At 57.4% G+C, this 120,040-nt stretch overlaps 10 protein-coding genes across 24 annotated transcripts; 6 read left to right on the plus strand and 4 right to left on the minus strand.

Moving 5' to 3' along the window:
* Positions 1-3,569: 3,569 nt before the first annotated feature.
* LOC113252102 (olfactory receptor 6-like) lies at positions 3,570-4,505 on the plus strand. Its single transcript, XM_026494513.3, has one exon. It carries the CDS (start codon positions 3,570-3,572, stop codon positions 4,503-4,505), a length of 936 nt encoding a protein of 311 aa, XP_026350298.2.
* Positions 4,506-8,525: 4,020 nt separating this feature from the next.
* Positions 8,526-12,645, plus strand: SPRN (shadow of prion protein). Its single transcript, XM_026494514.4, has 2 exons — positions 8,526-8,663; positions 9,689-12,645. Exon 2 carries the CDS (start codon positions 9,704-9,706, stop codon positions 10,139-10,141), a length of 438 nt encoding a protein of 145 aa, XP_026350299.1. The 5' UTR covers positions 8,526-8,663; positions 9,689-9,703; the 3' UTR covers positions 10,142-12,645.
* MTG1 (mitochondrial ribosome associated GTPase 1) lies at positions 12,636-28,188 on the minus strand. 5 transcript variants are annotated; one of them, XM_057308606.1, is made up of 11 exons: positions 27,977-28,177; positions 26,819-26,885; positions 23,583-23,685; positions 21,125-21,205; positions 20,538-20,594; positions 20,076-20,166; positions 18,572-18,633; positions 18,009-18,105; positions 17,605-17,686; positions 13,680-13,792; positions 12,636-13,290 (listed from the first exon to the last, which is right to left on the minus strand). In XM_057308606.1, exons 1-11 carry the CDS (start codon positions 28,086-28,088, stop codon positions 13,157-13,159), a joined length of 999 nt encoding a protein of 332 aa, XP_057164589.1. In that variant the 5' UTR covers positions 28,089-28,177; the 3' UTR covers positions 12,636-13,156. The 5 variants fall into 5 exon arrangements, with proteins under 5 accessions (XP_057164589.1, XP_057164587.1, XP_057164588.1 ...); XM_057308604.1 differs by having other exon boundaries at positions 12,636-13,792; positions 27,977-28,188; XM_057308605.1 differs by having other exon boundaries at positions 12,636-13,792; positions 28,084-28,184.
* Positions 28,189-30,148: 1,960 nt separating this feature from the next.
* Positions 30,149-40,510, minus strand: PAOX (polyamine oxidase). 3 transcript variants are annotated; one of them, XR_006408977.3, is made up of 8 exons: positions 40,247-40,510; positions 39,204-39,690; positions 37,742-37,941; positions 35,808-36,057; positions 33,219-33,331; positions 32,702-32,859; positions 31,934-32,060; positions 30,486-30,569 (listed from the first exon to the last, which is right to left on the minus strand). XR_006408977.3 is itself a non-coding variant. In XM_026494510.4 (7 exons), the coding sequence occupies exons 1-7, from the start codon at positions 40,428-40,430 to the stop codon at positions 30,426-30,428; spliced, it is 1,536 nt and encodes a 511-aa protein (XP_026350295.1). In that variant the 5' UTR covers positions 40,431-40,510; the 3' UTR covers positions 30,149-30,425. The 3 variants fall into 3 exon arrangements, 2 of the variants coding, with proteins under 2 accessions (XP_026350295.1, XP_057164690.1); XM_026494510.4 differs by lacking the exon at positions 31,934-32,060 and having other exon boundaries at positions 30,149-30,569; XM_057308707.1 differs by having other exon boundaries at positions 30,149-32,060.
* A 157-nt stretch (positions 40,511-40,667) lies between these two features.
* On the plus strand, positions 40,668-46,517 carry LOC130543020 (uncharacterized). Its single transcript, XM_057308573.1, has 4 exons — positions 40,668-40,672; positions 40,861-41,388; positions 42,728-42,811; positions 45,906-46,517. The coding sequence occupies exons 1-4, from the start codon at positions 40,668-40,670 to the stop codon at positions 46,132-46,134; spliced, it is 846 nt and encodes a 281-aa protein (XP_057164556.1). The 3' UTR covers positions 46,135-46,517.
* A 1,013-nt stretch (positions 46,518-47,530) lies between these two features.
* ECHS1 (enoyl-CoA hydratase, short chain 1) lies at positions 47,531-55,354 on the plus strand. Its single transcript, XM_026494500.4, has 8 exons — positions 47,531-47,686; positions 48,855-49,052; positions 49,588-49,715; positions 50,430-50,529; positions 51,678-51,782; positions 52,176-52,295; positions 53,735-53,802; positions 54,647-55,354. The coding sequence occupies exons 1-8, from the start codon at positions 47,599-47,601 to the stop codon at positions 54,710-54,712; spliced, it is 873 nt and encodes a 290-aa protein (XP_026350285.1). The 5' UTR covers positions 47,531-47,598; the 3' UTR covers positions 54,713-55,354.
* A 4,443-nt stretch (positions 55,355-59,797) lies between these two features.
* FUOM (fucose mutarotase) lies at positions 59,798-69,435 on the plus strand. Of its 7 annotated transcripts, XM_026494505.4 has the most exons (7): positions 59,798-59,926; positions 60,590-60,658; positions 62,113-62,183; positions 62,416-62,514; positions 67,585-67,718; positions 68,846-68,921; positions 69,156-69,250. In XM_026494505.4, the coding sequence occupies exons 1-6, from the start codon at positions 59,842-59,844 to the stop codon at positions 68,910-68,912; spliced, it is 525 nt and encodes a 174-aa protein (XP_026350290.1). In that variant the 5' UTR covers positions 59,798-59,841; the 3' UTR covers positions 68,913-68,921; positions 69,156-69,250. The 7 variants fall into 7 exon arrangements, with proteins under 7 accessions (XP_026350290.1, XP_026350286.1, XP_026350288.1 ...); XM_026494501.4 differs by lacking the exon at positions 68,846-68,921 and having other exon boundaries at positions 69,156-69,435; XM_057308230.1 differs by adding an exon at positions 63,176-63,249 and having other exon boundaries at positions 59,799-59,926; positions 67,585-69,435.
* Positions 66,105-70,798, minus strand: PRAP1 (proline rich acidic protein 1). Of its 2 annotated transcripts, none has more exons than XM_044382284.3 (5): positions 70,623-70,798; positions 68,181-68,247; positions 67,432-67,484; positions 66,521-66,624; positions 66,105-66,400 (listed from the first exon to the last, which is right to left on the minus strand). In XM_044382284.3, exons 1-5 carry the CDS (start codon positions 70,628-70,630, stop codon positions 66,168-66,170), a joined length of 465 nt encoding a protein of 154 aa, XP_044238219.1. In that variant the 5' UTR covers positions 70,631-70,798; the 3' UTR covers positions 66,105-66,167. The 2 variants fall into 2 exon arrangements, with proteins under 2 accessions (XP_044238219.1, XP_026350294.1); XM_026494509.4 differs by having other exon boundaries at positions 66,515-66,624; positions 70,623-70,783.
* Positions 70,799-82,632: 11,834 nt separating this feature from the next.
* Positions 82,633-85,494, plus strand: CALY (calcyon neuron specific vesicular protein). The gene is made up of 5 exons (XM_026494497.4): positions 82,633-82,781; positions 83,832-83,945; positions 84,537-84,650; positions 84,850-85,208; positions 85,361-85,494. Exons 1-4 carry the CDS (start codon positions 82,647-82,649, stop codon positions 85,183-85,185), a joined length of 699 nt encoding a protein of 232 aa, XP_026350282.2. The 5' UTR covers positions 82,633-82,646; the 3' UTR covers positions 85,186-85,208; positions 85,361-85,494.
* A 7,576-nt stretch (positions 85,495-93,070) lies between these two features.
* On the minus strand, positions 93,071-98,606 carry LOC113252094 (uncharacterized). Of its 2 annotated transcripts, XR_008957939.1 has the most exons (3): positions 98,346-98,527; positions 93,738-96,799; positions 93,071-93,204 (listed from the first exon to the last, which is right to left on the minus strand). XR_008957939.1 is itself a non-coding variant. In XM_044382280.3 (2 exons), the coding sequence occupies exon 2, from the start codon at positions 96,729-96,731 to the stop codon at positions 95,460-95,462; it is 1,272 nt and encodes a 423-aa protein (XP_044238215.2). In that variant the 5' UTR covers positions 96,732-96,799; positions 98,346-98,606; the 3' UTR covers positions 93,071-95,459. The 2 variants fall into 2 exon arrangements, 1 of the variants encoding a protein (XP_044238215.2); XM_044382280.3 differs by having other exon boundaries at positions 93,071-96,799; positions 98,346-98,606.
* Between the last annotated feature and the right edge of the window lie 21,434 nt (positions 98,607-120,040).

The following is a 120,040-nucleotide window of genomic DNA, read 5'->3' on the forward strand; positions in this document are numbered from 1 at the left end:
CGTGAAGCGTCTGCCTTCAGCTCAGGGCGTGATCCCGGCGTTCCGGGATCGAGTCCCACATCAGGCTCCTCTGCTGGGAGCCTGCTTCTTCCTCTCCCACTCCCCCTGCTTGTGTTCCCTCTCTCACTGGCTGTCTGTCTCTCTGTCAAACGAATAAATAAAATTTAAAAAAAAGAAACACAACACAAGGAGATACCACTACAAACTTTTTAGAGTAACAGTTTTTCAAACTCAGCGCCAAGTGCAAAGTGGTACAGACCCTCGGGACAACAGTTCAGCAGCTCCTTACATAGTTAAACATACGTTTACCATACAGCCCGCACTTACATTCACACAAGAAAAGTATAAGCAAATGTTTATAGCGACTCAATTCATAATCTGCGAAAACTGGAAACAACCCAAATGTGCCTCAGCTTGGGCGTGGATTATCTGTGGTCTTTCCGAGTGGGATACTACCGACCATAGAAGAAACAGAGTGGATGGACCCAACAGCATGGCTGAATCATAAAGGTAGTGACGGAGTAAAGGCACCAGACTCAAAACAGGACACACTCTTTGATACCATTTATATAACATTCTGGAAAAGTCAAAATTATAGGAAGAGAAAACAGATTTACCAGGCACTGGGGATAAGGAGGTTTATTTACGAAGGGCCAGCATAGAAGAAATTTTGGAGGATGGAGCCGTTCTATATTTTTATTGTGGTGGTGGTTACACAATTATATATACATTTGCCAAAACTTGCAGAACTGTACACTAAAAAGACCAGATTCTTCTGTGTTGTACCTTAGTTAAAAGCATGTGAAAATATTTAAGAACATCTGTTCATCAAAAGACATCTTAAAGAAAGTGAAAAATAAGTTAAAAACTGAGAGAAGATATTGCGACACATAGGAGACTCTTAATTTTGAGAATGTATAAAAAGGCTTCCAGCCACAAAAAAATGAGCTTGTATCAGTCTAGCCCTCCACCATAAACAAAACGAAATTAAATAAAGTATACAGTGTGATTATAATTGTCTACAATACTATAATTATGTAAATACTTTATGTCTTTAACAGCAGTTTTCGGATGTCGGACAAGAGGCAGTGCAGGACCGTGTCCCTGGAGGGCAGGTGAAGGGACAGGGTAGGGTGTCAGGAATGGTTTGGGGGCCAAAGGGAGGAGACACGCACCGGAGCTTGGGGACACTGAGGCAGGTGTAAGTCCAAGGGATGACTGAACTTCGACTCCCACTTCTAGCCAAGATGGAATACCGAAACTGGATTTACCGTCCCGCCTGAAAGAAAACAGACAAAATACATGGGGGGGAAAAGCGGTTTTCAAGACCCTGACCATGAGGCAATGAGATAGTGACCCTGGGAGATGGAAGCAAGGGGTGGGGTTCCAACTTCCCTGGCTTTTTGCTTCGGGAGTTTTCAAGCCACCAGAGGAGGAAGGGGGACCAGGCAGGAGCAGCCGGAGTCCCCAAGTTGAGGAGATGGGGCGGATCACCATACAGGTGTCGAAGAAATGCAGCCAGATGCCACGAAGGGCAGGAATCTTAGTGGCAGGAAAAGGCAAGACCCAAAGGACAACATAGGCAGGACAGCCTTCCTTACAGTCTGGACACAAGCAAAACTAAACGGTATTGTTATCGGTAATTAAAATACTTGGGACGGCAAGGGAAGTCCAGCCAGCGGTCCTTCAGAGAGGGGAGCACAGGGTGGGGGAGGAAAGGAGCTGCTGTCGCCCACCAGCCAGTGTCTGGGTCTTGCCCTAGGAGTAGGTCTACAAGTGGTTATAACTAAATGAATAAAGGGCGTGCACGGGAAAGGAAGAAACGACCTCAGGAGAAGCGCCTTGAGGCTGGAGGTGGGTCTGAGGGCGGGCCTCACCCGTGCCTGGGTGCCTGGAGCGCAGGTGACATGGAAAGACCTAGTTGTCGCTGAGGAGGACGTGGGAAGGCCTCGCACCTTTCCCTCCAGGGACCCCGCGGCGCCCCTCACCAAATTGCTCTGAGAGTCCCGCCCAGGTGAGAATGTGCAATTAGAACCCTCCAGACCGGGAGCAGAAGACCGGGGCGGGGGCAAGGCCACTAGTGAGTCGCATAAAAACCACCCGCGTCCAGAGGCAGCAGGGACCGAGTGGGATGTGGCGAGCTGGCCCACAGACCCTCGCAGGTCTGCGGAGACCCGGCGGAGGCCCCCCATCTCCTGCGGGGGAAGGTTGTTCTTGGGGCAAAGAGCCTGGGGAAGGCGAGACGGAGGGCGCCTTTGGGGGGGGGGGGGTCTCAACACCCACCGCCAGACTGGGCGGCACAGACCGCGGGGCAGCTCCTGCAGAAGCGCTCGGGCCCAGACACCCCGAACCCCCAGGGCCCTGGGCCTGGGCTCCAAGCGGGTCCCACCGACCGAGGCCCCACCCTCTGTCCTCAGACACTCCAAGAACTTGGGGGCGGTCCTCATCCCTCCACACGGTGGCCTGTGCCCCCACCAGCTCAGAGCAGCCCGCCACCCCGCACGGCTGAGCGGGTCGCAGGGGGCAGCTCCACGAGTGCAGGCCCCTCCCGGGTGAGCAGGCACGGCCGCCCCCTCGGCCTGGGGCCCGGAGGACCGTCCGACAGGCAGGAATTACTCTCGCCCACTCTTGTCCACCGGGACAGCGCGAACCCCGGCCGGCCCCCAGACTCCCAGGGCGGAGCCGGGAAGGGTCCTGAGGCTCCCCCTCCCCCAGGAGGGGCCGGAAAGCCCTGGGCCGCCAGCGGGGACCCCTGCCCCTGTTGTGCCCTCGCCCACCCTCTCCCCGAGACCTGCCCATCCTTCAGACACCTAACTCCAGGACCGCCCTACCAAAGTCCCACACGAGGCGGGCCCCTTAGCGGCTCTGAGCGGACCGCTCTGCCCATCCCCCAAACAGCCATTGTGCTGCTCAGAAATCACAGGATAAAGACCTCAGGCTGGCTCAGGCATGGTCTACTTGGGGACCTCAAAGCTGGGGATGAGCCTCCCTCCCTTCTGCCAATCCCCTGGCGGCTTTGCTCAGCCCTAGAGAGCTCCAGGGCCATCAGATGGAAGTGGTGCCCTTCCCCAGGCAGGAGCAACGTGAGGCAGCATTCTTCTGGGAGGGGACCTGGACGAGGGCAGGAAAGTGCTCGGGGACACAGCCCGGACAGGCACACCAGGCAGATGGGTCTTCTCTCTTGCCGCGCGTTGTGCACTCCTAGGTGTGTGTGAGGAAGTATGTACACACCTGGAGAGGAGATGTGGCGGGGGCTGCACACCTGGGAGTGTATGTGTGTGTGTGCGTGTGCGTGCATGCACACCTGGCCCCGTACCTGTGGGGGGGGGGGGGCAGGAAGAGCCTACCCCTGAGGGCTTCTGTATGAAATCGGGAGTAAGAGTATGTGCACCCAACACCCCTTTGCCAGGTGCTGGCTCTGGGTAACTGCGTGTTAGACTGAGGGCGGGGCTGACAGGTCAGTAGGGCAGCACCTTAGAGACCCTTCTCAGCCCTCAGCGGACACATCCCACCTGCGTCTCTCTGCTGTTCCAGGGTGCTCAGAAGTGACCTCCCCACCAGGGAGGGCCATGGGCAACTCCACTGAGACCCCGGTAACGGAATTTATCCTGCTGGGCTTCCCAGAGCTGTGCCGTCTTCAGGGGCTCCTTTTCGGGTTATTCCTCACCACCTACCTGGCGACCATCCTGGAGAACCTGGTCATCGTGGTGACCATCCGAGCCAGCCATCAACTGCACACACCCATGTACTTCTTCCTGGCCAACCTGTCAGTGCTGGAGACCCTCTACACCTCGGTCACCGTCCCCAAGCTGCTGGCTGGCCTCCTGGTGTGGGCGAGGACCATCTCCTTCTCAGGATGCCTCACCCAGCTGTTTCTCTTCCTCTCGCTCGGCTCCTCTGAGTGCTTCCTCCTGGCCACCATGGCCTGTGACCGGTACCTGGCCATCTGTCGCCCACTGCACTACCCAGCCACCATGAACCGGAAGCTCTGTCTGTGCCTGGCCCTCAGCGCCTGGCTGGGCGGCTTCCTGGCCTCCTTCGTGTCCGTGGCTCTCATCTCCCGCCTCAGGTTCTGTGGCCCCAATGTCCTCAACCACTTCTTCTGTGACATCTCACCCCTGCTGCAGCTCTCTTGCTCTGACACCACTGCCGTTGAAGTTTTGGACTTCGTGGCAGCCCTGGCTGTGCTCTCCACCTCCCTGCTGGTGACCATGGTCTCCTACGCACACATCCTGGCCACAGTGCTGAGGATCCCAGGCTGGGCCGGCCGCCGGAAAGCCTTCTCCACCTGTGCCTCGCACCTGGCGGTAGTGGCCACCTTCTACACGGCCACCATTTTCATGTACGCCCGGCCCCATGCCGCCCACTCCTTCGACCTCAACAAGCTGGTGTCCGTGATCTACTCAGTTGTGACGCCCCTGCTCAACCCCATCATCTACTGCTTGCGGAACCGTGACATCAGGGAGGCGCTGGCCAACCTCCTCCGAGCCCCTGGTCCCTCCTGAGCACCAGCTGCAGGAGGAAGAGCTCCCGAGCGCCTCTCCTCTCCTCTGTTCACAGCCTCCGGCCCGCCACCCGGCAGGCCCCAGCCCTCTCACACCAGCCAGAGCTGCCAGGAACACAGGGGTGGCCATGAGAGCATCTGGACAAGCGGGGGAAAGGCCGAAGCTTCCTGCCCCCCTCCCAGAAAGCGTGGGCACCTGAGCGGGGGACAACTCCCGGTGGGGCCCTCAGCCCAGGAAGAGCGCAGACTCCAGCTCCCAGGAAGGCCCCTCTTCACCGTCGCTCCCTTCACCTGGGACATGGCCAGTTTCCATAGGGGCCGGCCCCGTTCCTGGGCCCCACCTGCCCTGTGCCTAAGCTCCCAGCGCCTTAGAGCAGACCCTGCAACCAACCTCAGCTGGCCGGACGGTGGACGGAGCGCCCGCACAAGGCCAGACGGTGCCGTGGGCCACACACTTGCCACCTTTCCTCAGAAACAAGAATGTCATTTGACTTAAAACTCGACGGGTCTAGTGAATAGATGACAAACCCATACGTGGCTTCTCTTCCTTTTCTCTGTTCTCTGGCACGTAGGGGCAGAAATTGGGTTGATCCAGCACTTTCCTTCTTATTGGGCGATCGTCCCTGGTCAAGGTGAGTGCTTCTTACTTGAACCCATTGCTTCCCACACCCTGGACCCTCCCCGGCCTTGGCCCCAGCGCGTGATGCGTTTGGCGTGTGCCCCCGGAGACTACGCGTGCCTCTGGGGTCGCATTGCTTGGCACATGAGTTTTAAATTCATGGAAATGATTTTGTGCTGTAAATATTCTCTTACTGTTTGGCTTTATTATTTTGAGGTTATGTCACTAAGTACATGAAATTCAGAACTGTGATGTCATCTTGCTAAATCTAACCGTTTATCATTAGGAAGTGTTACTGTTGGGGCGCCTGGGTGGCACAGCGGTTGAGCGTCTGCCTTCGGCTCAGGACATGATCCCAGAATTCTGGAATTGAGCCCCGCATTGGGCTCCCTCCTCCTCTGGGAGCCTGCTTCTTCCTCTCCCACTCCCCCTGCCTGTGTTCCCTCTCTCGCTGGCTGTCTCTATCTCTGTCAAATAAATAAAATCTTCTTTAAAAATTAGCCCTGGCTGACATTTCCATCTTCATCATGCATGTTTCTGTACATCAGAAGGATAGCTCTAGGGGCGCCTGGGTGGCACAGCGGTTAAGCGTCTGCCTTCGGCTCGGGGCGTGATCCTGGTGTTATGGGATCGAGCCCCACGTCCGGCTCCTCCGCTAGGAGCCTGCTTCTTCCTCCCCCACTCCCCCTGCTTGTGTTCCCTCTCTCGCTGGCTGTCTCTGTCTCTGTCAAATAAATAAATAAAATCTTAACAAAAAAAAAAAAAAAAAAGGAAGTTTTACTGTTTGTCTCCGGCAGTGCTTTTCGCCTTCCTTGGCCCGGCTTCAAGTCGCCTGGGTCTGGTGGCGATAGCGCCGTGTGAGCCCCCCTTCCGTTCGCGGCTGCTGCTTTAGCTGTGCCTGTTGGCTTCTGAGCAGCCGCTGTCAGCAGCTCTGCAAACCCCACTTCTGTGTTGTCTGTGGAGAAGCCAGCTTATATTTACTGCTTTTAGGTGATTGCGTTTCCCCCACTTCTGGAAGCTTTCAAGATCTTCTAACAAGAAGTTCGGTGTTTGGTTTCCAGGCCGTGCTGTTCGTTGTATTTATCATGCTTGGAGTTTGTGATGTTTCTAGAATTGTGCCTCATCGGTTTCTGAAAATGGTCAGCATTGTGCCCCTAAACACTGCCTCTGCCCCATTCTTCCTCTGCTCTCCTTTTGGTTCCCCACGTCCGTGGGGGGCCCGTGTGGGGCCCGTGTGGGGTCGGTGTGGGGCCCGTGTGGGGTCGGTGTGGGGTCCGTGAGGGGTCCGTGTGGGGTCCGTGAGGGGTCCGTGTGGGGTCCGTGTGGGGTCCGTGAGGGGTCCGTGTGGGGTCCGTGAGGGGTCCGTGTGGGGTCCGTGTGGGGTCCGTGTGGGGTCCGTGAGGGGTCCGTGTGGGGTCCGTGAGGGGTCCGTGGGGGGTCCGTGTGGGGTCCGTGTGGGGTCCGTGAGGGGTCCGTGTGGGGTCCGTGTGGGGTCCAGGGGTCGGTGTGGGGCCCGTGAGGGGCCCGTGTGGGGTCCGTGAGGGGCCCGTGAGGGGCCCGTGTGGGGTCCGTGAGGGGTCCGTGTGGGGTCCGTGTGGGGTCCGTGAGGGGTCCGTGTGGGGTCCGTGAGGGGTCCGTGGGGGGTCCGTGTGGGGTCCGTGGGGGGTCCGTGAGGGGTCCGTGTGGGGTCCGTGTGGGGTCCGTGAGGGGTCGGTGTGGGGCCCGTGAGGGGTCCGTGGGGGGTCCATGAGGGGCACCCCTCTGCCCAGCAGCCTGTTGTACACACTCTTGCTTTCTCTCTGCGCTTTCTTCTGGATATTTCCTTCTCATCTTCCAGGTTACTAATTCTCCTTGGCCATATCTAACCTGTGTTTTTAAGTGTATTTTTTCAGTTCTAGAATTTCCATTTGGTTCTTTCAGTTTCCCAGTCTCCCTCACATTCTCAATCTCGTTCTGTTCCTGCAGGCATGTAAGTTCCTCCGCGAGTCTCTTCGCGATCTCCTCGTTTGCCTGTGCTGCTCTCTGTCCCCTGCCGAGACTAAGTAGTCTTATTGCCATGACCTTTTATAACATCTTGATATCTGACAGGGTGCCCTTCTTTGATCTTGTTTTTCAAAATGAGTTATATTAGTACTTTTTTTACATTTCCACATGGACTTCAGAAATCCTCGGTTTCTCTATTACTTTACTCAGGCCGTCATAACAAAGTGCCACAGACGGGGTGGCTTAAACCCCAGAAATTCCTTTTCTCACGGTTCTGGAGGCTAGAAGTCTGAGAAGCACGTGGGCAGGGCTGGTTCCTTCTGAGGCCTCTCTCCTTGGCTCACAGATGGCCGCCTTCTCCCTGAGTCCTCACGTGGCTGTCCCTGTGCATGTCTGTGTCCTGGTCCCCTCTTCTTATGCGGACACCAGTTAGATGAGACCAGGGCCTGCCCTACTAGCCTCGTTTTACCGTAATCGCCTCTGTTAAGACCCCATCTCCAAATACAGGCACATTCTGAGGTTCGAGGGGTCAGGTCTTCAACACGGGAATTCGGGAGCCAGGCCTGTGTGTGGAGCAGCAGTTCTGAGCCTCTGGGATCGAGAGCAGTCTGATGGAAGCTAAGAGAAGTCACGTCACATCAATAAACTTGTCACATCAGGTCACAGTTGAGGAGGTCGTGGAATCCACTCCTAAAGCCGTCAAGAGAGCCTGGTGCCCCCAGGTGGAGAGGCTGGGTGGGATGTCCACAAAGGTGGACAGCCAGATAGCACCCTTTCAAGAAGTCCCAGAGTCACATCCAGCAGGGCTGGGAAGGCCGGCTGCCTGGGGCAGTGGGGTTCCAAGTGCCCTTGCTGGGGAGTGGCCACAGTGAGGGCCCCCCAGAGGGATCTGAACTGCAGGGTAGTTAGAAGGTCACCCATTATCTCCTTTCCGGATACCCTGGGGCCCTGGATAGCCATCCTCTCCTCTCCAGGCCTCTCGGTGAAGAACACTGGACACCAGGATCTAGAGCTCTGGGTCTGCGGTGGCATTCTGTGGCCTCTGTCTGGGACACATTGCTTGGGGCAGGAATGAAGATGGGGAATAGGAGAGGGTGAGGAGGGTGGGAAAGGGATGGACTGTGCCAGGGAGGGGGAAGTGGAGGGGTGGAGTGAGGATGGAGATGGTGGGGCGCTGTGTGCAGCAGAAATGGGATGGGGTTGGGTGCCCACGGGGTGATGGAGAGGGAGTGGGGTGGACGTGTGTGCGATCAGGAGGTGGGGCTGGGGTCTGGCGGGGAGGGAGTGAGGGTTAGGACGGGATGCAGCGAGGATGAAGATGCTGGGAGGGAGAGGGGCTGCGCGCTCCTCACAGACTGCCTCTTTCTCCTCCCTTCCCGTCTCCTGGGGGATGAGCCTCCGCGTCTGCCCGCCCCCAATCCTAGGGCGGAGGCCTCGCGCAAAATCCAGACTCCGCGCTCGGGTGCAGGGTCTCCGCCACAGCCCGCTCCTTCCCGCTCTGTCGCGGCCCCTGGAGCGGCCACTCCAGCCCGCCGTTCCGACAGAAGCCCGTGGCGGGTAAGGCCGGACAGCTTGATCCGGGCGCACCGGAAGGCTGGGGCGGGCACCCGCGGGGCCGGGGATGGAGGCGCCGCGAGAGGATCGCAGGCACCCGGGAGGAGGGTCGAGCCGCCACCCGGGTCCCTGCGCCCGGATTAGGCCCTTTGTCGCGTCCCGGTCCCCCGCCCCAGCTGCTCAGCCGAGAGGTCGGGGGGAGGGGTGGAGCATGGCGCGGGGGTGGGGCGGGAGGGAACCGTCCCTTGGGGCCCGGCCTGCGGGGGCGCGGTCTGCACTGCACTGTCACCGCCGCGCATCTCCGCGCCGCCCGCGAGGCCAGGACCTCCTGCTCCGGCTCTGCGCCCAATGCGCGCTGCCCCAAAGAGTCCGGAAGTGCCTGGAAGAGGCACACGCTTGACCCTTTCTCCAGACGGCGATCTGGGTCTTTGGGGGCCCTCGGTCCCCGAGACTGTACCCTTCAAATACATCCCCCACACTGTACCCTTCAAATACATCCCCCACCCCAGTGTGGCCTCTGGTCCTGCCAAGCCGCGGAGGCTTGGGTCGGTCGTGCCAGGGCAGCCCAGGATATGGGGCCCCCTCCCCCAGGCCTCAGCGTCCCCACCGCAGGGTGTTCACCACCCCCCCATTCTTAGCTCCCATCCAGCCCCAGGCACAGAATAACCCCCAGGTGCTCAACCCTCTGACCCTCCGATTCACCCCTTGCTCCTTACTGAACAAGACTCCCACCCTCTATTCAGGCCTGAATGCCTAATCCTCCCAACCCTGAGCCGTAGTCTTCCAGATGCTGGCAGCCCCTGTACTGCCAAATGCTGTCTCCTGTCCCCAAGCCCTGAGCCCGCTGGTCCCCTAGCCCCTGCCCCCAGGCCTTGAGCCCCCCGTCCCCGAGCCCCTGAGCCCCTGTCCCCAGGCCCCGAGCCCCTGAGCCCCTGTCCCCAGGCCCTGAGCACCCCCCCCCCCGTCCCCGAAGCCCCTGGTCCCCTGACCCTCACCGAAGCTGAGGTCCTTTCCCCGTTTTACCGCAGGTTTGCTCCACAAAGATGAACTGGACGGCCGCGACGTGCTGGGCTCTGCTGCTAGCCGCCACCTTCCTCTGCGACAGCGGCGTGGCCAAGGGTGGCCGTGGAGGGGCTCGCGGCAGCGCCCGGGGAGGACTGCGCGGGGGCGCGCGGGGGGCCCCCAGGGTGCGCGTGAGGCCTGCGCCCCGCTACGCGGGCTCCTCCCTGCGCGTGGCGGCGGCGGGGGCGGCGGCCGGGGCTGCCGCGGGCCTGGCGGCGGGCTCCAGCTGGAGAAAGGCCCCGGGCCCCGGGGAGCGCGACCTGGAGGACGACGAGGATGCGGCAGTGGGTGGCAACCGGACGGGCCAAGGCGTCTACAGCTACCGGGCGTGGACTTCGGGCGCGGGGCCCACCAGCAGCCCGCGCCTCTGCCTGCTGCTGGGCGGTGCTCTCGGCGCCCTGGGGCTGCTGCGACCCTAGGCCCGGCCTGGCTCGGGGCCAGATGTGGCCCCCAGCCGGCGCCCTCCCCGCAGGCCTCTCCAGCCCACCCAAGACCGCCAGCCGCTGAGCGCCCCTTCCCACCGCGGCCCACCGCCTCCGACCCAGAGAGCCTGTTCTACCTCTCACCTGGAGGCTGCCTCCTGTCCGGCGCCCTGCCCAAGTCCTTCCCCAGCCTCCCCATGTCCCACCGACCGGAGGACCAGGGCCCATCAGTTCCAGGATGCCCCACCCACCGCCTGGAGTTCAGGGTCCTCCCCAGCCAGGAAGGCAGGTGCCTGGGCTGCCATCCTGGCCACCAGCCCACCATCTCTCCCAAGCTGCCCAGAGAGATGTGCCAAACCAGGATGTTCAAGCCATTCTGGCTCCCCTGACCCCATCCTGGACACTCGAGGGGGTGGACAGTGCTGACCAGGAGGCAAAGAGGCGGGCCCTGAGGACCCTGTGGCCCTCCCCCATAGAAGCAGCCAGAACGGACCAAAGGACTAGTGCTCTGGGGAAGAAGAGAGGTTTCTCTCAATAGGTTGTAGTGTGCCTACCGCCTGTCCAGAAGAGGCAGTCTGGGGATTTTGGAGCCCACGTGTGCCCGTTGTGGCTCTCTGGATAATCCCCAGAGCACCCCTGCCACAGCAGCTGCCCCAGGGCCTTGCCAGCCCACCCTCAGGCCCAGAGGCCTGCCCCCTCCCTGGGCAGACACTCTCAAGACCAGGGGCCCCTTGGGGCCACTTTGCTCCCACTCAAAACAAGTCACTCTTCTTGGGACCTATTTTCGGGGGAAACCACATTGTTGAATTTCCGGGAGCTTTTCATTTCCTCTGAGGGTTAGGCTCACCTTCTGGAATCAGTGCTCGCCGGTCCTCAGGGATGGCACTGCCACTCCCACTAAAAAGCCCTCCCTGGGACAGCCGGCTGTGCTCCAAGCAGGTCTGTAGCTCGCAGCCCGCCGGGAAGGGGAGGGCAAGGTGTGAATGGTGCGAAGGGGGCAAGCCAGATCTCAGGTCACAACCAGCAACCAACACACCACGAGGCAGTCCCTGGAGGTGGACGGCGGCCAGGCCCAGCACCCGGCAAGCACAGCCAGACGCAAGAGTACTCGGGGTCAGCAAAGGAAAGTGCCCGGGAAGATGAGCCCCTCCAACACCTGGCTGAGCATCTGAGGCTGTTCTGGGGACAGGACAGACCCCCAGAGAGGCCTCTAAGGAAATGCCAGGCGGGCCTTGCAAGGGTTTGCCTCTGGCACTCAAGCACCCTCGGCAGAAAGCCAGCCCTTTGCTTCTCAGGCACCCAGAGACCCGTTTCCCTCGAGCCTTGGGCCTGGGTCACCATCCGTGAGCTCGGCGCTGGGGGCCTTGGCTCTTCACCACATCCTCCACCATATCCCGCGGCAGGACAACGTCCCAGGCCTAGATCTTCTGGATCTCCCCCTCTTTCGGTGCTCACTGAAAGCTTCACCCGCTGCTGGGCTGCCTCCCAGAATATGCACTCACACCACCCCCTCCATACCACGGGGCCTTCGGACTCAGTTGACGGATTCCAGCACCTCCTGGGAGGGGGAGCTGCCACCTCTGCTCTCCCACAGCTGACACACAAGTCTGGTTAGGGTGAGGGTCTCCAAGCTACCAGTGGAACCCTGGACCAAGCATTTCTCTCCCAAGACCAGGATACAGAGCTGCAGGACACAGCTGCCTGCAGCCGCCTGTACCCACAGCGCCAGCATTCTCGGGGTGCAGCCAGCCCAGATGCCCCCCCACCCATTCCAGACCAACCCTGACGCTACCAAAGACCAGCAGGCCGTGGCCGAGCGCTGCCCAGGGCCCCGGGGGCAGCGTGACCGTTCCGCCCTGCACCTGCTGGCGGGAGAGTCTTGCACAGGGACTCGGTCCTACCTGAGGGCCCAGAAGCGCGGGCCCAGCCTCTCGGGAGCCCTCGCAGGCTGCACGGCACCACGTGGCGGGTGTGGCGTTAACAGCCTTCTTAAGTCAAGAGCCTATTTCACACACCAGCCTGATTCCGGGCCGCGCTTGAGTTCTTCCCGCTCTCCTGGTCAGGGTGCAGCAGGAAGCAGACGGTGCCCAGGGCAGGAAATGGCAGCAGAGGTCAGTGTGTGCGTGCCCGCTGTGGGCATCTTCAGGAGGGGAGGTGCCCTGCAGAGACTCGGGTGTTTCCAGGAAGGCCACGGCCCCAATGGACACAGAAGAGGCGAAGCAGCTGACCAGGTCCACCCCACCCCCTTTCCTTCCTCCGCCCTTTGCTGAATGCAGGTTGGTAGGTCAGGTTCCCTGGGGAAGAGTCCCACCATCCTGTTAGCTAGAAGGTGCTCAGAGGCAGTGGCAAACTCCAGTGTCCACTGACCACACCGGCGACCCTCATGGCCCGTACGCAGCTGGGGACAGACGACCCTTGGGCTCTGCCTCAGCTCTCCGGAACCCCGTCCACTTTGTGTGCACACGTAAGTCGTGTTGTGAAATAAACACTCTGATGGCAAACAGTCTTCTTTATTGCAGGACCCAGGACACTACCAAGGACCTAACACAAGAACGCTTACTAAGCGGCTCATATCCCGATTTTTCTTGCTGAGAGAGGCCTGAACACGTGGGCCCAAGGTGCTACTGGTCACAACAAATCAGCCACAGCACAGACAGGCCTTTCAAATTGTTTAAATTACAGACCGTACTTCCACCTCCTAAGAAAACATCGGCTTTTCCTTAAGAGATACTCAGCACGTGTGAGGCTCACAGGGACAGCTCAGAGATGTCAGCAGCCCCGATATCCAGACCCCGGGCACCCTGCCCTGTAACCAGCAACTGGCCAGGCTGTGGAGTGGCGGCAGGTACAGGCTCCGTCCTAGAGACGAGACCTGAGTACCGTACAGTGACCAGCATGGAGATTTCGGGAAAGAGAGTCCCAGCGTCAGATTCTTGGCTGTGAGGGCCCGCGATGTCCCAATGTCTGGTGCCAAGGGCCAGGCAGGAGGGAGGCCCTGCCAGCTGGACCAGTTCAGGGGTCTGCCAAGGGGGGGCTCCGCAGGACATCCCTGTCCAGCATCACTGGGCCTAGCAGCCCGCTGCGGAAGGTGCGGAGGAAGTCTCGGGCTGCGGCGGCGTAGTTGGGCTGGATGACGTTCACGTCCCCTGGGGAGACAAGACGGTATGGTGAGGAAGGCACCTCTGTGCAGGGCAGGCCCAGGATTCAGACACACCCCTCCCCTCCCTGCCCAACCTCAGGGACTGATGGTGGGTACCTGTGAGCTTGGGCACCAGGGCAAACTCAGAGAGAAACCACAGAGTCTGGGCAGTGGCGCCTGGACCGCAGGAGGCTTCAAAGGGGTGGGACACGGCGTGTACCGAGCACGAGACAGGGCTGCCCTGCCCTCCTCTCCAGGCTGGACCGTGAGCCCCCTCCTCTGCAGCACCTCCGTTCCCAGAACAGCCACGTGTGCCCACGGTGTCCTCTGCCCACAGCCACAGCCCTCTCGGTCGGCCGGTTCTCCCAGCCCGGGGCTGAGGCCTCCACGTCTCACCTGTCCCCGTGAGCACCTTCACCTTCTGCGTCTTCCCCAGCCTCACAGCCACCCGCTTCAGCACACTGGCTATGTCATCGCAGGCTCCGTCCAGGCCGTAGTGCTGCACATACCTACACACAGACCAGCGGTCAGGGGGTGGGAGCCAGGGCCAGGACGTGCCGGGTCACGGCCAGCTCCACCAAGGACCCCTCCTGCGTGTGGGCTGACTTCTGTCCTCCCACTTGGCCATGGCCAGCTGCCCTAAGGGCAGCCTCCCCACCGGAGCCCGTGGTTGCATCACCCACCCCACTCCTGAGCAGGCCCGGGGCCTGGAGCCCTAGGTTAGCACGGCAAGCCACTGGGAGGTACGCAGGGCCTCTGGGCAGCCGCACGAGGGCAGGGGCACCAGGACCACCAGCACTGTCTCCAGGGAAGAAGGAACAGGTGAGCCCGGTGCTTCTGCAGCCCACAGACCAGCAGACTGAGCACCCACCTCCGCTGAGAACTGCCTGGGGGCTACCGGGAACTCCCTGACCCACACGACCCCCGCTGTGGGCCTGATGAGAGGCCCAGCACACGGTCAGGCACGTCTGACCCCAAAGGGCTGAAGGAGACAAACCTCATCCACAGACAAGCACCCCCCTGAGCCCCGGGAGCCGGGAAACTCCACCTGGACCGCCTCACGGTCCACAATGGAGGCCAGAGCTCAGCCAGGAGGAAAGTAAGACGTGGACCCAGCCCCCACGTGGGCATCGGAGTGCCCGTCTCAGAGGGAGTCTGAACCCTGAGAACACAGGTCCTAAGTCAAACTTCTGAGGGCGGCAGCCGCACAAGGCCCTCTGTCCTGGCGATCTCGAGAGCTGTCCCCGGAAGAGCACTCCCGCTAACACACACACCCAAGAGCTTCCGCCCGCAGAGACCCTAGAGATTCTCTAGAAACGTTCTCTGGAAATGCTGCAGGACAGCAGATGCCCAGACTCCCACACACATGAAGCAAAAAAATTAATTTGAAATTCTACTTCACAAAACAGAATAACAGGAACTGAATTTACCTCCCCTGAAACACCCAAAAACACACAAAACAATGGTTTTCAAGGCACCAGACATCAAGCTAAGAAGAATGTAAACAGGGACCTGCCACCGCCCCACTCGGCACCTCGTGACCCCACAGAGCCCAGAGGGTTGCTGCAGCAGAGACGTCGCTGGCTGAACCAGAGACGGCAGAGCTGCCCAGAGAGAGAGTTCTAGAAATCCGCCAACCTCTCTATTTAGCAGAGGAGGGCTCAGCACATGTGAGAAAGGAAATTTTCCAAAGCCAGAGGCCAGGAGAGACCCCCAGCAGGGCAGAGGGGCAGTGGGGCAGCGCTCACACAGAGCCAGGAGCAGGCGGGTGGGACACAGGGCAGGGGAGGGCCCTGCCCCACTCGGGGCAACGGCTCCAGACCCAGAGGCCTGGAGGGAACTGTTTCCAGACAATCGTCCCAAGCAAAGCTCAAGGATTTGTGCAGGAACTTAAAGATACCATCACCCAGAGATACAAAATTCAAAATGCCTGCCAGCCGAGCAAACAGTATGAAGCACGGACCGCGGGAAACGGACACATCGTGAGGAGAAAATCAGTCAGGGAAACTGCCCCAGATGTTGGGTTAGCAGACAGATGTTAGATCACTTATTGTGACCACAGTCCATGTGGTTACGAACCGAAGTAGAGACACAGACGATGTGAAACGCGCTAAGACACACACTGGCGGGCGCAGGCAGCAGGTCAGACACGCAGGGGTGCGGGCGCGCGGCCACACGTGGGCACCAAGTCCTGAGGACGGGAGAAGGCAGAAACTGAAAACGCAGGAAGAAATCATGGTTGAAAATCTGATAAAAGCTACAAAGCCACAGATCTAAGAACTCAATGAACTATAAGCTCAAGAAACGTGAAGAAAGCCAAACAGGGCCCGTTGTCATAAATGGCCCAAAAGCTTGATGAGAAAATCTTAAAAGCAGCTGGAGGAACAAAGACAAACCTGACTGATTACTCATGGGAAACGACAGGGGTGAGAACAGGATGGGACAGCCTCTTTCCAGTCCTGAAAACAGCTCTCCATATAGCCTTTCACGCAGCACAAACATCTTTCCAAAACGAATGTGAAACGAAGACATCTTTGAACAACCAAAATCTGAAAGAATAAATCAGCAGCAGACCCGAGCTGCAAGAGACCTGACGGGAAATCCTCAGTTGGAGGACGCCACGTGGAACCAGGACCCACACGAAGGAGCGAGCAGCGCTCACGAACCGTCAAGCAACGGGCAAACAGCTAAGGTTTCTTTCTTATACTTGAGGCCTCTGTATAAACGAAACAGGATAGCTCAGGTTTACAAACACGTAAAAGTAAGACACAGAAAACAAAAGCCCAACGACCCAGAGAAGAACGCACATCGTAAGGAGCTTGCACACGAGACATGTTATGACATCACTCCAAGCTCCTCAAACACTCAGGCAACCTCCTCCAGAAGTTACAGACGACAAGCTGACAGACGGGACAGAGGGAGGAAGACAGGCAGGCAGACGCAGAGAAAGAGGAAAGGGAATGAGGAACAGATGGAACAAACAGCACGCGACAAATGTGGGGTTAAGATTTTATTTATGTATTTGAGAGAGAGCGTGATCGAGAGGGCACAAGCCGGGGAGCAGCCGAGGCAGAAGGAGAAGCAGGCTCCCCACGGAGCAGGGAGCCCGACACGGGACTTGATCCCAGGATCCTGGGACCACAACCTGAGCCGAAAGCAGACGCCTCACTGAGCCAGCCAGGGTCCCCACAAGACGACAAATTTAACCCAAACATCAGTAATCACATTACGTGTAAACAGCCCAAAGACCTAAAATAAAGACAGAAATGGTCAGACTGGATAAGAAACAAGACCTCACTGTCTGTACGCAGCCTGTGAGAAACACATTTTTAATATAAAGACACAGATAAGCTCAAAGCAAAAGGATAAGAAAGGATTTACCACGTTAACACAAATCGAAAGCTGGAGTGGCTGTATAATGAGCAGACGAGGCAGGCGTCAGAGCAGAGCGCGCTGCGAAGACCAAGACGGTCACTGCGCGTGATGAGGGAGGACGGCAGGACCCGCAGCCTGTCCCCTGCACCATACAACACAGCTTCGGAACACATGAAGCAGACACACGACGACAAGGACAGACGGACAAACCAGTCACAGGCAGAGTTCAGTACCTTCTCTCAACACCTGATGGCAAAACCAGAAGCAAAGCCCGCAGAGTAGAAGTAAGGAAATAATAAAGATTGAACGGTAATCAATGAACTAAAAGACAGAAAAACAACAGAGAAAGTCAATGAAAGCTGGTTCTTGGTGAAAATCAGTAAAACTGATGAACCTCTGGCAGGACTGAGGTCCTCAACGTGACACAGGACATCCAGGAAACACCCCCGCTCACATCACAGTCCCTGGCGAGAACAAACAGGCGTGTCAATCTATACCACAGAACACCACGTGGCAGCCACCAGGAAGGAGCGACACAGGTCACGACCCACGTGACAATATGGGTCACGACACACATCACAACACGGAGGAGTCCGACAGCAGTGACATCGAGCACAGGGAACCCAACAAAAGACAGTACACGCCATGGGACTCCATCCCTAGGACGTTCGAGGAAGGGAGAGAAGGCAGATGGCCGCCAGGGTGTGGCACATGGGGTTGGGGGACCGTCTGTAAAATGGGAGAAGGAAGGGGTAGGGAGGAGCAACCCCCAAAGAGCACAAGAAATTGGGGAGCTTTCTTGACTGCGTAAGAGTCAAACGTGTCAAACTGCACACTGCACATCATGTGCAGAATTGGTCTAATAATACGTTAATGCTATTTTCCTTAAAGACGTTTGTCCAGGAGGAGAGAGAGGACAGCCCACCTGCCCCCAACCTGCACTCACCCAAAGAGCTGGTGCCTGTTGAGAGTGTAGAGAAGGTAGTCGGCCAGGGTCTCCTCCCCCACCAGGTGGTCCAGCACAGTTCCTGGAACCAGGAGGCCAGCGTGAGCACTGCAAACCAGCCCCGCATCTGGCCCAGCCAGAGGCGCTGCTGCTCCTGACCGCTCCGCCTCGGCTGTAAGCTGGGAGAAGGCAGGCGCTCTGCAGGCTGTGGGGGTCAGTGGGCTCAGAGCAGTGGCTGGCCCACGGCAGCTGGAACGAGGGCTGCACAGGCTGCTTGACAGGCTCACTCCGCACAGCTCGGAAGGGTCTGCCACAGCCGGGCTGAGAAAAGCAGGCACAACCCGCCAGCCCTGGCGGCCCCACACCTAGGCAGCAGGAGGGGGCACCGAGGGGCTCCGACTCACCGCACAGAGCCAGCTTCAGGCCCATCTCCACACTTGCAATCCGAGGGGCCAGCACCCCAGGAGTGTCCAGCAGGAACATCAGTGGCCGCTCACACACCTGTGAACAGAGGGCGGTCGGGCCAGCCGCTCCCTCCAGTATGCTGCTGGGTGGCCCCTGGAGCCAGGCTGCTGGGTTCCCAAGGCTCTGAGGAGGCCCTGACGCCCTGTCCCAATGGGCTCGTCCTTTTCAGGAAGCTCTCAGCTTCCCTGCAGGATTGGTTCCCACTGAGTTTGGAGAACAAATCACAGCAACAGAGCCCTGTCTTTTCCTCCCAGGGCAAAAAAGGCATGTGTGGACAGGCTGGGCTGAGCCTAGGAGAACAGGCCACTGTGTGACCTTGGGCAGGTGCCTTGCCCTCAGCCATAAGACAGGGGTCTGATGTAAGGGGGCGGCAGTGCCTGGCACGCGACAAGCACTCAGCAGGAACAGAGTGGAGGACAAGGCCTGCAGGCCACCCCTCAGGCCTCAGGAAGCACCAGGTGCGTGTGCATGGAGCTCTAGACCCAGCAGCCGAGGACCCTACCTGAATTCTGGACATCACAGCTCTGGTGATCCCAGGCTCGCCGCCCACCCTCGTAGCTTTTCCTGCGGGATGAAAAGGGGCTGTCGAATGTAGTCAACACACAAAGCCCAGCATACAAGCTACAGGATAAGAAATGAGACACATGGAAACCTATGAAGGCCCACATGAGCTTGCGTTCAATTCAGCTCCAAACCAGCTCACAGCAGTGACCCTTTTACCAAAACTTGCCTCCCCAATGCCTAGAACGGCGCTCCAAGACCTGCTGAGGCAGGCAGGCGTTTGACCGTGAAGGTCCCAACAGACCTGCTTCTTTCAGCACGCCAGCTTCTGCCTCCAGGACTTCACCCTACGCCCCCGACACCAACCCTGCACCCCACGAAGCTGTCCCCACAGCAGTGCCCACGACAGGTCTTTCTGTGAGCTGAGTTCCTGTCCAAGGTGCCAAATCAACTCAAGAGTAAAGAGATACATGTGTCTGTCAGTGATGCATGGAAAAGCAAAACATGGTCTAGAAACCCATCAGAATAGTATTCAGCCTTGAAAAGATGGAAATCCTGACGCAGCCACGGCATGGACGGACCCTGAGGACATCACTCTCGGTGAAACAAGTCCAACACGGAAGGACCAACACTGTGTGACTGCACTCATGTGAGGTCCAGACAGAAAGCAGATTAGGGGTGCCCAGTGCTGGTTAGTGTTTGTTGAAAGACTTCCAGTTGGAAACAATGGAAAAGTCTAGAAATAGTCTGATGAATGCACAGTACTGAATATACTTAATGCCAATTATTTTTAAAGCCACAATCTTTTAAAAGCCATAATTAAAGAAAAACTTGAAACGACAGATGATTTGGCAAGTCTGCAACGAGTACCAAAAACACCATCTGCAAAGTAATGGTTCGGCTAGTTGAGTCTGGGGGTCTGTGCACTGGGAGCCGGTGTGTTAACGGAACACACATTGCTGGTGTGGAAAACAAAGCCAACGTGGCCCTGGTGACAAACTTGAAAATACTTAATGGAACAAAGGGTAAAGCACAACGAGTGAGTAGAGCGGGCACGTCTGTGCGACTCCACGACCAGGTGAGCACACACGAGGAGGCGCCCGGACGGCTCCCGGAGCCCATTCCCAAGCCCGGACGATGCAGTTTTGCAGCTGGGAGGGGGGGCACCTCACCAAACGCCTCCCGCCTGACATCAGGTCCCACCTATGCAGCGGCGTCCTGAGACTTCAACGAGGGAGAAGCAAAACCGCCAAAGAGCAGGAAAGTCACCCACGTGTTACACATCTTAACATTTCATGTTCAGGAGAGAAAACAAACTGAGTCTAGAACATGTAACAGGACGGCTCTGCGTCACCATTTAGCCTTACGTCAGGCAGTTAACCGGGTCCTTTCAGTGCACAGACAACCCCGAGGGGCCGTGAGGCTCCGGGTCCGGAAGTCTGTCTGAGGACCGAGGAAGAGCGGCTGCACGCCAGGAGAAAGACCGCAGAGCACGAAGGCCATACCCTTCCTCAGGTGCTGTCTCCTCAGCGCGTTGATGAGTGAGGACTTGCCCACGTTGGGGATCCCGATCACCATGGCGCAGTACTCCAGGCTCTGTCCAGGCACAAAGGCAGGGAGTCAGGGGTCCACCCAGAGCCCCCCCACAGCCCCCTCCGGCCCATGCTAGGGGCCCCACAAGCCCAGGTTTGTGTGCAGGGGAAGGAAGGTCACTGTGGAGGCCCTGCCCACCTCAACAGGGCCACCCCACCCTTCCTGCTATGAGAACAAGGACGCAGGGCAGCTCCAGGGGCTGGGGCAGCAGCCCCCTGCCAGGCACCTGCAGCAGCACAGAGAGAGCCCCAAGGAGTTCTGGGGTGCAGTCGTGGCCCAGCATGGGGACCGCTTGACCGCTGCTTAGCCACTGAGCCTTGGGCTCCTCAGCAGGAGGGACCAGCCCACGGCCGGCACTGGGCCCCACAACCAACCTCTCCTCGATGATAACGGTAGCTGCTCTCAACCAGCCCTCTGACCATTGGGATGACCTGCCAAGGACAAACCACACAGAAACAGGCTTCTGGAGGCAGTATACTCCCAGGTCCAGCACCGGGGAACCAGGGCTGTCCTCATCAGGATTCAGAATGTGCTGGGACCCTGGGGGGGGGTGGGCAGTGACCTGTGCCATGTCCTGTCCCTCCACCATCAGTGAGCAGGTCAGTCCCCCAGAGGGTGACAGCTCTGACTACAGCCACCTCCCACCAAACTGCATGTCAGCCAGTGAAATAATCCTCAAAATACAACCGCAGAAAACGAGGCCCCAAACCCTCCGGAAGCTCGCCCTAGCTACAGCCCCGAGCAGCCCCGAGTGCACTACCGCCCAGCACTATCCTCCTCAGACGGTCACAGGCTGTCCAGAGCCCACCTGCTCTCAACCAGAGGAGTATGCCCCAGGACCCCCAGCAAACCCATGGACTGTCTCCGAACTCTGCTTCTTCTAAGAGCATGAGATAATCTGTGGGATTTCTTAAATGTATTTAAGCAAAAGCATTAGAGTGTGAAACAGAAGGGCACCTACCTGCTTGATATTCTCATCCCTTACGCAGTTGGTGAAAACAACATTTTTTAGGCCTTTTCCTTCTAAGTGTTGTATAATTTTCTGAAAGAGAATATTTCCATTTTATATACTAAATGCAAATAGGGGTAGCATGATACGCTAAAATTCAAGGATCTGGGACAGCCCCACCCCCGCCACAGGGCCAGGCGTGTTCCTGGCTCGGAGCCCCTGCAGCAGAATCTGGGGAAGAGCCAGACCCCTAGGGGGGCAGGTGGCACAGGCACTGGAGCACATGGATCTCGACCTCCTGCAGAGCACAGGCCCGACTGGCTCCCCTGCGAGGACAGGAGGGAAGTGCCCTGGCCTGGGGCCCATGTACTCCGGGCTCCAGCAGGGATGAGGGCTCAGCACAGACACCACCTGCCTCTCAGGACTCGGGCACCCTCACGTACAAGGAGCCGCTTCCAGCATCAAACAGTTCGGTCTCCACTAGTGATCTTGTTACCCCTGAGTATTCTGCCTAGCTCCCCTGTAAACTGAGGCTTGAACACAATCCAATTACAAAATATACGTAATGTTTTAAAAGGCCAAAAGTAAACTAAGGCTAACATGAATTTACTGGTCTTAACATGAAGCGAAAGCAGCGTAGGAATCCCGTTTTTTTTAAAACCAGTGTATACTGTTTGAACAGCTACTAACCTAAAAATTTGGCTGATACCTAAATGAATAAAAAGTCATTCACTAATTAGTTTTAGTTATGTACTTCAGTTATTCTCTGACGATGCGGATTAAGACACAGGCCACAACAAAGACGTATTTGAGGCCACATTTTGAAGTATATCAACTCACAATGGATGTCCTGACTCAGCACGTAGAAGTAGACATGAGGGGTCACCGCTGGGGGCTTCTCCCTTCCTCTCCAGGGCCTCTGCCACAGCAGCACCTGAGAACAGCTCCCAGCCCAGGGAGACACCGCTGTGTCCCTACGGCAGGTCACCTTAGTGCCCAGCACTCTACAAAAATTAGCATTTAAGGGCAGACGCAATCACTGATTAAGACTCAAATCTCAACCAATAAAAGCAAAGCTTATGATAAATCACTCCCTGTGCACATGCACTGAGACCCATGAGCACCTAGTTCCTGGAGGGCCTGAGCTGCCCGATCTGCACAGCAGGAGGGCTTGAAATGCCCACAGGTGACTGCACCTGGGTCAGAGGTCAGGGGTCGCTTCTGCTTGGATTCTCAGTGACAGAACTCCAGTGGCTTCAGTGTTTGATGTTTCTGGAAACGTTGAGGTGAGGCTTGTGGTTGGGGCTTAAGGAACTCAAACACACCACAACCAACTACAAAACCTGAACTGAGGGGCGCCTGGGGGCTCAGTCTGTTGAGTGTCGGCCTTCGGCTCAGGTCATGATCTCAGGGTCCTGGGATCAAGCCCCTGCAACAGGCTCCGTGTTCAGCATAGAGTCTGCTTCTCCCTCTCCCTCTGCCCATCCCCACTCCCCTCTCTCTCACTCTGTCTCTCTCTCTCTAAAATAAATAAAATAGGGGCACCTGGGTGGCTTGGTCAGTGAGGCGTCTGCCTTCGGCTCAGGTCATGATCTCAGGGTCCTGGGATTGAGCCCCGCGTCGGGCTCCCTCTGCTCCTCCCCCAGCCCCACTCCTGATCTCTCTCTCTCTCTCAAATAAATAAATAAAATCCGGAAAGGGAAGGAAAGTGGAAAGGAAAAGGAAAGAAATAAAGCTTTTTAAAAGCAAAAAAAAAACAAAAACAAAAAACCTAAACTACGTTCTGGAAACAGAGAAAACTGCACCACCAAAAGCCTAACAGCCTGGCTGCAGTCCCCGGCAGGAAGAGCAGTGGGGAGCACTTGAAAACAGCATGTCCAGACCTCCATGTTTCTCGAACCTCTGCGACACATGGGAAAGCCCTGCCCTGGGTCACTCGGTCACGCGTGTCCCCCAGTCCTGCCTGCTTTGAAGAAGTTCCTTCGGGCCCCCCCACCCTTCTAGTTTCCAAATCACTGGGTGTGCAGGACTGGCCGGCTGGTGTGGGCACCTGGGGCAAATGCAGCCATCACAGGAGACCTCCAGGTCAGTACCCACGGCCTGGGCCTGTAGCCACCGGCCTCATACAGCTACTGAAGCACAACTCGTTAAAATGGAATACACTGTGACCCTCATTGCAGGGGCCGCATTTCAAGTGCTCCCGGCCAAATGGGCCAGAGGCCACACAGTGGGGCACCGGGCTCCAGACACCCAGCCTGGCAACGTCCCACGGGAGAGGCGAGTTTTAGCCCTTGGACTATAAGTTAAAAATTAAAGGGAAGCATGTCATTTTGAGAAATCATGTGGGAATACGTCTGCAAACAAAGGTTGTTTGCCAAAGCAATCCCGCCTGGCTGAGTCAACACCGCAGGTTTGCAATCCCAGACACAGTAACCCTAACCCTGACGGCACCCGAGACGGGCACCCTCACCTGCTGCTCTTTCAGATCTGCCAAGTCCATTTTGTTGAGGACCAGCACGTGAGGCTTGAGCCCAAGAGTTTCCTGAAACAGAGGATTGCGGCCTGAAAGTGGAATGTGGCAAAATTAAGGCAAAAATCCCTTCAGTGCTTTACCAGCCAATTAATTTATCTTGTCCATCCTGTTACGCAAACTGACAAGGAAATCTGTAGAAGGAACTGAGCAGAGGAGGAAGCCTAGTCTCAGCCCAAGTACATGCCAGCCAGCCCAGCCTCACACTCCAAGAACAATGAAACCAACCCCCAGTCCTACCCTCCCAGCTGGGGAAAAGGCCACTACCGCGTCCCCACTGCAGACACGCAGGGCAGTGGCTCTCACGTGCCTTCCCAAACAGGAACAATGGGGCAAAAACAAAACACAAAGCTCAGTGCCAGGTTTTATAACTGGTTCTTTGTTTAGCTGCCAGGGTACGTAAGTTCAAAATGAATGATCTGATCACTCAGTGCGTCCCATAAAGTCCTAACCAGTGCATCTCAAACCACTGTCACCCTCTGGTTACCTCCAAGGAGACAAGGGTCCCCCATGGAAACCATCCTTGAAGGCTCTACACCTCGCCAGCACTGTCAGACCCTTCACCCTCAGCCAGGGACCCCTGGGGATCAGGACCGGTCCCACCTCATGGGACCCTAACACAGGCAGGAGGAGAAGCCCTTATCTTCTGAACACTCGGCCCCTACCGGGTGCTGCATCTCCTCCTGAGTCCAGGTGTGAAATTCCCGAGGCCTCCAGCACACCCTGTGTCTAGGCCGGTTAAGGGCTATGCCCTCACTCATACAAAAGGACTTTCCACAAACTCACTCTTCCCCCAAGGGTTAACCAATCCTGTGTAATTCAGAATACCAAAAGCCTCAGGCTCCCTCCCAGGGCCCCTAACCCAGCCTAGGGCTCCGTGCCATGTCCTGGAGGAAAAGGCAGAGGTCTAGAAACCAAAAGGACAGGTGTCCACTCACTGTCCAGTGAGTAACCACTACAGGTTTATCATTTTTGATAAACATAGGACTGCCAGCAAACAATTCTGACTAGCATGGGATATCCTATAAATTGACATATTTAGCCTACAATAAATAAACTTGACACTTCACTACAAAAGTTCCAGAGTCTTTGAAATAGTGAAAATGGTCCCTCGTCTGACATCCTTAAGCTGGTAACAACTCTCAAACCAACACCTTCATCACATAAAGAGAATCCAAACATAGCTCAAATACAGTAAAAACAAGGTCTGACAAGTATATTCGTTAACAAACAAGACCACCAGACCTTGCCAATTCACGCCTCAGGCACAGAGGAAAGCCCTGCTGGCCGGCACATCGAAATGAAGCTTGCATACCCCACCTAGAGAACCCACTGATGGACTAGACTGGAAGGTCTGGGTGTGCCAGGCAGAGGTCGGAGACAAAGATGCTACCAGTGTACCAACGGGAGTGTCAGAAAACACAAGGCCCCACACCAGAGACACTGATTAACTGGTCTGGAAAGGGGCCCAGACCAGGAGTTTTTAAAGCCTCCTGGAGAAACTCTAACGTGTAACAAGGGTTGAGAACCACTGCTTTAAGTGCCTCACCGAGAGGTGAGGGTGCCAGACCCTGTGGTAGCCGACTAGACCAGAGCAGAGATCAGACAGAGATCAGGTAACGGTCAGGAACATCTCCTGCTGCTTGAGCACTGCCGGATAGGAGGAAGGGCCTCCCCTTACCACTACAATGTTGCACGCAATTCCCACAGAGTTGGGAGCGAGGGAGCCCACAACACTAAGCAATTCTGTGACACCAGCTGGATGTCCTATAATGCACCTCAATTCTAACACTATCTACACGAAGAAAGAGTCAGATCCCACAGGCTAAGGGCTCAGTCCCACAAGATGCTACCCCCCTTAAGGTGCCAATCACAAGTCCAGACTGTCACCTGTGCTTCTAACCAACTAGTTATAGATGGGAGGTTCCCACGAGCCCCTCCTTGGATTCAATTAGTTTGCTAGAGCGGCTCACAGAACTCAGAGAAAATTTTACTTACTAGATTACTGGCTTATTATAAAATGATCCGACTCAGGAATAGCCAGACAGAAAAAACGTATAAGGCAGGGTATGTGGGATGGAGCACAGAGCCTCCATGCTCTAAATGTGACACTCTCAGGGCGCCTGGGTGGCTCAGTCAGGTAAGCACCCAACTCTTGATTGCAGCTCAGGTTGTGATCTCAGGGTCATGAGATCAAGCCCCGCACTGGGCTCACCACTCAGCGCAGAGTCGGCTTGAGATTCCCTCTCTCCCTCTGCCCCTCCCTGCCCCGCACTTGCATGGGCGCCACCCCCCTTCTAAATAAATACATATATACACATGTACATACATAAATAAATAAAATCTTTTTTTTAAGGTTTTATTTATTTATGTGACAGAGAGACAGCCAGCGAGAGAGGGAACATAAGCAGGGGGAGTGGGAGAGGAAGAAGCAGGCTCATAGCAGAGGAGCCCGATGTGGGACTCGATCCTGGAACGCCGGGATCACGCCCTGAGCCGAAGGCAGACACTTAACCGCTGTGCCACCCAGGTGCCCCATAAATAAATAAAATCTTTTTTAAAAAATAATAAACGTGCCATACTCCCTCCATATCCAGATTTGCCAATGCAGTTTTCCAAACTGTCTTTTTAGGTCTTTATTGAGGCTTGATTAATTAAATCACTGGCCATTGGCAATCAATTCAACCTCCAGCCCCCCTTCCCTCCCAAAGGTCAGGGGATGGGACTGAAAGTTCCAATCCTCCAATAGCAGGGTTGTTTCACCTGGCAAGCAGCCCTCAAACGTAGGTGACTTAGTGGCTTTCCAAAAGTCACCTCATCAACAGACACCTTTATCACTCTCATCACTTAAGAAATACCCAGGGTTGGGGCACCTGGGTGGCTCAGTCGTTAAGCGTCTGCCTTCGGCTCAGGGCATGATCCCAGAGTCCTGGGATCGAGCCCCATATCAGGCTCCTCCACTGGGAGCCTGCTTCTTCCTCTCCCACTCCCCCTGCCTGTGTTCCCTCTCTCGCTGGCTGTCTCTCTCTCTCTGTCAAACAAATAATTAAAATCTTTAAAAAAGAAAAGAAAAGACAAGACCCAGGGTATTAGGAGCTCTGTGCCAGCAACAGGGACAAAGACCAAACAGACATGTATTTCTTCCTACAAATCACATATCACAACCACTGAAGGATATCCGGGCGTCATGGACCTCGATGATACAGTCCACCAACTTTAGGCTGCTTTGCATCTTCCTCAGCCCTGGAAAACAGAAGAAGGGTGCCTAATGGGTCTATGGCTTTCCAAGAGTGACAGGTTTAAACTGAACGTCACTAACAACACACCACGAACAACCTAAGACGGAGTACCTCTGAGTGGCGAGTCCTAAGTCACCCTAAGTGATAACCATTTACCGAGTGCATCTCTGAAGTTCAACAGTGGTGTCTCCAGAAGGAGAGGCCCTGCCCGAGGGGCAGCGGCTTGTCTGGGTCCGATGGCCCTGGAGGGCTCTACCGGGAGTATTTAACCTCGGAGCTACGAACAGGCAGCCCCGACTACCCCACTCACTGGGCCCTCACACTGTGTGGCGGTGCTGCTGCCCAAGCATCCACTTCAGCCCCTCGCGCTGCACTGAACTCACCCTAACCAGGAACCACACACAGCAGAAGTAACAAGGCTCCTCGGTAAGGCGACAGCGCCACTCAGCGGGCCTCACGCAGCCACATCGGGGCATTGAGCGCATCCTCGAGCATCTCACATCCCCCACCTCCATGCCCACGCTGCCACCGCGCCAGCCCTCGGGACACGGACGTGCGCGGCACTCGGTCACCGCGCACCGGTGAGCCAGAGCGCGCGAAGGCAGCCGGAGCAGGAGCGGCCATCGCCGCACGGGGGACTGCGCCGCTCCCAGGGGTCTTCCCCGACAAGTGGTTTGGCAGGGGGCTTGGGCTGTTTGGCAGCAGACAGCAATGCCCCTGCGTCTTAAATGTGCTGCAATGACAGCACAGATTGGAAAGTACTTCCCTACCACCATTTCATTTAGTCCTCAACACAATATTCAGGAAAGCATCTCTTCGTAGAAACAGATGTGGCAGCGGAGGCTTTGGGAAATAAAGCGGCAGAAGGGACGTGCTGGGACTCAGGGCCGCCCCCGGACACCTCTGCCGCCCGCCGCCGCCTCCCGCCCCACGCGCGGTTAACCTGACGAGCGAACGGGTGCTGGGGACGCCGGCGGGTGCGGGGGGGTGGGTGGCGCCGGGAGGGGACTCCGGGGACTCCGGGGGGCACACACACGGGCATACAGAGGCGGGCGCAGGCGGCGGGCGGACCCCGGCCCTCCCGCCCCCCCTCACCCTTGGCCATGTGTCCCGGGAACCAGCGCGCCACGTCGCGACCGCCCAGGGGGAAGCTGTCTCGCCAGGCGGCCCCGGCGGCGCCGCACAGGGCGCGCGAGGCCAACCTCATGGCGCCGTGTGCCCGAGCGCAGCGCGACGCGGGGGAACCAGTGCCGCGACGGACCGCTCCGCCGCGCCCACGACCAGACCCTGCAGTTCCGGCGCTTCGGAAAGCCGCCCGGCGACTCGCGCGTGCGCGCTACGCTGCCTTCGGCGACGCGCAGGGCTCGGGGGGCGGGCGGGGGGCGGGGCTACGAGACTACCGGGGACCTGCGCGCTCTCGGGACTTCGCGGGGGTCCTGAATTTATGGGGTGGTTTTTTTTTTTAAGGAATTCATAGCTATAGGAACGTTAATTATATTTAAAATTTTCTAGTTCTTCCTTAAGTGTTTCTCAGTATAAGTGTAACATGCCTCGGCGGCCCCTGCCAATGTTTGACCCCCCTTTTACAAATTGGTTAAAATTTTCAAATACTTTAAATGTGGCCTATATATGTAATATCCCCCTTTTCTTTTTCAAATACTCCAGGTTTTAAACAAAGCCTTTGGAAACACTGGCTGCAGTTCCGCTACGCTAGAACCCTGTCCCAGCGCTCTGTGCAAACGTGGTCAGGTTGTACCCTGAATCCAAGCAGCTCCTCAGGGAACGTCCGGGCAAGAGTGTTACTCCAGCGGAATTCTTGAAACAAGCTGCTAAGATTGCAAACATGCTGGAATTCTCCGCACAAAAACGTCCCTAGTGTGATGGTCTCAAACCCCCCCCCCACCCCCCCACCCCCCCACGGTCAGCACTGAAAGTTCCAGGGACCGCAGGAGGTAAGCGCTCCCAGGTGGCTCTGTGACTGAGATGATGGAGTCGCAGGATGAGTCAGACAACAGATGAGGATGAGGACCCAGCCCCTGGCCCCTCCTTGCGGAGCAGCCCTCCCACCAAGAGGGCAGCAGGTGTCCTGCTCGCCTGTGTCACCTGGGATACAAGAAATGTCTGCCCAAGGCCCGCGGCTTGAAGAACCCTTGGACGTCAACAGCACAGATCACTGAGAGAAGCAGCGATCTCTCACAGCCCCAGGACCACAAACCTGAAACAAAACCCTGTTGAATTCTGGATTTCTCCCAGCCGGGTGACATGTGTCCCACACCCCCCCCCCCAGGTGACACAGAGCAGTGGACACACATACAGAACTCTGGGGTGGGAGCAGGGAAGGCCCCTTGGAGGGGCCGTCTGACCCGGGAGGGGAAGGAAGAGAAGGGCCTGTGCAGGGCGTGCTGGGGCCGATGGCATGTCAGGCACCAACTGGGATTGGAGAAGATCCCTGGCCCAAGACCCTCCCCCAAACACGCATTTGCTCACCCCTGCAGCCAGGGTCCCCCCCACCCCTCCAGAGCAGGTCACAGACTGCAGCCTGAAGTACAAGGGAGGCAAGAGCCACTGACTTCAAGGTGGGTGCAGGCCAGTAGCATGGAGTCCCAGCCTCCGTGGCTCCTGCACCTTCCCCCAAAGTGCCCCCCACGGCAGCACCAGCCTCCCCTCAGGACCTGTCCTGGGAAGAAGCCCGAGCTCTCCGGTGGCAGCCTGGAGCCTGGGCAGTTACTGACCTTGACCTCTAGGCATTTTGTCCCTTCCTCAACTGTGAAATGGCAGCACTCTGTCCCATTCTTGGGACACTTGGAGGATGCAGCAAGATGAGATGGGGTCAGCCGAGCACAGCACCCAGGGCACCCCAACCCTGCCCGCTGCATTGACATGCTCCCCACTCACCCGACACACCACCTATCCCACCCCTCTGCACTCTCAAGGCCTCATTTTTTTATTCACTTCCTCGAGAAAACCTCTGGCCCCAGGTCAGGATGGGGTGCCCCTGTGTACTCATGAGTCCGCGCTCTCTGGCCTTCCCCCAGTCCACCACACAGTGGGTGTCCGCTAAAGTATCTGTCAGTGCAGTCCTGAGACCAGCAATGAGAGCTCGGGAATGCCTGAAGGTGCCAGGAACACAGGGCAACCACAGCATCCAGAGTCCAGGGAGCTCAGGGGAGGGGACACCTGGCCCTGCAATGGCCCAGGCCTGGGGCCTGGCGAAGACAGAAGTGACAGGTGCCGCGGGCCCGAGGTGCAAGAACGAGGAGACATGGAGGCGTTAACACACTTTATGGGCATGCCCCCAGCAGCAGTGGTGGCATCCCATGTCTCATTTCTCCAAGAAGACCTCACACTCAGCTCAGGCTGGGCCTAGCCAGAGTCTGTGACATGAAAAATGAGAGCTTGCCCCGGTCACCAAAAAAGGCAGGCTGTCAGTAATGTCCCCCAATCTCGAGCCAGGCCAGACACTGTCTGTCAGAGGAAAGGATGGTGTCAGCCTCCCCCTGGCACTGGAGGGGCAGAGCTGGGCTCGGAATGGGAGGAGCACGGCTCAGAGCCGGGGCCCGGGCAGCTGTGCCTGGGGGTCCCGCAGAGCGACGAGCCGGTCGGCCTCCCTCCAGCCAGACAGCAGAGCCCCGTGCGTGGTGGAGTAAAACGTCCGATGTGTGGCTTCCCCTGCAAACAGCATCTGGAGCTGCAAAGAAAAGCCAGGGTTAGCCCTGGGTGCCAGGGGTCAGGCTGCAGCCACACGCCTCTCACCGTGGCTGCAGAGCTGACCACAAGCATGTGGCTTTATCGGTCACTAATCCCACTGAGCCCTGAGACGGTCAGGAAGCACGAGCGGTACGCAGACAGCACACACCCCTGCAATCAAAAGCGACTGCAAAATGGAAAAGGCGACAGACGGTTTGGGATGCAATGTGAAGAACTTCACCCAAAACACAGAGTGAAAACCCAAAGAGATGGAAATTAGGAAGGAAAAAGATTAAAAAATTTGAGGACCAGTCCCCCATCCAAACAAAAAAATCCCACAAAAGAAGGAGAAGGAGGAGGCAAAAGAACAGAGAGCTGAGATATTTCCAAGCCTCCTAAGAGGTAAGAAAGAAAGGAAGCTGAATGGCTCTGGACTCCCCGAGAGCAGCACTGAAGAACGTCTTCCAAACGCTGAGGGACGTGCCTCTCCAACTAGGATTTACACCCAGCGTGTGGCTCTTACAGGGTTACCAGTTCTTGGAGACTCCCCCCCCCCCCCCCGTATCTGTGTCCTGCCCTTGAATCTGGGCAGGCTTGTGAACACTGTGCAGTGGAGTGTGGCAGAGTGGCACCTTCTGACGTCCTAGCCGGGCCACGGGAGGCGACGCAGCTGCCTTCTCCACTGAACGTCTGTGCTGGAGTCCTGGGCCGCCACGTGGCAGCAGCAGCCGTGCTGTGAGAAAGCCTGAGACACACAGAGGCCACGAGCAGGTGCTCCCATCAGTGTCCCAGCCCAGGGCAGCTGTGCAAGACGAACAGCCTCCGATGACCCTCACCCCAGTCCTGAGTGACCCCGGCACAGGTCAAGTCTTCCCTGCTGAGACCCCAGACATCATGGGCACAAACAGACGGTCCCTTGTGCCCACCTACAGAACCGTCAGCGTAATAAAGTGGTTGTTCCCACCACTGGGTTTCAGGGTGGCTTGTTATGTAGCGACAGGACTGGAACACCTCAAGTCTTAGGGCAGAAAAAGGATATTTTCACACATGTAAACTTTCTCTAAAAATTTACCTCCCCTGCACCCCCTCATCAGGAAGCTACTGGAATAAATGCTCCAAAGAGTAAGTGCACAGGGCAGGCGGGGCAGGCGGGGCACGGGGCGCCGGACAGGCTGGGGCTGCGCACGGGGCGCTGACTCTGGGGCTGCCGCTGGGGCGTGGCAAGGAAGCGATGATGGACAGAGTTAAGAGTCCAGGCAATGACGTGCACAGAAAACGGAGCCCTGCGCTCTCTCACACATGCACTCGGTCACACTCACTTGCACCTGCACACACCTGCCCACAGACTCGCAGACGCGCACTCACATGTACAAACAGGCAGGAAAGGATCCCAGTGTCCTTACAGGCCAGATGTGGACAGCGCCTGGAGCAGACCAGGTGATGGTGACACCCAGCAGTGCTCTTACCAGAAGTGTGCAGCACACGTGGGGAGCTGGGGGCAGAGGGGTGGAAGAGAGCTAGAACCTTATGTGCCAAAGGGAAAGTCAGTCAGGGATGCCTAAAACTGAAAATTCAAGGAGCCACGTTATGGAACGAGCAGGCCATAAAGAGATTATAAGGCACTTGGGAAACTGAACCCTGAGTTTTGGATAATATGGAGGAGTTATCATTAATTTTTAAGTGGGATAACTTTGCTAGAGTCACACATCTTCAGAGGGCACCCTTTATCTTTAGAGACCCATTCGGGGGTGTCTGCAGTAAAACGATGTCATAATCACCGTGGGGGGGTGGAGACGGGCCACGGCCACTACCGCACAGCGCTGAAGCTGCAGGTGGGGACCCACAGGTCCAGCCTGCTTGTGCACACATCCAGTCTTCCACGACTGACTGTTCTGTAAAACGTGGCAGCACAAGCATGTTATTTGGAGATGCAGTAAATTTGGAGCTGAGACTCGGGCCCTCCGGCTGGACTTTGTTATTTTGTTATTTTGCTACCAGCACTGTAGAATTTTCTGATGCTTTAGGCTAAGTGCATTAGAATTCTGATAAAATAATACATGTTTCATGATTCCTAATTTCAAAAAACCCTGGGACTCAGCCACAGGGGCCCCGTGCCACCCACGCCCGCCTCACCTGCGCCTCCGCGCCGTCCGCGGGCAGGGGCTGTGCCAGCAGGTCAATGTCATCCCCGGTGCTGCCCACGGCCACGTAGCTGTAGGAGCCCCTGGTGTACGGGGCGCTGTGCCAGCGGGAGCGCAGCACGCTCCTGGGCGCGGGGAGCCTGGCGTTTCCTGCACCCAGAGATGGCATCAGTGCGGCACCACTGCCCCCCGGCCCCCGTCCAGCTGCCCTTGAAGACCCCGCAGTTTAAAATGAAGGAAACCACCCGGGGAAGAAAACCTCACCATGAGTGCATTCATCAGAGGTTCTCCCTGTCTTCCCACTTTGCTGAACTCAGGACACCCAGAAACAGAAAACAGAAGTGGAAAGTGTTTACCAAGCCCTTTCAGTTCCTGGGAGATAAGCACTCTGAGTGACCCCACTAACACCAGCAAGGACTGTCCCTGGGGGGTTATAGCGCCAAGCTGGGTTCCTGTCCAGAGATCACCAACAAGGAGCCCCTGTGGTGCCGGCCACACACGCTCAGTACCTGTCACCCTGCGAAGCACTTGGGTTAGAGACAGAAGCACTTCCTCGTCGGACAGAGTCTCCATAAACTCGGACTCCAGCCCAGCGATGAACCCGCAAAGGACATGGACAGACCTGTGCAGAGAGACACACCCTGAGACGACGTCCGCCGGGTCACCTGTGCAGAGCACGGACGGCACCGCAAGGGCGTCCTGCACCCGCCTGCGGTTCCAGTGTCCGCGGATCTCTTCATAACACTGGACGGTGTGTGCTGCTTCTCCTGTGTGGACATACACGCTGACGTGCCCACCGCGTGTGAGTGGCTGTCCCTTCACAGAGCGGGGGCAGCGCACACACCACACTAGCAGACACGGGGCTCTTCCGGACACGCACACCGTAGAAAAATAAACAAATAAATGCCCGATTCACTGGAGAACGTCCCAGCTGAAGCAGAGAAAGTGATTAACCGTTCAATCTCGACTCTTGAGTACACGTCTGTCACCTTCTGTGGGACAAACGAGACACGGGCACAAAGCACTTCTGCGGCACGCTGCTGTGCGGCAGTCCCCGGGACAGCCCTGTGCGGTGGTCTGAGTTGCCAACTGAGCAGCTCCTTCTCTCATGGACACTGTTGTTACTTGAAAGAACATGGTTGGTATTCAAGCTTGGGTGTTTGGCAGACCTTTTCTTGAAAATGAACAGTGTGTCTATCACAAGGAAAACGACTGCAAGCATTTACTGCCGCTGATAAAATTCAAGCTCTCAAGCAAAAATTACAGTTTTAGAAAACTAGTATCTGCCACCAACAGCTTGATAGGTTCCCAATACCAAGAGTTTTCTGAGATCCGTGGTGATATTGATAACTTACTTGTTTGATGTCGTACCATGAAATATACCAACGTTTCGAAGACTGCATGAACCGTTGTTTTCAGAATGACCAAACTAGGGACAAGTGCAAGATCCATTCAAAGTTTAGCGCAGACTGGATTTTAGCGCCCTCAAGCGGAAACATCCACGCGCGAGCTTTCGGATTCCGCACCGCACCTGACCTTGAAGGACCGACCGTGTCTTAGGTGTCGGTGCCGTATTGAAGAGTACACACGTCATCTGAAGTCTGTGTACACGCTGCCCCTTTTCCGTGCTACGTATCTGAGTGGAGACTTTTCATCTCCTGCAAGCAGACGAGACACAGCACCCCACATACTGACAGCCTTGAGAGCCGAGCTGTCTGCTCTTAGGCCAGAGAGTAAAGAGATTAGGAAAAATGACAAAGCATGACTCTCCTCACTAAATTTCGTTTTAGAAATATAGTTATTTTTCACCCGAAAAAGTTAAAAAATAGTTATTTTTCATTTAAAAATGTTAATGTGTTTTCATTTAAAAGTGCAATGGGGTTGGGGTGCCTGGGTGGCTCAGTCGGTTAAGCATGTGACTCTCGATTTCAGCTCCGGTCATGATCTCAGGGTCATGGGACTGAGCCCCATGTCGGGCTCTGCACTGAGGGTGGAGTCTGCTTGACATTCTCTCTCATCCTCTGCCCCTCCCCCCTCTCAAGAAAAATGCTATTTATGCTAACATGGTATAGATTTACTCAGTTTAAAGAACAAATATTTTTAAATTTCTCAGTTTTGATTTCTAATGTGGTAAATGTACAGATACGACCACCTAAACAAAAGCTCTTTGGACTCCTCAATCTTTCTGAAGAGTATAAAAGGGGGTCCAGAGACCACAAAGTGTGAGAGCCACCGTCCTGGACCACAGAGTATCCCGAGGACTGTCCCCACCAGTGTCCCGAGCACAGGCTACGGAGCCAAGCACACCCGGCCACCGTTCCGCTATGCATCCACACCCCTGGGCACGCTTCCAAACCCCTGGATGTCAGGTTTATGTTCCGGGCAAAGGCCGCATGCAGGGCCCCTCAGAGGTGGGAGGAGCCCGTGCACCCAGCCCCTATGGCCGTGGGGGATGAGCGTTGCTGACAGGCGTTTTGTCCTCCAGGCCAAGAATATGGTCCCCAATCCTCCCACGTCTCTGTATGGAAACTCGGAATCATGTCTGCCAATTGACTTGCTGGAAAAATCAGTCCCTCCCTCCCTAAATTATTCATGGTCTTATTTTCTGAGTTAGCACCGAGTCCATATACACTGCATTCTTTATGCGTTATAGCTGGACCACACGAGATAGCCCCTGACGGGTCTTTGATTCCTGACTTATAAGGATATTTTGTTCAATTACTGATCAGGTTTAAATATTATCTCCCGGTTACAGACACTTCCACGTTTCAAATTCTTTCTGTAACCCACACACCCCAGCTTCCTGGGAATTTCAGTAAATACTTTCTTACTAAGTCCACATACCCTCCAGGCCACCAGCTCATTCTAGGACCCGAGACATGCCAACGGGCTGCCTACAAGAGGCTTCCGTCTGTCCCTGCAGTGGTTAGGGCACCAGTGTCTGTCATTGGCACTCTGGGGTGCCCTTAGAATCCCACGCAGAAATCTTCCAGAAATGTCTCCGAGAATCACCGCACTGCTGGATTCTCAACCAAACAAAGGCCAAGGAACCAGGCCCCTCCGAGCTCACCTCACAGAAACTCAAGAAGCATACGTACTCAGAGGGCAGGACCAAAAAGCCAATGAGCTTCTTGAACCAGACGTGCTGCAGCTCAGAGGCGATGTCCTCCAGGGGCGACGTGTCCTCCCACACCACCTGGATGTGCTGGCAGTCTGGCTCCCAGAAGGGCTCCTCGAACTCCAGGAAGATTTTATTGCTGGTCCCAAAGCCTATTTTCCTGATCGCTTCTGCCTTCTCAGTGGGCAGTGGTGGTTCAAAGAAGGTGTCCAAGTGTTCTTTAAGAAAACCTGCAATTCACAAGCAGACTCAGCTTACACCACATAAATCTCTCCTACTGGAATGGACAGCCCCAGGAACCCACCCTGACGCCCATCAGAGCAGTCAGAGAAAGGAGGCTTCCAGAGACCATGTCCACTAGAGACCCACACCAGCCCCAGCTCAACTGGGCTCCCAGAAATCAGGCTGGCTCTGACCATCGGGACTCAGCCTCAGTGAGCAGCACCGCAGTGCAGGGACACGAAAGGCCCTGTGGCCATCTGGTCAGGCAGGGACAGCTGTCATGCCCCACCCAAACCGCTCTGTAGGACAGTTTCTCACTTCTAAACCTGTCTGCCTCTCGACATCTGCAAACCCTGCAGCTCTGGAGTCCTCAGAGTAGCATCACAATATGTAGGCTTTATCCAGATGCTACATGAAAAATAATCTGCATGGCAAAAAAATTAATTCTGGGCCAGAGTCAAACAGCGAGACAGACTATTTGCAGCACAACCAGTGTCCTGACAGCACAGATAACTTGCAAGCCAGTGAGTGAAGGACGAACAGCCCAAGAGGAAACAGATCCACAGGGGCTGTGAGGACCCACAGAGGGGTCACCATGCCCTCCACCACAGTCCCATCTGCCCAGACCCTCAACCCAGCAGCTCCCACTACTGTGATCTATTCACACAAGTGTTTTTAAATGCACATGGAAAATTCCATGTAAAACAAAAGAAGTGAAAATAAGCTGAATTTCCATCAACTACACAATATTAAGCAATGACCCCTACACACAAGAAAACACTACGTGGCTCTAAAGAGCCAATGTGACAGGTGTCCTGGCTCCCAGTGAACAGCATCGACAGGCACGGTAATGCACTCACTACTGAGAGCAGCGGCTCGGCAAGCACGCACTGCGACGGTGAACGAACACAGACACCGCTGGCGGTCAAGGAAGACTGAGGGACCCATGCGTGCTGACGTGGAAGGACTGACGGAAGTTGTATTAACCAAGAAGAGAGGGGGCGGCAAAGAGAGCAGCCGCAGACCATGCGACTACGTCCCGCCTGAGTCCCCGTGTGGGAGAACGGAGCTGGTGCTCGCAAGCTCACCCACCGCCAGCACGTCCGTCCTGAGCGAACCGGGATGGCTGGACCCTTGCTCTGCGCCCTCCATCAGCCCTGGCCCCTGCTAGCTTTGTGAACTCGCACAGGTAAGCGGCATAACTCTGTCTGCATCTGTCAGACAGGACGGGGACCTACGCGCAGCCGGCGAGATGGCACAGACGCGGGTTGGCTCTCAGCCGCCTCCGCCTTTTGTCAAATTGCCAAAATGGCTTGTGCCTCGGGCGTCAGATCCAGAATTAAACAGAACCATGTGCTGGACCCTCCCTTGATTACACCAGGACTGAAGCTGAGAGTTGCTTTCACACCCACTTCCGTCTCCATGAAAGCACAGCTTCGGTGAACTTCTGGAAGCAGTCCCAGCCTTTCCTCAGAAAGGAGCAAGACATGCATTTTCTCTTACTGTGCAACTCAATTCCAAACCATGCAATTGCTACAAAACACAACAGAATAATCCTGCCCGAAACTAGATAGAAAATGTGAGCTAGAGCCTGAACAACACTCCAGAGCCCGCTGAGCTCGGACAGAGCCAGAGGTCGGGGCCCCAGGCGTGGTGACCAAAGGGAAACCTGACAGGGAAAACGGGCTTTACCTAAGGGCACGGTGATGATGACATGGTGTGCAGGGAAGCAGGCCCCGTCCTCACACTCCACCAACACTGGAAACGTCTCCCCAGGAGACAAGGCTTCCTGGAAGGACCCATTCCAGTGAATGGTCTTCACGGGCTTGTTAAAAACGATCACACCCTCTGGCAAGGAGGCCATTATGCGGTTTGTGAGCTCCTGGTAGCCCCTAGGACAGACAGAGGTGTTGCTGTTCTCAGAGGGAGCTGCGGGCAGAGGCGGCCCTGCAGGGAAGGAGGGAGGAGGGCAGGGGTTCTCCCCAGGGGTTTCCAGTCTGCCTGAGGAACACTAAGACTACTGCCCAGGCTAACAGGGGGATTAGGTGAGCGTGAGCAAATGGAGGTAATTGTGGCAGGACAAGGCCTCCTCCCTGCCCACCTGGAACCCTACTTCTGATCACAAATGCCCTCCCCTGCCAGGAGGCTTGGGGTGACTCCTGAGAGCCCAGCAGGACAGTCCTGTGAGTGCCTCTTGAGTGCTCGGTGAGGGGAGAGCCTCCCACCACAGGGATGGGCTGTCTTTCCATCGGGCTGGAGCCTCACACAGCACTTAGCACATAAGAGGCCTCGTAAACACAGGAGGAAGAAAGCGTTACGAGATGCACTGCCTTCTTCTACCCACCTTTTCCTGAAAATAATTATTTTTCCCAAGTGAGCAAAACTAGAGAAACGAATGAGCAATCTCTCGAAAACAAGGAAGACAAATGCCCTCCTGACCGTCTCACCATTCCCCTGCTTCCCAAAGCTCAACCTGAGGTAAATGGAAAGGGTCCCAGGGTATATGGAGAGGGACCAGGGTGCATAAAGGGGCCCAGGGTTCAGAGCAGACCTGGGCGCATAGAGAGGGGACTGGGGTGCATGGAGGGGGTCCCAGGGTACATGGAGGGACTCCAGGAGCACAGGGAGAACTCAGGTAAATGGAGGGGGCCCCAGGGTGCATGGAAGGGGCCCGGGGTGCGTGGAGGGGATCTGGGTGCATGGAGGGAGCCCAGGGTACATGGAGGGGGCAAGGGTGTATGGAGGGACTCCAGGAGCACAGGGAGGGGAACTCGGGTAAATGGTGGGGGCCCAGGGCACAGGGAGGGGGTCCCAGGGTGCCTGGAGGGGATTGGGTGCATGGAGGGACTGCAGGAGCACAGGGAGAACTCAGGTAAATGGAGGGGGCCCCAGGGTGCATGGAGGGGGCCCGGGGTGCGTGGAGGGGATCTGGGTGCATGGAGGGAGCCCAGGGTACATGGAGGGGGCAAGGGTGTATGGAGGGACTCCAGGAGCACAGGGAGGGGAACTCGGGTAAATGGAGGGGGCCCAGGGCACAGGGAGGGGGTCCCAGGGTGCCTGGAGGGGATTGGGTGCATGGAGGGACTCCAGGAGCACAGGGAGGGGGTCCCAGGGTGCCTGGAGGGCTGACTGGGTGGGCGGGGCATGCACATACCCAGGAAAGGTGCAGTCCAGCCCGGGCAGCACGGTGTACTCCCCGAAGGGTGCGAGGGCCACCAGGTCCATGCTGTGGGTGCCACTGACACAGCACTCCACGTTGAAGAAGCTGTTGAGGATGGCCAGCTTGAGCTTCCTGGTCTGCTCATCCCCCGTCCAGCCAGCCGCGTGCTGACGGATCTCCTTCTTGAGGTACTCCCCAACGCTGGGCACTGGGGCGTCGGCTGTGTGCAGGAACTCCCGAGTCTGGTCTATGAGACTGTAGAACAGACTCGCCATCTCCACCACCAGCTCACGGCTCACACTTACCCCGGAGCTGCCGTAGGACACGGAGGGCAGGCCCACATGACCCCCGGTGTCGATCTGCTGGTTCTCCTCTGACAAGTCCTTCTCCCCCAGCAGCTGGTACCTGGCAGCCAGCTGAAAGACCGGGTTGCCCTGTGAGGGCCCGTGGATCCAGTGAGCACCTAGTTCTAGCACACCACCTGGGGGGGCAGGACATGACACTTTGAGGTTCTCGCCCTGCAAAGGCCAACCGGAGCCCTTCTGCTGGAGCACACCGGCCCTGCCCTTCCCAAATATGCTCTGAGAAGTAGCCCCAGGGACACAGGGTCCTGAAGACTACAGTCCTGGGCCTGGTCAGACCTAGTTTAAGGGGAACATTTGGGGGGCGGGGGAGTGCTGGCCTGCACCCGCCTTCGGAGGACACTTGGAGAGCCGGCATGGGGGCAGAAGGGGCGCCTGGGAGTGACCCGGAGGCTGGAGGGGGAGCTCCTTGTGGGACACAACCAGAGCGACTGCAGAGACATAGGTAACCCTCTCCGGCGGGGCCGGCCTGCCAACCGGGCAGCCGAGTTTCGGGGACCAGTGAACTTGGCCTGGTTAAGTGGGGAGGGGCGGAGATTCACTCGGGGGGGCCAGGTAAGGCTTCCGGGTCGGTTAAGCCCGGGTGCAGACCGGACCAGGAGCGGCAGAGCCCGGGCAGCACCCGTTGGGTTCCGGAAATGGGCTCGGGGAAGGGGTTCCGGGAGAGTCCGTTACCGAAGCCGCGCTCCGAGCGGATGCGGCCGCCAGCGCGGCCAGTGGCCTCCAGGACCCGCAGCTGCGGGAAGGCCGGGTGGCGGCAGAGCCTCTGCGCGGCGCCCAGTCCCGCGATGCCGCTGCCCACCACCAGCACCCGCGGGCCGCGGCCCGAGCTCTCCGCGCGGCCTCCGCTCGACTCCATCGCGCCGTGCCGGGCAGTCCCCGTGCGCCCCGCCGCTCCGAAGTGCGGAGAGCGCCGACGGGACCGCGGCGGGGGCTGGAGGTGGGGCGCGGGGCGGGGCGGGGCGGGACGGGAGGTGGACGGGAGTGGAGGCGGGGCTGGAGGCCGAGCTATAGGGGAGGGGAGGGGCGGGGCGGGGGCTCCAGGCTGATGGACGTGGACGCAGTGCCGCAGGCGGAGTGATGGGGCAGGGGTGCGATGGGGTGGGGGCGCGGGGCGGGGCGGGACTGGAAGTGGATGGGCGGGGCGAGGGTTCGAGGTGGATGGGAGGGGCGGAGTTGGAGAAGGAGCGATAGGGGAGGAGGGGGCGAGGTGGGGGACGGGCTGGGGGGCTGGAGGAGGCAGGAGCGGAGTTGGAGCGGAGCGATAGGGGAGTGGGGGGCGGGTGGAGGCGCCCAGCGGCGGGAGCGCGCCTGGGGCCGCGAGGCTTGGAGGCGCAGGCAGGTAGGTGGAGAGAGGAGCGAGGAGCGCGGGATGAGGCCAGGCCCCGGCGGCAGGCGCACCACGTGACCCTCTGGGCTGGGTTTGGGGCTTCCCCTAGAGTTGCGGCCCACGTGCGGGCTGCAGGGCAGGGTGAGGGCGAGCGTGGCCCCATAGGTGTACGTCCCGCCGACGGCCGGCGCCGCGGCCCTGCTGCTGGGCGATCTGGGCGGGTGTCCCCATGGAGGGCGGATGGGGCGGGCCGGCCGGCCGGGCGGCTCGTGTCTCCTTCCGAGGGAGACGTGGCAAAGGCGACCAGAAGGTGCGTCACCTTGGGACCTCGTGGAGCCTATGGCTGGAAGTTCGAGGGTGGCCGTGCTGTCAGGGTGGGACAGGGAGAGCTTAGCACGTCCAAAGTGAGGCTGTGGAACAGCCTCTCGGCGGCGACACTGTTCTGTGTGTGGTCACAGGTGTTTATACACACAGTTCGAGATAAAAGGTAAGTGAAGAACTTTCTCGCATGTCCCCCTTCCCCACCCGCCCCAGGAGACATTTAGTGGATGTGCCAGCATGCAGGCCTTTCTAGAGAGCTCCCCTAATTCAGGGAGGTCTGCTCTCCACTGTCTTGGAAGGGTTAGAAAGCTGCCGCCCTCTGCCAAGAGGCTTCCCTGCAACACGGCGCTAGGGCGCGTCATTCCTTCTTAGGCACGGGCTAGGTCCACTGGGAGGCTTCCGTGGACCTTCTGTGGCCACCTATTCCAGCCAGGGAGGGTGGCCAGGGACGGGAGGCTCTGCAGGCTTCAGCCACCACTCCTAAGTCAGCGGCAGTCTGGGTAGATGGTCTCTCTGTCTGGGTTTCCCCCTCTCCATCTCCCAGAGGATTCCCTTCTATCCCCCTGTGCTGGCCCTCCTCAGCCACCTATTTTTTTTTCTTGATTCACTCACCTATTTGGGTGAAGCCGAAAAGAGGTGGCTGGGAAATCATTTTTTTAGTGATACTGCAAACCTGAAAATGTCTGGTTTCGTCCTCACATTTGATTTGTAGTTTGCCTAAGCATAGAACTCTAGGTTGGAGACCTCTTCCTTCAGACCGTGAAGGCATCGTCTCCTCCCTTCTAGGAGTGCTGTTAAGAAATTCACAGGCAAGGGCACCTGGATGGCTCAGTGGATTAAGCATCTGACTTTCAGCTCAAGTCATGATCTCAGGGTCCTGGCACTGAGCCCTACATTGGGCTCTCTCCTCAGTAGGGGGTCTGCTTGTCCCTCTTCCTCTGTCCATCCCCCCACTCGTGCTCTTGCTCTCGCTTTCTCAAATCTTAAAAAGAAGAAGGAAATTCACAGGCACTCGAATTGATGACCGTTTACCACAGTGGAGGTTTGCTCCTCTCTGCACAGTTTTAGGGTCATCTGTTGAAATTTCACAGTGCGGTGCCTCCATGCGCCTGGACTTTCTTTCCCTATGTTGGGAACTCAGTCTGGAAACTCCTGTCCTTCAGTCCTGGGAACTTCTTCCTAGGTTATTTCCCTAATCAATGGTCTCCATGAATGACTTGTCCGCCATTTGCTGTTACCTCTTTCTAAAATTCCTATTTTAGGATGTCAGGGGTTTGAGACCGAACCTTGAACGTTCAATGTATTCTCTCCTGTTTTCCATCTTCACCTGTTGCTCGGCTTTCTGAAGGATTTCTCCCCATGAGGCTTTTTTTTTCTGCTGTCATAGAGTTTAATTTCCAAGAGCAAGGAAGCAATGTCTGCGGATATGAATGAGAAACGTTGAAGTGTTGTTCTCCTGCTTGGTAGGGTTGCTGCAAATTGTTTCTTCTGTTTCTACCTTCCAGGAAGACACTTTACATGCTGGCGGGTAATGTTTGTTTGCTTATGAAGAGGAATAGGCCAGAAGGCTGTTTGGAAATATCAGCTTTGTAAGTGGGGCTCATCGAATTTGAGCTTGACTCCGGGGTGCTCAGGGTGGGGAGCTGTTAATTGGGGAACCCCACCCCATCGGTATCTCTAAGTCCTTCCTTTGGGCTGGCCAGGCTCCCAGTAAGAGTCTCCCAGTGTCCTTCCTGCAGCATATAGGTCTGGCTGCTAGTATTTTTGAAGCCAAAGAGTGGACAGGAGTGGGGAGGGTGAGCATTCTGGGTGCTGGAGACCCACCCCCAACTGTGCCTCCTTCTGGAATCCCTCTGTGCAAAGACAGATATCCAGGCTGCTGCCACGATGGCACCAGGGCCACTGCCTATAATCTAACAGCTTCTTAAACATGAGAAGACCTGTTCAAATAATTCAAGGTGCTGAGGACTCATCCCGGAATAAGAGACAAATCCCAGCCCTCGTGGAATTCAGAAAATGGACATACAAATATATATAAATATGTGATTCTCAATGAAATGTACATGCAAGGGATGCATGTGCTTTAAAAAAAAATGATGTTGGGAGAGGTGTTGCCATAGGGCGGGAAGTGGTGTCTGAAAATTCTTGCACTGCCCAGACCACAGGCTGACCCCTCTCCTGATACTGAACAGTTTCTGTGGCTAGTTATACAGGCAACCAAGCAGGTCAAGGCGCCCATGAGTGACTGCCAGGAGTGGCCTGCTGTCCTGGGGACCGCAACGGTGGAAAGCAGCTTTTGTGCAGCCACTTGCTGAGTGGGTGGCCCTGGGCCCCCCCACAACCCCCCCCACACACACACACTCTTCCCTCTGCACCCCATCCCAGCTCCGGGACAGCTGGCTGGTGCACCATCTGCCACCGCCCCCTGCCCGGGGCTTGCGTCATGGTCACACAGGGAAAGCGCCTAGATGACAAGACTCATCAGACCATGCTGGGCCCTCGAGGTGCACCCTGAGTCCTAAGGCGTGCACCTGACCGCTGCACAGCCCCCAGGTGGGGACATAAAGCCCTGGGAGGAAACCGGTCATGGGGACCCAGAGTGGGCTGCAGCACTGGGCCTGGGACTAGTTTACAGAGCTGACCGCCTGATGCCTGGCCTTGTCACTCAGCTTGACGTCTCAGGCAATCTGACTGAGTCCAATGAAACGTATGTTTGGGGTGCAGTCACCCTGCCCCTAGTGTCACCTGTTTGCTGGGAGGAACAGCTCTCTCTTTGGGGGAAACTTTACCCCCCAGCTCTGGCACCTGAAGCAAAGCCGCTGGCTCAGGGGGCTTCCTTCTCAGAGGTTCCCCTGCATGCCATCTGGTTCCCCCAGGGTTCAGTCAGCAGGGTCACTGGGCTGTCGTCAATGTCCCAGATGTCTGGTCTACCACTGGGGACACTTCAGCCCACAGATTAAAGATTCTTTGAGGTCCCAAACTCAGCAAAGTGGCCGCTGGTCTCTGGGTTTCTCACAGGTACGCCCATGGTGAGGGTGCTGCAGTGACCCCTGAAATCAAGCTGGTGGTGGAGCCCAAGCGGCCCACCTGTTACCACAGTGGCCAGTTCTTCTCCTACTCAAGACTCTTTGCCAAATAACCAAACCATATTTGATAGCAAGCTGGTAATTTATTCAATGACCAGAGAATGGAGAAGGGGAGTTCATGCTCTAAAGGCATCTTCTTTCTGATTAGGTCTCATGGTCAGAGTTATATGGGGTTAGGATAATTAAAGGGCTGGTAAGCAAGCTGACTAGGGGTTTTTTAGGGAAGAGGAAGAGGGCTTTCTTGGAATCAGACTGCCACCTCTTTTTTTTGCCTTAAATGGGCGCAGTTGAATCTGTCAGGGCACGAGTAGGTGTTTGGGGTTTTTTTAAGATTTTATTTATTTATTTGACGGTGGGGGCAGGGGCAGAGCAGCAGGCAGAGGGAGAGGCAGAAGCAGACTCCCCGCTGAGCAGGGAGCCTGACCCTGGACTTGATCCCAGGACCCCTGGATCATGACCTGTGCCGAAGCCGGGCCACCCAGGCACCCCTGGGTATTTTTGTTATTACAATGATATGGTAATGATCCTGAGGTCATCTGGAGGGTTAGCACAGTGTCTGAACTGAATCCAGCTGGTCCAAAACTGGGTTACTGGAGCTCGTTTGGGGCTCGTGGCTTGTGGCCTGGACCTTAGTGTCTGGTGGCAAGCAGCACCTGTAAGCAGGGCTAGAAAAGTGGGTTACTGTGGCCTGTTTGGAGCCTGTTAGTCTCGAGTGACACACCCACTGCCCCAGACAAGGCTGCACTGCGCCACCTTCATGGACCTGACTGTAGGACTGTGAGGGACATATCTGCATGCTCGTTCTTGGTGAAGGAGGCCTCCTTGCATGGGCCTTGGCCACTCTGGGCAGACCAACTGGCTAGATGCTGGCCCTTTCTCCAGGTGGCTGGCAGTGCCTCAAGGCTGTCGCCCCATTTTCAGGTTTCACTGTCACTGTCCTCGCCCCATCAACTGGTTCTATCACCCTTGAAATTACCCTATGTCATGTTTTCAGCTGTCCTGTCCCTTTATAATCTGCCAGTGGCCACCCAGCAGTGGGCCCTAGTGAAGGTATTCCAATACTCGCCAATACTACCATTGTCCTTTTGGTCATAGACATTCTAGTACGTAGGAAGTGGTATCTCGTTGTGGTTTTGATTTGCATTTCCCTGGTGACTAATGATATTGAGCACCTTTGTGTGTGAGCATTGGCCATTTGTATATCTTTAATGGAGAAATTTCTGTCCAATCCTTTGCCCATTTTTTTAAAAGTTTGTGTTTTTTTTTGTTTTTTGTTTTTTTTTTAGTAATCTCTACACCCAACATAGGGCTCAAACTCATGACCCTGAGATCAAGAGTCACATGTCCTTCCAACTGAGCCAGCCAGGTGCCCCTCCTTTGCCCATTTTTTAATGGTTTGGGTTTTGTTATTACGGAGTTGAACATGTCCTTTGTATATTCTATAAAGAAGAAGCTTACCAGATACATGATTTGCAAAAATTTTCTCTCATTCTGTGGGTTGTCCTTTCACTTTCTATGGGGTCCTTTAAAACACAAAAAGTTTTTAATTTTGCTGAGGCCCAATTTACATATACATATATTATGAAAATTAATCAAGGGAAACCTCACGAAAACGGAGTCAGGTGGCCAGAAGGGGGAGCCATACCACTCCATATGGATTACAGGAAGACCTGAATTATAGACCCCAGCAGAAGAGCTCGACATTGCATCCTCCACAAAAAACGGCCCACCCTGCACCGCAGCCAAGAAACCCTTATCACCTCGGACTGTTGCTCTTTAGTTCAAAGCAATCCCTCCCAATGTCCTCCTCCTTCTCCATAAGATAAAGTTCCTCTCCTTTGTTGGACTGGCCCATGGTTTTTCTATAGCTTGCATGTTCCTAATTGCAATTCTCTGCTATTCCCAAATAAACCCATTTTTGCTGGTAAAATAAGTGACTTTTATTTTGAAGGTTAATACAAATACATTTGTTTTGCCACTTGTTCTTTTGTCCCTAACTTTATGGAAGACAACAGCTATTCTCCTGGACACCAGCCCTGGGGTTTAGAAAACGTCTTTTATGCTGGAACCATCTCATTGTGTGTGCCTGTCACAGTGGTGTAACCCACCTGACATAGTCTCCTTTAAACAGGGTTGGTAACCTGTTTGTTTGCATGAGAATGTCTTTATTCAACCCTCAGCCTTGAAATAAACTTTGCTGAGTATTCGATTCTGCTTTGAATTTTATTATTTGAAAACGTCAGTTTTACTTTTCATTCGTAGATGATCTGTCTTTTGTCTCCACTATTTGCAGGACCTGAACAAGAATTCAAACGGAGGCCTGGTAATACATGGCTGAACACCTACATGTTATAACCAAAATAATTTAAATACATTTAAAATGGCATTGTTAAAATTTAGTCTTACTTTAGTAAAACTGTAGGTAATCTAGTGTTCAATAGCTCTCTAGTTGCCAATGTAAAGAACCAGTCTGGTGCTTCATGCATGCCGAGTCTAGACCTATGAATACATAAATTTCAGGGATTCCCAGTGCTTAATGGTCCTAAAGGTAGGGTCTTGCTGCCTATGTCTTTTTTTTTTTTTTTTAAGACTTTTTATTTATTTGACAGAGTGAGCGAGCACGCACAAGCAGGCTCCCGCTGAGCAAGGAGCCGCACGCAGGACTCGATCCCAGCCCCAAGCCAAGGCAGACGCTTCACCGACTGAGCCGCCCACACGCCCCTTGCTGCCACTGTCTTTTCCGCGTCTGCGCGCTTCTTTCTGCCAGGGACTCGTTTGCACCCCGCAAACCCGGTTTCCGCTGACTCCGCGGGGGCGGGGCGCCCCACACGACCCCGAGCGGATTCCGCTGGATTCCGCAAGCCGCGACCCCGCGTCCAGCCCAGAGCCCGGCCTCCGGGACCTTCGTCCCGGAAGTGGGGGGGACGAGCCCGGGACGTGGGGGGTAAGGGCCGAAGGCCAAAGGTCAAGAGGCGCCAGCAGGCCCGGGGGTCTCCGGGGAAGGTAAGGGCCCCAGGGCTCGGGGTCGCCAACGGCCGGCGCGGGGCTGAGGGCACCGCACAAGGCCGACCCTCCGAACCCCGCTCCCGCTCCTCAGCCCGCCGAGGCCCACAAGCCGCCCTCCGCCCCCGGACCCTCGGCCCCGCCCTCCGCCTCGCCACGCCCCCTTCCGCCCCGCTGGTCTCGCGATGCCTGCGCCGTCGCGCGACGCCGGCCCGGAGGCGGGCTGAGCCCTGACTGGTGCGGTCGGGGGCGGCTCCCGGGGCAGGACGAGCCGTCCCCACAGCGCCATGGCTGCCCTACGCGCCATGCTGTCCCGCCTCCGCGGCCCGCTGCGCCCCCGGCCCGGCTGCGCGACCTTGCGCCCCTTCGCCTCCGGTGAGTGCGGGACTGAGGGCGCTTGGGGGTCCGGCATCACGGCCGCACCCGGGACCCCCGGACCTCTGGCCGCCCCTGGAACCACCCCCCCGGCCTCACCCGGGACCTCACGCCCTCCACCAGCCTGAGCCCGGACCTCACTCCGGGGCCTGACCCCATCAGCCCTCCCACTCCTCCCTGTGCACCCGGGGCCCCGGCCCTGCCCGTCTGCTGGCCGGCTGGGCACTCCTCCCAGCACCTGCTGCCTCATTTGCTGACTTCTGGGGTTACTAGTGGCCGCTCAGTTCGGGGGGACTCAGGAGTAAGTGCTAAGACCTCGGGCCATTTCAGTTTGGTTGGTGGTGGCGGGATTCTGCAGGGTTTTCGGGACTTTCCGAGAATGTGCCGTTGGGGCCTGTGGAGTTGGCGGAGACCCCGTGTTCTGTCCAGCAGTGCCTCCTGCGCAGACCTGCCCGCGTCCACTGCTTTGCCCAAGTCCGTTTTTCAGACTCTGCCTCCGCAGCCGGCTGGGCCTGTCCTCCACTCAACCCTCAGGTCCTCCTGCAGTGCTCTTGAGGAACTCTTGGCCCTGTCGCTGAGCTGCATCCGCCTCCCTCACCTGGGTAGCCACTTACCTGCCCAGCTACCAGGGCGTGTTGATTTTACCCTAAGTTCCCTTTGATGACCCCCTTCTGCGGGTCCTGACCTGCAATCAGCAATCGTTTCCTGGGCTGCAGACACGCTGCTGCTAAGCATTTCACCAGACCCGCCGGGTGGGTGCTCGCAGACACACAGACCTGTGGCTTCTGAGGTTACCTTTCTTCCTCCCAAGGCCATACTGACCCCCCCCCCCGAGTCAGCAGCCTGCCCCTCCGGCCCATGGCGGTCACCTTTCCCCAGTGTGTGCCTCCCACTGTGTTCTGTGCACACCCCGTTTGTTCCCTCACCCAGCTGCTGTTTGTGGAAGGAGCCTATTTCCCCATCCCGTGCTTCTGCTGAATCACAGGGTGTCTGTAGTGCACGTTCTGGGACAGGTTCAAACTTCTGTGAAGGTAGAAAGTGGTGCAAAGTCTACCGTGAGGCCGAGAGCTGTGTGCTCCTGCCCGAGGACTGGACAGCGGACATGTCAGAAACACTGTCCACTGACAGGTCTGATGACTACACGAATGGAAACCCCTTCGTCCCCCAGGTGCTGGCTTTCAGTACATCATTGCAGAAAAGAAGGGGAAGAACAGCAATGTGGGCTTCATCCAGCTGAACCGCCCCAAAGCACTCAACGCACTCTGCGATGGCCTGATCATAGAGCTCAACCAGGCCCTGGAGGCCTTCGAGGAGGATCCAGCTGTGGGAGCCATCGTCGTCACGGGTGGGGAGAAGGCGTTTGCAGGTGTGTGGGCAGCGTGGCGGCAGTTGCCCAGGTGTGCAGGGGGCGGTCTGACTGTAGCATGTGGCACTGTGAACAGACTTACACCTGCGTGGGAGCATTAGAAAAGTTAGGATAACTGGGGGTTTACTTAAACATAGTGTAAACAGACACAAGAGTCACTCTGCCTGTTTAACGTTCATGCATGCTCTGCCAGCAAAATAAGATTATTCAAAGTGATTTGGGTCCTTGACAATCAGGTTCCGTGTGTTTGTCAAGGGCTTAAGTGACTGATGAATAAGCCCAGCCTTCCGAGTCCAGCTTGCATCTGTTTCCTGTCCCGCAGTCCCTCCGCATTCACCTCCATCAACACACACTGCATCACCGCTATCCCTGCTGCCCGGCTCTGTCCAGGTGGCCCGTGGGGCCCTGTGTCGGCCATTCCCAGCAGCCCGCATTGCCTACACACAGTGCACACTCGTAGCTCCCTGCTGGTTTGGGGGTGCAGCAATAGTGCGGCCTCTGCTCTTTAGTAACTGGGACTCGTTTCCACCCCCAGCTGGAGCCGATATCAAGGAGATGCAGAACCAAACATTCCAGGACTGTTACTCCAGGAAGTTCTTGAGCCACTGGGACCGACTTACCCACATCAAGAAGCCGATCATAGCTGCTGTCAATGGCTATGCTGTGAGTGTCAGACCAAGTCTCCTCTCAGCGCGCTGGGAGGCATCAGATAACTTATTTTTATTTTGAAGAGGCTGACACCGTTCCTGCCGAGTGACACCACAGATCCAGGACGTGCAGAGAGGAGGCGCTCTAGCAGCAGCTTTCGTTAGCGGGTGTTCCGCTGCTGGCTTTCCCGTTCTCAGCCCTCCCCGCGGCCCCTGTGACTCCTGGGAACAGCTCCCCTCTGCTAGGCTGTAGGCCACACGTTGGTTTTTCTGTATGGTTTCAGTGGCTCCAGCCTGCTCCGCACCTGCAGGCTGACCTCTTCTGCCACCCTCGAGAGCTCTGTGCACATAGACACTCAGAGGCACTGGGGCAGATCGTAGCGATGTGGTGAGGGCAGCTCAGCTTGTGATCATTTAACGAAGCTCCCCGTGGGTAAGGTGAGGTCAGCCATTCAGGTTCACTGGACCACAGTCGAGCCTGCTGGTTCACGAACTCTCTGTGGCGGCTGTCGAGCCCCCAAAGCTGATGAAAGAGTTTGCTGTAGGGTCCTTCACAGAGGGCGGTCGCCAGCATCAGCCAATTGTAACTAACTTGTGGAAACACTTAACTAACTTTGCATCTCTATTAGTCTTTGCTACCCTGGGCCGTGTTCATTTTGATGGGAAATTTAAATAAGCAAATGGAGTGAATTTCTGACTGGGTCCCCTGGTGGCGCCTCGTGTTTTGCAGCTTGGTGGTGGCTGCGAACTCGCTATGATGTGTGACATTATTTATGCTGGAGAAAAAGCCCAGTTTGCACAGCCGGAAATCCTACTAGGAACCATCCCAGGTAAAGAGTGATGACATCTCTAGCGTAAACTCTCCAGGTAATTCTCCAGAATCTGCCCATGTCTCAGGACCTCATGGGCTTTTCCAGTAATAGACAAAAGTATGCAGCTTGCGTCTGACAAGGGACCCTGGCTGTGGTATGAGCACTGGCTGGCGGCCGCCTGGCTATGCCCATTGCTCCCTCTGCTGACCAGCACACTAAGCCCCAGGGGACACAGCGGCACTCAGAGAGTGGCTCTGGGGGCCTCGGGTCTATGCAGGCTGCTCTGATGACTGCCGGATCCTTTGTCAGATGCTGTTAGGAAAGGCTGGCCACATGCTGCATTATAACTGCAGTGATTCCTGCTTGTGACCCTAAGTTCAGCAGAGCAGGGAATCAGATCCCCCACAAGGAGGGTAACTGGAGCCATGGGCAAACAGTGATTGCTCTGTGCCCCGAGGGGGCCACCTGATGAGAGCTCCAGGCTTATGGCTTCACAGGGTAGAGACCCTATATGTAGAGCCAGGAGCCCAGGGCATCTGCTGAGCAGCTGTCAGTCAGAAGAGGGTGCCTGGTGTCAGCTGAGAGTGAGCAAAGCCCTATATGTGTTCCGCTGTCCGTTTTGCTCTTCCCATCCCAGGGCCCAAGGCCTCTGCTTCATTGAGGCAGTGCCTGAGTCTGTTGGATTGTGGGTGTCTCCGTCAGGTGGCCCCCTTGGCTCACCCTGGCAGCCTGGGGTTCACTGTGGAGCGGACGATGGGGCAGACCACTCTTGTTCCTGCTGCAGAGCGTCAGTGAGCGGGAGGGTGAGCGGGGCGCGTGCAGGCCGGCACTGGGACGGAAGGCCACACTCAGAGCGGCCAGGGAGAGAGCCGTTGCTCTCGCTTCAAGCCCTGAGGGGGGCAGGCCACAATTGGAGGACACCCCAGCTGCCCTCCAGGTTGGGCTGGGCCAGGGTCTAAGCCGCAGGGTACACAATGTGCCAGGCGTGGGGCCTGAGTGTGGAAAGGAGCCTCCCCTGCTGTTTCTTGGGTTGCCTCCTTTCTACCCACCTGCCCCACCCAAGGGGCCCATCTTCATCCCTCGGAACTTGCTGGAAGTGTGTCCATGCCCTCTGGGCTTGCACCGGCCACGAGCCAACTATGACCAGTAGCCCTCTGCCCCTGCAGGTGCAGGGGGCACCCAGAGACTGACCCGTGCTGTTGGAAAGTCACTGGCCATGGAGATGGTTCTCACTGGTGACCGGATCTCTGCCCAGGATGCCAAGCAAGCAGGTGTGGGCCAGGGCTGCCCTATGGAGCCACCCTCATGGGGAGCTGAGTGGAGTTGGGGGAAGGGGGCTGCATCCAGGTGTGCCCGTGGGTGATCAGCACAGTGATTTTGGGTGTCCTGAGAACCCAGGGGACAAATGCCAAGCCCTAAGTCAGCAGTGGGGTATCTCCGAGACCCTCGTGGGCACACCCTTTCCCCGCCCCAGGTGATCTGCTCTTCCTCCCTGTTGGTGTGTCTGAAAGAGCCTCATGGCCCCACTTCAGGGACGCAGGCCCCACCTGCATCCCTGCAGCCCCTTGTTGGCCCCAGAAGACCCCAGCTCTAGGGGCGGCATCGTGACTCAGAGAGGCATAGCCAGTGCTGTTTGCACTTGTCATTTACCTGTTTGTGTTTAGGTCTCGTAAGCAAAATTTTTCCTGTGGAGAGACTGGTCGAAGAAGCCATCCAGTGTGCAGAGAAAATTGCCAGCAATTCTAAAATCGTAGCAGCAATGGCCAAAGAGTCCGTGAATGCAGGTACGGGTCTGCCAGGAGGAGAGATTCTGAGGGCTGGTGACACAGGAGCAGTCAGGAGCTATGGTTCTAAATGATGCATCTTAACCCACCCTGGACAGAAGTTGGGAGGATTCTTAACATTGGGATTCTGGCTCTTTTTAGAGTTCCGGTCTTTGGTTGCTGGCTCACAGATTCTCCTGAAATGTTCTGAGTTGTCCTTGGTATCAGGACCCAAGAAAGGGCCCAGCCTGAGGGACAGAGTGACAGGCGCTAGGGTGCAGGGAAATGGCTGGGTAGGGCAAGTCAGTCCCTTAAGAAAAGCCAGTCTGGCTCCTGGTAAACCCGGCTCACCTCCTGGATCCTGGTGGAAGATGCCCCTCTCCTCAGCCAGCAGTTGTGCTTGCAGCCTGGTGGCCGTGTGGGCTCACGGGACACCAGTGTGAACCAGGGACAGAGTTCATGCTGCTCCTTATTGCTCTGCGCTCTCCGTCCTCTCTCTACCAGCAGAGCAGCTCTGAGCCCTCCTGAGAATTTCTGGGGTCTTAATGTAGCAGGTTGTGCTCAGCACTGGGGTAATACTGCCCAGGGCCGGGCTGCCTGTTGAGGAGGCCATGAGCCCCGGGGTAGTTGCTGAGCCGCTCCAGGTCTTGTGCCCTTCTGCAGGGAGGCAGTCACGTCCCCCGGGCTGCTGCGGCCTTGGTCGGCTAAGCTGATGTTTGTGACGCATCCACAAAGATGAGTAGGTAGCACTCGCTTAAGAGGTGGACACTGCTGTTCTTGCAGAGGGCCGGTGAGGCCACAGTCGGAGGCACCTGCCGTCACCCCAGGTGCTCACCAAGGAAGACACTTCACCTTCGCTGGAAGGACGGCCCAGAGCAGTGGTATTCTTACCACCTGGGACTCTGTCCTGGCATATTCCTTTTTCCTCCTTCATTTTTAAGCTTTTTAAGGCATACTTAATTCTGGAGGGCTCAGTCCGTTGAGCATCTGACTCTTGGTTTTGGCTCGGGCGATGATCTCAGGGTTGCGATATTGAGCCCCCTGTCCAGTTCTGCACTTAACTTGTGACTCTCTCTCCTGCGTCTCTGCTCTCCCCATGCTCATGCACACGCGTGTTCTCTCTCTCAAAATAAAATCTTCTAAAAAATAATAAAACAGATGTAATTCTGCAGCCTCTCAAATGCTCTTGTGATTGGACAGAGTTAGCCATTGCACCCTTGGTTCCGTTCCTCGGGCCTCTCTTCTTGGGGCCACGGGGTGAAGCTCCGAGTGGGTTGCTCTGCTGGAGTCTCGCCAGGGCAGGGCATTTGGGGAGGGGGTGCTTCCCAGGCTACGGTCTAAATCACCATGAAATTAAGGCGGATGTGGGTCAGTGGGGAATGTTTCCTAGCCCCATAAAAAAGGTTGCATGTTCCCGCCTCTAACACCTGAGTTCGTAACTTCGGGGTTCTCTCTTTCAGCTTTTGAAATGACATTAACAGAGGGAAACAAGCTGGAGAAGAAGCTCTTCTATTCAACTTTTGCTACCGTGAGTAAACATTCAGTGGAGACACACGTGGTCCAGCCATAGAAATCACTGGGAATCTCCTTGTAGGCTTTTTCATCAAACACCGTTTCTGTTTGGTCAGACTGTGTGCTTTCCCTGTAGCTGATCACATGTGTTCTGTCCACAAGCATGATCTTTGCAAGTGAGCACAGTGTGTAAAAGTTCACAAGAATGAAGGGTGACTTCCTGTTACAAAAGGTCTGATGAGTTGCACCCTTAGACAGCAAGCTCCTGTATTGAAATGCACTCCGTCTGCCTATAATTTTCTACATCATTCCAGTTACTTGGAACGGAGTCTGTGTGTATTCTCATACCGCTATCTGACGCTTCAGATCAGTGTTTTCTAGGGTTTGACAGTCGCTGAAAGGGAGGCCTTCTTGTAAGTCATTAAAACCCATGTCTTAGTATCAGAAAGTCTGGTGTAGGTGTTTCATGAGACATTAGACGTGACTTCGGCTCTTGCGGAAGTAAAGGTGTGCGCGTGTACATGGCACACACCCAGGTGATGAATTAGGGCATGACCCAAACAGGCACAGCTGAGGTTCTCTGTGGGTGAGACTTTGACACAAATGAGTGGTTCCTGAATGATCACACCTGGGGGCTGGGAGGGGCATATAAAAATGCCATTTCCAGGCCAGCCCTAGGTGGTTAGGGAGTCCAGGCTATTCCCAGGTTTCCGGGTAGTCCTGATGCAGGACCCTTCCTGTGCTCCCCACGCTGGAGATCCGAGTTTCAGAGGAACCTGCCAGACTGTGAGCAAACTCAGGCAGAGCCCTGCGCTCTGCAGAGCCCCGTCCATCTCTGCCTGTGTTCCCTTTCCCACCAGGAAGATCGGAGAGAAGGGATGACCGCGTTTGTGGAAAAGAGAAAGGCCAGCTTCAAAGACCAGTGAGCGCCTCTACTTCTGCCTCGAACCCTCTACTTACAGACAAATTAGAGTCTGACCGTCTTAGAGGTAGATAAGTGCTGCTCTTGTAAAGGGCCGTGTAGGTGACACGCAGTTTATCCCTGGTGCTGGGGGCTGTCACTCTCCTGGGTGGCAGGCGGTCTTCACCCAGCAGCCATGAGAATCCGTATCGAGTGTGTTCACACGATTCTTCTTAATCAAAAAGTATGAGGGGAGGGGCGCCTGGGTGGCACAGCGGTTAGGCGTCTGCCTTCGGCTCAGGGCATGGTCCCGGTGTTATGGGATCGAGCCCCACGTCAGGCTCCTCCGCTGGGAGCCTGCTTCTTTCTCTCCCACTCCCCCAGCCTGTGTTCCCTCTCTCGCTGGCTGTCTCTCTCTCTGTCAAATAAATAAATAAAATATTAAAAAAAAAGTATTGAGGGGAGCCTGAGTGGCTCAGTCAGTTAAGTGACTGACTCTCGGCTCAGGTCGTGATCTCAGGGTCGTGGGATCGAGCCCCACGTTGGGCTCTGTGCTTGGCACAGAGTCTGCTTCAGATTCTCTCTCTCTGCCCCTCTCCCACTTGTACACATGCACTCGCTCGCTCACTCTTGAATCAATAAAAACCTTTAAAAATTCTGCTCGTGAGCCGTTGGTGGCGTGTGTAAGTTTTTGCTTGATTTCAGGAACTGAGAGATTCTTCTATGCCAAACACTCACTGTGTATAGCGAGCCACATTCACATGGATGCGCGTGCCCCGCCTGGTCGCTGTGCAGTTCCACAGCCAGTGAACGTGACCGCTCAGAGGGCAGGCGCTACTGACTACGCGGCATGTGAACCCCAGTGTGCCTCTCTTCTCTGGAAGCAAACACCACGTCACTCTTCAGACTTCTCTTTTGTCATTGTGCGTGACCACGGTCGAACAGAACAGAAGCCCATAAAGTCAGTCCCCTGGCACCCCCCCAGGGTAACCACTGTTAACAGGTATGTAGCTTTCTAGATAATTCTGCGCATGTGCAGACACACACGGCTATAGCTGTTTTCTTACAAAAATGGAATTGTGCGTCCACACTTGTCCACAGTGTGCTAACCCGTCACCTTCTGCTCCGGTCCCACAGGGGCACCCTCTTCTGTTTGACCACCATCCCTCAATTGTGGTAAAGTGTGAAACATAAAGCTCACCATCTTGACCATTTTTAAATCAGCTCGGCGGCACTGAGCGTAGTGAGACTTCGCAGCCATCCCCACCATCCATCTCCGCGCTGCTTTGTCCTTCCAGACGGACTCTGACCCTGTCAAGCACTAACCCTCGGTGCCCCTCAGCCCTGACGCTGGCTTGGCTACCTTCCTTCCGTGTCTGAATTTAACGTTTCCAGGCTCCATCAGGCGTAGCAGGTCACAGAGCTTTCTTTTCATTGCTCGGTATTATTCCTGTGAGCGTTCCGCTCGATGGCCCTGAAATCCGTGACGATACAGGAACGTCGTCTGTTTATTCCCACGGTGTTGGATGTCTCGGCTGCGTCCAGTTTCTTGTTAACGGAGCTGTTGTGGATAACACCACAGTGACCATTCTGTGCGTGACCCCTGTGCTTCGGTGTGGGCACATCTGTAAGATTTCGAGAACTGAGCCTCTGGTGCAACAGGGCTGCACGCCGTGGGGACCTGCCTGCTCCGCCCATCAGCAGCAGTCAGGACCTCCTTTCTGGTGCCTCTCAGTGCCAGCCTGGCTGAGTCTCCAGGACTGACGCTTACGTCCGAATCCCTAGGGTGTTTGCATATGCCCAGACCGGGATCAGAACTGTGGGAGGCCCCGGAATGGGTGGTCTCCTAGGCATCAGCGGTTCCTGGTGCCCAGCAGAACCGTGCTCGGGGTTGTAACACGGCGTGCCATTTGCTGTGGGAGACAGAATTTCCACAGCAAGCTTCCTCTGCTGGCTTCAGACTCTGGTGGGCCAGCTGCGTCCCCGGGATCACACCTCACAGGGCACTGGGTGACCAAGGGACCCCGGTTACAGGAAGCCACCTCTGCCCCACCAAACATCTGCCACTGAATTCGTGGGCTATTACACCAGTGCTGTAGACCCTCCATCTCTCCGGGGCATTGAGCAAAAGTCTGGAGCATGGATCAGAGACCTTCATCCTCCTGCTTGGGAGGGCTTCATGGTGAAGGGGGCTGTTACTGTCCCAGGGTGGGGCCCCAGCCTCAGAACATCCTCAGACCCTCTGAAGTGAAGCCAGGACATGTGCATCTCTCCAGGTGGGCGCTGGCATCGTGGGGTCCCAGCTGGCTCTTGGTGCTGGTGCGTACAGCAGAGCAGCTGCAGGCTAACAGATGGGCCCAGGTGAGGGGGAGAGGCCCTGCTGGCTGCCACACAACCCCCATCCCTCACCCCGTCACGCTTGCTCTATGGAGACGGCCCCACCTCTCAGGGCAACGGTGGGTGCTGCTTATAAACCCAGGGCAGGGCTCTGCCTGAGCACAGACTCCAAAGTAAGACCTGTACCTGGCTTGCCCAGGAGCTGCGCCCCGGAGCCCTCCTCCCTGGAGAGCCCACTGTCCCTCCAGCTCAGTGGTGCCCTGGGAGCACCTGTTTGTCATCCTGTCCACTTTGTCCTGCAGGAAGGTGCGGGCAGGTAGTCCAGCGACTGGAACACAGCCGAGATCATTGGGCTGGGGTGGGGCCAGGAGTGAGTACCCTCCCCACCAGGAACTGAGCTGAACTCTAAGGAGAAACCCACCTGCATTTGAGAAAGAATTGAAATGATCTTCTGCAAAGCTTTGGCTCTCTGAACACCTTAGATTACATGTTCTTGTGTCATTCTTTGCAGATAAGCCTCCGGGTCTGGGACATGTGTGTGACACGTGCTTACGCAGGAGTAGGTACGAGGGGATCTGGGTCACATTGTGTGGGCTCTCCCTGTGGGTAGGTTGCCAGACACTGGGCATTCTTCCCGGTGATAGATGTGGAAATGCTCCTTGACTAAAGGTGAATGCAGGACGCCCGGGTGGCTCAGGTGGTGAAGCGTCTGTCTTCGGCTCTGGTCACGATCTCAGGGTCCCGGGATCGAGCCCCACATCCAGCTCCCTGCAGCGGAGAGTGCTTCTCCCTCTCCCTCTGCTGCTCCCCCCACTGCTCATGCTTGCTGTCTCTCTCTCAAATAAATAAGTAAAAAATCTTAAAAAAAAAAAAAAAGCTGAATGCATAACTGGGGGTTTGTGCTGGATGACATACAACATATCCTAGATTCTAGAAGAAACAAGCAGAGGTATCCAAAGGAGGGAACCTGAAAGTTGGGCTTAATTTTTCACATGAATTGGGCAAATGGCCTCTATAATTTGAGCAGTGAGCCCCAGAGTTCTGCAGAGCCAGTTTTGAGGAGCCCATAAAAGACTTGTCTTGACACCCTTGTCTTAGCCATGCTCAGCCAGAAGCCAAGAAATGGTTAAATGTTGAATCCGCACATGGGAGTCTCTGTGTGCCTCGGAGGTCTGTATTCACAGGGTTTTCTGGGCTCCAGAACTCGGCAGGAACAGGAGCCCACCCCCTAGGCCTGGCCGAATGAGACCTGGCTCCAGGCCTAGCCATGAGTGATGGTGTTGCTGACTACCCTGAGAAGGACTGTCCCAGGGCCACAAACCCTACAGAGAGGCTCCTACCCCCTCTGAGTTAATAGACCTCTGACCCCATGTTGTTTGGGATTTTGATTTGTTTTTAAAGTTGAAATCTTGCCTTCTCACCTGTGCCGCTTGGGTGGCCCAGGTGCAGGGCCTGTTGTCCTCCCCATCCCCCATGCCCTGGGCAGCTCCTGACTCGACTCTGCCCAGTGAGGCCAGCCCAGGGCCCTGTGTTCCTGGCCCCGCTAGATGTCGGGCTGCTTTCCAAGTGGCTCCCTTGAGCAGCTGGGTTTCCAGGGCCCAGTGGTGAAACACAGAGGCGTCTTTACCTTCTTCAAGTTTTTGCTGTGGCTTTCTTGTCTTTTGTGTGAAAGCCTTCCGAGGAGCGGCCAGGCCTCCCAGCATTTCATGTCACCACAGGGCTGGGAGCCATGACAGTAGCACTGACCACACAACCATGAGTCCGTTGGGAATGAAGTAGAAGGTGGGCTCCAGAGGGAGAGAGCCTGGCCGTGGGCTCTGGGCGAGCTGGCGCTGAACAGGATCCCGTCTGCAGGGTGGGCAATGAGGTTTGCTGGTGGGTCTTTAAGCAGGCTTATGACCAGGCCAGCACCCGTGTGGGCACCTGCACTGCTGTCTGCCCTCCAGCCTGAGTGTGGGAGACGGATCAGAAGAGAGCGGACATAGAGTGAGAGCCGAGGACAGTCAGTAGGGCTCTTGGCATCCATGCTGGCCACCTGCATCAGTCAGCTATAGCCGCATAACCAATGATTCCTAAATTTAGCAGCTTAAGGCAGCAGCTGTCAGTTACTCTTTCTCACAGTCTGTATGGGTCAGCTTGTCTTTACCCCACGATGTCCAGGTCCTCAGCTGGAACCTCCTGACCGACCACCCACTCTGGGTGAGACCCACCAACTGGGCCTCGCTGGGGCTAAGGGCCAAAATAGCCACAGGGAGGCTCTCTGTGTGCCCTAGGCTTCCTGCCAAGACCGCGTCTGGGTTGCCTGGACAAGCGTCCTGAGGAGAGGGTCAGGAGGAAGCCGTACGGCCTTCTACGACCTCCCCGCAGAAGCACCATTTCCAGCACACCCTTTGGGTTGAAGAAGTCGCGAAGATCCACCCGGTTCAAGGGAAGGGAGGAGGTGTGCCCACGGCACTGCGGGATGGCAGCTGGTGTGCCACCATTTTTGGAAGACAGCCTGCTGCACATCCAGCCAGGACCCGGCCCTGGACACAGCGCGGGGCACGCAGAGGCCGCGGGGTGCGCCTCTGCAGGGGTGGGCATCTGCCAGCAGGGACGTGGGGGCACCCGACCAGGAAAGCACAGTATGGTGGGTTGGTGGTCCCAGCACCCGGCCAGCGCCGGCGAGCCGCAGCCCTCCCTGCGGCCAGCCCTTCGGGGCGCCGCCGGGGGACCCTCCCCACCGCCGGGTCTTGCGCGCCTTCCTGCCCCGCCCCTTCCGCCGAGGCCACGCCCCTTCCGTCGAGGCCACGCCCCTCCGCTCCAGCCCCGGAGATCATGGTGGTGCTGAAGGGCGTCCCCGCGCTGCTGTCCCCTGAGCTGCTCTATGCCCTGGCGCGGATGGGGCACGGAGACGAGATCGGTGAGGGGCGGGGACAGGGCCTCGGGCAGAAGCCGGGCGAGACGCGCGCGGGGCCCCCCGCCACCCCAGGCCCCGCAGGGGTCCGGACTCGGGCTGTGCCCCCAGCCGGGAGGCGACGGCTCCCCAAGCCCGGGAAGAGCCGGGTCCTGCGGTGGAGGCATTTGGCCGCTCCGTCCCACTTCCGAATAGGACACCCCCACCCCCCACATTCGTTAGGAAACTGAGGCCCGGTTGGTGGCCCAAGCCCCTGCCCAGACCTTGGTCGGCCCCAGGCGGTCACGAGGACGGTGGCCCTTGGTCCAGGCGGGGCTGTGTCCGGCAGGTCCGGTCCCTCCCCCAGCCCGGCTTTCTGGGGGCCCCGGCGGCCAAGTTCCCAGCTCCGGCCTCAGGCCCCGTGTGCCGCTCATTCTCCAGACCCCCTCCCAGACGGCCCCCCGGGGTCCAAGCTCCTTCCTCGTCCTCGTACCCCGGCAGCTTCTGCGCTTGGAAACTTGCTCTCCCCGCCCCCACCTCGGACGAAAGGGGTCGGGGAGGGCAGTGGGCGTGCTCTAACGTGTGGGACAGGTGACCCGAGGTCTGTGCCCACCCACGCGGTGGGAAGGTGGGCTGCGCGGACCCACGGACCCACCAGGGGATGTCTGACCGGGTTGGATGGCTGTGCAGTTTTTGCAGACGTGAACTTCCCCACCTCCTCCATATGCAGGGGTGGACCGGAGGAGATCCGCGCAGATGGTGAGTGGAGTTAGGGTGGATGGGCAGTGGTCCCAGCTCTGGGCTCCCCAAGTGCCTCCGCTCTGCCCCCAGCCCCACTTATTCCCAGTACCCACCAGTGACCCAGGAAATCCCAGTGCCAGGACCCACGGAGACCTTTTTCAACCCCGGGGCCCCCTGCTCCGTCTCAGACACCTCTTGGTAACTTCTTGCAAGTGGGGAAACTGAGGCCCAATGCCTTGTTGGCTGGCTGAGCACTGGTGCACCCCTGTCCCCCACAGCCCAGGTCAGGTGTTCAGCTTTTATTCTGCTACAGAAATCCCAGTACTGGTGACCTGACCTCACAGGCTCCAGGTGCCCCTGTGCCCTGTTTCTGAGACCCTCTGACCCTCAGGGGTGGGCAGGAAGCTGGGCCGGAGGGGCCTGGAGCCAGGTCCCCAAGGTGATGGTAGTATCAGAGTTAGTATCAAGAGTAAGGGGGTGGGGGAGGTGTGAGGACACCAGTGTCCTGCCTTGTCCTGTCCTACCTGGGCTGGCAGTGGGCTCAGACTGGGCCTGACTGTCTCCCCGCCCTCAGCAACTGTCTGAGAGGGGACACAACTCTCCCTGCAACATTGAGGCCACGGAGGCACAGAGATGTGAAATGCGGGGTAAACCAGCCCCTCTGAACAGAGCGGGCCAGTGGTCTGAGGCCTGTTCAGTGGCTGCTGCCCCCAGACCCAGTGGCCTTGGCTTCCAGCCTCTGCTGAGGGAGATGAGCCAGCCATGCCTCAGTTTACACTGCGGGCCTGAATGCTAGAAGATAAGGAGTGACCCACATGCCCTGCAAGTTAGTGGAGACAAGCAGTCAGGTGCACAGACAAGTCAAACCAGAGAAAAAGGCAGAAGAAAATGCACTCAGGATAGCAGGCTTTCCCACCAGCAGGCGATTCTTTCTTGTCACCAGCTCTGCATTTCCCCGTTTTGTACAACCAGCACAAGTCCCTTTAACGATGAGAAACCAGCTTTACAGGAGAGCAGGGACCTTGGAGACCGGTGGGCGGCTTTGGGGGCAGCCTGGGGCAAGAACAGCCTCTTCCCAGACCCCAGTATCCTCACCACAGGATAAAGGTGGCAACCCAGGGGTCATCTGGGGGAACTGGGGTCAGGGAAGTGGCCCAGGTGCGCCTCCTGGTGGATGGGTGTTTGAGGTCGCCACCAATAACCGGTGCGGTGCAGACTGAAGGGCAGGGCGAGCCCAGAGCCAGGATGGTCACAGGTGCTATGGCAGGGAGGTGCCAGTGTGACCCTAATACATGTCACCAGGCAGGCAGCAGGTGCCTGCAGCCCCGGCTCCGTCCCAGGCCCAAGGCCATCCTTGCTGGCCGGCTTAGTGAGGCCCAGGATAAAGGGCGTGGGCAGGCCCAGAAGGCTGCTGGCACTGTTGGGGACTGGGTGGGAGAGGGCTGCATCTGAGGCTGGCACTCTGCCCTCAGGCCTGGGCATCCCACAGCTCCTGGAGGCCGTGCTGAAGCTGCTGCCGCTGGACACCTATGTAGAGACCCCGGTGAGTGCCTGTCACCACGCTGCCCCTCCCTGCTCGGGGCCTTGGTTTCTTCTTTGTCAGAGCTCAGAGGACCCACTTACCTCGAAGGGTGGGACAAAGCCATGTGCCCCCAAAGGGCCCTGACCCTGCTCAGAGGACCCCTGAACTGTCACCCAGTGTGGGGGGGAAGGGGGTGCTGGAAGTCCCCAGGGCAGCTGGATGGGTAGCCCACACAGCTGACCCCTGTCCCTAGGCTGCTGTCATGGAGCTGGTGCCCAGCGATAGGAAGACGGGCCTTCAGACTCCAGTGTGGAGGAGCTACCAGTCCATCCTATTTGAGGCCGGCTGCGTGGTGAGGCTGCAGCCCCCACCAAGGGAGCTCTCAGGGACCCTCTGTACCTCCTGGGAGGCCGGGGAGGAGAAAAAGACAGGGGCCCCAGGTCCACCCTACAGTTGTGGCTCACTTGCTCACCCTCCACAGAAGAGTGACCCTGGGGATGTGACTGGCCCCTGCGCCCAACCTCCCACCTCTCAGGTCACGGACCCTGTTGTGGCCTGGGGTCCCTCACCCACCCCAGCCTATGTGAGTGGAACCAGGGGCAAGTAGGGCTCCCCTGGCCCCTGTCTGATGGTCAGAGGCCTGGCCTAATGCTGTGTGTAACCCCCACATAGTAAGGGGATGAATCTGTTCCCCCAGGACCTCCCACCAGCACGTCTTGGGCAGGACCCACCTGAGGAGAGGCTGCCTGGGACTCCCATCCTGGGCAGGGGCCCTCCAGCCGTCAGGCCAACTCCCAAGGGACACAAGGGCCCCAGGCAGCTGGCCACCACAGCCCCCCATGTCCCTGCCTGTCCAGTCCTCGCAGCTCAGAGGCTGAGCACCCTCGGGACCCCAGCCAGGAGAGCCAGAGACACGAGCGCAGGGCGGCCATGTCTCCTCATGCCCCTGGCGCCTGCTTGGACCCTGAGGGTTTCTGAGAAGGCCCCTCAAACATGACATTTTTGCCTTCCAGAGCACGCTGGCGAAGATAGAGAGGTTTGAGTTTTATGAGCGGGCCAAAAAGGCTTTTGCCGTTGTAGCAACTGGGTGAGTTCTGGCCGCGTCCACAGGGTCCTGCAGGGCCCTGCTCGTCAGGGCAGGATCGGCTGGGTCTGGCTGGGTCTGGGTCATATGGGGCACTCCCCCTACCCGCTGCTCAGCCCCTGCCCTCACTGAGACTAGAGGTCCCCTGGGAATAGGATTATCAAGGGATTTGCCTGAAGACCGGTCCCTAGACCTGTCTACTGGGTGGGATGGAAGTGGACGGGGTGGGCGGCAGAGCAGGGATCCCAGCTTGGTTCTCAGCTCAGCTCCTTATGCAGGGAGACGGCCCTCTATGGAAACCTCATCCTCAAGAAGGGGGTGCTGGCCCCCGAGGCCCTGTTCTAGGCCTGGCGAAGAGCCCTGGGCCCAGAGAGGAATGTGGATCTCTAAGCCAGACAACGGACAAACTGGCCCTGCCCTGCTCAGCCCTGACTGCACCCAACTGGGGACCCCAGGGGCCAGGCTGGTCCTTGCAGGGTGGGGGGAGGGGCCACTGACTGGCACCGGGATTCACCCCATTTATGACAATGATGTGAAGTGTGATGACTTGTCAGTGTTCAGTCCAGAGGTTGCAATGACATCCCCGTCCTCACGAAGACTTGTTTGGCACCAAACACAAGGGAAGCCATTGGCTCCTCAGAGCACCCCCACCACCACCACCCCGCACTCATGCATCCTGAGGTGGGAAGGAAGGCCTCCCTCCTCCCTACAGGTTTGGGTGGCCTGACTCTGAGAAGTCCCTGGGTTCAGGACAGGAGCTCACACAAGTAGAGATCCTCATGTGAGGAGACCCCCCAGAGCGCTGGGCTGGGGGCCCATGACTGCACTGCAGAGGCCTGGGGGTGGGTGGAGTAGCTGCTCGGGGGGCCCTGAGTGGAGAGGGGGTTTTGCCATCAGCCCCCCAGGCTGCAGACACTCAGGTGACCCTTGAGAAGACCAGGGCCGTTCCTTCAGCCCCAAAGGCAGGAGGGCAGGTGGCCGGGGTTGGTCTGGGTGCTGGTGAGGGTGGGGGCCGGTCGTCTGTTCCCTCTCTCCAGTGATTGGGTGCCTGCTGAACACACAGGAGCCTGAGCTGTCCTAGGAAGTGGGCTGGTGGGGTGGGGAGGTAAAGGACATGAGGACGCCCCCTGCCCAGCAGGCAAAGGGCCAGCCCACCTGAAGGCAGCATGTCGGGGGGAGGCTGTGATGGCTTCCAGCGTCAGGCTTGGGCTGGGGCTCAGGGTGGGAGCATCCTGCCACCACTGCTCTGGACTCCAGGGGCTTCCCAAACCCTCTTCCTCCCCTTCAGGCCCTCCTTTAGACATGCGGGTGCAGACGCTGGCATGAACGGAGGGTCCTGGACCTCTGGGTCCCTCAGAGCCTGGGGAAGACTCCCATGCTTGGGACCAGGGCTGGTGTCCCGGACGTCAAGGAGACCCTGGAGGGCAGGCCGCCCACTGGGCTGGAGATCTGGGGCTCAGCCTGGGGAAGGGACCCTGCCCGGGGTCAGTCACTGCCAGGGCTTAACCTCAGACCCCTGACCCCACTTCTAGCTGCACAAAGGCCTTTCTTTAAACAGCTTTGTTGAGACGTAACTGACATATAATAAACTGTACACCCTTGAAGTGTGCAGTTAAGTGTCTTTGGATACCGTCTACACTTGAGAGCTGCTTGCCTCTGCCAGTGTCTCCTGCTCATGAGGCTTGCACACGTCAGCTGCCCACTCCCAAATCCCTAGCTCGCCCTGCCTCTCCAGGTGCTCTCAGCCACATGACCGTACCCTTGGGTTGGAGGAAATGCCCATGGGGAGACCTGGCTCCAGTGATGCGGGAGAGAGACTTGGCAACAAACCACCCTGGGCTGCCCAGGGCCGTGGCCACCACTGACCTTGGATCTGAGCTGGGCGCTGGGCCCCCACTGCCCATACCAAATTGTTCCGAGATGGCTATCCTCGACCTGACGGGGGTGACCTGCGGGCCTGCTAACCCTCACATGCGCCATGCGGTATACAGTCTGGGGCCTCCCCACCCACGTGGCTCCTCGGGTCTGGGGCAAGAGCAGCTGCAAGGTACACAGCGGTGAGGCTGGGACCCACTCTGCTGCTGTTAGGGAGGACCGTGAACAGGTCACTGTCCAGTCTGGGGTCCCTTCCTCAGTAACTTGGGGATGACAGTGCCCCCCCCCCACTTGGTGGTACAATGCCAGGCAGTGAGCACGTGAGCCATCAGGCAGAGCTCAGGGCGTGGGCCTCCATTCAAGTCCTCAGAGGGGACTGGCGGGAGGACACCCTGGACAAGCCCCCTGTCCCCGGAGCAGCCGGATGCATCAGAATCAACCACTTGGTGGCCTCTCAGGCTGGGGACTGGGAGGCACTCAGTGCTTCCCTCTTGATGCAGGGCCGTGATCACCACCCAGAAACCCCATCTGCGTTGCACGTACAGTCAGCACACACTCAGTACGTGAAACAATCGAGTCCGTGCCCGCAGCTGCAGGGTCGGGCCCACAGCCGCAGGGTCAGGCCGTGCCCTTGGATCAGGGCCCCTCAGACCGCGCTGGGCAAGCACCCAGAGAATGAGGAGGATTGGGAGTCGGCCTCAGTCCTGCACCGCCACCCCCCCACACCGAGCGCCCACTGACGGCCTCCTGCCATATTTTCAGGGCCCATCTGCGGGGAGCTGACTGGTCCCAACCACTGACCTCTACCGTGCCCCTGGCCCCATCCCAACACACAAGGAGGAGGCCTAAGGGAAGCAGATCATCCTGGGAGCAGGGGTGCTGGGTTGGGGGAGCTTTGGGGGCTCTTGATGTGTGGGGACAAGCCTGTGGTGCCAGGAGGACACGGGCCTCCCTTCCTCAGACAGAGCAGGCTAGGGCCACAGTCGCCGTTCCTGAAGACGCATGTCTCCACCTCTGCAAGGTTTATTTTCCCAGCTGGGGAGGGGTCAGGGCCCCCAGGAGTCCTCCCTGGGGTGGTAGATGTGGTCTCGATCCTCCTCTGGCCCTTGAAGCCCCTGGGGAGGTGACAGTGCCCAAGACCAGAGCCCTGCCTCCTCCTGGGCCTCCTCGGCCTCGCCGGGCGGTGGGTGGTACAGGTCATCACGGTCGGGCTCAGGGTCCCACCTGGGGCTTGGAGCGTGGCCCAGGGTGTCCTCTGTCCCTGCCTGGGCCTTGGTGCCTACACACAAGAACATGGGATGGGGGCGTGGTTTCCCTCTGGAGGATGTCGACTCCAATGAAGCTCCCCTGCTGTGACCTTGTTCCCCACCCCACCCCGCCCCGGGGTGCCCACCTTGACCTTGCCGTCTCTCCCACGTGTCAGCTGCAAGCTTTGGTGCCACTAGCAGCCCCATGAGCCGGTTGTCCTTTTTCAGAGTTTCCACCACTCGGGCGCCCCAGGCCCTGCAAGCACAGCTGGGTCAGGTTCCTCTGCGCCCCTGGAGGCAGCCAGCCAGCCCCGCCAGTGAGGGTGCCCACTGCCTTCTGAGCAGCCTAGGGGCCCTGGGCAGGAGACCTAGCAGGACATTGCTCCCCCCGAGTCCTTGGTGGCTCTGTTCCATCACCCACAAGGGGCCCTGGGACAAGCACCACTGCCCCCCCCCCGCCCCCACCACCCAAGAGGTATGGCCAGGCCAACTCCACGGAACCCAGACCCGCAGGCCAGGCATCCCCACCACATCCCTGAGCTGCAGAGGGCCCAGGAGGGTCGGAGTGTCCCTTGGGAGGTATGCTAAGGGTGTCCCCTGAGAAAACATCCTGCCCCAGCCGTGGGTCGTGGAAACCCGGAGGAACTCGAGCAGGAGCTCCCTCCTGTTCCAGATGCCAGGCCTATGGAGGCTGCAGAGTGGCTCTCTGTCCTCTAGCCTGGCCCAGCGTGGCCCTGGGGGAGAAACCAGCTGGGGTTGCCTCATGCAAGTGCAGAGAAGGGGGCATGGCTTAGAAGTGCCTCTGTCTGTGGCCAGGGCCCTGGGGTGCGGGGTAGCCATCCTGGAGGCTGCTAGGAGAGCTAAGGGATCATCCTGGAGCTCCGCCCCCCCAGCTCTGGTAGGTCGCTGACAGATCCTGTGGTCTCTCATGCTGTCTGGAGCATTTCCCCCTCTCTGAAGCTGTGGGCAGGGCTTCCCCACCATCCACAACGCCCTTAGCTTAGGGGGTTCCCAGAAGGGGCAACAGCAGGGGAATGCAGAAGGAGCTTCTGGGGGCACTCACTCCTCCATGTCCTGCTCAGGGGACCCGCTGTAGCCTTTGGTCTTGATGAGGACCTGGAAGAGGGAGGTCAGAGAACACCTGCAGAGAGATGGCTCCAAGGCCCCCTGGGCCACACTTGCTGACTCCACCCCCACCCCCCACCCCCCCACCCAGGGACTGGACCGAGGCCATGTGATTCCTGGAGAGACAGGACCATCCCTGGGGCTGCGTGTGCACCACCCCTCCCCGGCTGATGGCCTGAGGAAGAGGGGGTCAGTCCCTCTGAGTCCAGCCTTCTGTGGAGCAAGGTGAGCACAGGGGAATGAATGAGACGTGGCCCCTGGGGAGTGACCAGCTGTCTGTTGCCAGGAAGGACTGGGCGGGCCTTCCCCTCCACCTGGTCTTTCCCAGGTGTGCAGGTCTGAGTGGCCTTGACCCAAGGCAGGGTAGGGGGAAGAGGGATGGGGAGACACGGCGTGACCCCAGTTGGCACAGAGAGCACCTGAGTAGCATGCACAAGAGGGAGGACCTGCTCGAATCACAGTGCAAGTGAGTGTCATCAAGGACCCCTTCCTCTACCTGGACCACCTGTGTGTTCGTGAGCCTTGCCCACCAGACCCCACAGAGGGCCCGCTCCTCTTCATCCTCAGGGTCCCTCCTGGTGCCCACAGGGCCACCCGCTGCACGGGGACCTGAAGTCACCCCAGTGTGGCACCCTTTCTTCACATTCCTTGCTGGTGGGGCAGGGGCCGGGAGGAGCCCACACATACCTGGGGCAGGGAAGCCGAGCCTGCCTCCGCCAGCAGCAGAGCCACCAGGCTGGTGGCCAGGAGGAGCCTGAGGGGACCAGAGAGGAGAGTGAGAGGCAGGCCGGGTTGCTCCTGCCCATCAGCTTCCAGGCAGGACTCCTGTCCGGGCAGCCCAGGGTGGCTGGCAGCGTGGGTCCTGGCCAGGGACGTTTTACTCTCTCTCCATCTCACAGACCAAGGACACACAGGCACAGAGAGGTGGGACCGCCACAGGCCCACACTTGCTCCCAGGGACCACTGCCCTGCAGCACCCTACATTCTGGACAGACCCTACGCTGCACGCACAGGCCACCAGGTGGCTAGGATGGTCCATGCCTTTCCTCCAGCCCTGGGCATCTGTGCTGGCAGCTGCAAACGGACACATGCCCCCTTGGGCACAGAGCGGTGAAGGCTCACAGCATCCTGGGCTTAGGTGCTGATAGGCTAGCACTTGGGGCAAGGATCTCAGTGCTCCGTGTGTCCGTGGCACCCTTGAAGCTGTGCACGGTGGCTCCCTCAGGGCCGGACTGCACCTTGCTCATCTCAGAGCTGTGGGTGGACAGTGGTGCCAGTGCCGGGGCAGGCAGCCCGGGAGGAGGCAGGCAGAATGGGGTGCTCTTCCCGGACACATTCAACTTGACCCCTAGGGTGGCCAGGATGGCCAACGGGAGAGGAGCCAAGGACCGGGCCTCAAGCAGGGAGTCTGAGGAGTGATGGCCAAAGGTAGGAGACACAAAAACTCACACACAGGACCAGTGACCACTGGACCAAGCAGGAAAGGTCCTGGAAGGCTCATCCAAGACAGGAGAGGAGAGGACGGGAGACTGACTGGTGCCTGCTGTGCGTGTGCGTGGTTGTGTTTTTGCACGGTGTGTGTGCGTGCACGGTGCCTATGGTGTGCATGTGTCTTGTTAAAAAACAAGACAACAGGCCCAAAATGGAATCGCTCGCCCCAAGCCCCAGGTCACCGACCCGAACCCAGAAATGGACCCTTAAAGCAGTGAGGCAGGAACCGCCGGTCAGCCCTGGGGAGGTCCTCTGCCCAACAGGCCCCCGCGTCCATCCCCTAAGGAAAAGTCACCCTGCGATGACCGACCGCGTTTTGCTACTGCAACTTCCTCGTCCTGCTCCCCGCTGCCTGTAATTCCCCGTACAGCATCTCGAGCGCCTTCCTGTCTGCTGGATGGGATGCCGCCCGATTCTAACTGATTTTGCTCAAAAAAACTCAAAATTTTAATATGCGTCTGTTTATCTTTTAACCATCTGTGTGCACACAGGGCTCTTCCTGATGCTCTGGAGAAGGGTTCTTTCTGTCTCTGCAGCTGGCTAGGGGGCAGTCTGGGCACGGCTGGGAAGGGCTGGGGAGCCCAGGGGGTCAGCAGGGACCTGAGATCAAGGCTTTCTACAAGCTGCCCCCCCCACCACAGATTCCAGTCCCACAAAGACCTTTGCTTCTTCCCCAAGTGGCTCAGCACTTTGGAGTGAGGGTTCCTGTGCATGCCATGGGAGCCAAAGGGTGGGGGCGTGCCCTTGACCTCGAGGCACTGGCCTGGTCTGGTTCAGCTGCCCTGCCTCTCCTGGGCACTGACCCCCAGACAGAGGCCAGCTCACGTGCCGGCAGGGGCTGAACTGCGGACCTGTGCTGACGTGTCTGGACTCCACACCCACCACCACGCTGTCCAGCTAAGCCTGGGAAAGCACCTCACAGGATAGGACGCTGCTGGGTCCAGGGAGCGGGGGTGGCAATGAGGAGCATGGGGCATCCTGGCTGTGGGCCCCCTGTAGGCCTCTCTCCAGGAAGACAAGGGTTCCCAAGGCCCCCAAGCCACCCAACGACCTCTCTACAAGGGAGGTATGGCCTCTGGTTCACACTGGGGTTCCAAGGAGAACCCCCCAGAACAGGAGGGCAAGGGGAGAGCTCTGGTTTAGAGAAGGAGGAAAGGGGACCCCACAGGAGGGAGATAGCCTCTGACTCTGGGCCCAGCACACCCCTGCCTCCAGGGTGATGTCCCCTAAGGGTAGCATCTCACCCCTGCTCTTAGCCCCTACCAGCCTCCAGCCTCCTCTTCTTGACCCAAGCCCTTCTTTTGGGCAGTCACAGACCTGGTGCCTCCTCCCTCCCCTGTCCAGGGGTGATTCTCTGCTGGGTCAAGGGACCCCAAGGGACAGGTGTGCTCCCTCTCTCATGGGGATCCCAGGGGTGGCCCTCAAAGCTGGTGCCCAGACGCAGACACCAGGTGGGGAACAGTCAAGGTAGCTCGGGAGGGAGAGCTCCGGCAGCCCGGGGACTGCAGCCGAACACCGGTCTGAGGACAGAGAGCCACTCCTTCCTCCCCGCCGACTGCCTCCCCTGGAACCAGCCCGAGCTGGGAAGGAGGTACCCCGGGGGCTGGGGGGGCTGGCTTCACAGGCATTGGGCATTACCTCCTCATGATGGAGTCCCCTTCTCAGCGTAGACGGTGCTCGGGGGGACCCGAAGTTCCAGATCCAAGCCGACAGTGACTCGGACAACTGGCCCTGCCCCTCCCCACCCAGGTTCCTCAGGGGTTTATGGCCCCATGTGGGCGTACCTGGACAGAGGTCAGAGACCAGAGATCCCAACGGCACCGGTGACGGGTGCTACCGAGCTGGCTCTCCACCAGCTGTCACTCCCATGGCCCTCTCGGCACCCACTTCAGGACGGCCCTTCTGCAGCTGTGCCTCCCCCCTCAGCCCCCACGCTGGAATCCGCATGCCCCATACCCAGTCTTGCTGGCCCCCCACCAGCCAAGCGTCCTGATGTTGCAGGCCTGAGCTTTGTGACCCAGGGGCATTGGACCCCAAACCAGGCTGACTGGTTGGCCGGAAGCTGGAAAGCCGTCCCAGTGCCCTCCTGTTCTTTGGGCCCTCTCCTCCTGGAGCTGGGTTTGCTCAGAGACACGTGCAAGGGCTGGGGCTTCCCACAAGTCAGAGTTAGGAGCCTTCAAACCAACCACGTCAGGGCTCTGGAATGCGACCCAGGGCACAGGTGCAACTGAGAAGTGGGTGCTCAAACGGGCTGCTGAGCCTTGGGTCAGAAGGGAGGTGCCAGGAGCCTGCTTGCGGGGGGCTGTTCCTACCCAAACTCCGGGGCGGTGGGCACAGGGCCTCCAGAGGGACGGTGTCAGGGAAGCAGCCTTAAAAACTGCCTCAACGGGGCGCCTGGGTGGCACAGTCGTTAAGCGTCTGCCTTCGGCTCAGGGCGTGATCCCAGCGTTCTGGGATCGAGCCCCACATCAGGCTCCTCCGCTATGAGCCTGCTTCTTCCTCTCCCACTCCCCCTGCTTGTGTTCCCTCTCTCGCTGGCTGTCTCTCTCTCTGTCAAATAAATAAATAAAATCTTTAAAAAAAAAAGAAAAACTGCCTCAACATATCTGTGTGCTCTCAACCATCAGCAGAGAGCGGAACCCCCCTGCCCGACCGAGCACAGCCGTGAGCAGTGTAGACACAGGAGTGACCCACGGGAAGCCAGGCGTCAAAGAGCCAAGGAGGGAAAGGTCCCGAGTGAGGTCAGTGTGCGCATCGCAAGAGTGTGCAGACCCAGGCTGGAGATTGCTCCACAAACGACCGTCACCCTCAGGGAACCAGAACCCAAAGCAGCTACAACAGATCGTCTAAGGCATCTCGTTGTTGGTGCTTTTTTAATGAAGAGATTTGATTTTTTGAGCAATTTTAGGTACAGAGAAAAATCTAGCAGAAAGTAGCGCCCCCACACAGCCCGTCTGGCTCACCCTGTTTCCCCACCACTAACCTCTGTCATCAGTACGGCACACTTGTTCCCTTGATGAGACAGTTAAAACACGTGTTTTTCAACCACAAATTACAAGACAGGCAAAGGAACAAGGAAGTGTGAGCACTATTCGGGGAAGCAGGTACTGGAGAGCATCTGTGAGTGGACCCAGGTGCTGGACTTGGCGGACAAGAGCTGAGGGGAAGCCATCGTAAGGAATTGAAGAGAAGGATGATGAAATGTCTGAAGGAATTTCAATAAACAGAAGTTTTTAAAGAATCATATAGAAATTCTGGAATTAAAAAGCACCATAACCAAAATTTAAAAATTCACTAGAGGGTTTAGTAGAAGACACATTTAAATGTTTATTTATTTATTTATTTGTTTTTAAAAAGAAGTTCTTTTTTTTTTAAGATCTTATTTATTTATTTGACAGAGACAGAGACAGCCAGCGAGAGAGGGAACACAAGCAGGGGGAGTGGGAGAGGAAGAAGCAGGCTCCCAGCGGAGGAGCCTGATGTGGGGCTCGATCCCATAACGCCGGGATCACGCCCTGAGCCAAAGGCAGACGCTTAACCGCTGTGCCACCCAGGCGCCCCACATTTGAGTGTTTAATATCTTTAAGTTAGATCAGCTCTTAAAGACAGATCCACAGAATTTATCCAATCTGAAGAGACCAAAAAAGATGAAAAATGAACATCATCTCAGAGATCTGTTAGACCACTAGTGTCAAGCACACACATACATGTCCCATCTGTATGTACACACACGTGCACACGCACAGATGCGTGTATATACTTGCATCGCACACATGCACGGACACCACACATATGCACACATACAGACACAGAGTCCCAAAGCAAGAGGAAGGAGAGAAAGGGGCAGAAAGAATATTTCAGTACAGAATGGCAAAAACCACTGCAAACTTGAAGAGAAGCATGTACTACAGATCCAACGAGCTCGATGAGCCCCAACTAGGTAAAAACAGAGACATATCACGGCTGAACTGTTGAAACCCAAAGACAAACTCTTGAGGACAGCAAGAGAAAAACCATGCCTGGCAGAGCCCCGGCAAGCCGGCTGACAGCTGACTTCCCAGCAAGGACAGGACAGGCCTGCAGCCCCGTCTTAGCGGACTGTGCCGGGGCCCAGAAGGCTCCGAGGAGGCCGGAGTCACCCTGACTCCAGAGGCAAAGACATTACAAGGAAAAGAAAAGTATACGCTAATATTCCTCATGAACACTGACAAAAATTTCTTAATAACATATTAAAACACGGGGCGCCTGGATGACTCAGGCGTTGGGGGTCTGCCTTCGGCTCAGGTCGTGATCCCGGGGTCCTGGGATCGAGGGCTCCCTGCTGGGTGGGAAGCCTGCTTCTCCCTCTCCCACTCCCCCTGCTTGTGTTCCCTAATAGTGTTTCTGTCAAATAAATAAACAAAAATATTTTTTAAAACTACTAAAACACATAAAAAGGAATTTATTTTAGGAATGCAAAATTGATTTAATATTCAAAAATGAATTGATATGTTACACTGTACTGATAAAATGAAGGACAAAGAACATGTGGTCATTGTAACAGACACAGAAAAAGAATCTGAAACAATCCAATACCCATTTATGATAAAAGCTTTCAACTAAGAACGTGCCTGAGAAAAAGGCACGTACAAAACACCTACAGCAAACACCGTATGTCCGTGAACACGGACAGCCTCCTCCTGAAGACTGGGCTTGAGATGACGGCGCTATTCAGCACGGCGCTGTCGAGAGCGGGCAGGGCAGCAAGAGAGCGAAGAAAACTAGGCTTGACTCGGATGGGCAAGTACAACTGTCTTTATTTGCAGAGGCTGTGATCCCATATTTAGAAGGTTCTAAGGAAGATCTCAGGATACAGGATCAACATACAAAAATCAGTTGTGTCTATACACTAGCAGTGAGCAATTTCACTGAAATTAGGAAAAATTCCTTCATGATAGCACTGAAAACAATGAAATACTAATAAATAAATTTAACAAAAGAAGCCCAAGACTAGTGCTGAGAGAGATTACAGATCTAAATACACAGAGAAATGTTCCGTGTTCATGGCTTGGAGGGTTCAATTTTGTTAAGATGACAGCTCTCCCAAAATTGATCTGTAGATTCAGTGCAACTCCTATCAAATTCCTAGCAGGATTCTTTGTAGAAATCTGCAAGCTGATCCTAAAACTTACGTGAAAAGGCAAAAAATTCGGAAGAGCCAAAACGACTTTCTAAAAGATGGACGAAGTTGGAAGACACACACTACTCCCGCTTCGAAACTCGCTATAATGCCACAGTGATAAAGCGTGTGCCACATGCATGGGGATTGATAATAGATGAGTGAAATGGAATTAAGGGTCTAGAAATAAACCCACACATATATGGACAACTAATTTTTGACAAAGATGTCAAGACAATTTGATATGGAAAGGTGAATGTTTTCAACAAAAGGTGCTGAGATGAGTGAATGTCCATATGCCAAAAAAAACCCACAAAAGAATTTAGACCTATAACCTACATTGCACACAAAAGTTAATTCAAAATGCATCATTCTACGGGGCGCCTGGGTGGCTCAGATGGTTAAGCATCTGCCTTTGGCTCAGGTCATGATCCTGAGGTCAGGCTCCTGGCTCACTGGGGAGCCTGCTTCTTCCCTCTCCCTCTGCCTCTCCCCCTGCTCATGCTCTCTCTCTCTCTCTCTGTATCTCTCAGTCTCAAAATGAATAAAATATTTTTTTAATTCATCATTCTAGGGCCACCTGGGTGGCTCAGTCAGTTAAGTGTCTGACTCTTGATCTCAGCTCAGATCTTGAACTCAGGGTTCTGAATTCAAACCCCACGTTGGCCTCCATGCTGGGCTTACTTAAAAAAAAAACAAAATCCATCATTCTTTTAAAAAATATGCATCATTCTTAAATGTAAAAGCTAAAATTGTAAAAGCTCCGGAAGAAAAAAAATGAGAAAATTTTTCATCACCTCGGGTTAGGTACACAGTTCCTAAATACAGCACCAAAAGCATGGACCAAAAGCATGGTAGATAAAAGAAAAAAACGGATGTTGGACCTCATGAAAATAACAAACTTTTGTGCTTCAAAAGACACCACCAAGAAAGTGAAAAGACAAATCATAGACTGTGAGACACTGTTTGTGAACCCTGTATTTGATAAAGGACTTGTATCCAGAATATATAAAAAGGTCTTACAACTTAATAATAAGACAAAACCCAAATGAAAACTATTTGGAACTTTTGAACAGATATTTCATCAGAAGTATATCAGTGGCTAATAAATCCATAAAGAGACGCTTAGTTAGCACCATTAGTTATTAGGGATTCAGGTTCAAAACACAGTGAGATATCACTACGTGCCCACTAGGTCAGTGTTAGAGCAGAATTGTCCCCCCCCCCAAAATTTTTATGTTGAAGTTCTAACCCTCAGCACCTTAGAATGTGGCTGAATTTGGATATGAGGTCTTTAAAGAGATAATTGAGTTAAAATGAGGTCACATAAGGTTCAGGGGAACACGCAGCTCTTGATCTTGGAGTCCTGAGTTCGAGCCCCGATTTGGGTGTAGAGATTACTTACATAAATGAACTTGGGGGGAAAAAATGAGGTCATATGGGTGGGCCTAATCCATTCTGATTAGTGTCCTTATAAGAAGAGGAGAGGAAGACAGACACGCACAGAGGGGCGACCCTCCGAAAACACAAGCCAAGAAGAGAAGCGTCGGAGGAAACCAACCCTGCCCTTGGTATCAGGCTTGGAGCCTCCAGCATTGTAAGGAACCAGATTCCTGTGGTTTAGCCACCCAATCTGTGGCACTCTCAGGGTGGCCCTAGCTGACTACTACAGGTGGCTAGTTGGCTATTAGAAAAAAGACAGACAATAACAAGTGTTGATGGAGGCGGAGAGAGTGGAACCCTCATACATTTCTGGTGGGAACGTAAAATGGTGCTACCCCTTTGGAAAAAGGTTAGCATTTTCTTTAAAAGTTCAACGTAAGCTACCATCTGACCTAGCAATTCCCCTCTTAGGTACCTACCCAGAGAAGAGAGGCCAATGTCCACAAACACAGGTACGATGTTCCCAGCAACACTGTCTACCATAGACAAAGCTGGAAACAGGGCAGGTGCCCATCAGTGGATAGAAGGGGTCCTAGCGGGACCGTGGGGCACTATTCAACAGCAGAAGGGACCAATCACTGATAACATGCTGTTTTCCTTGCTGTCTTCCACCAGCTGGGAGCCAGGGATGTGGAGCCTGACCCCAGCCGGGCTGAGCTGCCCCCCAACTCAATCGCTGTACAAACACCTATGGAGCACCTTCTTTATGGGGGTACCACGCAGGTGCTGGGGCACAACACTGACCAAGAAGGATAGGATCGCCCTAGGAAAGCTGGAGGCCGAGGGACTTCAGGCGCTGAGACATGAGGAGGCCCTCTTCTGGGGGCATGAAGGCCAAACCAAGGGGAGCAAGAAGGAAAGTCTGAGCACCTGACCAAGGTCGTGGGGACCAGCCTGGATACCCCCAGGCCAAGGAGCAGCCAAGGCTCAGCTGTCCAGGGCGTCTGCCCCCCTGCAGTGAGGTGGTGTGAGTGTGTGAGGTGTGCGTGTTAGTCTATGCCCCCCTTCCCCCGCACAGCTCCGATGGGGGGGGGCACAGTAGGAGTGCAGCCCTGGCAGCAGACGCAAGTGCTCCCCTCCCTCCGCCCGCGTCTCCCAGGCAACAGCAGCCTCGGTCTCGGCTCGGTCCCTCCCCCGCCCCGCCCCGGCTGCGAAGCGTCTGGAACCGCATCCTTCCTCCGCATCCTCGTCCTGCGACCGCATCCTGCAGCAGCTGCCCGTTGGAGCCGCCTGTGAGCCATTTCCACATTTCTCCTTGTGGAGCGGGGGCACGGGAGGCCGAGTGTGTGCAGGGGCGTGCAGGGGAGTGTGCACGGGTGTGTGAGGTACGTGTACAGGTGCGTGTGCGAGATGCGTGTGCGAGATGCGTGTGCAGGGATGGGAGGGGGGCACTGCGGCTGACCCAATCGCGGCCAGGTCGAGCCAGGGTCCTTCCTTGGGGTCTCTGCTGACCGGAGCGGGGGTGCTGTCCCCAGGCCTCCCTGACGATCGGGGGGGCCTCCGCGGGGTGAGCCGCTGCCTGGACCTTCCGGAAGAACCGTAGGTATCCAGCCTTGCACAGACCCGACGGCTGCCCGGATCTCCAGTCCTCAGCACAGCGGGGCACCTGGGGTGGGGGTCGGACTGCTGAACATCAGCTCCCTCACCATGGTCTGAGAGAGCCGCTGGGAGGTGGGCGTCCCCGAGGTAGGGAGGGGGTGCCAGTTCCAGAACCTGTTCAGCTGTGTCTGAGGGTGGGAGAGAGTGGGGGCGGGTGGGGGGCGGAGTGGGGGAGAAGCGTCGAGGCAGAAGGCGTCGGGCGAACCAGATCTGCTGAGAAGACCTGCTGGCACCGAGAGCGGGGTGACTGTGGCGGGGGCAGCTGCGTGGTGGCCAGGAGCCAGGCATACGGGTATTTCTCCAGAACCACCTGCCACAGCCCCTGGACGCGGGGCTACAGGTGGCTGGTGTGTGGGAAGCCAAAGCTGGGTGCAAACCTGCGCTTTCCCTCTCAGGGCTGGGCTGGCGCTCGCAGTTCACCTACCCTTGAACCAAAAGCCAAACCGAGGACCGGCCTGCAGGGCCTCTGGTGGGGGCTGCGGCGGGGGCGGGGGCGGAGGCGTGTGCTCCGCTGGGTTTCAGCACAGCACGCAGTGCCCTGCGCTCCGCAGTCACGTGCACGCTCTCGACACGCGCAGGACGCTCGTACCCAGCACGCACAAGCCCGCGCCCGTGCGCACTGGCGCGCACCCGTCGGCGTGACGCAGCATACGAGGGGGGCGGTGAATGCGAGTCTGTGACCCGCGGATCTGCAGCGTTTTGGGCTAAGGGCCCTTGTCCCGCCTCTCCATCGGTGCGTCGGTCCATCAGCACAGCCTCACCGCCCATCCCGCGCCCCCTCCCCAAATGTCGGAGAGGCGCATGCACCGCCCGCACCCAGGAGCCCACAGCGGGTGGGGAGCAGATGACCCGCTGGAGAAGACACAATTTCAGAGTAGGGTGGAGGGAGGGGGGCCAGTGGGAGGAGTAGGGGCGGCCCCCCTAGTCCACGGAGTTCTGTGTCTGTCGTGTGAATGAACCCAGCCAGCCTCCCCAAAGGGTCCCCATGACTCAGCGAGGGCAATGAATGTTCGGGGGAGGGGGTCCCACATGCAGCCCAGCCCCTTCCCCAGCATTCTGCCTGGGGCATGAGGCCTGGAACCGGATGCGGAGAGTCCAGAAGGCCCCAAATGGCTCCTTTCCTTCATGAAGATGTGTCATCCCCGGCTCTGTTTCCATGGAAACCCGCAATGACGTAACATGAACGTCACGCCCTGTCGGAGGAGTTGGAGATCGGCTTTGGCTCCTAGAGGACCCCAGAGGCGGAGCTCCTTGTAGGGAGAGGCCGCCTGTGGGGAGGCTAGGCTGACCCGGGCCCAGCCTTCCGGCGGGCGTGGCCACCAACCCGAGATTGAAGAGGCTGCGGGGCTGCGGGGCGGCCACACGCTCTGCGCCTCCGCGCTGTTCTCTGTAAAGCACAGGCTGGATTTGTGAACCGCGGGGACACTGCTGCCAGAAGGCCTCCAGCCCCCTCCCCCTGGAATGGCACACCTCTCCCGCCCCTGCGAAGCTCCCCTCCAGCCCTGGGCACTTGCTGCCCCACCTCCTCCGCCCCTCCCCTAAGGTCTCCTGTCAGTCCCTCCCTCCGGGGCACCTTCCCTGCGCTTCTGAGCCGTTTTCTTCCTCGCGCTGGAAAACCCGACCTCTTTATATCTGTATTCCGATGGTTCCTTGTCCATCTCTGCCTCCCAGAGAGCGGACGTCGTCCGCATGATCCGCCTAAAGAATAACCCATTGCCCGCCGGTCTGGGGCAGGCGCGGAGGTGTCCGTGAGTCCCCCTGCCCGCCTCCCCGGGCTGCTCCCCAGCCAAGCCCGACTCTCCCCAGGAAGAGCCCTCCAGCCAGGGACTGGGAGTTGGGGGCGCTTTGCTGACCTGTAAGGGCCCTGGGCCAGGCGCCTAAATCCAAGGAAGGGCCCCAGCTCAGGGCCCTAATGGGACCTTCCTCCCTGGAGCGCCCAGGAAGTCCACGATGGGGGTGCCTCTCTCTTGCCCAGGCGGCTGCTTCTTGCCTGCCCCACAGTGCTGCTCCTGGCCACCCCTCCCCGCTTGTCTTACCCAGCCTTGACCTCCCTGCCCAGCACCTTGCACACTCTCCACCCTGGGCCTCTCTCTGCCTCTGCCTCTGCCTCTGGGTGGGAGCTCCTCTGTGTTCCCACCCTGCCTGCGCTGGCCTCTGGGGTGTGAGAGACTGGGTCAGCTATGGGCCTGGTGGGCATCTGCGCTGGTGGGGCTGCTACAGTGAGAGGACGGAAGTTTGGGGATTCAGAGGCCCAGCAGTGTTTGTGGGATGGGTGCAGGCAGTGGCGAGGGAGGGCCGCACAGCCCCCAGGGGCTCTGCCCTTCGGTCAGCACAAGGAAGGGACTGGAGAGACAGCCAGGGCCCAGGAGCCAAGGGGCTCATCTTCTCTGTTCAGGCGAACATCAGGGTCCAAATCCTGGGGGAGGGCATGGGGTAGCTGTGCCTCTGCCTGCTGTCCTTTGGTTTTGGTTTCGTTTAATTTGAACTCTTTTTTGTTGTAAAATATAATGAATATTCGGAAGAGGACATAAAACAGACGTGCAGCCTAGTGATTTCAGGTAGGTGCTCCCCAGTCATCCACCACCCAAGAGAAGCCTAGAAATCCCCACCTGTCCCTGGAGCCGCTCCCGTGCCCAACGGCACACCACCCAGACTCTCCAGACACAGGAGCAACTAACTGGTCTGCCCCCCCCCCAGTGTGTCCCTAATTGCCCGCGATTGGTTCCTGATGGTTACAGTTAGAGTTGGCTTGTTCTTGAACCTGCCTGTGTGCCTGGCTTCCTTGGCTAACCTCGTTTTGCGGGACTCGGGCGGCGCTTGCATACGGCTGCGACCCTTCCCTCGGTAGGAATGCCTCCGCTGATTTACCCGCTTTGCTCTGATCACGCGTGGTGGTGTGTGCTTCCGTGGGAACAGCGCTGCTGTCCACGTTCCTGCACACCCGTCTCTTGGCCGGGTGCCCACCCTGGAGGGAGGGTTGACCTGCGTGGACTATGCGAGTCGACACCCCCTGCATGGCGTCTCTGGCTCCTTGAACTCTCCTGGGTTTGGATGGGCTTCAGTACCTCTCCTTAAACTGGTTCTAATCCGTCTCCCTCATGGACTAATGAGGGACAGCACCGTTTGAGTATTCGAGGCCATTTGAAATCCTTCTCTGTCCGTTTTTCTATCCGGGTTATCTATCTTTTTCTTTATCAACTTGAGCTGTTCTTTACAGGCTGTGTACATACATAGCTATCTGCCCTGTGTTGCCTTCCTCAGGCAGCCGCATGGAATCACCGCAGCGGGGTGGCTTAAAACAGCACGCGTTTACTCCTTCACAGGCTCTGGAGACAAGAAGCTAGAAATCAAGAATTGGGAAGGGCTGTGCTCCCTCTGAGGCTCTGGGGAAGGATGCTTCCTGCCTCTCCCAGCTTCTGCTGACCCCAGGTGTTCCTTGGCTTGTGAACGCACCCTTCCAACCTCTGCCTCCATCTTGATGTGACCACCTCCCTGTGTGTGTTCAAATTTCTCCCTTCTGTGAGGACGCCAGTCCCTGGGTAGAGCCCATGTAATCCAGTATGACGTCGTCACTTGATCACATCTGCAAAGAGCCTATTTCCTAGTAAGGTTACACTCACAGGTAGCAGGGGTTAGGACCTGAACATTTCTTGTTGAGCCCACAAGTCCTTTGCATGTTGCAAATATCTTCTCCGGTCTTGTTTTCTGTTTCCATTCTTTGAAGACTATGTTTTGATTAGCGGGAGTTCTTAATTTTAATGTAGTCCTTTTATGGTTAGTACTTCTTTCTCATATCAAGGAACTCTTTCCCTCCCCCAGACCAGGAAAATATTCTCCTGTTTTATTTTCAAGATACTTTCCCAACCTAGGGTTACCCACCTGGAGTAGATTTCTCTGTGTGCTGGGACGTAGGGATTAGGGGCCCTGTTTTCCGTGTGGACATCTGTTTATCAAAAGGTGGCCATGCCCCCTGCTTTGCACGGCATCTCTGTCGTAAATCCATGGGCCGTGTGTGGGGTGTGTCACACGGGGTTCAGTGCACCACACGTCAGTGCCACATGGCTGTGTGAGCAGGATGCCTGGCAGACGAACCCCCCTTGTTCTTTTACAAGATGTCACATGTGTTCTTGTCCCTTTGCGTTTTGTATAAAATTACAATGCTTGGCAAGTTCACACACACACAAATTCTGTGGGACTATTGATTGGTATTTATTGATTCTAGATACATTTTGGGGGGAAATGACACTTTTAAACTTGGAACCTTCCAAAATCCGTGACCGTTTTGTTCTCTACTTACTAAGGAAGTTGGGTCTCCTTTTGTCTTAGTCAATGTTTTGCCTGAGGTCTTCCATGATTTTCCATATGGAATTCCTTTCCATTTCTCTTAAGTCTGTTCTGGAGCATTTGATATTTCCAATACCGTTTAAATGGAATCTTTCAAAAACGTATTTTCTAATTTTTTGTCACTGATACATAGAACTGTAATGACCCCTAACCCCGCTGGACTCACTCTTCAATCTTTGTAATGGATCCGTAGACTCGTGGATTTTCCACACACAGTGTTTGATCCGTGAACAGTGAGAGTATTACCTGATCTCGTCCAGGCCTGTTATCTCTTACCCATTTTTCCTGCCCCACAGCTTGGCTCAGACCTCCAGCACGGTGACTTATAGAACTGATAATAAAAGGCCTTTTTATCTCCTTCCTCATCTTAAAGGCAAAGCTTTCACTGTTCACATTCAATATCACATTCAATATGTAGGGATTTTTGTGCATGGCCTTTATCAATCAGATTAAGGAAGTGTCCTTCTGCCCTTGGATGCCAATAGACTTTTAAAATAATAAGCAGATGTTGAATCCTGTCAAATACTTTTCCAGATATTACTGAAATTGATCAGATGATTTTTAAAAGGTTTTATTTATTTATTTATTTTAGAGAAAGAGAGATGGGGGAGGGGCAGGGGGAGACAGAGCATCTCAAGCAGACTCCCCACTGAGCAGGGAGCCAGATGCAAGTCTTGATCCCAGGACCCTCAGATCATGACCTGAGCCGAAATCAAGAGTCCGATGCTTAACTGACTGAGCCACCCAGATGGGGTCATTTTCATTGAGCACAATAGTTCCCTTAGAACGTACACTAGAGCAGGCTGGCTAATGGTAGACTCTGCCAGGGTTGTGTGTCTGGGCATTCGCAGGTCAGAGGTATCATCCGGTACATGGCTCTGGGGCCCCGAGGGAGAGCAGACGGCGGCAAGTGACTAGAAGCCTATAGCTGAACATGCCCACTTTGTCCTGGGATGTTGGTCTGTCTGTGCACGGCCTGCCGTGGCTCTGGCATAAGGAACACTGGGGCCAGCCTGGGGCCCTCTCGCTCCCTCACAAACTGGCATGGACATCTGCTAGGTGGTGAGTGGTCAGTAACCTGTGTCTACCTCTGGACAGGACAAGGACCAACGTTCACCATGGTGAAGCTGGGTTGCAGCTTCTCCGGGAAGCCGGGCAAAGACCCTGGGGACCAGGACGGGGCTACCACGGACAGTGTCCCTCTGATCAGCCCCCTGGATGTCAGCCAGCTCCAGCCACCATTCCCTGACCAGGTGAGTGCCTGGGCCGGCATGAAGGGCTCTTCTCAGTCTGCCCTGGGAATAGAGGGCAGTAGGGTAAGCTTTATTTAGATGTGGACTCCCCCCAACATTCAGGAGAGTAAGCCGAGGAAGGGCCGGGCTGGGCCAAAACCCTAGCTGGGCACAAGCCATCTGTGTGACCTGATCGGCTCTCCGGTCACCCAGGTCACCCTGTCCTCACCTGTGAACTGCAGTGAACTGGCCGAAGGGCGATTGTCGGGACTCACACACCATCCTGCAGACAGTGCCCAGCCCATGGTGCTGCCCAGCAGGGGCTCAGCAAGCCAAAATGCCCACCCTTCCCCGTGGGCCCGAGAGAGGGTCTTTGGGCAATGACTGAGGGACAGCAGCTTTCTGGAGGAATCTGTAGGAAGCAGGCTCAGCTCTGGCATAGCCCTGCCTGAACCCACCTGAGCTCTGGCATCAGGAGTTGTCCCAGTGGCGGGGGGGAGCCATCTGTACCCATGTCAATCAACATTTGGCCGGGGGCCATGAGAGTGGGGGAACCTCCAGGCATTGCCAGGTGTGCCCTGTCCATTGGCCGAGGGCAGTTCTTCAGGGATCTGGGTGGGCTTCAGTTCTGGACCTCGTTCTCAACAGACAGGTGGGAAGGCTCAGTGCTTGCCCCTTGGGATCACTCAGAGCATAGGACTGTACTTGCCTGGGCCCCATGTGGTAGGGGTCTCGAGACTGTGAGCCAGAGAAGTCGGGGTGGACTTCCTGGAGGAGGGAGCCATGACGTGGAACAGCTACAGGAGAAGCTCCTGGCAGGGAGAGCCGACACCCTTAGAACTGAAGGGAGCCAGCAGACTGAGGGGTTCCATCTATGGTGTGGCCGGGCCCCAGGACTGCCAGGGCCCAGAGGCACTCAGCCTCCACCTTCCCTTGGCTTGTAGCCAGTGGAGCCTAGGCACTAGACAGTCCTGGCAGCTGGTCAGTACCCACACCACTGCTGGGCAGCTGACCCCTGGACCCCCCCAGTCCTCCCAGTTCAGGGTCCTCCTGGGTCATCTCTTTCCGCAGGTGGTTATCAAGACACAAACAGAATACCAGCTGTCCTCCCCGGACCAGCCAAAGAAGTTTCCCGACCTGGAGGCCCAGAAGCTGGCCTGTAACCACCCAGAGGAAGGGCGCAGGGTAACCCAACCCTCCCAGTCCCATGCTGCCCAGTAGTCAATTCCAGGGGGATTCAGGGCAGGGGAGGTGGTGAGCGGACAGCTGCAGACACGGGTGCCCATACTCTGAGCCAGGTTGACTGGGCCCCCTTGCTCACTGGCCTGCTCTCACCCCATTCAGAGACCTTCGTCCTGCTCTAAAGTGGGTGAGAGCGGCAGCTGCCTTCAGAGATGCTGCCGTGAGCCACCCGGCCCCGCCTGCCCCTGCCGTGCCCCCATTTTCCCAGTGGGTCATGTGTCTCTTCCTTAGTGACTCCTGGGTTTTGTACGTACAGTGGAAAGTCATTTCTGCTGTGTATCTGGCTAATATTTTTCCCACCCTGTTTTTTTAGCCATAAGTTCACTCAGTGATGGTTTTGTTATTTTTAGCGTGTACCATTCTAAAGCATTTTGCTTTTCATCAGTGAGACCGGCCCGGTCCCCTTTCATCCGTTGTTCGGAGCTAGAAGAGCTCTGCCGACAGAGGCCCGCGAGCCCCTGACGGCTGCCCTGGCCCTTGCAGGGGCTTCACAACCCCTCCACCAGTCCCTCTCCTTTCCACCCGCCCCTGCAGCTGCCCACAGCGCGGATGATCGCCTTTGCCATGGCGCTCCTGGGCTGTGTCCTAATCATGTACAAGGCCATCTGGTATGACCAGTTCACCTGCCCGGACGGCTTCCTGCTTCGGGTAAGGCCTGGCGAGCTGCGGGACCGGGTGCGGAGTGGGGCAGTCCAGACCCTCCCATGCGTGGATACCGCTGGGCAGAGTGCCAGCGAGGGTCCCACGGGGGCGTCCCCGTGGACGCATGGGAGGTGGGCTGCCTCCCCACCCGAGGGAAGTCCCCTGCGGTGCCGCCCTCCCCCCGCGTGACCCGCCCCTCCCGCAGCACAAGATCTGCACCCCGCTGACCCTGGAGATGTACTACACCGAGATGGACCCCGAGCGCCACCGCAGCATCCTGGCGGCCATCGGGGCCTACCCGCTGAGCCGCAAGCACGGCACCGAGACGCCCTCGGCCTGGGGGGAGAGCTACCGCGCCGTCAAGGAGGGGCCCAAGGCTCCCACCCAGGCGGGTGCGGCGGCGGCGGCAGGGGCGGCAGGGGCGGCGGGGGCGGCGGCAGGGGCGGCGGCCACCGAGCCCCCTGGCAAGGCCTCGGCGCTGGGAGAGAAAGAGGCGGCGCCGAAGGCCGCAGGCAGCGCCCCGCCCCCGGCCTCCCAGTGATGGCCTCCGCACCTGCAGCCCGGGTAGGCGTGCTGGGGGCGGGGGGAATGGGGGCGGGTCACGTGAACGGGAAGTGGGGGCGGGGCTCAGCCGTGCGCTTCTTCCCACGCACGTGGGGGTCGTGTGCCCGCCTTGCAGCGCCCGCTCTCGCCCCTCCTCCCTTCTGTCTTGGCAGCGCCCCCCGCCGGCACCTGTGACCGCCCTCGCCCGACGCTCTCCCATATGTGGTCGTGTCCCTGCTTCCAGGACCCCTCGCTGATGCCCCCTGCCCCCTGAGCTTCTAGCTCTGCTGCTTTTCTCTAAGTAAAGATTCACATCCTCCTGGGTCTCGTGTTTCTCCTGAGCATCCTCCATCCCGCTGGCCTCTCTCCTGCCTTCCCAACCCCCGCGAGGGGGAGCGCTGGCATCGTGCCTCCCCCGGACAGCCCAGAGGGGCCCCTGAAGGTTCCTGAAGAGCGGCGGTGGAGGGGCAGTGAGCCACCCTGGGAAGCCGCGGTTCACGGACAGGGACAAGGCCAGGGCCATTGTGCGAGCCGCCCTGGGCGCCAGGGTCCAGCGTGGACAGGGTTTGGTCCATTGCTCGGCTAGCTGCAAAGAAATAAGCTCACCTCTGTTCAGGGGCGCCTCTGGGACCTGGGCTCCATCCCCGACTACCCCCAACCCTACATCCAGGAGAGCTCCTCCGTCTCCTGCTGCTGTGCCTGGTCCCCAAACACCTACCCCATATGGCAGGAGCATCTGAATTCCCCGGTTCTGGGCAAGCACCCACATGCAGTTCCTGCCCCCAACTGCCTCGCCCACAGGCACGAGTCACTGAAGAAATGAGAGAATGCGTGGATCCACCGGGTCCCGGGCCACCAAAGAGGGGATGTGAGCCCATTCCCGGGGCATGAGAGGGCTCCCTGCTCCCAGGCACCCCATCTCCCATTCCCTTGGAGCTAGAGGGGAGGTGGGAGGTCTGAGGATGTTGGAGTCTCTTCACCCAGCCTATAGCTCGGCCCAGCCCGCACCCCTGCTTCAGCCCTGGAAAGCCCAGGTCTGCTCCCGCCTGGCTAGGCCTGACCATGGCCCCCACTCCCGCACCTGTCCTCCTCTGAGGGCTTTGATCCTAGGCCCAGACACCGCCCCCCCCCCCCCCCCCCCCCCCCGCCATGAGAGGTGAGCTCGGGTGCTAGCACTAAGGGCTGGGTTGGGGGTTAGGGATGACAGCCTTGGGAGCTCATGCAAAAAAACCAGGAAAGAGACAGGCATTTTCAGAGCGCTGAGTCCTGGGGGGAGGGGCTACCCTGGCCCTACTGCGATCCTGTGGGGAACACGGAACCGGGCGCTCAGACAATGTGGGACCATCCAGCCTCCAGGCCAGAGAGACATGGTGAAGGGTCTGAGCAGCTTTGAACAGTGGGCGATGACCAGGAAGTGGGTGAGACAGGTGTTCCAGGTGTTCCAGAGAAACCATGGACACCCTGGAGGCCAGATGGGGGGTGTGGGAGTGGGCAGGTCAGGGCTGGGCTGTGAGTACTGTGTCCATCATCACTGGGCTCCAATCTGTCCAGCCAGCCCTCCATCCATCCAGTCATCCGCCAGTCATGACCTGTCATCTGTCCCCCATTCCTGTCTTTCTCTAGCAGGTACCATCTCTCTGTCATCTGGCTGAAGTGTTTGAGCCTTGGACAGGAAGTTGCCTCTTTACCCTTAAATACCTCAGTGTGGATTTCCTAAGAAGGGCATGTTCTTACATCACTTCATGCAATGACCAAAATCAGGAATTTAACTTGGATACAATACTCTTATTTAATCTATGTACCTTATTAACATTTTCCCAATTATCTCAATAATGTGGTTCATAGAAAAAAAAAAACCTGGCCTGGGATGTGGTCCAGGAGGCTGGCCACATCCTCCTCACCCCTTTCTCACCTGAGGCCACTGAGTCTGTCATGACCTTCGCGGTTCTGAAGCGTGCAGGCCAGGTGATCTGTAGACCGGCCTCAGCTCACACACGTGAGGCGTGTGGTCACGATCAGCGGCAGGCTGCATCCCTGGGTGAGATGCTGTGTCCCCCTCAGTGTCACGTCAGGAGGCACGAGAGGTCTGCTTGTCCATCCCTGAGGTTAACTCAGATCGCTCGGCTAAGGTGGCCTCGATGCGTTGTGCCCTGTGACCTTACCATGTGCCCTTCGTAAATGAACACACGTTTTGTGGGAAAGAGACTCTGACGCTATATAAACATCTGGGTCCTCACCAACCCCCTCGTTTTAGCATTCCTTGACGAGTCTCGTCTGAATCAATAATACTGTATTTTCCAAGCGGTGATTGTCTAAATTCAGCATTTTTCTACACTTAATTAGTTAACATCCTGTTAGTTTGCCGTAAAGAAAAGCTCTCCCTTCTCTCCTTTCACTGACCTACATCAGTGTGACCCACAGATTCCTGTTTTATTCAGCAAGCTAGAATCTAGTGCTGTCATTATTTCTGTGTTCACATTGTTTCATATCTGGCCGGTGGCAGTCACCCTCTGGACACGTGTCCATCCGTCTCCGGGCACTGCTAACTTCCGGCACGGAGGCTGCAGGCTTGACTTGTGCTACGGGGTCTGGGCGGTGGGTGTGGGTGTTGCTTCAGGCACTGGTGCACAGAGTGGGGGTGTGGTAGATAACACAGGCATTCCTGCCCGCATTGCCCTGCTCTCTGTATCTGTGTAGTGTGCACACACGAGCATGTTGCAAGTGCGTGTGCACGTATGGACACAGTCCACACTCATCCGTACAGCAGGTGCGTACAGTATCTGCAGTGTGCGTGCACACACAGCATGCGCCAATCTCCAGGACTTCGTAGTGACACCTCCAGTCCCAACCCAAAGCCTCGGGATTTATTCTAGTTCCCCCCTCCCCTACTGATAACATCCCCCTCCAGCAGGGAGAAACCTGGTTCCTGTTGCTCGCAATATACTGCTTTGCTTAGTCTGGGAACACACCGCAGTCCTTTTCAGGACCGGTGAGCCATACTGTGACCCGCCCAGGCCTACAACCTCGAGTCTGGTGCTTACCTGGACTTCTGTCCTCGGTCTGAGGGTACAGAGTGAAGACGCTGTGTTCTTCACGTCAGCGTGGTCGTGGTGCCCATTTATACAGTGGAGTCACTTATTACTGCTTGCACTGTTTTTTGGGTCCTTCCCCCATTTTTGTTGATTTCATCCTATTACTTTTTAGTATGTAAAACATTAACAGGATTCTGATAAGTCACCTGGCTCCCTCCCACCCGAGGGAAATCAGTCTCCTTAGTTTCTAGTTCCGTCTGTCTGTGCGTCTTTTTGGGCAGATAAGCACATACATCTGCATTTTATTTCTCCTGTTTGACATTTTTTTCACTGCAAGTATTTTTTTCCCCACACAAACGGCAATCAATTCTCCGATTCTCCCACACGACCTGGGTGTCCTACAATTCAATCCTGTGCTGACATTCACTTCCTGGAACTAGCGCAGACCCCCAAGGGAAGGGCTTGGCCTCAGGAGCCTGCCTCCCGATTCCAAGACCGGTCACAGTATCAGGTCTGCAGGCTACTCACATTTCTGTCCAACTCGACGACAAAGTTGGGGGATCACGTCTTCAGACTTGGTAACTCGATAGCGTGACTTACAGAACTCAGGAAAGCACTTCCTAGACTACTAGTTTATTATTAAGTATGCAACTCAGGGGCAGCCAGATGGAAGAGAGGCACGAGGCCAGGTGCGGGCACAGGAGCAAGGAGCCTCCCTGCACCTGACTGTTCAATCCGGGAGCCCTCTGAATCCCCTTGCTCAGGAGTTCCTATAACCTGCGCGCGGCCCCCTCCCTCCCACAGGTCAGGGGTGGGGCTAAAAGCCGGCCAAGCCGCCGCCACCCCACCCTGACCTATCTCATTAGCATAAACTCAGGTGTGGCTCTGAGTAACAAAAGACACTCTGTCACTCAGGAAATCCCAAGCGTTTTAGGAGCCCTGCCCCAGGAGCCAGGGCAAAGGCCGAATACATTTTTCATCGCAGCACATTCACTTAAGACACACGGAAAAGCACCGTGCGTGGTGTGAAGGCACTCTCCTTGCTTCTGTCATCGACGCACAGCCTTCCGCTGGCGGACGCGCCTCTCCCGCCACCCGGGGCTGGTTAGGTGGTTTACGATATTTTGCAATACAATGCTGCAATGAATAATTTATGCATATGTGCTTTGTATTGTTGGAGATTTATCTTCAGGGCAAATTCCCAGGAGCGGTCTTGCGGAGTAAAAATTTTTTAATTTATAAAATTTTATAATTTACCACTTTAAATTTAAACCAGTGTCAGGGAGCAAGAATTCCTGTCCTCTCAAAGGTCCTTCTAGCTTGAGTAAGAATCAAATTGACATGAGCAGGGGATTAGCAGGGGGAAATCAAATTCAATGGCATACGTATGGGGAATCCACGCAGGCATGGAAATTCCAAAGTCAGGCAAATGAGGTCCATTTGTCATCCTGCAGAAGGGGGTCTGGGACTTAAGAGGAAAGGGATGCACTTCACAGGGTGATGAGAAGAGCAGATGTTTGCCCTGCCATACAGATGGGTCACTCAGATGAAACTGATCTGTTAATCACCCTTATTCTGGGAAAGACCCCCAATTTAGGTTCTTTTGTGTAGGTCAGAGGGGCACAAAAGTTCCTCTGGAGCCTGCAGGGTCTCAAGTGCCTTCAGCTCACAATAACCCGCAAGCCAGCCTGGCCCGTTCTGGCGAGGTCTGTCCTGAACCTCCCCACCAGCTTTCCCAAGCTTTAGAGCTCCGTGTAAAAGCTTACTTTCGGGGCGCCTGGGTGGCTCAGTCCTTGGGCGTCTGCCTTTGGCCCAGGGCATGATCCCAGAGTCCTAAACGCTATAATTAATATTCTATTAACTTATACATTTGAAATATTCAGCCTCTAATTTTTAAAAGACATTTCACAAACATGATGAACTTGAGTAATTAGATGCCCTACGTGTTTCCAGCTCTAACCATAAACTGATGCACCAGATTCTAAGGATTCTGAACATCTTGCAGACCTGAGCCTACCTAACAAAACCTCTGTGAGCGTCTGTATGCTACTCAGCCTGGAACAGCGACGTCAGGGCCGGTCAGGTCTGTAACTGAAATTCTCTCACACACCCCAACACTGAAACCCAAGGTTGCTGAGATAAAATTGAAGCCTTCAAACTACAACAAGTTACTTATGCTCCATCAGCAGGAGACAGCAGGACTTCACAGTGTTCCCAGGGCTTCGGGACAGACCTAACCCGGGCTGCAGGAGCCAGCTCCCCGCAGGGCCCCGTGCCAGGCCCGTGCCAGGCCCCTGCCGTGGACCGGCTCTTTTCTCAGGGTCCCACACATCCTCTGGGTGTCCTTTAAATTTTGTTCTCACCCAAATTTTACAGAAACCTCTTGTAAAAACTCTTTCACAAGCCAGACGCCCTGGAGTGGAGCCCCAAGTTGTTGGTAGTGTCAGATAAAGTGTCCAAAAGTTAAAACAATTCTTACACAAACATGGACTGTGTCCCAAGTTCACGGGCTCCCTGATCCGGGACCCCACAGGACCGTGAGATTCGGGGACAATGTGAGAAACTCTGCTCAGGGGGAGAAGAAATCCTGGACCCTCCGTTCGAGGTCAAACCAGGAAGAGCCACGCACAGGGCACCGTGTCTTTGGGGCTAGCTGTCCGTCTACTGGACACCCCGCATTCATCATGGGGGTCCTTGGCGAGCTAACCCTGAGTTCAGGGGCCGGGCAGAGCACAGCCAGCCCCGCTTGCTTCGGCTGTCCATCTCAGTGTGATCGACCAGGAGGGACGGATAAGTAGCACCTGAGATTTGTTTGGTGGGGTGTGGTTTCCACTGTGGAACCACCAGGCAAACGCAGGGCACGGCTCCCTTTTGAGGAGGGTGTGCACACACGCACACGCGTGCACACGCCCACAGACGCCCATCAGCGCCGCGAGGCCCACCGCCTGCCTCTGTGGCTCTCCCCCACTTCCTAACACCTCCTCCCATCTCTTCAGGGCAGATCACAAGTGTAGCCCTTATTCTGTCCTCAAGGTCATTTCAAGGCTCTGTGCCTTTCCCCCTCAGGCAACCCCAGGCCTGGAAATTCAGGGGCAGGATCCAGCAGGTGGGAGGCCTCTGCTCAGTTGGTCATCGACCTCACCAGTGCTACTGTCCCAGAAACAGAGACACACCAGCGTGTCCACTCATAGTCCCAGGAGCACGGAGCCCCTCCCCCAGCCAGGCACCTGCCAGCTGCTGCAGAGCAGAGAGGTGAGCCTGTGCAGGGGGCAGTCAGGAGAGACCCAGCTCACGGGGGTGACTGCACACGGCAGGCGGAGCAGCACCCTGGCACCTCTTAGAACTGCAGGCTCCTGGGTGGCCTTGCCGTGGGACCCACGGTGGGACCCCGAGGGGCTGCAGCTTGACGAAGACAGGGGAACAGGGGAGCCAGAACACAGGCTCTTCCTCCCTAGGAGTCCCGTGATGTGCTGACCCTTCCAGGGTCCCCTTTGCATGCATGTGCCACACGTGCACACTCACACACACGGGCAAGCACGCGTGCACATGGACTCCACTCTCCCCCCTCCCCAGATGTCCCCACACACAGATCCACACACGTGTTCTTACCATCCAAGAGGATGCGGCAGTGAGCCGGGGGCAAGCAGAAGGCGGCCCCTATCCTGGGGTGTTGAATAGGGCTCCTTGAACTGGTCAGAGTTTGACCTGATGCATTTTTTTTAAAGATTTTGTTTATTTATTTGAGAGAGAGAGAGAGAGAGAGGGAGCATGAGTGGGGTGAGGGGCAGAGGGAGAAGCAGACTCCCCACTAAGCAGGGAACCTGACTAGGGGCTAGGTTCCTTTTTTTTTTTTTTAATTTTATTTATTTATTTGACAGAGAGAGACAGCCAGCGAGAGAGGGAACACAAGCAGGGGGAGTGGGAGAGGAAGAAGCAGGCTCCCAGCAGAGGAGCCTGACATGGGGATCACACCCTGAGCCGAAGGCAGACACTTAAATGACGGAGCCACCCAGGCGCCCCAGACCTGAGGCATGTTTTGAATAGACTCCTCCCAGAACTGGTCTCCAGAACGCAGAAGGCAGAGGCCAGCCAGGTAGGGGGTCAGGGGGGCAGGGCACTAGGGAAACTGGGGGTCCCAGAAGGACTTGAAGGATCTCATAGGGCCCTGGGGCCTGTCCACTGAGAGCCCCAGTCACCCCTGCAGTTACCAGGCCCAAACTGCAATGGGGGACCAGCTCGTCTTGGAGGGCTTCGTGTCCTGTCTCATGGAAAGCCCCTGAGCTGCCGCAGAGGCCCCACAGGGAGGACACCAGTGGGTGGTGCACCAGGACTGAGTGCTGACCCTGGACAGCAGCCAGGGTACCTAGTGACCAGCAGCCCGGCGAGATCAGGCCCCCTGACCACTGACCGCTGGCGTGCAGTCAGGGGTCAGGGGTGCAGAGTGCAGGGTGGTTTGGGGCGACCCTGTGTCTGGGCTGCTGGGAGGTAGGCTGGGGTCCCGGCACTCCTGAGCCACAGGCCTGGTCGTGCAGCCCTAGGGCTCGGTGCTGGCTGGGGGTCTGGGGGCGGAGAGCAGCCAGCTCCAGACCCTGCTCCACTGAAGGCTCTGGGGGCACCACTCCTCTGGGCCTAGCAACCCCCCAGCCTGACACCGTGTAGGGTTAGGCCCCAGCAGGGGGATTGGCGCAAGAGCTGGGGAGCTGACTGGAAGCCGCCTGGGAAGCCAGGGGACGATGGCAGGCTCGAGGCCGAGGGCCCCACAGGCTCAGCCATCCTGGCCTTCCAGAGCGAGTCGGCACAATCTCAGAGACACTTGGATGTCCCACAGCCAGAGTAGGAGATCAACGGTCCTATCAGATGTTTTCTCTTTATTGTTTGCACAACTGTGTTATTTCGTGACCTTAAAAACCACGGCCTTTTGCAGTAACAGGACTTTGTCATCTCTTTTTCATCCGTCTGCTGTCTCTGGGCCACACGGCACGGCGCTGTAGGGTGGGAATACCACTGTCACCGTGCGGTTTGCCTGAGGAGTGGGGGGGCTCTGCCCACAGCTAGGCCTCAGCCCGCAGGACCCCAGGCACTGTCCCCAGACGGAGCAGCCACTGGTATAGCCTGGAGTAGGCCCTCAGCGTCCGTCGAGGGCTGTGGGCGCCCTCTGGGAGCTTAGCCCTGGCCCAGAGTGCGTATGGGTGGGCCTGTTGGGTCCTCACCCCATGCCACAACTGTGGGGGCTAGAGGGTCCCCACTGCTCCTTGGAGGCTCCTTCTTGGCCTGGGGCCCAGACCACACCCCCTGCTTTGGACATCTCAGAGACCAGGTGCTGCAGCCCCTTGGGGTGGATGCTGGTGCCAAGCACTGCCCACAAGAAAGTGCCGGCACCCAAAGCACCCCTGCGAGCCCTGGGGTTCAGAGGACCATCCCCTGCTCGGCAGCTCCTCCTGTGACCGGGGTCTGCCTTGTGCCTTTGCTCACACTGTCCCCTTGCCCAGAACCCCTCCCTTTTCTGCCCCTCACACACCTGCCTCTGTCAGTCTCCTCTCAAGGGCGACCCTCCCGGCGCAGTCCTGGCCCCAGGAGGGAGGTGAGCAGTCCAGCCTCTGTGTCCCACTAACACGTGTGAAGTGCGTCCTGGCTGCTGGGTGGGGAGCTTTGCTCCAGCAACAGGATCCGCTGTGCCTCCACAAGAGAAGTTGAAAGAGAGAAGTGTGTTGCTTGTGGGGCCTGGAGGAAGTGCACGCATGCCTGCAGAGGCCACGTCACGGCAGGGTGGTCGAGGCGGGGTGCAGACAGAGGCGGGATCAGAGGTTCCCACCGCTACCAGGGTCTCTGGGTGCAGTGCTCTGGGGCTCCTGAGCTAGGACCGGACTGGTCAGTTCAAACCACAAGAGCGGGGTTTTGGTAAGATCCATGGTGTGGGGTGGGGGGTCTTATCTCAGGGGCACATGAGGAGAAGGTCCTGGGAGGCCGGCACGCAGCTGACCATGAGGGCTGCTCAGGGGTCAGATCAGGGACTTACTGCTCTGTGGCTGTGGTCTGGGGCCCGAGCTTGCGAGTCAGCAACCAGAGTAGCTGAACCAAATACTCACCAGTGTGGCCCCTGGCCACGGGGCCGAGGGCACCCCAGGGGTGCTGGGACATGTGCCCAGCACTAACTTCAAATCTGTCAGGAGGTCACCTACCAACTGCTCATTTACAGACCCGGGGGCCACCCCTCATTTCCAGAGTCCTGCTCTAGAGCTTCGCCGGGGCCGAGGGGGTCTCTGTGGAGCCTGACCGACTCTCATGTGGGCACGGGCGTGGGGTGCGACAGTCTCACCCCACCCCGTCCCAGGGCAGGGCACAGAGCGGAGGGGGGCCGTGCAGCTCGGCCTCGTGGGGTCCCCTGTTCTGCCCCCACAGCCAGAACGAGCTCACATGTTTCATGTTCTTGTCTGCAGATAGCTCTCTGTTCTCACGGGGAAGAGCGCCTGCAGAAACACCAGGGTGGGGAGTGAGGTCTGAGCTCAGGAAGCCAGCCTTCAGGGTGAGCGGACAAGGGTGGAGAACAGAGCACCACCAGCCCCCACCCCCACCCCCGCACTCCCTCCTCTGGGGAAGGGAGGCTAAGGCAGGGAGGGAGCAGAGACCCAGGTCTGAAGGGGTGTCCACGCTGGGGACACACGCACGCCTTCTTGTTCCCAGCCATGGACGGCTGTGGCTGGTTCCCCACAGGCTCTCGGAGTGGACAGCGTGAGCCAGCATGTGTGTCTGTCTGTTGGCGCCCTGATGGCAGAGGGCGAATGGCACCAGGCTTTCTCGCTCGGCCTGGTGCCCCCGCACACCCCCACGCTCCGTGTCCCAGGATGAGGGCAGGTGTCTGGAAGAGCAGCTCAGGGAGGAGGCCACAGGGAGCCAGCATGGTCCGCCCTCACCCCCGGACACTAACCGGCCATCAAGACAGTGGCAGTGACCTCCTGAGGAGCAGGCCGGGCCCTAAGGGTACCTGGGGTCACAGGAGAACGTGATGCTTTCCCCAGCCTCCTCTCAGGAAGTCTCCATCAAAAAGCCGCTCCCCAAACGGTCAGGCCAATGGGCTGACATGGTCACCTCTGTGTTCAGAGCAGGCTGTGGGGTCCTCGGGCCGCTGGGAGGACTGAGGGTGAAGGTCCTGACCAGACATGAGGGTCCTGTGTGCACCACCCAGGCCTCGGGACCGCCCTGTCTGCAGGGCCAGCCACCGCCCCGGGGGCCCCTCCTGCCATCACACGGGATTGACCCCCAGACCCTCGTGTCTGTTCAGCTGCAGAGAGACGAACTGGCAGAAGCACAGACCCAGCTCCAGGTGGCCCGGGGCCCCCTGGGCGTCCTCGCCGGCGGGGAAGTGTGCGTGGGCCACGCAGCAGGCGTAGCTGGAGGAGAAGCGCAGGAGGGCCTCCCGGAACAGGGCCTCGCCCTCCGCGGCCTCCAGGAAGACGCGTCTGCAGTCCTCCAGCAGCACATACACGAAGTACAGCTTGTTCATGGTGTCGCAGCCCATCAGCAGGGAGTGGGGCGCCAGCAGCGTGTTGGCCTCCCCCACTCTGAGCACCAGCTCCCGCATCTTCTTCCGAGAAAACCTCCTGAACCAGCACAGGCTGTTCACCCCCAAGATGACGAAGAGGGGGCTGAAGAAGACGGTGGCGGAGATGAGGAGGAAGCGCTGAGCCGGCGGGTTCTCCTGCAGCCCCAGAACCAGGGGGAGGGTCAGCAACCCCAAGGAGAGGAAAAGCAGGAAGATGCCCAGCGGGACCCTGCAGCCCAGGTACCGGAGGCAGGACCTGGGGGACGGCACCGCATTGAGGATGCCCACGGCGTGCTTGAACACCTCCGCGTCCTCCAACACCTCCTTCAAGGGGTCCGGGACGGCGAGGGTGCTGAAGGACCCCACCTTCCACGAGGGCAGGCCGTCCCTGTTGATGCAGTTCAGGGTCAGGAGGGTCTTCCCGCTGTAGAGGGAGGCGGCCGGGCGCCGGGCCGGCAGGGCGCGCGCCAAGCAGCGGTTGGGCTGGCACAGGAGCTGCCCCACTTTGCGGTAGAAGCGGCTGTCCGCGGCCTCCAGGTAGGTCAGGTGGCTGAGGTGCAGCGGGACCTGGCAGGGCCGCAGCAGCACCGGGATGACCGGTTTCCTCTCCAGGCAGTAGCCGAAGAGGGACAGGTCGGCCTCCAGGAGGCACCACCTGCTCTGCACAAAGTCCTGGCTCAGCACCAGCAGCACCTTCTGGCTGTGCTGGATGCACTCGGCCATGTTCTCCAGGACATTCCTGCCCGGGGTGAAGTCGCGCTCGTGCAGGCAGACTCTCAGCCCCGGGAGGTCCGCTTCCAGGCGGCTGATGAGCCCGTGCGTCCACGTGGCGTCCATGCTACTGTAGCTCACGAACACGTGGAACTTCTCGCTGGGCCTCAGCGGGGACACGGCCAGAGCCACGCTTTCCTCCCCGGGGCCGGGGTCCGTGTGGGCCTGAGCCACGCCTTCCTCCCAGGGGCCGGGGTCCATGCGCACCGCCTGAGAATCCACCCCTGGGGAACTGCCTCTGGTCTCCAGAGAAGAAAACCGCCCTCAGGCTGCAAGAGATGAAGACAGACGGACTAGGCGGATGGACAACAGCAGACTACCTATAGACATGGGACTGAGGCCACAGCCAGCAGCCACCAGCTCCGAAAGCCACCCACAGCCGCGGGAACCACTGGCCCAAACCTGCCAGAAGGTGGTCAGCTTTCCCACTCACCGTTCCCCCTTCCAACTCAGGACCCACCAGACAAAGCCAGCATGCTCCCCTTACCAACCTCAAGGACACCTGTCTTCCAGCTCCCTGACCCCAGCCTCCATCGGGGCACCTGAGCCCCCTTCCCACTACCACGTCTCCCACTCCCCTGCCTGCCCCTGGGTCTCTGCCACACACAAGTGTCATGGGGCCCCCAATTTGGTGCGCTCTGAGGAATCAGCCTTGCTGTTCTCATCTGGAGGGGGGCTTCCTTGATGTCCACAAGACATCGGCTTTGAAAGCCTTGGGGCACACAGTGGCCACACCTTCCTGTCCGTTCTCTTCAGCTGTGGCTCGTGTGGTTACTGGTCAGGAGGGGTTGCTATAGACTGGATGTTTGTGTCCCCAAAATTCACGTGTTGAAGCCCTAGCCCCCAGGTAATGGTATTGGGAGGTGACTAGGGCATGAGGGTGGAGCCCCATGGATGGGGTTAGTGCCCTCACCCCTCCATCGAGGGTGCATTGAGCAGGCACTGTCTACAAGCCAGGAGTTGGCTGCACCAGAAGCTGACCACACTGGCGCCCTGATCCCAGAAGGCCAGTCCCCAGACTGTGAGAAATGACTGTTGTTTCAGCCCCCAGACTATGGTGCTGTCTTCCAGAGCCCGAGCAGAGGAAGACAGGCCCTCCTCTATAATGCTTGCTCCAGGAAGGGCAGTCATGCTGCAGAAAGCACTAGAACTGTCTCTATGCTGCTCGAGACCCCCACATCAAGATCCTGCTTCTAGAGTGCTGAGCTGGAACTCCGGCCACCAGAGGTCTGTCTGCTGCTTTCCAAGGAGGCTTACCAGGCACCGTCTCCCCAGGACTCACGGCTGAGATTTTCTTGTGTGCCCACAGCTAGCTGAGGTGACCCTATCCAGATGCTCTGCCCACTGGAGCCCTGCACACCCCACGTGGCAGCTGGTTGGACGGCCAGCCTCACAGGCACAACGTGGGCTGTGATGCCACTGTGCCAGGCAGTCCCTGGCCGAGACCCCTCCCCTCTTGGGTGAGCAGGAGCCAGGGAGTCAAGAGGAGGACCAGAGAGCAGCTCTGGGAAATGAAGGAGGAAGGAGCCCCTCTGCCCACTCCCTGCTTCCACAGGGACCCTTCTCCCCACCTGCTCTGCCTGGTGACTGAGAGGAAGGCACCCACACAGTGGTGATGAGGGGTCTCATCCCACAGCCCAGCCAGCACAGCACTGGACTGGAGCCTTTGCACCAGGCCACGGTGTCTGCCCTTCCTGCCCAGCAAGACCACCCCCTTCCAGGTGGCAGGTGAGCGAGGCCCCAGGGGACACCCCTGGAAGCCTGGTCTCACAGGACTCCCCCTCCAGGGAGGGCTGGCCACCCCCCTTCTCTCACCGGCACCCTGGAAGTGGGTAAGGACGTGCCCGGTCCAGGAGGCGCCTGCCCCTGCTCCACCACCGTGAACGCTGTGACTCAGACTGTCCTGGACCCTGAGGGCCTGAGGAGTGCGGGCTCTCGGCCAGCCAGCCCTGCTCCCTCCTCACTGCTGCTCCTCCTGGCATGGGTCTCAGAGGCCTGGGAGGCAGCTAGGGACCCTCCCCCAGCGCTGTCCAGAAAGAAGGAAGTGTGCACCCCACACTTTCCAGAGGCTTCTCTGCTAAAGCAAAAGTAGTGGGAACCGAAAAAGGAAGCAAATTGAGGAAGGGCCCTCCTGCAGAATGCGGATGGTGGACCCGGAGAAGAGGCATAGCTCTGCCCCTTCTGAGAAAAGATTCTGGCTGGACCTCCCGGGTCTGGAGGTCTGGGGCTCTTGAAATCTGTCTGATGGGGATGTGGGCTGCTTACAAGGCAACTTTGCCAGAGCTGCTGGGCTTGCAAGCTGCTGGGCCAGGCCCTCCAGCTGGAAGAAGTGACAGGGAGGACCGCGTGACTTGGTGGCTCCTGGCTGGGTTCACTGGAGCGGCTCTGCCCAGGGGCAGGGTGCATCCTCTGTCTCATGGTCTGTCTCCCCCTCTGATTTCTCCCCCTTCAGTTTTCTGTCCCTTCCCCTGTGGTCCTCTGTGCTATTCCTTATGTTCCACATATGAGTGAGGCCATATGATAATTGTCTCTCTCTGCTTGACTTATTTCACTTAGCATAATCCCCTCCAGTTCCATCCATGTCGATGCAAATGGTGGGTATTCATCCTTTCTGATGGCTGAGTAATATTCCTTTGTACATACGAACCACATCTTCTTCATCCAACATCTGCTGGAGGACATCTCAGTTCCTTCCACAGTTTGGCTATTGTGGACTTTGCTGCTATGAACATTGGAATACAGGTGCCCCTTCTTTTCACTACATCTGTGTCTATGGGGTAAATACACACTTGTGCAATTGCTGGGTCGTAGGGTAGTTCTATTTTTAACTTTTTGAGGAACCTCCACACTGTTTTCCAGAGTGGCTGCACCAGTTTGCATTCCCACCAACAGTGTAAGAGGGATCTCCTTTCTCCACATCCTCGCCAACATCTGTTGTTTCCTGTCTTGTTAATTTTTGCCATTCTAACTGGTGTGAGGTGGTATCTCATTGAGGTTTTGATTTGTATTTCCCTGATGGCCAGTGATGCAGAGCATTTTTTCATGTCTGTTGGCCGTTTGTATGTCTTCTTGGGAGAAGTGTCTGTTCATGTCTTCCACCCATTTCTTGACCTGATGATTCATTTTTTGGGTGTTGAGTTTGAAAAGTTCTTTATAGATCTTGGATACCAGCCCTTCATCCGTAATGTCATTTGCACATGTCCTCTCCCGTTCCGTGGGCTGCCTCTTAGTTTTGTTGGCTGTTTCCTTTGCTGTGCAGAAGCTTTGGATCTTGATGAAGTCCCAATAGTTCATTTTTGCTTTTGTTTGCCTTTGGGGATGTGTCTTGAAAGAAGTTGCTGTGGCCGATGTCAAAGAGGTTACTGCCTGTGTTCTCCTCTAGGATTTTGATGAATTCCTATCTCACATTGAGGTCTTTCATCCATTTGGAGTTTATCTCTGTGTGTGGCGTGAGAGAGTGGTTGAGTTTCATGGTTCTGCATGTGTCTGTCCAATTTTCCGAGCACCATTTATTAAAGAGACTGACGTTTTTCTCTTTGCTCCTGTGACCTGCGCCCAAGAGTGGGGTGGCGGGGGACATAACTCCCAGACCCTCGGGGATGGGCACGGTCAAAGGCCGAGGGCAGTCCTCCTGCAAGGGCTGTGTGGGAGCCCCCTGACAGCTGGGGGCAGCCTGGGCAGTAGATCTCCTGGCCAGAGAACCCTCCCTGGCTGCACACCCACCTGCACTCCTGGGTCCTGTAGCACTTGGGGACACACCTTCCTCCCCCCACTTTCTGTAGTCACACTTATGCAGGTCTGGGAGGGTGCGGTGGTCCCAGACCCAGACTTCATTTCCCTACAGGAGCCAACAGGAAGACAGAGGACTTTTACATCCCCTTCTCACCAACACACACACACACACACACACACACACACTCACACACACTCACACCCCAGCGGGGGAGGGGTGTGTGGGGGAGGAGTGCGGGGAGGGCACGCTGAGCCCAGGCCCAGCTCAGACTCAGGGGCTCCAAACCCAAGCCTGGGGAGTGAGGGGAGCGTGGGAGTGGGAGGTGGGGATTCAAATGCAGACCCTCCCGTGTCACACGCCCCACCTTCCCTGTTAACTCTGCTTCCCTAGCAGACGACTCTGAGCTGTTCACCAAAGGCTGTTTACTCCTTAGCAGCTAAGTGCCGTCCACACCGGGGTCCCAAGGATCCTTGGGGTCTCAGAGCAGCGTGACCCTCCCTGGCCTCCCAGGCCCCAGAGTTCCAGTGTGTGCTGGGCGGGTCTGAGAGGTCAGCTGCTACCTCTGACCCAGTTCTGTAGGACCCTGCTCCTCTCCCGGTGGCCATGGGGGTGGGGGAGGGAGGGGGGAGGGGATCCCGGTCCTACTCCCCTTCCTCGGGCCTGGGCCCGCCCCCTCCACCCCAATTCCAGGCAAGTCACTGGGTATCCAGTACCAAGAAGAGGGGTCTGGGGCGCCTGGATGTCTCAGTCGTTGAGCGTCTGCCTTCGGCTCAGGTCATGATCCTGGAATCCTGGGGCATCGGGCTCCCTGCTCAGCGGGAAGCCTGCTTCTCCCTCTCCCACTCCCCCTGCTTGTGTTCCCTCTCTCCCTGTCTCTCTTTGTCAAATAAATAAAACTAAAAAAAAAGAAGAAGAAGAAGAAGAAGAGGGGCCTGGACAGGCGAGGGGTTGCTGAGGAAGAGCCAGGACATGGGAGGCAGGGTCCGTGCAGCATAGCCACCGGCCACGGTGGGGCCCGCGGTGGGGGCTGCGGTGGGGGCCGCGGTGGGGTCGAGAGGCCTGCACAGCCTGTTCAGGAAAGGTGTCCTTCTGCTCCCCTTCTGGGGCTCCCCTCCTCCCTCTGTCACCGGTGTAGGGTCAAGTCTGCTCACTGAGTGCAGACCCTCAGGGGCGGGCTGGACAAGGGCAGCCCCCATGCCCCCCTCCCCATCCGTAGTCAGAGACCCTCTGGGCAGTGGTCAGTTGTCCTTGGGGCCTTGTCAGTGACACAGGCAACAATGCACTCATAACCTGTCACCAACAGTGACCCCCTTGCCTGCACCCCACTCAGTTCAGGGTCTTCTCCCCCCCCCCCCCCCCCGACCTCAGGGACTCCACACAGGCCGCTGCTTTCCTGTCCCACCTGGGCTCCTGCCTCCTGACTCGGTGCCCTGCCCTGGCACTCCGGAAGCTTCCCAGTGGCAGTGAGGCTCTCTGGGTCTGTCTCACTTGTCCAAGTGCATGCTGCCCAACCCCCAACAGAGAGCAACCTCCCCCCTTCTCCCTCTCTGCATCCTGTTTCTGTCCCCACACCGTTTGACAGTTGATTATCAAAGCCCCTGGAAACGGAGGAAGGAATGAGAGGAGTTAGGGAGAGAAGGGGAGGGTGAGGAGGAAGAGGAGGGAGGGGAGAGGGAGGGGGAGGGAGGAAAAGAAGGGGGTGGGAGACAGAGAAGGGAGGGAAGAGAGGGCTGTGGGCAACTGCCTCTTGGGGCAGCCATGGGCAAGTTCATCCCTCCCACAGGCAGGGACTGGCCCAGGCCCTGGTCATCCTGGGCCGGTGCTGGTGTCTGGAAAGGAGAGCAGAGGGAGGGAGGGAGGAGAGAACCCTGTGCTGGAGGAAGGTGGCAAGAAGGCCGGTAAGCTGCTGAGAAGCTGGTCATTAAGCAGCTGGCCAGAGTCCAGGTGGCAACGGCACCCCAGCTCCCCAGGCCCACAAGGGAGCAGATAGGGCCTGTTGCTTAGCACTGACCCCCACGCCTGCCCTTCCAGCCAGACCTGGCTCGGAGTATCGCCAGTCCTGAGTGCATCCAAGGGCCATCAGCCCTGGTGCACCCCTGAGCCCCGTCTGGTGGGAGAGCTGAGTGTGGACAGGACCACATCCTGGGTTCCTGGGTCACCTAGGCCCCCCCACCCGCGTGTTAGTGGGGGTAGAGTCTAGGAAGCAAGCTTGTGCTCCCAACACAGACCAGAATGTGTACGGCTGTCTTGTCACTTGCGGTGGTCACGCCATTTCCCAGCTATCAAGCATCTAAGATGGGGCTGGATCGCTCAAGAAAGAACAGAAGTTGTAAGGTTCCCTGTGACCCTAGCTCTGCCCTTACTATCCACGTGGCCCTTGGACACACCCTTAAACTCAGGTGGCTCATCTGGAAAGGGCAGATGCTGCCTCTCTAAGGTCAAGGGCAGGGCTTTGGCCAAGCAAGCTGGCAGGGAGCTTTGTTTGACCCAAAGTGTCTGGGGGTTTTGTTGTCGTTGTTGTTTTATGAGTTGCCCACACTTTAAAACGAGCAGGGTGGCCCCAGCAGGAACAGCCCCCCTTCCCAGGCACTGAAGGAAGTCCCAGCCGTCGGGAGGCGGGGCTTGGCCAGAAGGCAGCTGAGAAGCCACCAGGGTGGGTCTGTGGTCCGTGGGAGTAGAGGACACATTCTCCTGGGCCCCGAAAGCATGTCTTTCTATAACATTACTCGTAAAACACAAGAGCACGTTACCCACCACGGCCAAACAGTGGAATCGACCCAGATGTCCGACAACGCGTGAAGGGGTCGAGCCACACGATGGAGTGTGGCCCAGCCCCTGGAGGAACGAAGTGTGTTGTGGCTGCTAGCGGGATGAGCCTCGGAAGCAGTGTCCACAGCGAAACGGGTCGGACACAAAGACCACGTGGTGTGTGAGTCCATCACTGGGCGATGGGCAGAGCAGGCAAACCCAGAGCTAGAAAGTGGATTCGCGGTGGCGGGGGCGGGGGGGGGGGGGGGCAGACAGGGAAGGGAATGACAGCTGAGGGGGGATGGGCTTCTTACCGGGATGGTGACAGTGTTCTGGAATTAGAGAATCGTGGCAGCCCTGGGAAGTCACTAAAACCCGCTAAAATGCACACTTTAAAATGGTGAATTTTATGCTCTGTGTATTATATTTCAACTAAAACAAACCAAGATGGCCTAGGGAAAGACAGGGCTGAGGCAGCCGCTTGTAAGCAAAGCGCTGGGAACGCAGGGGTGTAGGTGCGCAGACGCAAACGCAGCCGGTCAGCCGGAGCCCAGCCCGCCAAGCCCTCTGGGGCTCTGTGCGTCCCCGCAGACAGAGCCCAGCCAGCCCTGCGTCCCTGCTCTCCCAGCTCCGGGCCTGGGCTGTAAGTGTCCTCCTCCTACCTCGCCCCTTGATCTGGAGAACCAGAGAGGGAGCTGGCACCGCTCCGGGCCTCCTGCTCCCCTCCCCTCCCCCTTGACCACTCTCTCCTGAGGTCGGTCATCACCTCTGCTGGAAGGACAGGTGGCTGCCCTCCTTTCTCATTAAGGCTGGACCAGAAGACCTCGGCGCTGCTGTCCGAGCCTCTTTGAACAATGTCTGGACATGCACGGACGTCTCCTGGGTGTGGTGAGATCCCTGCGGGCTCCGGCGGCCCTCTCCTCCTCTGCCCCTTCACTCCTAGGGCTCCGGCCATGCCAAGTGCGCCATCCCCGTGTCACGGCTCTACCAAGCCTTGGGCTGGGCACCCGTCCCCTCTTTGCTTCCAGATTAGTCTCTGAGTTAGGCCCCATGGGCATCTTGCATCCTCCCGGCAGCCCCCGCACCGGCCTCCTGGCTCACAGGCTCACCTGGCCGGACTCCATGCGGTGGGCAGCCCCCGTGGTGTCTGTTTTCCGGTCCCAGCACAGCTGGCCGGCCAGCAGCAGATGTGTTTGGGGAGGGGAGCCGCAGGTCAGCTGTGTCCACCCCAGGACTAGGTCCACTCCCAGGTGCAGCTCCAGGCCCAGCGACAGCCTCAGGCCTGCCCCACCCACCCCAGGCGGATCCTTACTTCAAAGGCCTCTGATGTGGGGAGGGAAGGGGAGCCCCTGCCAGGTAAGGGCAGGTGGAGATGGGCCTCCGGGAAGACCAGGATCAGACATCGTGCTGGGCACCATGCTCCGCGCTGAGCTGAGCGCCTGAACACAGAGCGCCTCGGGTGGGGGCCCCTCCCAGAGCCTGGATGAGGGAAGTCCCCACGTCTGCACAGCGGGCTCTGGAGGCATGCCCCCCGGCCCCGGGCTCAGACTCACTTTTGGGTTGAGAAGCTCCTTTTGGGTGCAGCCCAGCATTCACTCTCTCCTATTTCAAGGCCTTAGCAGGGTGCTGCCCCCCGGCCCTTGGTCAGACATTTCCCGCCTCGCAGCCATCAGGCAAGGTGTCAAGTTTCTGCCAAGGGGGTCCTGGGCGCTGGGATCCCTGGTGGCTGGTAGAGAACGTGCTGCCCACAGCCTGACTAGCCTGGCCAAGGTCACTGGGGTCACTCAGGAGGCCAGCTGTCCTTGCCAGCCACAGCCACAGGGGCAGAGGGGGCATCGTGTGGTCACAACCCTGAGACCCCAACCGTGGTCCTGGGCAACAGGGGGAGGCCTGAGGCTGAGGGGGCTTTCGGCACTGGCCCCTGGCCCTTCCTCTTGGGGAGTCCTCTCCAAGGGCTGGCTCCAAAGGTTCAAGGGCATCTCCAGCCCCAGTGTAGTCCCGCCTGAGTGTGTGTGGCCCTGAGTCCAAGGGAGGGACGAGAACGGCAGAGGCATAGGGCTGGCCATGAGGTCAGAGGGCAGGGAGTATGCGAGGCTTCCCGTCTCAGTGGGCCCCATGCCGTCCAGAGCACCCCAGGCAGCAACAGGAAGACTGCTTATCTGGGTGGAGGTTGAGTCCAAACACCACCTTAGAAAAGCCGAAGAGAAAGAGCTGGAAACCCCGCTAGCCCTCCCCTGAAACCACACCAGCGGATCTCCGTGCATCTCCTGCTGCACAGAGTGTCCCTCGCCGCCCACCTGAGAGTCTGGTGGGTCAGTGCCCCATGCGAGGCCCAGGGCCCACTCCCGGTGTGTTTCTGCCCCTTCCCTCACACTGGGGAGGGGGGGGACGTGTCTGCCTCGTCTGAAGCTGTTTCCGTTGACTTCCTTCCAGACGGAGAACAATGTCTGACACGGAGATTGCCACAGAGCTTGTCCTGCGCACCTCTGCGGTGGGGGCCGCCGGAGGCCCTGAGAGACGCGGCGTCCGAGCCAACGGGTCTCCAGCTCCCGCTGCACAGTAGGGCTCCCGATGGCCGCAGTGGCTCATACGGTCCCAGTGGTGATTGCTAATTTAGGGAACACACGGGATGCTCCTTTCTTCCCCCTCTTGTTCCCTGAAGAGGGTTTGCAAACAGGCGCAGCTGGGAGCCGGCCCCCCTGGGCTGGGAGGGGAGAGCGGCCGCTGAAGGAAGCCCCCAGCCTCGGGGGCGGAGAGGCAGAGCAGGGGCCGTGCGTCCTTGCCCAGATTGTTCCCCAGCCCAGGACAGGCAGGCGTCGAGGCCGTTTCCAGGTCCTCCTCTCTGTCTTTCCGGGTCCGTCTGTCCAGGGACTGGGGCCTTCAGGACGCCTCAGTTCCCCTGCCCAGCCAGGCCTGCAGCTGGACATTCAGGTGAGGAGCAGAGACCAGGTGCCCTCAGGCAGGGAGCTCAGGACCTCAGAGCAAGAGCAGAGCAGGACTGGCCCTCAGGGTCACTGTCCAGCAGGCATGGGGCCAGTCCAGGACACCATGCCGCACCGGAGGCTGGATGTCCCCCTGCCCCTGCCTGGAGCCAGAGCCACGCTGTGCCCACCTGGCTCCGGGGCTGCATGGACCTGGCGGCTCAGGGTGCTGGTGAGGACGTGGTCTCGTGAACAAGGGGGCTGCGGTGGCCGATGCTGGCCAGTGTCCACAGGAGGATGGCCTGGTCTGGCTCCACCTCGAAGGAAATCGTTAAACATAAGCAAAGTTACTGTCACCCGAGACACATGTGAGCCCGTGTCTCCGAGCCTCATGTGGGGCTGGGGGTGACCCCCTCACCCTGCATCCTCTCTGATCATCAGGGGAGACCCACAGCTGCATGCCCGTGGCCCTGGTGGGGAAGGGGCCTCAGTGTGGTGGCCCCTGGGCAGCCCAGACCAGGGGGGCCTGCCTGACCCATGGGCTGCAGCCCCCCTCACAACAGGTGCGCTGCCTGCTGTGTGCCTTGTGCCAGGACAGGAGCAGGACCTGCAGGAAGGCGCATCTGTGCACAGACGGGGGGACACCACGAGACGCCGCGCCACGCTGCGTGATTTCAGCTTCATAAACCCAGCATACTGGACGGCGTTCTTAATATGACAGGGTTATGGCCAAATGTACCGTCGATAGACGTGTGATAAAACCGGCTCCGCTTGAGCAAACACGGGGTGTTAGAGGGCTGTCCCCACAGGACGTCGGGCAGAACTGCAGTGACTACGTTTGAGAAGACCACCCCCTTCAGGCAGGATCCTTGGGGCAGGAGTCACTGCACCTATGGCCTCACCTATGTTCCCCTAAAGCAGGATGGTTCCAGCCCCTGAGCAGGGAGGGGCTCAGGGCCTGGGCAACACAGCACAGGGCCCCCAGCCCAGGCCTTCAGGGGGCCAGTGTGAGGAGCAGGGGCCTGACCTGAGACCCCGGGAGCCCCTGAGCCCTCTGCACCGAGGTCAGCACTTGGTGATGAAATGCGGCAGTCCAAACAGTGGCCCCCAGGAGCCAAGGAGCTGAAGCCTCACACCTGAGCCTGGCGCTGTGGGCCAGGCCTGGTTCACCAAGCCCCTCCCACTGCCACCTGGCCCGGAGCTGAGGTGGGGGCGGTGCTGGGGAGGCGGCTCCATGGGAGAAAGGGCCTCTTGGTGCAGCAGTTGGATAGCAGTGAGGGTAAGAAGCATGGGGAAAAGGGGCCAGGGATGGCTGGGCAGCGGCCATGCCTCCCTGAGGGGGACAAGAGGCCCCAGAGGGGAGAAAAGAGGGGGACATTCCCCTCCCTACACCCGTGGAGACAGCTGGTCGGCAAGCCACTAGCCCAGTGACGGCCACAGCGGAGTGGAAGGGTGCTGCTTTGCCCAGGGAGGCAGGTCAGAGCAGCTCCCAGTCGTGGCTGCGTCTGAGAGATGCTCCACCAGACTCTGGGGGGGGGGGGTGTCCCAGGGATGGGGAGCCGCAGGTTCCAGCCCTGCCCTGCTAAGGGGGGGGTGTCCCAGGGATGGGGAGCCGCAGGTTCCAGCCCTGCCCTGCTAAGAACACCCGAACGTCCTTGGAGCTCATTGGTGGGTTGTGCTTCCTGCTACCCACAGGTTCCCAGGGGTCTGGACGGAGAAGAGGTGCACCAAGCCCAGCATGTTCCGAGTGCCCACGACCCTCCGCAGGTCCGTTCATCAACAGAGGGCTGCTGAGCGCTTTCGGGCTTCGTGCTGAGGAACACCCGGCAAACACACGCGCATCCACTCTAGTAGGGAGACAGAAGGGAGAGGACGGTCCTGTAAGAGCTCCCAAGGGCTGACTGAGAAGGACAGGGGATGTGGCCACTGGTGGCCCGGGGAGACCTCCCTGGGAAGGTGACATGGGGCAGGGCTGTGCACATGAAGGGGCCCGAGGGGACTGTGGGGCCCTGGGGGCTAAGGTGAGCCTGGGTTCCAGGTGAGGGCCTGGCACGTGAGGCATGGGTGGTCTCCCTCCCCTGGGGTGCAACCACCGTTGGGAACCCAAGCGCCACAGTCTCAGTGAAGGCTGGATGGGAGCCAAGGGTGACCGTGCACACGTGGTGTGCTTTGTCTGGTCAGCCTAAAGTTCGATGATAGAGGTGTGCCCCTGGTCAAGTGGTGTCTTTGCATTCACGGTCCCAAATTTAGAGGCGTCAGCGGCCCCTCCTGGTCCAGCGCCTGGGCACGGCCGTGAGGTGGAGACCGGTGCCAGACCCGAGAACCACCTCCTGGGGGCCCTGTCCGCACTGGCAGCGGAGGAGCCAGGCTGAGAGGCCCCAAACAGCAATGGAACCAAGAACCCTGGACCACAAGGTCCTGCGGCTCACGGGGGCGGCGGGCGGGAGGTGTGGGTCTGTGAGTGTGGAGAGGGCAGAGCCACTGCCTGAGATGCCTTCCCAGTGACCTGAACCCCTGTTGTTCTGCGATGCTCAGCTTCAGGAAAAAGGGAGGGAAAGGAGGAGTCCAAGCCCCAGCAGGTGAACAAGGCCCGGGGAAACCGAAGCGAGAAGCTCCTACTGCAGGGACATCTGGGCGTCCATGGAACGCAGCCTGGCCGCCAAGCCCAGGGAGAAGACTCCATTCTGCAGGGCCTCCCCGTCCCCCACCCCGCTCAGGGTGAGAAGGAGCCATCAGGGGCTTGTTCCCATGAGGCCAACCAGGTGCGGGCTGCTGATGGGCTACAGAGATGGGCACGGCCTGGGCCTCCTCAGGCTGATGGCTGCCACGAGTCCTCAAGACCAAGACAAACAGGAGTGAACTCAGAGAATTCGAGATAGGCACCCAATAGCCCTGAGGCAGAGCAAGGGCTCCAAGAGCCTCCCTTGGAATTTCAAGTGGGAGCATCGTGCCGTAGCCCCAGCCTCTGAATGAGAAGCGCGCCAGCCTTGCCCCTGCCCCCTTCCCGCAGCGCCTGCCCTGGCTCACCCACCCACACCGCAAACAAGAGCCAGCTGCTGGCAAAGGGTTCCAGGACCCAGGGGTTTCTGCTCCACCGGCCAGCCAGGCTGGCCCAACAGACACAGACCCCTCCATCAAGGTCGGTGGGCTCCAAGGTCTGGGAAGAGTGATCCCAGGTCTGGGGTGAGGACCACATGGTATAATATGGAGATGCCATGTCTGGGTCAGCCTTGGCAGGGCCTAGACATGGGGAAGGGGGGCAGAACCAGCCCGCTTCCCCTCCATCTGCTATGCACCCCAGCACACAAGCCCACTCAAGGGCCCAGCATCCAGAAGGCGGTCTGTTTGGAGTCCACGAAGAGAGAGTGGCTGGCTCTCACCAGGAAGATGGTGGCCGTCACTGACTACAGCCAGCTGTTTCGAGCGGTCCAAGAAGGTAATAGAGCAAGGCCAGAACCTGATGCCGGCCTTGGGGGATCACTGGAGCCTGGCCCCAACGTGAGTGGTGGCGGGTGGAAGGTGGCCTGCGGGGAAACACAGCCCAGGGTTGAGAGGCTGCAAGAAGAGCAGGGAAGGGAGAGTGGGCAGAGGCACATAAGGCTCAGAGGCCAGGGTGGGCAGGGATTCAGGACTGACCCGAGGGAACCTTCATTTTTTGAGCTAACGAGAGGCGGCTGTCTCCTGGGCTGGGGAGCAGCACTCGTGCAGAAGCTTCCAGAACTGCTGCTGTTGGAATGCCCCAGGGAATTCCGAGGGGCTGAAGTCTAGGAGCCTGGATGCCACCCAGTGCTGCCTGCATGCCTGGTCCTGGGTAGATACAGTTCTGACAAGTGGCCATTGGGCTTTCCATATCTGTGTCTGCGGTCTCACTCAGGCCCTGCTGGGAGTGCCCCCTGTGCTTTTTACCACATGACCCACTCTCTGGACAGTGTTGCCTGACCTTCCAGAGCCCCTGAAGCCTGACCTCCAACCCAAAACCCCAGGGCAGGAAAACCCCGTGTGCAGCCTGGGGCAGTTGGTGCAGCCTGGGGCTAGGGGCGCAGCCTGGGGCTGGAGGTGCAGCCTGGAGGTGCAGCCTGGAGCTGGGGGTGCAGCCTGGGGCTGGGGGTGCAGCCTAGAGCTGGGGGTGCAGCCTGGGGCTGGGGGTGCAGCCTAGAGCTGGAGGTGCAGCCCAGGGCGGGGAGGGTGGTGGATGGGGCAAGGACTGGGGCAAAAGCTCCAAAGGGTTGTTCTTCTCCAGAGCCATTTCCTGGCTCCTCAAGGTCCAGGGTCAAGTCTGTCCCTCCCAGGGCTGCATTCCAGGGCCTGGCCATACCTGGCAGAAGCCCCACAGGTGTTTGTTCAATATGAATGGTGAGTGAATGACGTGTTTTCATATCGCACACTGTTCACTTGCAAGAAGAACTGATCTGTCCCAGGTGGAGAACAGACTTCCCAGGGACATGTGTGCAAACAGCAGGTCCTGCCCCTCCAACCTCCCCCCAGCTTCATGTCTGCTGGCCCTCACCCCAGAGGGCAGAGCTGGGGGGCTGCGGGGTTAGGAGCTGGACCCCAAGGACACTCCTGTCCCTGAGCCACCCACCCGCTGGAGCTCCCAGGGGCAGGGCCATGGGGTTCTTCACACCCACCCGTCCAGGTGGGCCCAGCACAGCTTCTGAGGCCTGAGGTCCCATTTAGGGCGGCTGAGGTGAGGGGTCTCCGCGGCACTAACCCCTAAAGCTCTCAGAATTTTCCTTCTCCCTCCCTTCCCATTCTTTCAACAAGCACTGAAAACAAAACGGAACACGACGAGGAGGACCAGAGCGGTGGGGCCTCACGCTGCTTGTGGACCGCGAGTCCGAGGACTGTCACCTGGTCGCCTGGGGCCCTGGGGCGGCTGGCCACGCTTGGCCTCGCGGAGGCCGGGCTGCCCCCCCCCCCCCCCGGCCGGCAGCCTCGCGGGGCGGAGCCGCTCCCCAGCGCGGGGTGGTTTTAATCTCGTTGGAAAGGGGCCGAAGCGCCGCGGGCCGACGGCAGCCCCGTGCGCTGGGTGGGAGCGCTCAGGGCGCCACGGCCGGGGCTGCAAAGGAGCGACTCCCCGCGGCCGGCGGGAGGCCGGGGAGGCGGGGAGGGGGAGGCCTGCGGCGGGACGGCGAGCCCCGCGTCCTCCGCCCCGACGGCCGGCCCCCCCACGGAAGCGCGCGCGGGCGGGGCGGCGGCGGGGTCGCCCGTTGAGTGGCGCGCCCATTGTGCGGCGCTGTGAGCAGCTCCCCGCTCAGAGCCCGCTCCCTGGTGACGTCTCAAAGAGCCTTTGACGGGGAGCGCCCTGGCAGGAGGGCTCACCTGCAGAGACTCTCTATAGAGCCTTTGAAAGAGCAGCAGCTGCCGGGGCTGTCAGCCGGGCACCTAGAGGGACGAAGAATGGGGGAGCTGGCCCCTTCAATGAGAGGCCACTCGGAAACAGCAGGCCTGTGCCAAGCCCGCAGACTTGGAAAGAAAAGTGCTCTTCATCGGTGACTCGGTGTTTGAAGGAGACCCTTTCTCAGCCTCAGCGCCCTCATGTGCATGACAAAGGGGCCTCGGGCGCGGGCCTCGAGGCCAACAGTCCCAGCAGGGCGGCCGAAGCACTCGAGTGTGGCCAGTCCATCCATCCAGCCTGAGCCTGGCCCCGGTGCCCAGCCACAGCCCCCTCTGGGCGCTTCTCCCGTCCACACCGCAGGATGCTCCCACGGGGAGCCGTCCTCCCTTGGGAAACCGTGAAAAGGGCCCAGCACCGCAGCCAGCGCAGCCCCCTTGCCCAGTGCCTGCCCTGGGCCAGTGCTGGGAGGTGGAGAGAGGCTCCAGTCCCACCAGGATGGCCTGTTCCGGAACCGTGAAGGAGAACTTGAGGCAGGGGAACCCCATGACATCCCTGAAGCAGAGAGCCTGACTGTCCTTCACCGCCCCTGAGCCTGCCCATGGCAGCAGGGGACACGCAGCAGCCTGCAGGCCCTCCTGACCAAAGCCCAGGGTCCAGACTTGCCCAGCAGCCTCCTTTCCCCAGGACTGAGCATGAAGCGTGGACGGTCAGATTCACTGCCAAAAATGGTAGCCCAGCTGCCCAGCCTTAAATGGTCTTTTAGACCAGGATTAAATTAGTTACTAGATTGTTAATTACTTTCTATTTTCTTTTATTTTAAGATTCTTTATTTGAGAGAGAGAGAGAGAGGGCACACAACTGGGGGAGGGGCAGAGGGAGAGGGAAAAGCAAGCTCCCCGCTGAGCAGAGGGAGACCAACTGTGGGAGGTCACGGCACTTGATTCCAGGGTGCCCAGGACTCCAGGATCACAACCTGAGCCCAAGGCCGATGCTTCCCCAACGGAGCCACCAGGCGCCCAGATCCCTTTCTAGTTTAGATGCTTTCAAACGTAACAGTTCTTGGGCCATGATTCGTCCAGATGTGCACAACTCATTGCCTGTTGCCTTCCATCAAGAAGAGGAATTCTGCAGGCCCCTACACCTCTTAGCAGAGGTCCTAAGTGCAGCCCCACTCCCCCGTCCCCCCCACCGGAGGTGGGGAGTGGGGGCTCCTGGTAAGGTCTCAGCAGTCCCCAAGGCCACGTCACCCACACTGGCATAATCTGAGGCAGGAATGGACAGCTACTACGCTGGAGTGGCCATCTGAAGCTTCATGCCTGGCCCTGCACACTCCACCCCCTCACTTAGAACAGAACTCATGGTCCCAAGGTTACTTTGCATGACCCCACGATCCCGTTTCCCTTTCTGGCTTCCCATAGTGCCAGCCTCGTTGGCCTTGCCTCTGTCCCCAAAACACTCCTGGCATTAGATTCTCTGCTCAGATTTCATGCTTTGGGTTTCCCTAACCGCACACCCAATGTCCTTCTGTTTGCCCGAGTGGCTTGAGGGCTGTTGAGGGATGTGTTCTCTCTGTGTCCCTGGAGAGGTCAAGGCTTGCCCAGAGGCCACTATGGAGGGTAGATTGGGCCCAAGTGGCCCAGGGCCCTCCTTCCCCTCAACCAGCATGGGCTGGGGCGCCGAGGGTGGGGAGACCGCCCCTTTCTGGGGCTGGCCTGTCTGAACCTCATCCCAGGGTACTGCCTCCCGCTTGCCATTTTCAGGAGCAGAGGTGGTCAGCTTGGAGGCACCACTCCTTTTCACATACTTCCTGAGGCAGGATCAGTGCTTGGTGTGAACTAGAACTCCACAACACCCCTCAGAACCCCAGTGTCTCCCATCTGGTTCTGACCCACCCAGCCAAAGTGGCTGCGGAGGCCCCAGCTCTGGTTTCTTTCGGCCCTGGATCTCGGCTGGGCCGAGGGTAGGCCACAGAGAGGCAGTCAGGGCTGGCCCATCTGCCTGTCAGCGTGTCCTGGACCCAGAAGCCCAGAGCCCTGAGGGGCTCAGGGCTGGGAGGGGGCCACTCTCCTGGCCTGTGGCCATGGCCAGTCTGGGCTGGGACTACTGTGTGTGGCCTTCCTCCAAGCCTGCAGGGATCTGAGGTCCAACAGGATTAGGCCGGATTACAAACCCCAGAAGCTTCCCCTCGGCGCGCTCAGTCCTGGCTGGGAGCGTCCCTGCAGCAGGGAGAACTCCCACTTCTCAGTGTTCGGAGCAGAGACAGGTCGGCTGGAAAATCACCAACAGCGAGGCTGCATTTGTTTTGAGAATGAATGTATGTCAATGAGAATCCAGTGAAGGAAAATGTTGGTCCTAGAGGCTGTGGGGATTCTTCCTCTCTCCACACAGCCCAGGAGTTTTGAGGGGGTTGCGCTCTGGTTGTGTGTCTTCCTCCAGGGGCTGTCCAGTGAGGCCAGTGCCACTCAACACCCCTCGCTGTCCTGAGACCCCACCCCTGGGATTTACAAGCCTTCCTCAAACCACTTGTGGCTTCTCGAGGCTTCTGGCAACCACAGGAATGAGGTCTGGAAATCAGGGTTTCAGCTCCAAATTCCAGGTCCAAGGAGAAAACGGCTCCCAGGTTTCCTGGACTTTTCTGCTTGGTGGCCCCTCCGTGGAGGGCTCCTGGCGTCAGACTTCTGTGCAGCAGAGAATGGGAAAGCCCTGGGGATGGCCCGTGAGCATAGCCCTCCACTTCAAGGCTCAACCTGGCCAGCAGTGTCTCGGCAGACCGCCAGCAAGACCTTGATCACCCAGCCCTCAAAAGCTTCATAAGTATCTAACTCCAAATGCTGGGTGAGCCTGAAAGATGAGGAAATTATTACAGAAGTGTCAGCCGAGACACCAGCTCAGAAATCTATTAAATGTTCATGACCCTGTATCTGGGAAATGATTAAGAAACTTTCCACAATCTGCCCAAAACAATATGGCCTGCGGGCCTGGGACATTTCTTACGCAGTGAATATGGTGTTTGGCCAAGCAAGGGCAAGGTCTCGAGTGACCATCACTCTCCTGGGGCCTCTCGGGTAGGGCTGGCCTAGCAGAACTTCCCAGTGTCCAGACGCAGGGGCCAGAGCAGGGCAGTGCCATCCACCCCGGGACAGTGACCGTGGCTGGGCTCTACCCAACAAGGGAACGGGTATGTTACTCTGGTCCGAAAGAGGGGGTGGGGCTCTGCAAAGTGGCAACAACAGACTTGGTTTTTTTAAAGCCTCATCAGAAAATAATGAATAAATAAAAATAAAGCCTCATCATTCCCCGGGCCCTGGCCCAGTTCAGGGTCTCTCCGAAGGCCGTTGGGCTTGGGGTGTTCCTGGGAGGAGGCCCAGCCCCCGTCCAGGCCTCCGCAAGGATGTGCTGGGCCCTCGGGACAAAGGAAATCAATTCCGGGTTCTCCCGGCTACTAAGTGACTCTGCTGCCCCTGAGGCGATTTTCACAGATTTTTCACAGCCGGGGAAACGCAATTGTATTTTCCAGCTCATTAGCCGTGCGCACAAAGCGCCGCAGCCCCCAGGCCCGAGCACGGGCGCCTCCGCTCCGGGGCGGCCGGGCCGCGGATTCCACAGGTCCTTCCCCGCCTGGAGACGCGGCTGCCCATTGTCCCCGAAATGTACCGCCTGTTTATTCGGGCCCTTTGAACCCTCCTCCCGCTTTGTGCGCCACGCCTGGGAGAATCCTGCGCAGCCAGGACGAGGCCCGGCCGCGCTGAAAGGGCCGGCGCCACAGGCAGAAACTTGGACGCAGCCTTCCCCGGTCAAGGTGCTCGGCTGCCTGCAGGCCCCGCCGCGGTGCTGGGGGCAGGGGGCGAAGGCCTCTGGGCAGCGGCGCACGCGGCCCCGGCCGAACACCACCCTCTAACTTCCCAGGGGTGGGGGCCGGGCCGAGGGGGACCCCTCTGTCTCTCGCTCGGGTGGGGTCTGGGATGTCACCCTTGTGGGACAGGACAGGTCCCTTCAACAGTGAGCCCAGGGCGGCCGCACCCTGCACGTCACTCCCCTTCCTCTCTCCGGAGAGGCGCCCCCACCCCTGTGGGTGAGAGGTGGTACAGACCCCTGGAAGCACCGAGAAAGCAGGGAGGCTTGACCCTGGCGCGTTTGCCTTCTGCTTCCCTGGTCTTCCGTCGGGAGGGGTGCACCTCAGGAGTCCTGGCCAGGACCCCAAGCTCCGGGCTGTCCCTTCCCCTGCGGTCCGGAGTCCTCATAGTACACTCGCAGACCACACGGGGGCCAGAGGAGGCCCAGGGCGCCCCACCCTGACCCTGGCCGCGGCCCACAGCCCCACGACCCGCTGTCCCCACGGGCGCCCCACTTTCCCATCACTCCCCACAGCCCGCCCACAGAGGCCTCCTGCCATCTTTCCAGGCTGCCCCCCACCAGCCCCTTCTCAGCCAGAGGGTCCTGACATAGGGCTCTTCCCCAGAGAAAGCTTGGGGTGGTTTGCGTTTTTCAGAAGTGGCCACAACAGCACGTGGTCTTCTGTCCCCTGGGCTCTGGTGGGCCTTTGTAAGTCCCAGGGGAACGCTGACCAGACCGAGAAAGCCGCTGCGGGCTTCTGAGGGTTCTGCCCGGCTAGCTGGCGCGAGCACCGTGGCCGCCCCCCCCCCGCCCCGTGGGTCCTGGGGCCCTTCCTCTCAGAGCTCCGTGACCCTTCTCCCGGAGCGTGTCCCCCCCACCCCGCGGGTCCCGTGGCGCCTCCCCCGTGAGCACAGCGACCCTGACCCTTCCTGTACATCCCGTGGCCCCTCCCCGTGCATGCACATTCCAACCCCTCCCCTGCGGGTCCTGGGGCCCCTTGAGCACTCGGCCCTGGCCTCTGCCCTCAACATCTCTCTCCATTCCAGATTCCCCTTTCCGCTTCCCAAGCCAAGGCCTGTGCAAAGGCTGCCCTGCACGCTGACCCTCAGCCTGTCCCGGACAGGCGTGAGCACCGACCCTGCTTCCTGACATTTCTGCTCTGAGCAGGCAGGATGACGTCACTTCCAAGGAGCTCAACGCACGTACCCCAGGGAGGAGTTCCCCGTAACCTCCGATGACCGCAGGACAGACATTTTGTAATAAATCTGGGTGCCAAAACCTTGACACTGGTGCAGCATTCCTGCCCTTCGTGAGGTCTTTCTTGCTCTTGTGGGACCTATCGAAATGGGAGGCAGAGCGGGGTTCTCAGGCCAGCTCTCTGCTAAGACAGGAGAAACAGGAGGGCACAGGGAGGGAGGCTGAGAGCAGCTGGTGCTTCAGGGCCCCACCCGGACTGCTTCCTGCCTGAAGCTGGAGGTCCCATGGTAGGAGGGCTGTGCTGCCTGCTGTCCGCTGCACCCCAGCACTCAGAAGGTGTGCCACTGCCCTCTCCCATGTGGGGAGTCCTCCTGGGCTACTCTTCAGGGGCCCAGCCCCCAGGACTTCTACCCCGTCTCCTCGCTGGTGGAAGCATCCACCCTGACTGGTTCCAACCCTGACTTCACTTCTTGCTTCCACATTTCAAACCCATCATGGTTTTCTTTGGCAACACGTCAAAAAATGGCTTCGATGTTAGCTTAAACTACACAGACTCTGGAATGGTGCTGAGAGTTTTCTGAGACCAGTGTTGTGGCAGGTGATGGTCAGCACAAGTGACATAACCTGGAGACCCCTGGGTAGCCTGTGATGAGGGAGACAAAGAAGACTGGGGTTCACAGAACAGAAGACCAGAGAAGGCAGAGCTGCACAGAGTCAGAACTCCAGAGTTCTTCAGAGCGCCCCCCTCTGAGATGCAGCTGAGAGTTGATCAGCGCATGCATGTAAGGTTGTAGATAAAAACATTCCAAAGTGTTGGAGTCATGCCTGACACCCACTCAGGTCCGGGAAGAGCACCTGTTCCCACCAGTCAGATGGAAAGCCCATGATCCATGGGGTTTGGGGAGGAGGACACAGGGCCTGCCTCAGTTGGGGGAATAGTCCTGGATGAGCACTGCTCCAGACCTGCCTGAGAAATCTAAAAGGACTTGAAAGAACCAACCATTTCCAAATAACTAACCCATATCCTAGAGCAAAACTTAAGGGCATTTATAGGAATGTGAAACTGTCCAGCACCCAACAAGATAAATTCATAAAGTGTAACATCTAATAAAATATTACCAAGAAGCAAAAAGCAGGAAAATATGACCCTTAATGAAAAGAAATATCCATCAGAGTTGACCAAGAACTGAAATGGATGAGGGACTTTGCATAACAGTTATTATAACAATATCCCATTGCTCAAAAAGTTAGGTGGCGGGGCGCCTGGGTGGCACAGCGGTTAGGCCTCTGCCTTTGGCTCAGGGCATGATCCCGGCGTTATGGGATCGAGCCCCACGTCAGGCTCCTCTGCTGGGAGCCTGCTTCTTCCTCTCCCACTCCCCCTGCTTGTGTTCCCTCTCTCGCTGGCTGTCTCTGTCTTTGTCGAATAAATAAACAAAATCTTTAAAAAAAAAAAAAAAAGTTAGGTGGAGACATGAAACATAAAAAGGAAGGCCCAAATAGAGATGAAAACTGCAATGTCTGGGATAAAACAAAAACAAAGACAAAAATAAAACAAAACGAATAACAAAACTCTAATATTGGGGTTCCTGGGTGGCGCAGTCATTAAGCATCTGCCTTGGCTCAGGGTGTGATCCCAGCGTTCTGTGATCCTCTGCTATGAGCCTGCTTCTTCCTCTTCCACTCCCCCTGCTAATGTGTTCCCTCTCTCGCTGGCTGTCTCTCTGTCAAATAAATAAATAAAATCTTTTAAAAAAACCCACAACACTAATATTAATGGCAGAATAGACATAACAAAAGAAAAGGATTAGTGAACTTGAAGACAGTAGTAGGAACTATCTCCCTCACCCCCCAAAAAACAGAGGAAAAAGATAACTTTTTTTTTTTTTTGACAGAGAGAGAGACAGTGAGAGAGGGAACCCAAGGAGGGGGAGTATGAGAGGAAGAAGCAGGCTTCCCACTGAGCAGGGAGCCCAACACAGGACTTGATCCCAGGACCCCGAGATCATGACCCAAGCTGAAGGCAGGTGCCCAACCAACTGAGCCACCCAGGTGCCCCGGAAAAAGATAACTTTTTAAAAAATGGAGGCATAGTACAACTTCAAGAGGTTTAAGATACACGTGATTGGAGTACCCAAATGAGGAGGGAGGAAGTCAGGAAAAATAATTGAATAATGGCTGATAATTTTCCAAATTGAATGAAAACTATAAACCTGCAGATCCAAGATGTTCAACAAAAACCAAGCAGAAGAAACATGAATAAAATTACCCCAAAGCCCATCCTAACCAAATTGCTCAAAACTAATGATAAAGATAAAATCTTAAAAGTAGCCAGAGAGCAAAGTAGCTTACGTATGCAGTAGCAAAGATAGCAAAGGACAATGATGGAGTTCTCATTGGGGATAACACCCACAATAAGTAGAACTTGTCTTCACAATATCAAAACCTGTCAAGTCACAATTCTGCATCCAGGAAAATAGCTTTCAAAATTGAAGGGGAAATAAACACATTTTCAGTCATGCAAAACCTGAAAGAGTTTATCAGCAGACCTGCACTATAAGAAATAATAAAGAAGGTCCTTACACAGAGGGAAAGTGGTGGCAGATGTAAATATAAATGTACCAAAAAAAAAAAAAAGTGAAGAACACCAAAATTTGTAACTATGCAAAGGAAGAGAAAATATGTTTTTCTTATTATTTAAATCTCTTTGAAAGATAACTGACTATTTTTTAAAGATTTTATTTATTTATTTGACAGAGAGACAGCCAGCGAGAGAGGGAACACAGGCAGGGGGAGTGGGAGAGGAAGAAGCAGGCTCCCAGTGGAGGAGCCTGACGCAGGACTCGATCCCAGAACGCCAGGATCACGCATCACGCCCTGAGCCGAAGGCAGACGCTTAACAACTACACTACCCAGGCGCCCCGATAACTGACTATTTAAACAGAAATGATATCAACGTAGTGTGGGGCCTATAAGACATAGAAGTATAAGGTGTGACAACAGCAGCACCAAGGCCTGGAAGGAGAAATGAAGACACCAGACACTACCAAAAAGTTCTAATACCTGACACAAAGGGATGACACCACTAGCAGGTACGTTGTGGTAAATTGAATGTGTTACTGTTGCCTTTAAAGAAGCCACTAAAATAACAGGAACAAAAGACTTATAGCCAATAAGTCAACAAAGGAAATATGCTGGAATAATAAAAAAAAATTCAAATGATCCAAAAGAAAGAAAAAATGGAACAAAGAACAGATGGGGATTTATAAAATAATTAGTAAGATGACAGTTTAAACCTAAGCATATCAATAAGTACACTAAATGTAAACGGTCTAAATACCCAGTTAAGAGGCAAAGACTAGCAAAGTGAGTAGAGGAGCCAGACCCAACGGCACACAGCCTACACAAAGCACTTTTTATTTTTATTTATTTAGTTATTTTTTTAAAGATTTTATGTATTCATTTGACAGAGAGAGAGAGATAGCCAGCGAGAGAGGGAGCACAAGCAGAGAGAGTGGGAGAGGAAGAAGCAGGCTCCCAGCGGAGGAGCCCGACGTGGGGCTCGATCCCAGAACGCTGGGATCATGCCCTGAGCCAAAGGCAAACGCTCAACGACTGAGCCACCAAGGCGCCCCCATTTAGTTATTTTTAAAGATTTTTTTTTTTACTTATTTCTTTGAGAGAGAGAAGGAACAGGGGAGAAGCAGAAGCAGACTCCTCGCTACGCAGGGATCCTGAC

The sequence above is a fragment of the Ursus arctos genome, unplaced genomic scaffold (assembly GCF_023065955.2).
Source record: "Ursus arctos isolate Adak ecotype North America unplaced genomic scaffold, UrsArc2.0 scaffold_7, whole genome shotgun sequence".
Classification (NCBI taxonomy): Eukaryota; Metazoa; Chordata; class Mammalia; order Carnivora; family Ursidae; genus Ursus; species Ursus arctos.

Excerpts from the sequence above, each read along its gene's own strand:
- LOC113252102 (XM_026494513.3), top strand. The coding sequence starts at position 3,570 with ATGGGCAACTCCACTGAGACCCCGGTAACGGAATTTATCCTGCTGGGC.
- SPRN (XM_026494514.4), top strand. The coding sequence starts at position 9,704 with ATGAACTGGACGGCCGCGACGTGCTGGGCTCTGCTGCTAGCCGCCACC.
- MTG1 (XM_057308604.1), bottom strand. The coding sequence starts at position 28,088 with ATGAGGTTGGCCTCGCGCGCCCTGTGCGGCGCCGCCGGGGCCGCCTGG. Across the intron at positions 17,687-18,008 it reads CCTGAAGCTGGCTCTGTGCG|GAACTGTGCTGGACCACCTG; the intron begins GTGAGTCGGAGC and ends TCCTGGTTCCAG. Across the intron at positions 13,793-17,604 it reads AACAGGCACCAGCTCTTTGG|GTATGTGCAGCACTACGGCC; the intron begins GTGAGTGCAGGT and ends GTCTGTGTGTAG.
- PAOX (XM_026494510.4), bottom strand. The coding sequence starts at position 40,430 with ATGGAGTCGAGCGGAGGCCGCGCGGAGAGCTCGGGCCGCGGCCCGCGG. Across the intron at positions 36,058-37,741 it reads CATCATCACCGTGCCCTTAG|GTTTTCTTAAAGAACACTTG; the intron begins GTAAAGCCCGTT and ends TGTGAATTGCAG. Across the intron at positions 32,860-33,218 it reads AGTGCTTCGCAGGGTGACAG|GAAACGCCAGGCTCCCCGCG; the intron begins GTACTGAGCGTG and ends CTCTGGGTGCAG.
- LOC130543020 (XM_057308573.1), top strand. Across the intron at positions 41,389-42,727 it reads CACACAGTTCGAGATAAAAG|GAAGACACTTTACATGCTGG; the intron begins GTAAGTGAAGAA and ends TCTACCTTCCAG. Across the intron at positions 42,812-45,905 it reads TGTTTGGAAATATCAGCTTT|GGAAACCTCACGAAAACGGA; the intron begins GTAAGTGGGGCT and ends AAATTAATCAAG.
- ECHS1 (XM_026494500.4), top strand. The coding sequence starts at position 47,599 with ATGGCTGCCCTACGCGCCATGCTGTCCCGCCTCCGCGGCCCGCTGCGC. Across the intron at positions 50,530-51,677 it reads CCTACTAGGAACCATCCCAG|GTGCAGGGGGCACCCAGAGA; the intron begins GTAAAGAGTGAT and ends CTGCCCCTGCAG. Across the intron at positions 51,783-52,175 it reads CCAGGATGCCAAGCAAGCAG|GTCTCGTAAGCAAAATTTTT; the intron begins GTGTGGGCCAGG and ends GTTTGTGTTTAG.
- FUOM (XM_026494501.4), top strand. The coding sequence starts at position 59,842 with ATGGTGGTGCTGAAGGGCGTCCCCGCGCTGCTGTCCCCTGAGCTGCTC. Across the intron at positions 62,515-67,584 it reads TATTTGAGGCCGGCTGCGTG|GGACTGGACCGAGGCCATGT; the intron begins GTGAGGCTGCAG and ends CCCCCCACCCAG. Across the intron at positions 67,719-69,155 it reads CCAGCCTTCTGTGGAGCAAG|CCCCAGGTCACCGACCCGAA; the intron begins GTGAGCACAGGG and ends GCTCGCCCCAAG.
- PRAP1 (XM_026494509.4), bottom strand. Across the intron at positions 67,485-68,180 it reads GCTCGGCTTCCCTGCCCCAG|GTCCTCATCAAGACCAAAGG; the intron begins GTATGTGTGGGC and ends TCCCTCTTCCAG. Across the intron at positions 66,401-66,514 it reads GGAGAGACGGCAAGGTCAAG|GCACCAAGGCCCAGGCAGGG; the intron begins GTGGGCACCCCG and ends TCTTGTGTGTAG.
- CALY (XM_026494497.4), top strand. The coding sequence starts at position 82,647 with ATGGTGAAGCTGGGTTGCAGCTTCTCCGGGAAGCCGGGCAAAGACCCT. Across the intron at positions 82,782-83,831 it reads AGCCACCATTCCCTGACCAG|GTGGTTATCAAGACACAAAC; the intron begins GTGAGTGCCTGG and ends CTCTTTCCGCAG. Across the intron at positions 84,651-84,849 it reads CGGACGGCTTCCTGCTTCGG|CACAAGATCTGCACCCCGCT; the intron begins GTAAGGCCTGGC and ends CCCCTCCCGCAG.
- LOC113252094 (XM_044382280.3), bottom strand. The coding sequence starts at position 96,731 with ATGGACCCCGGCCCCTGGGAGGAAGGCGTGGCTCAGGCCCACACGGAC.